Source organism: Rana temporaria, chromosome 1, assembly GCF_905171775.1.
Source record: "Rana temporaria chromosome 1, aRanTem1.1, whole genome shotgun sequence".
Lineage (NCBI taxonomy): Eukaryota > Metazoa > Chordata > Amphibia > Anura > Ranidae > Rana > Rana temporaria.
Genome location: NC_053489.1, coordinates 45,301,289 through 45,445,467, shown reverse-complemented (window position 1 = coordinate 45,445,467; position 144,179 = coordinate 45,301,289). Strand labels below are relative to the sequence as shown.

General features: G+C 45.8%; 1 protein-coding gene across 1 annotated transcript; it reads left to right on the top strand.

Annotated features, from left to right (window-relative positions):
* The first annotated feature begins 53,643 nt into the window (after positions 1 to 53,643).
* CCDC68 (coiled-coil domain containing 68) lies at positions 53,644 to 139,600 on the top strand. Its single transcript, XM_040337295.1, has 11 exons — positions 53,644 to 53,925; positions 97,620 to 97,775; positions 100,371 to 100,445; positions 112,011 to 112,157; positions 115,493 to 115,618; positions 116,799 to 116,927; positions 117,888 to 117,970; positions 126,728 to 126,833; positions 131,015 to 131,098; positions 134,752 to 134,828; positions 138,465 to 139,600. Exons 2-11 carry the CDS (start codon positions 97,644 to 97,646, stop codon positions 138,535 to 138,537), a joined length of 1,032 nt encoding a protein of 343 aa, XP_040193229.1. The 5' UTR covers positions 53,644 to 53,925; positions 97,620 to 97,643; the 3' UTR covers positions 138,538 to 139,600.
* Positions 139,601 to 144,179: the final 4,579 nt, after the last annotated feature.

Below are 144,179 nucleotides of genomic sequence, written 5' to 3'. Positions count from 1 at the left end.
ACGTTGCAATCCTTGTAAAGTTTGCACTGCATTAAAACTTTTGGACGTTTTATACGATCCATGGTGTGCTGGCGAATATGTTCATATGGTTTGTTGTTTCAGTTCCCAGCTGGTGATCGCTTCAGCACCCATTTTTGTATTTATTGCCGTTTTTCCAGGAAGGTGTGCGATTGGAATATTAATTAAGAGGATTATTTAAGCCGGCCTGTCGTATACCATCCCCGCTGTCTGCTCTACAGCGTTTGTGTACCTGAAACCCGATCTGTGAAAGACCCCGGCTTACCTGTGACTATTCCAGCCATCCGCCTGTACCTGATCCTTTCTGCGGACATAGTCCTGTTGAGGACAAGGTTTCGTACCTCGCCGACTGCCTGATAACCGCCCCTGCCTGTCTGACCATACTGTCTGTTCCTAGTGCCAGTCCAGTCTGCTGAACGGTTCCTGTCTGGTCCTAGTTCCAGTCCAGTCTGCTGAACAGTTCCTGTCTGTTCCTGGTTCCAGTCCAGTCTGCTGAACGGTTCCTGTCTGTTCCTGGTTCCAGTCCAGTCTGCTGAACGGTTCCTGTCTGTTCCTGGTTCCAGTCCAGTCTGCTGAACGGTTCCTGTCTGTTCCTGGTTCCAGTCCAGTCTGCTGAACGGTTCCTGTCTGTTCCTGGTTCCAGTCCAGTCTGCTGAACGGTTCCTGTCTGGTCCTAGTTCCAGTCCAGTCTGCTGAACGGTTCCTGTCTGGTCCTAGTTCCAGTCCATTCTGCTGAACAGTTCCTGTCTGGTCCTGGTTCCAGTCCAGTCTGCTGAACGGTTCCTTTCTGTTCCTGTCTGTTCTAGTTCCAGTCCAGTCTGCTGAATGAATCCTGTCTGTCCTGTTCCAGTCCAAGCTGTTCCAGTGTGCTGAACCGAGCCTGTTTGTTCCCGGTTCCGGTCCAGTGATCCAGTTCCTGTCTGCCTAACCTGTCAGCTGCTTCAGCTCCTGTTTCCAAGGGCCAAATCCTCAAAAGAGATACGACGGAGTAACTGCTGTTACTCCGTCGTATCCCTGGTCCTAACTATTGGAACTGATCCACAGAATCAGTTTTCCATAGTTAGGACGAAGATCCGACATGTGTAATTGAATTACACTGTCGGGTCTTAGGATGCAGTACCGCATCCGCCGCTGGGGGCATTTTGCGTCGAAATGCCACCTCGGGTATGCAAATTAGGACTTACGGAGATCCACGAAGCTTTTCAGCTTCGTTTTTTCTCCGTAAGTTATATTTTGCAAACGCAAAACTAGGGCTGCTTTTACAAGGTGTAAACTGTTTACACCTTGTAAAAACAGACCTTTCTTGCTCGAGACGCGATTTTTTTTAAATTTCAAATTTTTTTTTGGTGCCGTATCTTTTTTTTTACCCGACGCAACTTTATTGTCCCGTCGCAATCCACAAAGCCCGACGTAACGTAATTTCGTGCTATGCACGTTGGGGAAATTACGTCACGAGCATGCGCAGTACGGCCGGCGCGGGAGCGCGCCTCATTTAAATGGTAATCGCCCCCTAGAGAAGAGGAACGCCTTGCGCCGCCGGAATTTAAGTTACACCGCTGCAAATTCCCAGGTAAGTGCTTTGTGGATCGGGCACTAACTTGGGAAATTTGCGGCGGTGTAACTTAAATGGAAAAAGTTAAGTTACGCCGCCTGGCTGAGGATTTGGCCCCAAGTTCCTGGGGAGTTCCTGAACGTCCGGATTACCTCTACCTCTATTGATCCTGCCAGGCACTCGTACCACTCCCCACTCCTGCGCCTTCTGTTACTTTACCAGGGGCCCGAGAGTAGGAGCCATAAGGGAGGCCTCCCCCTGCTATATCGGGCTCACCACCATCAGGTACGTGACAAACATACTAAGTTAAAGTTGTGGCTTAGCAACAGATTGCATGTGTCACATCACAGGGTGAAAAAATATGCCTATGGTATGAATGTAGCCTACATAGTAAACAGATTAAAATGGAAGATTGTAGAAAATAAAAAGAAAGCCCCAAATTAGTTCATAGATTATAACATAGAATGTAGCTCCATCCTAGCTAGGCTTCTAAATAAATGTAGTTTTAGCTTCTGTTGTAATCACAGGAGCAGTGATCTTTTTGGCTTGTCCTGCACAGAGCTTCATGGGTTGAGAGTTTGATTACTTTCTGTGACAGACTCACCCGGGACAGAGGCTTTTAGAGGGGACTGAATGCTAGCCTCTTGCCTACTGACTATGGGCCCTGGCATTTGAGGGAGCTACAAGCTCTGGTCTCTGCCAGTGTGGGACTCATATAGCAGATGTATATGAAAGGAATGCTGATTAATGAGATCTGGGAAGCCCAGGTGTCCTGTTGTCTACTAGTGTGGTTTTTATAGCCCCATACACACCATCAGATTATCTGCAGATTTTTGTCTTCAGATTTACCAAAACCATGTAGTACAAGGGCCTGCCTGATTGCATACAAATTGAAACTCTTAAGGTTTGACCTCATATTATATGGTTTTGGTAAATCTAAAGACAAAAATCTGCAGATAATCTGATGGTGTGTATGGGGCTTAAGAGTCTTGCACCCATTGTTGTGCTAATTAACCCTGCTAATGTATGAAGGAGTTCTGTATTGATATTTATGATAATGTGTATTGTACAGTCGGTGAGCTAGGAGGCGTGAAGTCTACCCTAAAAGGTCATATCTCTGAGCCACCTAGTCTGGGTAAATGATTTAGTAAACTAGCTCATGTTAATTAGGTTTCTGGTTACAGTTTGTATTGTAAGCCTACTGTATATATTTGTGTGTCATACCAAATAAATCACTTCTGGTTCAGCAACCAAACGAGTATGGTCTTGTGTTGTTGTTGTCAGCGGTTGGAATATCTGATTTCTATATTCAGACTAGGAGGAAGCGGTATATGACGAAAGCACTCAAGCGGAGTGTGGGACGTTTTGTTACGCTTTCCCCTCTAGAGCTTATGGCAGGGGGATTTAAATGTCCAGTCTGAATACTCAGTATGGCCTACCTATGCACCCCCCCTTCCCCGGTGGGGATAGAACTGTAAGCTGAGAGGAGAGGGGTTGCCAGCCCCTGGAGCCCTATGGAGTGAATGCTGGACCACTTTGCAAGAGGTTCCATCTATGGACTGTCTGTGTACCAGAATCCAGTGAGAAAAGCCTTTACCTGTGCTCATACTACTTTATGGTCTGCAGCCATGAACCATGAACTGTTTCAGTCTACCTCTACTTGTGCTCATACTACTTTATGGTTCCCAGCTGTGAACTCTGGACTGTTTGAGTCTACCTCCCTGTGTGCTTATATTACTTCATGGTCCCCAGCAATGAACTATGGACCGTTTTAGTCTACCTCTACTTGTGCTAATACTACTTCATGGTCCCCAACTGTGAACCATGGACTGTTTCAGCCTACCTCTACTTGTGCTCATATTACTTCATGGTCCCCAGCGATGAACCATGGACTGTTTCAGCCTACCTCTACTTGTGCTCATACTACCGTGTTTCCCCGAAAATAAGCCCGGGTCTTATATTAATTTTGGTAACAAAAGACACAGTAGGGCTTATTTTTGGGGTAGGTCTTACCATGTAATGTGCTGTCTTCTCTTCCCCTCTCTCGACCTGCCTGTTAGGAATCCCCAGTGTTAACTTAGTTAAAATGCTTGTAAAATCTTGTAATCCACTCTATTACTGTAGTATATATTGTACAATGTGTGTATTTCTGTAATATAATTGTGCCAAATACCGCTCTGCGCTTTTGTGACCTGCCGGAGCTCTCTTCCCTGCATTTGTGTTACAGAAACACACACATTGTACATTGTGTACTACTGTAATAGACTGGGTTATAGGATTTTAAACTAGGGCTTATTTACGGGGTAGGGCTTATATTGCAGTCGTCCTGGAAAAGTACGCTAGGTCTTATTTTAGGGGTAGGTTTTATTTTCGGGGAAACAGGGTACTTCATGGTCCCCAGCAATGAACCATGGACTGTTTCAGTCTACCTCTACTTGTGCTCATACTACTTTATGGTCCCCAGCTGTGAACCATGGACTGTTTCAGTCTACCTCTACTTGTGCTCATACTACTTCATGGTCCCCAGCTGTGAACCATGGACTGTTTCAGTCTACCTCTACCTGTGCTCATACTACTTCATGGTCCCCAGCTGTGAACTCTGGACTGTTTCAGTCTACCTCTACTTGTGCTCATACTACTTCATGGTCCCGAGCAATGAACCATGGACCATTTCAGTCTACCTCTACTTGTGCTCATACTACTTCATGGTCCCCAGCTGTGAACCATGGACTGTTTCAGTCTACCTCTACTTGTGCTCATACTACTTCATGGTCCCCAGCTGTGAACTGTTCCATTCTGCCTATACTAGTGCTACAGCTGTTAAGCAAGGTGTGTCCTCTTCGAGTATACGTTCCATTACGGTGTATTCTGCATCACTCAAAATACCCTTACCAAGTTCTATTAGCTAATAAACTTCCAAAATATAACCCCTAGGCTGATTAATGAGCCAGATGCAGTGGTTGCTGTGTGTCTGGCCACCTCTGCACTGTTGGTGAAAGAACCTATCTCACCTAAGGTAGGTAGCGCTACAGGAATAATAATGTTGTGCACCAAATGCTTTTTTTAAAAGAAGCAGTGACAGCGTCATTGCTCTACATAACTTGTGCAGAGAGCAGAACTGTGGGTGGGACACAGCAGCCCCTCGCACTACCGGCTATCTGCAGAAAACTAAGGAGGAGACTCAGACAAGACCAGTCAACCTGCACAAGAAGGGAAAAAGAAAAAAACCCTAAGGTGGGCTTTTAAGGCACAATGGGCCAGATTCTCGTAGAATCGCGCAAAACTGCAGCGGCGTAACGTATGTCATTTACGTTACACCGCCGCAAGTTTTACAGGCAAGAACGTACTGCGCATGCGCCGTCCCTAAAATTTTCCGACGTGCATTGCGCTAAATGACGTCGCAAGGTCGTCATTGGTTTCATTGGCGTCCAGCCCCATTCACGAACGACTTACGCAAACAACGTAAATTTTTAAATCTCGATGCGGGAACGACGGCCATACTTAACATTGGTTGCCCCTCATATAGCAGGGGTAACTTTACGCGTCACAAATCTAACGTAAACTTCGTATCTTCACTGCGTCGACCGCGCGTACGTTCGGGAATTCGCGTATTTTGCTAATTTGCATACTCGACGGGGAAACCGACGGAGGCGACAACTAGCGGCGAAAAAAAAAATTGCATTTAAGATCCGACAGCGTAAGAGCCTTACGCCTGTCGGATCAAATGGTTATCTATGCGTAACTAAGAATCAGTCACATAGATACGACGGCTCAGATTATTATATACAATATAAGTATTAAGAGTATTTAGAGTACAAAAAAAGTTTATTTAAAGTATTATTACATAAAAATCAACATATAAAATACGGAATGTATTGTATATTTAAAACATTATCATCATGTATTCATATAGCCAAATACAGTCCTCTTGCACCCTACGCGTTTCGGAGTACGAATATTTCCTTCTTCAGGGTTGTAAATTAGTAGAGGAGATTTGTTTTAAAAATCTAATTTGAAACAAAGTTAGGTATATTAGTAAGCATCTATCTTTACATAGAACTCTTATATAGAGGGTACAAGAATATATACACTGAGGCCCCATACACACGTCCGAGAAACTCGACCGGGAAAACACATAGTTTTGCTCGTATAGTTCCTTGTGAAGCCGCCGAGGATCTCGGCAAGCCAAGTTTCCTTATTGACTAATGAGGAAATAGAGAACATGTTCTCTATTTGGCCCGACGAGACCCTCGTCGGTTTCCTCGGCCGAAAGTGTACAGACGACCGGGTTTCTCGGCAGAATACGGCTCCGATCGAGTTTCTGGCTGAATTCTGCCGAGAAACTCGGTCGTGTGTACGGGGCCTGACACATAAAGAGATATTAGTGATGAATTTTAGATGCCATTCATTAAAAACAAAGAGAGATTCTCGAGAGGCTGCGTTCTGACACCCCACTCTGATCGAACAATCATCAAGAGGTTTATTGTAGAGAAATGATCATATATCAATATCTGTCCCCTAGGGGGCGACCACCAATTTTCTCCCTGCACCGCAGATGCACAACAAGGGAGAGCAGCACTGACTAGTCCAGTCTTTACTATAGGAAATGGCTGCATTGTGCCAGAGTAGCTTCATACTGGATTACAACACAGATCTACACAAGGGACAGCAAAATGCAACTACGAATACAATATAGAGAATATTGGGTAGATTCAGGTACAGCCGCCTATCTTTAGGTCGGCGTAGCGCATCCCATTTGCACTACGCCAACGTAACATAGTGAGGCAAGTACTGTATTCACAAAGCACTTCCCTTCTAAGTTACGTTGGCGTAGCGCAAATGGCCCGGCGTAACTTCAAAAAATTCAAAATAGGCATGTAGTGGGCGTGTTGTATGGTAATGAATTAATGATTCATTACCATACATGTAAATGAAGCGCCGATCGTACGGCGCATGCGCGCATGCTCAGTATCACGTCGCAAATAGTCCTTGCTTTCGACGTGAACGTAACCTACGCCCAGTCCCATTCTGAATCGGCTTGAGCAAACGACGTGAAATTCGACGGCTGTCCGACGTCCATACTTAACATTGGCTGCGCCATCTTTTTGGTGGTTTATCTTTACGCCTGAAAACGCCTTACGTAAACGGCGTATCTTACATGCGACGGCCGTGCGTACGTTCGTGAATAGGCGTATCTTGATCATTTGCATATTCTCTTCGTAAATCGATGTACACGCCCCTAGCGGCCAGCGTAAATATGCAGCTAAGATACGACGGCGTAGGAGACTTACGCCGGTCATATCTTAGAAACAGAGAAGCGTATCTCAATTTGAGCATACCGCTTAAAGATACGACGGCGCGGATTCGGACTTACGACGGCGTATCTACTGATACGCCGTCGTAAGTCTTTATGAATCTAGCTATTTTTCTTTAGCCTGGATTTCAGCCTTCATACATTTATTACCCCAACACTTCATGGGCCAGATCCACAAAAGAGATACTCCGACTTAACTGCTGTTCAGTCTGTGTGTAACTTTGGAAACGATCCTCAAAAGGCTTTTTCCAAAGTTAGACAGAAGATCCGGCATGTGTAATTGAATTACACTGCCGAATCTTAGGATGCAGTACCGCATCCGCCGCTGGGGGCATTTCGAGTCGAAATGCCGTTTCTAGTATGCAAATTAGCACTTAAGGCGATCCACAAAGCTTTCCAGCTTCGTTTTTGCGCCGTAAGTGTTATTTTGCAAGTGTAAAATTAGGGCTGGTTCTACAAAGTGTAAACTAGTCACACCTTGTAAAAGCCCATTCCAGCGACGGCATTTGGTATGCATTCCCGAGGGAGAACTCCACGGCAATTTGTAAAAACAAAACCAGCATGGGTTCCCCCCCAGGAGCATACCAGGCCCTTAGGTCTGGTATGGGTTGTAAGGGGACCCCCCCTACGCCGAAAAATCGACGTAGGGGGTCCCCCTACAATCCATACCAGACCCGTATCCAAAGCACGCTACCCGGCCGGTCAGGAATGGGAGTGGGGACGAGCGAGCGCCCCCCCCCCTCCTGAGCCGTGCCAGGCCGCATGCCCTCAACATGGGGGGGTTGGGTGCTCTGGGGCAGGGGGGCGCACTACGGGCCCCCCCACCCCAGAGCACCCTGTCCCCATGTTGATGAGGACAGGACCTCTTCCCGACAACCCTTGCCATTGGTTGTCGGGGTCTGCGGGCGGGGGCTTATCGGAATCTGGGAGTCCCCTCAAATAAGGGGGCCCCCAGATACCGGCCCCCCACCCTAAGTGAATGGATAGGGGTACGATGTACCCCTATCCATTCACCTGTAGGCAAAAAGTTAGTTAGTAAACACACAACACAAGGCTTTTTAAAATATTTTATTATTCTGCTCCGGATGCCCCCCCTGTCTTCGTTATTAGCTCAATTACCAGGGGGGGCTTCTTCTTCCGCTCTCCGGGGGTCTTCCACTCTCCGGGGGTCTTCTCCGCTCTCCGGGGGGGGCTTCTCCGGACTCCGGGGGGCTTCTTCCATCTTCTCCCCTCTTCCGCTGTTGACTCGGCGAACCCCGGTTCTTCTGCAGATGTCCGGTGCCTTCTTCTTCAGCGCTGCCTACCCACGTGCACCCACCACGTGGGTACCTACCGGAGCATGATGGGACGGTGATGCCTATATAAATGGGATGCAAGGCGCGCTTCCATCATTACAGCGACAACAGGCGACGAAGATGGAAGAAGATGGAAGAAGCCCCCCGGAGTCCGGAGAAGCCCCCCCGGAGAGCGGAGAAGCCCCCCCCGGAGAGCGGAGAAGACCCCCGGAGAGTGGAAGACCCCCGGAGAGCGGAAGAAGAAGCCCCCCCTGGTAATTGAGCTAATAACGAAGACAGGGGGGGCATCCGGAGCAGAATAATAAAATATTTTAAAAAGCCTTGTGTTGTGTGTTTACTAACTAACTTTTTGCCTACAGGTGAATGGATAGGGGTACGATGTACCCCATATCCATTCACTTAGGGTGGGGGGCCGGTATCTGGGGGCCCCCTTATTTGAGGGGACTCCCAGATTCCGATAAGCCCCCGCCCGCAGACCCCGACAACCAATGGCAAGGGTTGTCGGGAAGAGGTCCTGTCCTCATCAACATGGGGACAGGGTGCTCTGGGGTGGGGGGGCCCGTAGTGCGCCCCCCTGCCCCAGAGCACCCAACCCCCCCATGTTGAGGGCATGCGGCCTGGCACGGCTCAGGAGGGGGGGGGCGCTCGCTCGTCCCCACTCCCATTCCTGACCGGCCGGGTAGCGTGCTTTGGATACGGGTCTGGTATGGATTGTAGGGGACCCCCTACGTCGATTTTTCGGCGTGGGGGGGTCTCCTTACAACCCATACCAGACCTAAGGGCCTGGTATGCTCCTGGGGGGTGAACCCATGCCGGTTTTTTCTTTGAAAATTGGCATGGAGTTCTCCCTCTCAGGAATGCATGCCGAGCGACGCTGTAATTTATTTTATTTTTTTCCCCGACGCAACTTTTTTAAGCCGTCGCGATCCTCAAAACTCGGCGTAACGTAACTTCGCGCATGCGCAGTACGGCGGCGCGGGAGCGCGCCTCATTTAAATGGGACTCGCCCCATTTGAATAGGAACGCCTTGCGCCGGCGGAATTTTAGTTACACAGCCTGAAATTTCTAGATAAGTGCTTTGTGGATCGGGCACTTAGGTAGAAACTTTAAGGCAGTGTAACTTAAATTGGATTTTTTAAGTTACGTCAGGTTTTTGTGGATCTGGCCCACATTCCTGATATGTGCCTGCTGTACAATGTACTTGTATAAGAACGTATCCTGTTCTTTTTGTATTGCTTCCTTATATGTGAAATCCCTGGTGTCCCCGCCATTCCCTCTGCTTTCCTATTAAAAACTGACCACACTAAGCAGGAGCACACCGTGGTCAGTTCTCTAGCTATGCTGGGAACTTAGGGCCAGATTCAGGTACAATTGCGCCCGTGTAACGCAAGCCGTTTACGTTACACCGCCGCAAGTTTTCAGTTTTAGTGCCCGATCCACAAAGCACTTACCAGGAAACTTGCGGCGGTGTATCCTAAATACGTCCGGCGCAAGGCGGTCCAAATCAAATGGGCGGGTACCATTTAAATTAGGCGCGCTCCCGCGCCGGACCTACTGCGCATGCTCCGTTTCGAAATTCCCGTCGTGCTTTGCGCGAACTGACGTCATTTTTGCGATCGGCGACGTGCGTAGCGTACTTCCGTATTCCCGGACGTGTTACGCAAACGACGTGAAATTTTAAATTTCGACGCGGGAACGACGGCCATACTTTAGACAGCAATACGTTTGCTGTCTAAATTTAAGGCACCCAAAACGACGACTAACTTTGCGACGGTAAACTAGACTAGCGGCGACGTAGCAAACGCGAAAAACCGTCGTGAATCGCCGTAACTCCTAATTTGCATACCCAACGCTGGTTTACGACGCAAACTCCCCCCCCCAGCGGCGGCCGCGGTACTGCATCCTAAGATCCGACAGTGTAAAACAATTACACCTGTCGGATCTTATGGATATCTATGCGTAACTGATTCTATGAATCCGTCGCATAGATACTCTCCTTTGTGAATCTGGGCCTTAGTGTACTCTCCTCCAATTATCAGACTTGTCCTGACACGCCCCCCCCCCCCCCCCCCCCGCTGTACACCCATACACTGGGAAGCTCAGTGTGCTGCTGCCTCTCTTTTCCCCAGCTCTTATGCAGTGGAAAACAGAGGAAATGTGATCACTTATAAAAAAATAAAAAAAATAAGGTACCGTATTTATCGGCGTATACCGCGCACTTTTTTGCCCTGAAAATCAGGGCAAAATCGTGGGTGCGCGATATACGCCGATACCCGCTTCCCGCGCTGTGTTTGAACCACTGCGCCGGCATATACCGAGCGCAGTACACTCGGGTATAGTCGGGCAGGCTCGGCTCCTCTCGCGGTCACATCCTGTGCGTCCTGTACGTCCTTTACGCGAGAGGAGCTGAGCCTGCCTGACTATACCCGAGTGTACTGCGCTTGGTATATGTCGGCGCAGTGGTTCAAACTAGGGTTGTCCCGATACCAATTTTTTAGGACTGAGTACGAGTACCGATACTTTTTTTTTAGTAGTCGCCGATACCGAATACCGATACTTTTTTTTAAATGTGTCTCCATATGCAGCCATGTCCCCCCCCCCAGATGCAGCCATTGTCTGCCCCCATATGCAACCATTGTCTCCCCCCATTATCCAGCCACTGTCTCCCCCCATTATCCAGCCACTGTCTCCCCCCATGCAGCAATGTCTCCCACCATATCCAGCCATTGTCTCCCCCCATTATCCAGCCACTGTCTCCCCCCATTATCCAGCCACTGTCTCCCCCCATTATCCAGCCACTGTCTCCCCCCATTATCCAGCCACTGTCTCCCCCCATTATCCAGCCACTGTCTCCCCCCATTATCCAGCCACTGTCTCCCCCCATTATCCAGCCACTGTCTCCCCCCATTATCCAGCCACTGTCTCCCCCCATGCAGCAATGTCTCCCCCCATATCCCCCTTACCTGCATCCGCTGCTGCCGCCGACTGTTTAACACGCGCGGGTAGTGTAATGATTGGTGCCGCGCTGCGTACAGACACTCCCCCTTGCTCGGGATTGGACAGTTCACCCGAGCAAGGGGGAGTGTCTATACGCGGCGCGGTGCCAATCATTACAGCTGTAATGATTTGTGCCGAGCTGCGTACAGACACTCCCCCTTGCTCGGGATTGGACAGTTCACCCGAGCAAGGGGGAGTGTCTATACGCGGCGCGGTGTCAATCATTACAGCTGTAATGATTCGTGCCGAGCTGCGTACAGACACTCCCCCTTGCTCGGGATTGGACAGTTCACCCGAGCAAGGGGGAGTGTCTGTACGCTGCGCGGCGCCAATCATTACACTCCCTGCGCGTGTTAAACAGTCGGCGGCAGCGCGGATTCGGCGGGATGCGGCGTAACGGCGGCGGGATGCGGCGTAACGGCGGCGGCAAGTATTCTATTTCGGTATCGGGGGTATTTGCGGGAGTACGAGTACTCCCGCAAATACTCGGAATCGGTCCCGATACCGATACTAGTATCGGTATCGGGACAACCCTAATGTTAACCACTTAAGGACCGGACCAATATGCTGCTAAATGACCCAAGGGGTTTTTACAATTCGGCACTGCGTCATTTTAACAGACAATTGCGCGGTCGTGCGACGTGGCTCCCAAACAAAATTGGCGTCCTTTTTTCCCCACAAATAGAGCTTTCTTTTGGTGGTATTTGATCACCTGTGCGGTTTTTATTTTTTGCGCTATAAACAAAAATAGAGCGACAATTTTGAAAAAAATGCTATATTTTTTACTTTTTGCTATAATAAATATCCCCCAAAAACATATATAATTTATTTTTTCCTCAGTTTAGGCCGATACGTACTCTTCTACCTATTGTTGGTAAAAAAAAAATCGCAATAAGCGTTTATCGATTGGTTTGCGCAAAATTTATAGCGTTTACAAAATAGGGGATAGTTTTATAATTTTTTTTTTTTTAACTACTAATGGCGGCGATCAGCGATTTTTTTCGTGACTGCGACATTATGGCGGACACTTCGGACAATTTTGACACATTTTTGGGGCCATTGGCATTTTCACAGCAAAAAAATGCATTTAAATTGCATTCTTTATTGTGAAAATGACAGTTGCAGTTTGGGAGTTAACCACAGGGGGCGCTGTAGGAGTTAGGGTTCACCTAGTGTGTGTTTACAACTGTAGGGGGGTGTGGCTGTAGGACTGACGTCATCGATCGAGTCTCCCTATAAAAGGGATCACTCGATCGATGCAGCCGCCACAGTGAAGCACGGGGAAGCCGTGTTTACATACGGCTCTCCCCGTTCTTCAGCTCCGGGGAGCGATCGCGAGGGGGCGGCTAGAAACGAATAGCCGCGCCGCCGTCCCGGATTGCTTCCGAGGGGATCCGACCGCCGCATGTAGCGGGGGGGGGGGTCCCGATCGGAACCCCGACCCACGTCTAGGCAGGGACGTACAGGTACGCCAATGTGCCTGTCCATGCCATTCTGCCGACGTAAATGTACATGCGGCGGTCCGGAAGTGGTTAAATCTGTATTTAGGTTGTGTACCGCTCACCCCCGAAAGAGCCGCTGATGATTATTGGGACGGCAGATTTACCTCATGGCTCCCTCCGGATGTCTAGGGGTGTATGGTGCGCACAACAGCAATAACGGAATGTCCACAAAGAAAATGTATTTTTATGTGCTCTTTATTACCCAGCCGGGTAAAACAGTGAACAGGTGATGGAAGGGATAGAGATGGAAAAAGGAGAACAGCAGATTCAGGCATAGTATTTGGAACAGTCCTGCTCCTATGCGTAACACTTTTGAGTGGGCTTAGCGTACCCGGATAGGCCTCACTGACCTGGCAACCAAAGTATCGCTCGAACCTCTTCAGGACGAAGTCTCTGCCACAGACCCTCCCAGATGAATGTCAGGGAGACGTCTCTGCCACAGGCCCTCTCTGATTGCCGATACAGAGGTAACCCTCCTAGGTAAAGTTATGCCTGAATCTTCTTCTTAACGTCGCCCGGGTACCGACTGAAAGAGGAGTCAATCCTTCAGTGTCCGGTCACCTTGATCCCCGGTGGTTCGTCAGAATCCTATTAGACCGCCAGCCTCTCATTGGCGTTCCTCAGATGGACTCCCCACCGAACAGCTACACTCGCTTGGGATCTACAAAATGGGAACCCAGTCGACCACTGGGTCCCCGTCCTGCTTAAATGCTCCGGACAAATTTAGGCCCGAAACCAGAAACACTGCATAACACGCACACTCCGGCCAGGTAGGCCATAACGTCGGAGCGCCGTGATGTGGCCACCCTCAAGGTGGGTGCCACACCGGAAGAAGATCCTGCCAAAATGGCGTCTGTTCCATAAGTACCCTCTCCCAGCATGCCCAGCGAGGCCCAAGCCTCCTGATTGGCCGCTGGGAGAGAACACCCAAACCTCAACTCCACTGCTGCCACCTACTGCACTGGGGTGAGAAAACACCCCAGCGCAACAGAATGAGTCCACAGCGCAGCCAAGCTGGAACAGAGACTCCAATTAAATGATTGTACCTGATTTAGAGTCACTTACACTCTGATTATACTCTAAGGGGCAGATCCACAAAGGAAGTATGCCGGCGTATCTACTGATACGCCGGCGTACTTTCAAATTTCCTGCGTCGTATCTTTGTTTTGAATCCTCAAAACAAGATACGACGGCATCTGGGTTGGATCCGACAGGCGTACGTCTTCGTACACCTTTGGATCTTAGATGCAATTCTTCGGCGTGTGCTGGGTGGCGTTCCCGCCGTATTCCGCGTCGAGTATGCAAATTAGCTATTTCCGATGATCCACGAATGTACGAGCGGCCGTCGCATTCTTTTACGTCGTTTCCATTCTGCTTTTTTCGGTGTATAGTTAAAGCTGCTATTTGGTGGCGTACGCAATGTTAAGTATGGCCGTCGTTCCCGCGTCGAATTTAAAAATATTTTGTTTTTGTTTGCGTAAGTCGTCCGTAAATGGGGCTGGACGTAATTTACGTCCACGTCAAAACAATGACGTCCTTGCGACGTCATATAGCGCAATGCACGGCGGGAAATTTAGGGACGGCGCATGCGCAGTTCGTTCAGCACGGGGACGCGCTTCATTTAAATGAAACACGCCCCCTACTCGCCGATTTCAATTACGCGCCGTTACGCCGCCAGAGATACACTACGCCGCCGTAAGTTACGGCGCAAATTATTTCTGGATTCAAAGCTAGGAAAAGTAAGTTACAGCGGCGTAGCGTATCTCACATACGCTGAGCCCATGCAATTGTATGTGAATCTGCCCCTAAATTTCAATAGCACCGGTACTTGGAAGTAACCCGGCGCTACAGTTGTAATATGTAACATGTTCCCCTCACTACCTGAGCTCCTCCCCTTGTGACAGCAGATGGGGATTCTTTCCCCTCAATGCCACTGTCACAGAGATCTGTAAATGAATAAACTACTAATCCCGTCTGCCATCCGCAGCAGTAGTTCTTGAATGATGACGTGTGAGCTGATCAGTGCATTCGTAGTCCATTGACACATCATGCATGCTTTTTTTCCCTGCAAAAATATGTACATTAATTATTTTTTCCCTAAAGGTGAACTTACAATTTAAGGATACAAAACTCTCATGAAGTGTGACAGGTGAGCCCCTGAAACATTATTAGCTAGATTCACCTACCTGTGCCTAACGTTAGGCAGGCGTAGCGTATCTCATATACGCTACGCCGCCGTAAGTTAGAGAGGCAAGTTCTGTATTCACAAAGCACTTGCGTCTTAAGTTACGGTCGCATAGCGTAAATCGGCCAGCGTAAGCGCCTAATTCAAATTGTGAAGAGGTGGGCGTGTTTTATGCTAATGAATCGTGACCCGACGTGATTGACGTTTTGAACGAACTATCCGACGCATGCGCACTGGGATACGTCCACGGACGGCGCATGCGTCAGATAGAATGCCTAAGATACGTCGAACACTGCCTACGACGTGAACGTAACTTACGCACAGCCCTATTCGCGTACGACTTACGCAAACAACGTAAAAAGATACGCTTGTTCGGACGTCCATACTTTGCATGGGCTGCGCCACCTAGAGACCAGCTTTATCTTTACGCTGGCGTATGGCTTACGTAAACGGCGTAACTAATTGCGACGGGCGTACGTACGTTCGTGAATCGGCGTATCTTGCTCATTTGCATATTTGACGCGGAAAACTACGGAAGCGCCACCTAGCGCCAGCGTAAATATGCACCCTAAGATACGACGGCGTAGGAGACTTACGCCGCTCGTATCTTAGCCTAATTTAAGCGTATCTGGTTTCCAGAATACGCTTAAATTTACGACGGCGCAGATTCAGAGTTACGACGGCGTATCTACTGATACGTGAAAAATGATACTACAGCGCTAAATTAAATAATCAAAAATATACCATTAATAAATCACCAAATAATAAAAAGCTGCAAAAATATTGTAGTGGGTCAAACAAAGTGAAAAAGTGAAATATGTAAATAATTGCGCTAATTACTAACTTAAATAATGATGCAAACCGTGCTAAACAGTGATTAAAGCTCTGGGTATAATAACACAGAAAAAACAATATAAGAACAAATCCACAAAATATGTCCAATTGTGCTTAAGATGTGCACCAGTGGTTCAAATGAAAAACAACACCCAGTTCAGTGCAGTGATAAAAAATCCGATGTGATCACAGACACACTCCTGCTTCACAGATAAGGGATCTCCTCCACACAGACACCGCTCATGGAAAAGAAAAGAAACAACTCATTGCGCAGATGGTAGGGCATCAAAGAAACACAAGATGATTCTCTAGCAATAGCACACTCACGATACTGCCGTTTTTATCAAGGACAGGCAAAACAAACAATTGCTTGGGGCCCCCAAGCTGGCCTGGGGCCCCCAACTTCCCCTTCCCAGGCTAGGCTATAGCTCCTCGGCCGAGCTCCTCCTCCTGCCCCCTGGAGTCCTGTCATTCCGGCCAGGTACCACGCGTTTTGGACGGTCGGAATTTGGTCTGACAGTGTGTATGCAAGACAGCTTGAACGGAATTCCGATGAAAAATTCCATCGGATTTTAGGCCATTGGAAATTCCGATCGTGTGTATGGGGCATGAAAGAGAGTGTAACAGACACCCTCAGCTTAGACAACTGCAGCCAGCAACCCTGCTGGGAAGCCATAGTCTGGTCTGAATAATGTGTCCGGGTTTCAGATGGTCTGAAACCCGGACGCATGATTCTAAACCTCAACTGTCCAAGTGAATCCCGGACAGGTGGCAACCCTATATATGGGTCAGTTCAGGCTGATTATTATTATTAACCACTTAAGGACCGCCTAACGACGATATACGTCGGCAGAATGGCACCGCTGGGCACAATCACATACCTGTACGTGATTGTATAAAGCCCAGCGGTGGGTCGCGGTCCGAAGCTCCGTGACCTTGGCCGCGGGACTCGCGGACCCGATCGCCGCTACAGTCCCGCGATCGGTCCCTGGAGCTGAAGAACGGGGAGAGCCGTGTGTAAACACGGCTTCCCCGTTCTTCACTGTGGCGCTGTCATCGATTGTGCGTCCCTATATTAGGGAACACACAATCAATGACGTCAGACCTACAGCCACACCCCCCTACAGTTGTAAACACACTTCAGAGAACACATAACCCCTTCAGCACCCCCCTGTGGTTAACTCCCAAACTGCAACTGTCATTTTCACAATAAACAATGCATTTTTTGCTGTGAAAATGACAATGGTCCCAAAAATGTGTCAAAATTGTCCGAAGTGTCCGCCATAATGTCGCAGTCACGAAAAAAATCGCTGATCGCCACCATTATTAGTAAAAAAAAATTATAAAAATGCAATAAAACTATCCCCTATTTTGTAAACGCTATAAATTTTGCGCAAACCAACCTTAAACGCTTATTGCGATTTTTTTGTACCAAAAATGGGTAGAAGAATACGTATCGGCCTAAACTGAGGAAAAAAATTTTTTTAGATATGTTTTTGGGGGATATTTATTATAGCAAAAAGTAAAAAATATGAAATTTTTACCACCAAAAGAAAGCTCTATTTGTGGGGAAAAAAATACGTCAACTTTGTATGGGAGCCACGTCGCACGACCGCGCAATTGTCAGTTAAAGCGACGCAGTGCCGAGTCGCAAAAAGGGGCCTGGTCCTTTAGCTACAAAATGGTCCGGGGCTTAAAGTGGAGCTCCACCAAGAAAATCAAAAATGCTGTAAAAAAAAAAATACTAACTTTTTTTTTTAATACATGCCTGAAGTGCCTGTTGCTAGGCAGATCGTCCTAATCTGCCACTTCCTGATCCGCGGTCCATCTTCTTCTCCTCCTCGGCTGCCTCCTGTGGAATGGGGGAGCAGTGTCTCCGGAGACATCACCCATTCACGTCGCGTGGCTTGCGCATGCGCAGTAGGGAATCGGCGGTGAAGCCTCAAGGCTTCACTTCCTGATTCCCTCACCGAGGATGGCGACGGGGCAGTCGAGACCCAAGCGTTTGCTCGGCTTCGGCTGCCGTCATCGCGGGCACCCTGGACAGGTAAGTCTCCTTATTAAAAGTCAGCAGCTACAGTGTTAGTAGCTGCTGACTTTTTTTTTTTTTTTTTTAAACCAGACCTCTGCTTTAAGTGGTTAATACAGTAGGATCAATGGGCCGATCAAAAAAATGGAATAGATCCCCAACCTTGTGCGGATGGGGGAAAAAAACAAAACAAAACAAACAAAAACAAGAGAGAAAGCACCACTGTCTAAGTATAGTAGGTGAAAAATACAATAAAAGAGACACAACCTGCACTACGCAAACAGAGGCCGATAGCTGCGGTCACCGCCAACCTGTTATTAAAGGGCACAGGCTTGGCATTATGAACACGTATTCATAAATAATTGACCCAGTGAAAATGCATGTACATTCCTTCTGTGTGAATAGGGGTTATAAATTAATGGGGTGGATTCAAGTAGATTTGCGCCCTCTTACGGAGGAGCAGTGTACCGTTTTTACGCTACGCCTCCGTAAATTACGTGCGCTACGCTTCATTCACGAAGCAGTAGCTCCGTAATTTGCGCGGGCGCTCCGTAAAAATGGCCGGCGTAAGCGCGCGTAATTTAAATGATCCCGTAGGGGGCGTGGATCATTTAAATTAGGCGCGTTCCCGCGCCGAACGTAGTGCGCATGCTCCGTCGGGAAACTTTCCCGACGTGTATTGCGGTAAATGACGTCGCAAGGACGTCATTTGCTTCAACGTGAACGTAAATGGCGTCCAGCGCCACTCACGATTCACTTACGCAAACAACGTAATTTTTTTAAATCGCGACGCGGGAACGACGGGTATACTTAGCATTGGCTGCCCCTGCTAATAGCAGGAGCAGCCTTGCGCAGAACCCGACGAACGTAAAATGCGTACGCAGGGCGCGCGTAGGGTTGTGAATTGGCGTGAGTATGCAATTTGCATACTCTACGCTGACCACTACGGGAACGCCACCTAGCGGCCATCGTAAGAATGCAGCCTACGATACGACGGCATAAGAGCCTTATGCCAGTCATATCTTAGGCTGCAGTCGGCGTAACAAGCTTTCTGAATACAGAAAAGTTGTTACGCCGGCGCAACTAAGCAATTGCGCTGCGTAACTATGGATACGCAGACGCAACTGCTTACTGAATCCACCCCAATGTTAATAATAAGCCATTTTCTGTGCTGGTTGTGCGCTTTTATTGATTTTAAAAGGAAACTGCATTTTGACCACTAGATGGGGCTAGGTATCAAATGAATTGTAATTATTATACTGTATTTATTTTTTTAACCACATTCACACAGACCAAATACATGCACTTTCAATGGGTGTATTACAAGTGAATAGTTTTATAAAAAAAAAAAAAAAAAAATTGACGTGAACCCTAACTTGATGATATTTAGTTTGCTGTATGTATGTATCATGAATAACCGACTTATTTTTGCACCTTTTTTTTGTGTTTTGCTGTTAATCTTCTGCAATCGTTTTCTGTCTATATACATAGGGCCAGATCCACGTAGCGTATCGTAATTTTAGTCCGGCGTAGCATATCGTAGTAACGCTACGCCGCCGTAACTTTGAGAGGCAAGTGCTGTATTCACAAAGCACTTGCCTCTAAAGTTACGGCGGCGTAGCGTAAATCTGCCGGCGTAAGGGCGCGGAATTCAAATGTTAAAGATGTGGGCGTGTTTTATGTAAATTTTACTTGACCCGACGTAAATGATGTTTTTTCTGAACGGCGCATGCGCCGTCTGTTGGGTTATCCCAGTGCGCATGCTCCAAATTAACCCGCAACAAGCCAATGCTTTCGACGTGAACGTCATTCTACGCAAAGCCCTATTCGCGAACGACTTACGCAAACAACGTAAAATTTTCAAAATTTGACGGGGGAACGATGTCCATACTTAACATAGGATACCCCTCATATGGTAGGGGAAACTTTACGCCGGAAAAAGCCTTATGGAAACGTCGTAAAAAAATGCGCCGGCCGGACGTACGTTTGTGGATTCGCGTATCTAGCTAATTTGCATACTCGACGCGGAAATCGACGGAAGCGCCACCTAGCGGCCAGCGTAAATATGCACCTACGATCCGACGGCGTACTAAGACGTACGCCAGTCGGATCTAGCCCTGCTTCAGGCGTATCTTGTTTTGTGGATACAAAACAAAGATACGCCGGAGCAACCTAGCAGTTACGCGGCGTATCAATAGATACGCCAGCGTAACTGCTTCGTGGATCTGGCCCATAACCTCTGTTCTGATCAGAGCAGATGTAAATTTTGTGAATTCCATGCCTGTTCAGTTTTTTTTCCTCCAGCTTGTGACCTGAGGCAAACGCATACTTCCCAACTTTAGGGCTTGAGAATGACAAACACTTTAGGGAGATTGTGATTTCCAGCACTCGCAGCAGCAAAAAGTAGGTGTGATTAACTACTTGCCAACCAGCCTCCGCAGTTATACTGTGGAAGATTGGCACATGGGGTTGCCACCTTTTCATCAAACCAAACCCGAACACTTTAGCTGCGCATAACAATTTTATTTTGTAGTTTACACCAGGGCTCAAAATTTCTAGTCCTGAGCTACTAGCCAGGCCTCAAGGCGTACTCGCCACCAGTTGCCCCGCAGAGGGATGGACAGGGGGATGGAAAGGGGACAGTGGGATGGACAGGGGGTGGAAAGGGGGACAGTGGGATGGACAGGGGGTTGGATAGGGGGACAGTGGGATGGATAGGGGGACAGTGGGATGGACAGTGGGATGGATAGGGGGACAGTGGGATGGATAGGGGGACAGTGGGATGGATAGGGGACAATGGGATGGATAGGGGACAGTGGGATGGATAGGGTGACAGTGGGATGGATAGGGGGACAGTGAGATGGATAGGGGGACAGTGGGATGGATAGGGGGACAGTGGGATGGACAGGGGGTTGGATAGGGGGACAATGGGATGGACAGTGGGATGGATAGGGGGACAGTGTGATGGATAGGGGGCAGTGGGATGGATAGGGGGACAGTGGGATGGATAGGGGACAGTGGGATGGATAGGGGGAGAGTGGGATGGATAGGGGGCAGTGGGATGGATAGGGGACAGTGGGATGGATAGGGGACAGTGGGATGGATAGGGTGACAGTGGGACAGTGGGATGGATAGGGGGACAGTGGGAAGGATAGGGGGGCAGTGGGATGGATAGGGGGACAGTGGGATGGATAGGGGACAGTGGGATGGATAGGGTGACAGTGGGATAGTGGGATGGATAGGGGGACAGTGGGAACGATAGGGGGACACAGACACAGCTGGAAAGATCAGAACATAGTTGCATTGTACCTGTAGTTCTTCTTGTTCTTGGGTTAAGTCTCTGCATCTTCAGTCTCCTTCTGTCCCCATATGTCAGCCCACCACATGCATTGCTTTAGTTTTCTTAGCTCTGTTAGGGATGCAGTCCCAACATTTTCTGCCTCTTCTGCTGACTTCTATCCCCACCCACTGACCCGCCCACCACCTATAGCACTTCGCTAGACTATGTTCTACAGGTCTAATAGGGAGTGGGCGGAGTCATAAGATGCCGAAAATGCCGGTGACTTGTCCTTAAGGTTCCCCTAACGAGAAAGATCCTTCAAGGACTGCGCAGGCGCAAACTTGCCGACGGAAATCTCCGAACCTCGCCCGGCATCCAGGCTCATTCTTTAACATCCCCGTGTATTGGAGGATGTTAAAAAAAGAGCCAGGAGGCCGAGCGAGCCGTCCAAGCGCAGCGAGGACGTGAGGCCGACTGGCCACTTACCTCGAAATCCGAGGTTCGGAGATTTCCGGAGTTTGCGCCTGCGCAGTCCTTGAAGGAACTTTCCCGTTAGCCGGAACCATCTCGGCAGATCAGATTGCGCCTGCGCAGGAACTTTCACGATAGCCAGAACCAGCTCGGCAGATCACCGGGACTCAAACTAGACAGAGGCACAGAGCTAACTATACAAAAGCAATGCAAATGATGGGCGGGCTGACAGACTGGGACAAATGCAGAAGATACAATAAATCAACCTGGAGAGATGTAAGCAGCCTTGGAGGTGGTGGGCGGGGAGGGAGTCCCGGCCGTGAAGTCACTGGTCGCCAGACGCCAGGCGGCTATAGCAACCAATGATTAAAAGTAGTACAGTCAGGTGGAGGTTGAGGCGGACCCAGGCTGCCAGACTCAGCGCTATAGCAGCTCAGTCCACCCCTGTCCCATGAATTTCAGAATGTTCCCAGCGTCAGTTTCATTCCGGGACACTGTATTGTCTCGGAATTGAGGTGCCCGGGAACAGGGACTGAGATGTTAATTTAGGGGATAATCCCAGGCAATCCAAGATACGTGGGCACCCTACTGAAGCTGCTTTTTAAGTCTCTTTCTCGTGAACTTTTTGCTCTTGTTAGACAATAGAAGTTATTATTTGTGTGGTTGTGTTATCTATACCAGACCTGTGCTACATTCCACACATTCCACATCCTTACTGTAAATTACAAGTCAATTTCATTAGTTTCTTATTTCTAAGCCATTCGGCTCTCCCATTGTTCATTCATAAAGCACTTTAGCTAATCTTACAATAATCCTGATAACAATATTACCTGATTTAATACAAAGATAAGCCACAAATTGCAAAATGGAAGCAAGAACATTCCATAAATAACTTGTTTTTAAATGTAATACTGGTAACTTAACAACTAGGTGACTGTTCATTACTGAAAATGGAGCAAGGGGTTTTAGGGCCCTTTCACATCAGCGGACCGTGTGTCCGTATTTAATCCAATCTATTTTTGGATGAAATACGGACATACATGTATCCCTACGGCATAGCGGGTGTCAGCAGATGAATATCCGCTGACACCCGATCTCATCAGTCTCCGCTATGCTCCGATTCTGCAGACGGAGAAAAATACAATTTTTCCATCCGTCTGCTGATTGGATCGGGTGAACACAGACAGACGGTCCATGTTCATCCGATCCCCCCATAGAGGAGAGCAGAGATCTGACAGGGCGGTCCCTGCACAGTGTGCAGGGATCGCCCTGTCATCTGCCGGCTCAGCGGGGATCAACGGAGCGATATCCCCGCTAAGCAAGCAGATGAGACATGTACGGATCCTCGCGGGATCCGTACATGTGAAAGGGCCCTTAGGCAGATAAAGTTTATGCTGCCCCAGTCTGAAGGGTTAGGCCCCGTACACACGAGAGGATCCATCCGCTGGAATTGATCCGCGGACCGGCTCCAGCGGATAGATCCTATGGTGTGTACAATCCAGCGGATCTGTTTCCGCGGATTTTTATACCCTGGGATGGATTTCAAGCGGATAAAAATTTGAAGACATGCTTTCAAATCTATCCGCTTGAATCCATCCCAACGGATTGATCCGCTGGTCTGTACAGACTCACCGGATCAATCCGTCCGAATGGATCCCCTGCATGCGTCGTAATGATTCGACGCATGCGTGGAATTCCTTATATGACAGCGTCGCGCACGTCGCCGCGTCATCATCGCGGCGACGGCGCAACACGTCATCGCGATGGGATTTCGGCGCGGATTTCGATCCGATGGTGAGTACACTCAATCGGATCCAAATCCGCGGAAATCCTCGAGAGGACTTATCCGCGGAAACGGTCCGGTGGACCGTATCCGCGGATAAATCCTCTCGAGTGTACTAGGCCTTAGTGTTAATTGTGTTTCCAGGTTCTTTGGTGGCGGGCTTTCCTGGGTCCGACCTCCTGGTTCTATGTGATATAAAAGGAATAGGGGTTCGGACCCCCGGGGGGGAGGGGCTAAAAAGCCTAAAGTTTGGTAGTTTGTGCAAGTAAAGGTACCCCATGTGTAAGGCGCTAGGTGCTGTAACGATCCGGGGTGATTAAAGGGGTTGTAAAGCTTCATGTTTTTTCACCTTAATGCATCCTATGCATTAACCACTTAAGACCCGGACCAAAATGCAGCTAAAGGACCTTGCCCCTTTTTGTGATTCGGCACTGCGTCGCTTTAACTGACAATTGCACGGTCCTGCGATGTGGCTTCCAAACAAAATTGGCGTCCTTTTTTTCCCACAAATAGAGCTTTCTTTTGGTGGTATTTGATCACCTCTGCGGTTTTTATTTTTTGCGCTATAAACAAAAATAGAGCGACAATTTTGAAAAAAATGCAATATTTTTTACTTTTGCTATAATAAATATCCCCCAAAAACATATATAAAAATGTATTTTCCTCAGTTTAGGCCGATATGTATTCTTCTACCTATTTTTGGTAAACAAATCGCAATAAGCGTTTATCGGTTGGTTTGCGCAAAATTTATAGCGTTTACAAAATAGGGGATAGTTTTATTGCATTTTTATTTATTATATTTTTTTTACTACTATTGGCGGCGATCAGCGATTTTTTTCATGACTGCGACATTATGGCGGACACTTCGGACAATTTTGACACATTTTTGGGACATTGTCATTTTCACAGCAAAAAATGCATTTAAAATGCATTGTTTATTGTTAAAATGACAGTTGCAGTTTGGTAGTTAACCACAGGGGGCGCTGATGGGGTTATGTGTTCCCTGAAGTGTGTTTACAACTGTAGGGGGGTGTGGCTGTAGGTGTGACGTCATTGATTGTGCCCCCCTTTACACACGGCTCTCCCCGTTCTTCAGCTCCGGGCACCGATCGCGGGTATCCAGCGGCGATCGGGTCCGCTGGTCCCGGTCACGGAGCTTCGGACCCGGTCGCGGGAGCGCACCGTGGGCGCGCGCCCGTGACCCACGGCTGGGTACTAGTACAGGACGTACCTCTACGTACATGTGCCCAGCCGTGCCATTCTGCTGACGTATATGTGCAGGAGGTGGTCCTTAAGTGGTTAAGGTAAAAAAAACACCTTGCACTCTCCAGCCCCCCCAAGCCCCCGTTTTACTTACCTGAGCCCCGAATCTCCATGGGCGTCCTCTTAATCACCGAATGGTTATACTCACATAAAAACGTGGTATACAAGCATATCAAGGCAACAGCAATAGCGAACAGTTTCTTTAAAATCTATGGTTGGAACCGGAGGTGCCGGAAGACCAGACAGTATTGTGGGGTGGCTAACGAGTTTCGAGGGAGGACCCTCTTTCTCAGAGCCAAAGCTTTGAAATTACACTTTGCAATGTAAAGTAGTGAGTGTACAGCTTGTAAAAAAGTGTAAATGTGATGTCCCCTCAAAATACGCTGGCAACAAAAATGAGTACACCCCTAAGTGAAAATGTCCAAATTGGGCCTAATTGGCCATTTTCCCTCCCCGGTGTCATGTGACTCGCTAGTGTTACAAGGTCTCAGGTGTGAATGGGGAGCAGGTGTGTTAAATTTGGTGTTATCGTACTCACTCTTTCATACTTGCCACTGGAAGTTCGACATGGCCCCTTATGGCAAAGAACTCTCTGAGGATCTGAAAAAAGGAATTGTTTCTCTACATAAAGGTGGCCTAGGCTATAAGAAGATTACCAAGACCCTGAAACTGAGCTGCAGCACCGTGGCCAAGACTATACAGCGGCTTAACAGGACAGGTTCCACTCAGAACAGGTCTCGCCATGCTCGAGCATAGAAGTTGAGTGCAGGTGCTCAGCGTCATATCCAAAGGTTGGCTTTGGGAAATATACGTATGAGTGCTGCCAGCATGGCTGCAGAGGTTGAAGGGGTGGGGGGACAGCCTGTCAGTGTTCAGACCATACACCGCACACTGCATCAAATTGGTCGGCATGGCTGTTATCCCAGAAGAAAGCCTCTTCTAAAGATGATGCACAAAAAAACCTGCAAACAGTTTTCTGAAGACAAGCAGACTAAGGACATGGATTACTGGAACCATGTCCTGTGGTCTGATGAGACCAATATAATCGTATTTGGTTCAGATGGTGTCAATCGTGTGTGGCGGCAACCAGGTGAGGAGGACAAGTGTGTCTTGCCTACAGTCATGCATGGTGGTGGGAGTGTCATGGTCTGGGGCTGCATGAGTGCTGTCGGCACTGAGGAACTACAGTTCATTGAGGGAACCATGAATGCCAACATGTACTGTGACATACTGAAGCAGAGCATGATCCCCTCCCTTCAGAGACTGGGCCGCAGGGCAGTATTCCAACATGATAACGACCCCCAAACACACCTCCAAGAAGACCACTGCCTTGCTAAAGGAGCTGAGGGTAAAGGTGATGGACTGGCCAAGCATGTCTCCAGACCTAAACCCTATTGATCATCTGTGGGACATCCTCAAATGGAAGGTGGAGGAGCGCAAGGTCTCTAACATCCAGCAGCTCTGTGATGTCGTCATGGAGGAGTGGAAGAGGATTCCAATAACAACCTGTGAAGCTCTGGTGACCTCCATGCCCAAGAGGGTTAGGGCAGTGCTGGAAAATAATGGTGGCTACACAAAATATTGACACTTTGGGCCCAAATGGGACATTTTTACTTAGGGGTGTACTCACTTTTGTTGCCAGCGGTTTAGATATTAATGGCTGTGTGTTGAGTTATTTTGAAGGGACAGCAAATTTACACTGTTATACAAGCTGTACACTCACTACACAACATTGTAGCAAAGTGTCATTTCTTCAGTGTTGTCACATAAAATATTTACAAAAATGTGAGGGGTGTCCTCACTTTTGTGAGATACTGTATATGTCTGTTTTCCTTTGTTTACAAGAGGTGTACTTTGCCATGATAATACCCTTGAGAGCTTATTTGTCTCGTGTTATTGTATTCTTTTTTGCACTTGCAATAATACCGTATTTATCGGCGTATACCGCGCACTTTTTTGCCCTGAAAGTCAGGGTAAAATCGTGTGTGCGCGATATAAGCCGATACCCGCTTCCCGTGCCGAGTTTGAACCACTGCGCCGGCATATACCGAGCGCAGTACACTCGGGTATAGTCGGGCAGGCTCGGCTGCTCCCGCGGTCACGTACAGGACGCACAGGATGTGACTGCGAGAGGAGCCGAGCCTATACCCGAGTGTACTGCGCTCGGTATATGCCGGCGCAGTGGTTCAAACTCGGGAAGCGCGGGAAGCGGAGAGGACACCGCAGACGGACGCCGGACCCGACGAGGCCGCCGATGGACGCCGCGCAAGACACCAAAACTGTAAGTACTAAAATGTTTTTTTTTACAGGAATGCGGGTCCACTTTAGGGGTGCGCGCTATACGCCGGAGCGCGCAATACCCCGATAAATATGGTAATTTATTGAACAAAACATTTGTGCGGGCCAGGAGAGGTTATTTCACTCACTTTGTACAATTTTTCATGTAAAGTCTCGAATTGTACAATGGCAATGCAGCCAAAACTTTGTTGATGACTATGCGTATTACATTTCCCAGCCGGGAGAAGCAACAAGTTCTGCAGCTTTGTAACGTGATATTCGTATTATATTCAGTAATTAGCATCGTGCTAATCAGATAAATAGAAATAATGCTTGCATTGTTCCCGTCATCTTGCAATTATGTGCTGTAAAGCCAGGCTGTATAAACAAACACAAGGTACAAGCTGCTTGGGAGTAATGCTGAGCGCCCAGTGCAGAACTGCAATGGATAGAATACACACAGGAGGGACCGGCTATGTGTGTGTTTAGTGAGGACACACCTTGATTTGTGACCTGCGGGATGTTGAAATCGCCTCTTGTTACCATGCCAGAGATCTCTAGTAAACACAAACACATATATTATATTTAATCAGCTGACAGTAGACAGTCACAGGATGTCCAGGAGGATTTAAAGCAGGGATCCTCAAACTATGGCCCTCCAGCTGTTGCAGAACTACACATCCCATGAGGCATTGTAAAACTCTGACATTCACAGACATGACTAGGCATGATGGGAATTGTAGTTCTTGAACAACTGGAGGGCCATAGTTTGAAGACCCATGATTTAAAGGGATTGTCCACCAAACACAGAGGGCTAGATTCAGATAGGTTAGCGGATCTTTAGATCCACGTAACCTATCTGATTTACGTTACGCCGCCGCAATTTTTTGAGGCAAGTGTTTTATTCAGAAAGCACTTGCCTCTAAAGTTGCGGCGGCGTATCGTAAATCCCCCGGCGGAATTCAAATTCCGCGGCTAGGGGGCGTGTACAATTTAAATCAGGCACGTCCCCGCGTCGATCGAACAGCGCATGCGCCGTCCGCAAATTTTCCCAGCGTGCATTGCTCCAAATGACGTCGCAAGGACGTCATTGGTTTCGACGTTAACGTAAATTACGTCCGGCCATATTCGCGAATGACTTACGCAAACAACGTAAAAAATTCAAAACTCAGCGCGGCCATACTTAACATAGGATACGCCGCACTTACCCCTCCTATAGCAGGGGTAACTTTCCGCCCGAAAAAGCCGTACGCAAACGACGTAAAAAAAAAGCGCCGGGCGGTCGTTTGTTTCTGAATCGGCGTAAATGCTCATTTGCATATCCAACGCGTAAAAGATATGGAAGTGCCACCTAGCGGCCGGCCTGGAATTGCAGCCTAAGATCCGACGGTGTAAGACACTTACACCTGTCGTATCTTAAGCATATCTATGAATCAGGCGCATAGATACGACGGCCGGACTCAGAGATACGACGGCGTATCAGGAGATACGCCGTCGTATCTTCTTTCTGAATCCGGCCCAGAGACTTTTGTTTAACCACTTCAATACCGCACACTGTCATATGAAGTCCACAAAGGGGATCTCTTATTCCGGGTGGACGTCATATGACGTCCTGTACTTTGTGCGGGGATATCTGAATGATGCCTGCACCTAGAGGCATAATTTAGATATCATTTTGTTCCGGCTGCGATCCTGCGCACCATAAGAATGATCATAGCGGCGGTTTCCGCCGCTTGATCGTTCTTATAGGCGGCGGGAGGGGATGGGAAGCATAGAGGTGACATCTCTATGACCGTCGGAGGCCCGGGCGCGATGTGATGACGTCACGCCCGGGTACCCGTAAGTAAACAAACCGCAATTGCGGCTAGTAAGCATGAGATCTGTGAATTTTTTTTCACAATCTCATTCTTTCCAGCCTGGAGGAGAGATGTGGGGTCTTATTGACCCTGCATCTCTCCTTAAAGCGGATGTGCCATGGGAACAAAATATTAAAAGTCAGCAGCTACAAATACTGCAGCTGCTGACTTTTAATATTAGGACACTTACCTGTCCTGGAGTCCAGCGCCGATCGCAGCAGAGCACGAGCGATCGCTCGTCACTCTGCTGCTCCCCCCGCCATCCACGCTGAGGGAACCAGGAAGTGAAGCGCTGCGGCTTCACTGCCCGGTTCCCTACGGCGCATGCGCGAGTCGCGCTGCGCCCGCCGATTGGCTCACACGCTGTGTGCTGGGAGCCGAGTGTTCCCAGCACACAACGGGCGACAGACGGGATGTGACGGAATGCCCGTCTTTCGCCCGTATCGTGTGGCCGGAAGTGGGTGCAAATACCTGTCTTTAGACAGGTGTCTGCACCCCCCTCCCCCCTGAAAGGTGTCAAATGTGACACCGGAGGGGGGGAGGGTTCCGATCAGCGGGACTCCACTTTAGGGTGGAGGACCGCTTTAAAGAGGACCTGTCAACACTATTCCTATTACAAGGGATGTTTACATTCCTTGTAATAGGAATAAAAGCGATCAGAAAAAAAAAAACTGTAAAAAATAAATAAATAAGTAAAAAAATAATAATAATTAAAACGCCCCTGTCCCCAGTAGCTCGTGCCCAGAAGCGAACGCACACGTAAGTCCCGCCCACGTATGTAAACGTCGTTCAAACCCCACATATGTGAGGTGTCGCCGTGTGCGTTAGACTGTGTGCAACAATTCTAGCACTAGACCTCCTCTGTAACTCTAAACTGGTAACCTGTAAAAAATTTAAAGTGTCGCCTATGGAGATTTTTAAGTAACGAAGTTTGGCGCCATTCCATGAGTGTGCGCAATATAAAAGCATGACATGTTAGGTATCTATTTACTCAGCGTAACATCATCGTTCATATTTTACAAAAAAATTGGGCTAAGTTTACTGTTTTGTTATTTTTTAATTCATGAATCAATTTTTCTTGGCTTGTCGTAGTGTTGTACGCCACTGTGTTTTTGACGGTTGGAATTTGGTGTGACCGTGTGTATGCAAGACGGCTTGAGTGGAATTCCGTCTGAAAAACCGTCAGAGTTTATTCCAACGGTAAAACTGGTCGTGTGTACAGGGCATCAGGCCAAATCTAAGGACTAGGAACTGTGATAGGATTCTGTGATGTTGCTGCTTTCAAGATGTTCAGTAGAAATGCAGCTGCCACTTATCTTCACATCTCAGCTGTAGAGGCAAAGGCTAGTGCCAAGGGCATTGCTAGGGGTCAGGGATGGACTGGCCTTCGGGACTCCTGGGAGATTCCCGGTGGGGCGATGGCTCAGTGGGCCGGTCGGAGGTCTGCTGCGATCTACCTGGTCAATCGCCGACAGCTGGCGCCTGACAGGTAGATCGAGATTTAGCGAGCATGCAGAGTAGTGCAGGAAGCGTGTGTAATATGTTCTCTCTTCTGTCACGGCACTCACGCTGCTCCCCGGCGGCCTCTCCTCTCTTCTCGTCCATCCCCATTTGCTTGTGACATCATCTGGGATGGACGAGAAGAGAGGAGGGGCCGCCGGGGAGCAGAGTGAGTGCCGTACAGGAGAGAGAACATATTACACACGCTTCCTGCGCTACTCTGCATGCTGGCTGGTAAATGATGTGCGCCATAATGTGCCCTGTGCCCAAATGTGCTATGTGCCCTGATGTGCTATGTGCCCAGTGTCCTGATGTGCCCTGTGCCCCGTGTCCTGATGTGCCCTGTGACCTGATGTGCCCTGTGCCCCGTGTCCTGATGTGCCCTGTGCCCCATGTCCTAATGTGCCCTGTGCCCTGATGTGCCCTGTGCCCTGATGTGCTATGTGCCCAGTGTCCTGATGTGCCCTGTGCCCCATGTGCACTGATGTGCTATGTGCCCAGTGTCCTGATGTGCCCTGTGTCCCATGTCCTGATGTGCCCTGTGCCCTGATGTGCTATGTGACCAGTGTCCTGATTTGCCCTGTGCCCCATGTGCTATGTGCACTGTTGTGCTATGTGCCCAGTGTCCTGATGTGCTATGTGCCCTGATGTGCTATGTGCCCAGTGTCCTGATGTGCCCTGTGCCCCGTGTCCTGATGTGCCCTGTGCCCCGTGTCCTGATGTGCTATGTGCCCTGATGTGCTATGTGCCCAGTGTCCTGATGTGCCCTGTGCCCCGTGTCCTGATGTGCCATGTGCCCCGTGTCCTGATGTGCCATGTGCCCCGTGTCCTGATGTGCCCTGTGCCCTGATGTGCTATGTTCCCTGATGTGCTATGTGCCCCGTGCCCTGATGTGCACTGTACCCTGATGTGTTGTGCCCTGGGTCGGTCTGGATGAAGTCCAGGGCCACATTTTTGTCCCAGTCCAGCCCTGCTAGGGGTTTTCATTTTGGCGGTAGATCAAGTGGAGTTTGAAAGAGGCTCAATATCATTAAGACATTTAAAAATAATTTTTGGAGATGAAAGAGGAAATGTGTAAGTTGCAGGATGATATTTTTCTTGTTCTTCGCCTAAAGGTTGGTGGAGTTCCTGCTCCCATTGAGAGCTGTAAGTTGGTTGGTCAGAAAACTCATATTGCAGTTGTTAGTTGCTATACAGAAGAGGTTGTAGAAGGGATAGCAGTTCTTCTATGGGATTGAGATTTAGTAGAGTGTAGGTAGTGGTTTTGGGGGAAATTGAATGAAGTGTGGCAAGTGAAGATGCCTCCAGTCATCCAGGGCTTGTGGAATTTCACTTCTCACAAGGTCTTGGACGCAGGGCTGTCTTAATGAGAGGGTACACCTGGGTACTGTCCAGGGGCCCCAGCTGCATGGGGGGTCCCTGCACTTTCCCAAAGATTTTCCCCTGTCCTTGAGCCCATGCTGCCTCGAAATTGGGGGCCCCATGATAGCACTGAGGGTGATAGATACACAGGGGAGGCAGTCTGCGTCCTACCTACTTGATGTCTGTTTACCTGCACTGTCATCATTGTAGGGGCCCCAGAGCATTACTTTGCCCAGGGGCCCATGATGCTATTAAGATGGCCCTGCTTGGACGGATTTGGTTTTGGAGCTGGTGTAAAAATGGTGTAGGAGAAGTTGATGAGCTAGTGACTACTGTTGAAAGTCTTGATCATGCAGACCTAGGGAAAGTATAATAGGATCAATAAGTACTCCTCTGTTTAGCGGGTTTGGTTTGAGTTCCTGTTACCATTGAGAGATGTAAAGAAAATGCATATTGGAGTAGCATTCTGTAGAAATATAAGATCCTATATGAAGGAGATTACATAGTTATATAGTTAGTCATGTTGAATAAGAATGCAAGTCCATCCAGTTCAACCATAAAAAAAAGAAAGAAAAATATCGTACAATCCCATATACCCAAATCTATACCCACAGTTGATCCAGAGAAAGACAAAAAAAAACAAAAAAACAGCAGAACATGATCCAATTTGCCACAGCAGGGGAAAAAAATGTCTTCCTGATCCCCCGAGAGACAATCGGATTTTCCCTGGATCAACTTAACCTATAAATGTTAGCACCCAGTTATATTATGTACATTTAGGAAAGAATCCAGGCCTTTCTTAACCACTTAAGGACCGGACCAATATGCTGCCTAAAGACCCAAGGTGTTTTTACAGTTCGGGACTGCGTCGTTTTAACAGACAATTGCGCGGTCGTGCGACGTGGCTCCCAAACAAAATTGGCGTCCTTTTTTCCCCACAAATAGAGCTTTCTTTTGGTGGTATTTGATCACCTCGGCGGTTTTTATTTTTTGCGCTATAAACAAAAATAGAGTGACAATTTTGAAAAAAATGCAATATTTTTTACTTTTTGCTATAATAAATATCCTCCAAAAACATATATAACATTTTTTTTCCCTCAGTTTAGGCCGATACGTATTCTTCTACCTATTTTTGGTAAAAAAAATCGCAATAAGCGTTTATCGATTGGTTTGCGCAAAATGTATAGCGTTTACAAAATAGGGGATAGTTTTATTGCATTTTTATTAATTATTTTTTTTTTACTACTAATGGCGGCGATCAGCGATTTTTTTCGTGACTGCGACATTATGGCGGACACTTCGGACAATTTTGACACATTTTTGGGACCATTGTCATTTTCACAGCAAAAAATGCATTTAAATTGCATTCTTTATTGTGAAAATGACAGTTGCAGTTTGGGAGTTAACCACAGGGGGCGCTGTAACATTTAGGGTTCACCTAGTGTGTGTTTACAACTGTAGGGGGGTGTGGCTGTAGGAATGACGTCATCGATCGAGTCTCCCTATAAAGGGGATCAATCGATCGATGCAGCGCCATAGTGAAGCACGGGGAAGCCGTGTTTACATACGGCTCTCCCCGTTCTTCAGCTCCGGGGAGTGATCGCGACGGAGCGGCTATAAACAAATAGCCGCGCCGTCGTCCCGGATCGCTCCCCGAGGGAACCCGACCACCGCGTGTAGCGGGGGGGTCCCGATCGGACCCCCGACCCACGTCTAGGCAGGGACGTACAGGTACGCCAATGTGCCTGTACGTGCCATTCTGCCGACGTATATGTACATGCGGCGGTCGGGAAGTGGTTAAAGAGATCTACTGAGCTGGCCAGAACCACCTCTGGAGGGAGTCTATTCCACATTTTCACAGCTCTTACTGTGAAGAAACCTTTCCGTATTTGGAGATGAAATCTTTTTTTCTTTAGACGTAAAGAGTGCCCCCTTGTCCTCAGGGTTGACCGAAAAGTGTATAACTCAACACCAAGTTCACTATATGGACCCCTTATATATTTGTACATGTTGATCATATCCCCCCTTATTCTCCTCTTATCTAATCTTTCCTCATAGCTGAGCTCCTCCATTCCTTATTATCAGTTTGGTTGCTCTTCTCTGCACTTTCTCCAGTTCCCTGATATCCTTTTTGAGAACTGGTGACCAAAACTGAACTGCATATTCCAAATGAGATCTTACTACAGATCTGTACAGGGGGGCAAAATGATGTCTCTCTCTCTGGAGTCCATACCTCTCTTAATACAAGAAAGGATTTTTCTCACTTTGGAAACCGCAGCTTGGCATTGCATGTTATTATTGAGCTTATGATCTACCAAAACCCCCAGATCCTTCTCCACTATGGATCTCCCCAGTTGTACTGGATAACAGGTTGTAGACTGGATAACAGTCCTCAGTTCTTTATGGGACTAAGATCTAGTAAAGTGTGTAGTGGTTTGGATTGGAGTTGAATAAAGTGTTACAACTGAAGATCTCTTCAGAACCATGTCTTGTGGAATTTCACTTCTGAGAAGCTCTTGGAAGGGTTTGATTTTGGAACTGGTGTGAAAATGATGTAGAAGAAGATGAAGAGCCAGTGACCACTGTTGAAAGCCTTGATCATGCAGTCTTAGAGGAAGTATAAGAGGAGGATTAATAGGGGTGAGTTGTACTCAAGTGTGTAGTGGGTGTGGATATAGTCCCATCTCACAAGTGTGGATTTAGTTAATGGGGAGGAGTTTGGGGAACTTTTTATCAACCGTTTAAAGCGGGGGTTCCGCGGGAAATGTTTTTTTTTTTTTAACCAGTGCATCTACAGCTTTTAACCTTGTTAAGAATGTACTCAAATTTCTGAATTCTCTAGGCATCCGGATTCACATTCGGCCGTAAATAATTATTTATAAAAATCTGTGCTGTAAAGATCCATCTTGCTTGTGGGCATTGTGAAGCCCACAAGCAAATACTTCCGGGATTCGTGAATGCTGCTCTATCCCGCGCATGGGCAGTGCAGTGTGTAATGGAAGATTTTACCTATTTGCCAACTATTAAAATGGCGTAATTAGATCCGCCCTCATCACGTGACCTGCTTCATGAGTCACGTGATGAGTAAAATCCTGCGATATTTCGAGAATCAGCATTATGAATCATCTCCTGGGAAGCGTGACACTGTGCTCCCAGGAGACATTGCGATCTAGTGAAGTGAAGTGACACGCCTAGTCCCGCAGGAGGGATACCCGGAAGTGCCTACTATTTTTGCCTGCTTAAAGTGGAGTTCCACCCATTTTTTTATGTTTGTCTGTGCTGCATGCTCTAATCTCATAGTGTTCAGAATGGACAATTTTTATTTAATTTGTTGCTTGTAAATACCTTTATTTTGTAGTCCTTCATTACTTCCTCCTCCTTATTTGCCTAGGCTATTTGCAAGGGTTTCTGGGATCGGCCCAGTAGTCCTTGCAAACCTGACTGAAACCTATTACATTGCTTGTGCACTGAGCATGTGCGAGATATGCAAAGCTGAAATCCAGGAAGTCATACAGTCTGGCTTCATGATGCCCACACTTAAGATGGCCACGGTCTATTTCTAGATTATTATTATTATCTAAATGCTGTAACAACCTAACAAAACGGACCTTAGTTTACAGACTAACTTTACTAGAATACATTAAGCTTGTGTATTACAGGGGTATTTATATTTAAAAAGTGAAATTGTGGGTGGAACTCCCCTTTAAAGGTATTGCAATGATTTTAAAAATTACGGATAGTGTACTTATTGTGCTTATCTGAATAAGCTGCATTTTATATTATGGGTGAACCTCTGTATTAAGGATGTATATGGTGGTTGAAACTTCTGTGTTTGTTGCTCATTTTTTTACCTTTCTCAACCTTTTTACAACAATACTCCCTTAAAATATATTTTGTGGGCCCCATGGTACATTAGTATGATTCATAGGTTTGGCTACAATAATAAAAAAAGAATGTGGTGTACCGCAAGTATTTGATACAATCTACCACTCCTGAATTCTCAAGGAACCCCTATCAACCCCTGGAGAAGCCCTAACCTTTCGAAAAGAACATCTCTAGGTTCATCTCTAAGCAACAATCTTGTTCATCTAGGATAGTGAAGCATGGTTTCCAATTTGGACAATAGATCAACACCAACAGCTGCTACAGCCTGTCACGTACCTGGATCGTGGGTCTGACGTGTAGGGAAGAGCCCAGGGGCGGACTGACTATTGAGTCACTCGGGCACTGCCCGAGGGCCCCATGCCACTAGGGGGCCCCATCAGGGATGCCAGGTTCAGTTAAACCAGGGACAGTATGTAAAAATCTATGTTTTTTTTACATCTGTCCCTGATATGTCCGAAACCGACATGCTTTTGATGTGAAAATCCCACGATTTTAGCTGCCTCGCCTCTGCACTGCCTCCTGGCGTGGTGGCCATCTGTAAGCCCAGGGGCTCCATAATCTTCTATTGCCCGGGGGCCCCATGAGTTGTCAGTCCGTCCCTGGGAGAGCCTCTCTTGCCGCACCGGGTTTGTGGTACCCTGAGGTTGAGACTGTAGCCACAGAAGTACAGTGACGCAGGAGTGCCTAGGATCAGTCCAGTATTTGCTATGGCTGGATGTTCGTGGCTGGTGATGCAACAGGCAGACTGGCAGGGCTGAGTAGACCAGAGCTGGGGCAGGCTGGATCGCAGAAGAAACAGGAACTGGTGCGATTTACAGAGTAGAACTGAAGCAGATGCATAGTCAGGCAGGCCGGGTCGGTAGCGTTCAGGTGGATCAGGCAGAGCGGTAGGCAGAAGAGCAGTCCAAAACAAGCCAAAGTCAGGGTATCAAGCAGTCAAGGTTAGTGAGAGCAAACCGGGTTCAAGATCAGAAGTCAGCACAGGTAACAGGGTTCAGACACAGAAGCTGCAGACAAAACAGCAAGGAGCCTTTGGTGCACTGACTTTAAATAGCCCCTTTGGCGCCATTGTTGGTGACAGGCGCACTTGTGCGTGCAGGTGCACGCGCGCATGTGTGCGTGCATGCTGGCGCGCCGTGAATGCGCGTGTCTGGCGTGCAATTCCTGCTGGACGGCTATGCCTTTCCTGACACAGCCCATGTGACCTGGCACTTCCAATGGCAACTTTCAGTACAGTATACTCTCATAGCTCAATAAAAAATAGTCATTCAGTAAAATGTAATGCCAGTAGACAAGCAAATCAATCAAATCAATAATCATGACAAGCTCTGTGATTTTTGCAACAGTTGTAAACTGTCAGGGCCAGATCATTTGGATCGGCGCAGCGTATCAGACACTACGCCACCGTACCTTACCTGGCGTATATTCGAATCCTCAGCGAGTTTGCGCTGTAAGTTACGGCGGTGTAGTGTATTTCTGGCGGCGGATTTGAAATTGGGCGGGTTGGGGGCGGGTTTCATTTAAATGAAGCACGTCTCCGCGCCGAATGAACTGCGCATGCGTCGTCCAGAAATTTCCCGCCGTGCTTTGCGCGAAATGACATCGCCTTGACGTTATTTTTTTTTAACTTAGACGTGAGTTACGTCCATCCCTATTCACGGACGACTAACGCAAAATCGTATCTTGTTTTGAGGATTCAAAACAACGATACGACGCAGGAAATTTAAAAGTACGCCGACGTATCAATAGATACGCCGGCGTACTTCGCCTGTGGATCTGGCCCTCAGTGTTTTATTTTCTTCAGATATTTCCCAGTCCCCTTTATTTCCTACACTGTATTTTCAATCTCATGAATTACACACTTCAGTGTCACAGCAAGCTCCGACACTATACAATGAGCAGTGACGACAGCTAGTTGCACATAAAAATTAATTGATTATGTGCAGTTTGGATTTATTGGCAGATCATGTGCTCAGTAATCACCATAAATATTTTACAGCCAAAAATAATCATTAATTTTATTAGGGGTGGGGTGACTCAAGAATCAAAACATGGGAGGTCCTCCTATTAAACATATCTGAATTCTGAAATGCCTGTGGACTTTTTATTTAAATTAACTGTATATGCATGAGCATGCATTGGTCATTAATGTACCATACTACTACTACATGAACTTATCTAGTTAAAAAAAAATGATTTTTAAATAAAATAAAAAATAGTGAAGTGGCTAACATAATTATAATACAAAATTATAAATGAACATACTTTCCTTTGATTGTTGGAGAGTGGTCTACACTGAAATTCACTATACGCTCAAAAAATAAGTGTCTGTGCTTCTTTGCATCACTGCTCATCATAATAACTGATAGAACGTGGAACTATATTTTTTATCTCAGGTTTTTTTTTTGCCTGGTTCTGGCATTCTCAGTTATATTGAGGAGCACTGGCCACACACAGGAACAAAGGGCCAGATCCTCAAAAGGGATACGCCGTCGTATCTACTGATACGCCGTCGTATCCCTGTTTCTATCTTTTGAACTGATCCACAGAATCAGTTTCCAATAGATAGGCAGAAGATCCGACATGTGTAAGGGACTTACACTGCCGGATCTTAGGATGCAGTACCGCAGCCCCTGCTGGGGGCATTTCGAGTCGAAATGCCGCCTCGGGTATGCAAATTAGCACTTACGGAGATCCGCGAAGCTTTTCAGCTTAGTTTTTTCTCCGTAAGTATTAGTTTGCAAACGCAAAATTAGGGCTGCTTTTACAAAGTGTAAAGTTAGTACACCTTGTAAAAGTAGACCCTTCTTTCCCGCGACGCTGTTATTTTATTTTTTTAAATTTTTTTTTTCCCGCCGTATCTTTTTTTTTTCCCGACGCAACTTTTTTTACCCGGCGCGATTCACAAAACTTGGCGTAACGTAAAACCACGCAATGCCCGTCGGGAAAATGACGTTGTGAGCATGCGCAGTACGGCCAGCGCGGGAGCGCGCCTAATTTAAATGGGACTCGCCCCATTTGAATAGGAACGCCTTGCGCCGGCCGGAGTCTCCATGAATGGAAGCTGGTCAAATTCTAGATAAGTTACTCTGGCCATAGATGTATCAGTTGTTTTGTTCAGCCTGTGAGCTGACTGAAAATAAAAGAGCGGATTCCCCAGTCACAAAAGTGAGGTGAATGAAGAAATCCTCCCTGCTGTTTTATTGTATTCTGACAGCGGGGACTCCTCCACTGTCAGAATACACCGATCAGCACGGGAGCCTTTTGGCTGCAGCCACTGATCGAATTAAAATCTAAAAACATCTAGTTTGACAGAAGGCAATGGTTAGATTGATTTCTTCTGACCAGGAGTGACCACAGATGGATCAATCCAGTTCCTGATGAACCAGCCAAAGCTCAATCCATCTATGGCCAGCTTCAGTAAACATGCAACTCATGCTTTGGTTAACATTAAAAGTTTTTATAGCCCGGAGGCGAGCATGTTGCTGTTGTTGTTTATGGCAAGTTTAACCTTTGTGACTAGAAGGTCTCCATGGTAACGCAGGAAAGACATACGCATCCTAATGTGCTGCAATTAGCAACCGCCCGAGGCACTTAGTGACTGTTGTCAACCTTTTGTGACTAATTGAATGTCACAGATTGCACCAATCTTTTTATCAGCCCAATTTACGTATTACAAACCCATCAGACGACTATTGACAGGAACACATAAATCTATTAATTTGATGCATTATAGTCGGGGTGTGTGAGTGGTGAGCGCACGTTCCTGTGACTTTTCATCCAAATAACTTTCACAGTGACGTGTTACTTCCTTGTGGATGGCTCGGGGCAGGGGAGGGCTGGCAGGGGGGGCAGGGTGGAAATCTCCCCCCGGGCTGGTGATACTATGCACAGCCACCGGGCGCCACTACCAAATGCTGTTTTTGCATGGCAGGAATATGCCTGCTGGAGCTCTGTTAACACAGGTCATGGCTGCTGCTCACCTCCCACTGTGCAGCCGTGCCTGTGTCAGCTCCGAGGTAGATGGCTGCAGAGCTGAGCTATGTCTCGTCTCACACATAGCTCAGCCTCAGCGCACACCAGCGCTGACATCCCCTTCTCTCTCTGCACAGACATGAGGACTCTGATATAAGGGGGGCCTCTGTGTGGACTCTGATGTAAGGGGGGCCTCTGCGCGGACTCTGATGTAAGGGGGGCCTCTGTGCGGACTCTGATGTAAGGGGGGCCTCTGCGCGGACTCTGATGTAAGGGGGGCCTCTGCGCGGACTCTGATGTAAGGGGGGCCTCTGCGCGGACTCTGATGTAAGGGGGGCCTCTGTGCGGACTCTTGTGATCATGAAAAATTTTAGACTGTTTTCCTCGATCCATCACTTTTCCACGCTCTATGGGCCACTTGACTGGACTTGCCCCCCAGGCCTAAGGCTGCCAGCCCTCCCCTGGCTCGGGCTTTCCAGGAACTTGTCACATTTACTACATTCATTCTTCATTGTCATGTAGACACGTGCAGAACGAAAACATTTGTTTTGTTTTCTTTTGATTCGATTCGTTATGTACATAAATTTGTTTAGATAAATTTGTTTCATTCGTTTTCGGAATTTGTTTCTTTTATTCATATTCAAATCTATTTGAAAAGTTTTAAAATCAGTTTAGAATTGTTAAATTCAAATAGTTTTCCAATTTACAAAAAGAATATATAAAAAAAATATGTATATTAATTTCCTTTGATTTTTCTATTTTATTTTATTCTCTTTGGAAATGTGAAAACGATTTATATTCGAAAACAATTCAAATTCAAATTTCATCCGAATTTTTTTTTTTCGTTATTCCGGATTCATTTAAATTCGGTACCATTCTAATTCGGATACATCCGAACTTCCAGATAACGAAAATTTGTCCGAATTTTAATTCGGAGCAAAACTAACCGCACATGTCTATTGTTAGGAGTTATCTGAGCGTGTACCGTATATACTCGAGTATAAGCCACGTTTTTCAGGACATTGTTTTGTACTGAAAATGCCCCCCTCAGCTTATACTCAAGTCACCTTTTTGCACCTGATCTCCCGGACTTTGGGGACCCGGTATCGGCCGCCCGTAGGTCCCCTGGACCCCAAACTTGGCACACGTGTAACCCCACTCTTCCTCTACGGGGAACCTACGGTCGGGGAGCACCGATTTTTCAAAAGCATGGGCACAGTGAGGCATGGGCACAGTGAAGCATGGGAACAGTGAGGCATGGGCACAGTGAGGCATGCACATGGGCACAGTGAGGCATGGGCACAGTGAGGCATGGGCACAGTGAGGCAAAGTGAGGCACAGTGAGGCATGCAGATGGACACCCTAGGTTTATACTCGAGTCAATACGTTTTCCCATTTTATTGTGGTAAAATTAGGTGCCTCGGCTTATATTCGGGTCGGCTTATACTCGAGAATATACGGTATGTCAGGGATTTAAATTTGCTTCGGTATCTTTTTGCGCAGGAAGGGTTAACATATTGGTGTGCAGTGGTGAGTGGGGGGTGTGCAAACAATTGGTTATATTTACATAAATTAGTGTTAGGCGTAGGGTCAATGTGTGCTTGGAACGCAAATGCGTCAACATGCATTTGCATGCATTTTAAAAATGTGTGGAAATACTTCTTTTTTTCCAATCTTCATTAAGATTTATTTCTGAAGGAAAATTTGACTGTTTTGACTCTTGCGTGTATGTGTTTTGCACTTAAAAAAAGTAGTGCATTTTTTGTGTTTGTTTTTTTACTTGCTGCTCCTATTTTACTTTTACTTTATTTATTCAATTTTTATTTATTATTTTTGTGTGTGTGTGTGTGTTTTTTTTTATGTATTTCTTTTATTGCTTTTACAATGTAATATTTAGGTGAGAGACCCTGTAACAAAAATACCTGCCACTACCCCCATGCAATTAGAGGCATTAGAAGGTAAGTCCCCACATCTCCTCACTTAGAGGAGATGATGAGAGGAAGTGGAATTTTAAGTGCCAAAATGAGTACCACTAAAATACAATCTGTTCTGAAAAACCACGCACAAGTTTTCATACAGAAACCATTACAACATATGTATCAAAACATATCAAAAAATACAATCAACATGTATTATGACCATTTCGTGCAGTCAATGCGTAGTCTAATGCAAATAGATCGGATATATATGGATCAACGCGTTTTGCCCAAATGAGGGGCTTCCTCAGGATGCACTTTTCAATATTAATAAACCTAAACTCTAGTAAACAACACAAACAGTACATTAATCAAGCACAATACATAAAGCATAAACATATACAATGCATCTCAAAGTATATAAACATACATTGTATTATTTATGTTATTACATAATAACATAAATAATACAATTTATTTTTAAATACTTTGACTAGGGATGCTCTGTGCAAATCCACTGCACAGGGCAGGTAAGTATAACATGTTTGTTATTTGTAACAAAAAAAAAAAAACAAGACTTTACAATCACTTCAATGCTGAGAGCAAATATATACAAACAGATGTTGAGAAAAAGGAATGAACAGTAAGCGCCTTTACTACCTCCCCTCTGAATGCTTTTTAGAGGGTAATTGACAGGCTGCTGGGAGGTGACATGTAGCCTCACGACCTAATTTAACCCTCAAAATGCTGACCCACTACGCTGCCACCTTGCGCAATGCACGGTGCTTGTGGCGCAGCCCTATTCACTTAAATGGGTCCCATTCAGCGGTAGTACTGCCTGCAAAATGCAACATGCCGTTTACCTTTTTGTTGGGTACAGCCCTTAGCAGCTGCTTTCTGTTCTCAATTTACAATAGTACCGTATTTATCGGTGTATAACACACACTTTTTTCCCTTTAAAATCAGGGGGAAATCCTGGGTGCGTGTTATACACCGATCCCCGCTGTCTGTGAGGGGAAGAGGAGCAAGCGCTGCTGATATACACATAGCCAAGTGTACTGTGTACTCGGCTAGGCTCGGCTCCGCTCGCAGTCCCGCCCAGTCCCGCCATTGGACCTGTGTTATGTCCATCATAAGAGCCTGGGCAAGGGACGGGACTGCAAGAGGAGCCGAGTACAGCAGAGTACACAGGACATCCAGTTCTGTCTATCTCTGCGCTGCGGCGGTAATTTTAAACGTTCAAGCTGCAAGGACACTGGGGAAGGCTGCATGGACACTGGGCAGGGCTGCATGGACACTGGGAGGGGCCAGTTTCGGGGCAATTTCAGAGGTAGGCCCAATCAATATCAATACAATCAACCACCGGGGGGGGAATGGAGGGGATGGAAGGAGCCATACAAGATCCCTTCCACCACCCAACCCTCAATAGAAAAATCAGGAAAAGAGGTAGAAGGGGGGGAGCCGGGAAGAAAAAGGCCACGGGATCATTAACCGATGGTATTTTCAACCTGGCAGGAACCATTTTTTCTAAAGCAGAACTGACTGTCCTATCCAAGGGCATGAAGTTTGCACCTGCAAAAAATATTAATAAATTTGATTTATTCATCGATGTTGAGAAGTACGTAAGGAAACTCAACATCAAAAAACATTTTTCCCAACAAATTATCTCTACACCCCAAGTGTCTACCAATGACTATCAGCACACTCATTTAAAAAACAACTCCACTTTTAACCCTAAGAAGGGTACCCACCATCACGTGGAGGTTTTTAAAAATATGGTACAAGATGAATTATACAAATTAGAAGTTAAAGGACAAAAAAACAACAATAATTCTATTAAGGAAGGTATTAAATTATTGGAGTCCAATAAAAATATAGTGGTCCGCCCAGCGGACAAAGGTGGAGGAGTGGTCGTGCTCACTAGGGAGCAATATTATGGTGAGATCCAGCGATTACTTAGTGATACTGAAACCTATCACCTTTTACCTGGTGACCCGCTTGTTAAACTAAAAGCTGAATTATACGTTTGGGTTAATGATGGGACCACACGTTCTATTCTGTCTACTAAAGAGGGACTTTATCTCATTCCCAAAGCACCAGTCACCCCAGTATTGTATATCCTGCCAAAAATTCATAAAAGTAAGATCAATCCCCCGGGTCGACCCATTATTAGTGGGATTGGCTCTCTTTATTCACGTGTTGGGGAGTATTTAGACCTATTCCTGCAGCCATTGGTGATTCAGGGTAGATCCTATCTGAAAGATAGCAGGGAGCTCCTATTACTTCTATCCCCTATTATAGTTTCAGAAGAAACCTGGCTTGCCACTATTGACGTTGAGTCATTATATACCAACATCAGACAAAATGACGGTATTCTGGCAGTCACAGAGGCCCTAACAGAAAAATCTTCATTACCTCTAGCTCAGATCCATTTTCTGATGGAAGGGTTACGTCAGGCCATGGGGAATAATTATTTTTGGGCACAAGGCAGCTACTATAAGCAAATAAAGGGGGTGGCTATGGGGGCTCGTTATGCCCCCAGTGTAGCCAATCTGGTTCTCAACAAATGGGAGGAAGAAACCATTTTTAGAAACAATGATCAATCTATGTTACTCTATAGGAGATACATAGACGATATTGTTATTGTATGGGAAGGGTCCAAACTTACTCTTGATGTTTTTTTGGCAAAAATGAACATCAATGTATATGGTCTTAGATTCACCGCAGAGTGTAGTCAGACCTCTATCAATTATTTGGACTTAACTATAACCAAAAATGGTGACCAATTGACCACGAAGACTTTCTTTAAGTCTACGGATCGGAATGGCTTTGTCCCTTTGAATAGCTGCCATCACCCCAAGTGGTTGGGAGCTATACCAAAGGGGCAATTTACGCGGCTTCGGCGAAATTGTGACCAAATTGCGGATTTTAAAGACCAATCAGACTTGTTAACCGACAGATTCGTGGAGAAGGGTTACTCACCATCTGTTCTATCTAATATTAAGAAAGAACTGCTTGATATGAATAGGGAATCTTTGTTGGTACCTAGAGAGAAACCGTTACGACATGATGAAGTGGCTTTCCTCTCAGGTTTTCACCAACAATATAGGAGTGTAGAGAAAATATTTAAGAAGTTTTGGCCGATTCTTCTAAAAGATGGAGATTTGGCCAAAATTTTACCGCCCAAACCTTCCTTTATTTATAGGAGGGCACCAGGGTTACGAAATAAAATAGCAGCTAATGTACCAGACCCTCCGGAAAGACCGATGACATTTTTGGATGGTTCAGGGTTCCACTATTGCACCCGCTGCAGGTCATGCAAAACCACCAATAGACAAGGGAAAAAGAGAACCACTTTTAAATCAAATGTAACTAATGAAGAATTTACCATAGAGCCACTAATTACATGTCACTCCAGGTATGTTACATATGTCTTGGAGTGTCCTTGTAAAATGCAATATGTGGGTCGCACCACAAGGGAACTTGAGGTACGCATAAATGAGCATGTGGCCAATATTCTTAAAGGGTATCCTAATCACAGTGTGTCTAGGCACTTTGATGAGTGCCATGATAGAGATCCAAGAAAAATGATTTTTTATGGTATTGACAAAATTTCTGGCCACTGGCGGGGTACAGATATGACCAAGAAGGTCTCCCAAAATGAAACCCAGTGGCTGCATCGATTACGCACTATGCGCCCTTTAGGTTTAAATATCGAGTTGGACCTAAATTGTTTCTTAACTAATGAATAAAATTATGCAGCTAATATCTATTTAATACTGTGATTTTTACATTTAATTAGAAAATATATTTAATTATTATTATTTAAATATATGATGGATTTATATATATATCCCCTGATTATGTACAATTTTTAAATATTTTAAGTATTTTAAATATCTTAAATAATTTGATATTATTGTCTATATTTAATATAACTAACTCTAGATCTTTATTGGAGTAGATTGGCAATATTTTTTGATACCTTATAATTTATATCTGTCATGGGTTTACACATGGAATATGTTTATTGCCAATGAGACAAAACTGATCACCATTATATGGGCGTAAATCGCATTCTTGTGTTTTTTCAGTTTTATGTCCTTATGGCTATCCTATTTTATATACATAAACTACGTCAATCGTTGTTAATATTGTTTTATTATTTTTTTATTGCTGTTATTTTGCTTGCTGGCCCAGATACATGTATTTGTATAATGTGCAGTTGCTTGATCCGGGACTGAGTGTTGCCGCCCCTCTGATCCCCTCCCACTTTAGTTGATTGATGGGCCTTTAAAACAGACCCAGAGCGCGACGCTGTATGCTTCCTGACGACGTGACATCACCACGAAACATACGTCGAGGCTTACAGGTCACGCTCGACCCACCCACTTCCTGGTCCCGCTGGCTCTCTCTTCTCGGAGGGTGGAACGCACGCCAACAGCGTTCAGTGCGGCTCTGCACGGCTTCCATGCCGGCTACGGGACCCCATCTACTCTCCCATTTACATCCACGCCCTCAACCTCAGTGCCGGGGCTAGGCACCCCATCAAGTAAGAGGCCATTTGGCGTTTGTTTTCTCTGTTTTTACCCAATAAAAACAATATTATTCTATGGCGATTTTCTCTCTTTTGCTTTAATTATCCCATGTGGCGTGGAGTATTGTTCTATCAAGATTACCGTGACTGAGGGATCTGGGTCTGGAATAATATCTTTATCTGCCTGATTGACCTCTTTTTAATTAAAGTGGTCCATTATTTGCGGTAAGGTGCCATCCATGAGCACTTTTGGTGGTCTTTCTTTATCTTGGTGAAGGTGGAAGATCCTCTGTCTATGGTTTTGAAGACTCATCACATATATATATGGACTTTATTTTTAGTTTTGGCACAATTATTCTTGTTTTTCTTTTTGTGCACATCCACATTTTGAATTTCAAATATTATTGTGGTTTCTTTATATATATGGTCACTATTTATTCACATATTATTGATTTATTCACTCATTTATACTTGATTATTTGATGCATACAATTTTATTATCTATTTAGTGTACATACACTATCAGCTAGCGCCTCTAAATTTTACTCCACTGTTTACAATTGCATTTATGCAATTTCACAGAGAGCAGCTTGGCTATTTACATATTGTTAATTTATTTATTTTGTTTATATTGGCGCGAGATTCCATTTCCATTTCATCTGAACATGTTCTCTATCTAATTCCGACGGGAAAAGTCAGATGGGGCATACACATGGATGGAATATCCGATGAAAAGCTTCCGTCTGACTTTTTCCATCGGAAATTCCGCTCGTGTGTACAAGGTATAAGAAGAAACTTCACAGGTTCAGGATTACGACCGTTATTCATGTAATGGAAAAAAACAACGTTTTTTTTCGACGCAATTCCTCTCAAGCCTGCCATGCATCCACACGATCGTGATAAAAAATGCTCGAGCAAAGCACGGTGACGTACAACACGAACTACGGCACTATAAAGGGGAAGTTCCATTCGATTGGCGCCTACCCTTTGGGCTGATTATGCAAATTTCCCTTTTCATAACTTGGTTCTGAGCATGCATGTTTTTTTCCCCGTCGTTAATGCCTACACTCGACCGTTTTTCAGGACGTGAAAAACGACGAGAAAAAATAGGTTCTAAATTTTTAATGGTCATTTTTCTCATCGAGAAAAATGCTCTGGAGCCTACACACGATCGTTTTTCACGACCAATTAAAAAAATTGCATTTTTCTCATCATGAAAAACGGTCGTGTGTACGCGACATTAGAAATTTTGTACAACCAGGAAGAAATATGGGGACATGAACTCAACACACTACAATCATTGTTTGGCTCTAATTAGATTCCTTTTGTTTATATAATCAACATCAGCCCTGCCCCGAAATCTGAGACTGCCGTAACATCTAAGCAGCCTGTAGCAGTGCGTTGCAGTCACCTACTGCAGTGAACCCGCAGCAATCCTAGGATTGTTATACAGATTAGTCCTATTCATATGTCTGAGCAGCAGCACTGTGTATTGTGGAAAACACAGCCTTCCTGAACTTAAATCCGGGCACACACTATGGGTTCCCCTTGGAGCCGCTGTACTAATCATGCAAAGTTAGTTCAGCGATCTCCCCACTGAGCTGTTTCGCTCAGATGGACAGCCCCCACACTCTGATTAGCGCTCTCTGCCATTGGTTGAGAGCGCTGATCGGGGGTCAGTCTGATGCTGGTTTTCCAGCAAGCACGTCCGACATACAGACGAGCAGAATGTCAGACAGGCTTTTTTTTTAAACAGTGTTCTGTTGGATTCTCCAACTTGTCAGAAACTCCAACCGCTTAACTTCCGGTTTCTTGAAACTATCAGTAATTGGAGTTTCTGACTAATTCCTGTTTGGACTCAACACTGGCAAATAATACAGTCCGGTGCACGATATTATGAGCGGAGATTGTTACTCCGCACCGATACAAGTGTAGCGCCGGGTTACTTACAAGTACCGGTGCTGTTGAAATTTAGAGTATAATCACTTCCCGACCGCCGCATGTATATGTACGTTAACAGAATGGCACGTACAGGCAAATGGGCGTACAGGTACGTTCTTGCCTTCTAGCGGGTGGGGGGTCCAATCGAGACCCCCCCCCCCCCCGAAACATGCGGCAGTCGGATTCCCGCGGGGGGCGATCCGGGACGACGGCGCGGCTATTCGTTTATAGCCGCTCCGTCGCGATCGCTCTCCGGAGCTGAAGAACGGGGCGCGGCTTTTTTATATTGTTTTATTCTTCTGTTATCGCACGTTAGCCGCTGCCTAAAGACTGTGTTGTGGCAGCGCGTTTTTTTTGTTTTATATTTTTATACGTATGTAAACATGGCTTCCCCGTGCTTCACTATGGCGCTGCATCGATCAAGTGATCCCTTATATAGGGAAACTCGATCGATGACGTCAGTCCTACAGCCACACCCCCTTACAGTTGTAAACACACACTAAGTGAACACTAACTCCTACAGAGCCCCCTGTGGTTAACTCCCAAACTGCAACTGTCATTTTCACAATAAACAATGCAATTTAAATGCATTTTTTGCTGTGAAAATGACAATGGTCCCAAAAATGTGTCAAAATTGTCCGAAGTGTCCGCCATAATGTCGCAGTCACGAAAAAAATCGCTGATCACCGCCATTAGTAGTAAAAATATTTTTTTTTATAAAAATGCAATAAAACTATCCCCTATTTTGTAAACGCTATAAATTTTGCGCAAACCAATCGATAAACGCCTATTGCGATTTTTTTTACCAAAAATAGGTAGAAGAATACGTATCGGCCTAAACTGAGGGAAAAAAAAAATTTATATTTGTTTTTGGGGGATATTTATTATAGCAAAAAGTAAAAAATATTGAATTTTTTTCAAAATTGTCGCTCTATTTTTGTTTATAGCGCAAAAAATAAAAACCGCAGAGGTGATCAAATACCACCAAAAGAAAGCTCTATTTGTGGGGAAAAAAGGACGCCAATTTTGTTTGGGAGCCACGTCGCATGACGGCGCAATTGTCTGTTAAAGCGACGCAGTGCCGAATCGCAAAACCTGGCCTGGGCATTTAGCTGCCTAAAGGTCCGGGGCTTAAGTGGTTAATCAGAGTGTAAGTGACTCTGATTCCAATTGCAATCATTTGATTAGGGTCTCTGTTCCAGCTTGGCTGCGCTGTGGACTCATTCTGTTGCGCTGGGGTGTTTTCTCACCCCGGTGCGGTAGGTGGCAGCAGTGGAGTTGAGGTTTGGGTGTTCTCTCCCAGCGGCCAATCAGGAAGCTTGGGCCTCGCTGGGCATGCTGGGAGAGGGTATTTATGGAACAGACGCCATTTTAGGGGGGGTTGTCATCTTCCGGTGTGGCACCCACCTTCAGGGTGGCCACATCACGGCGCTCCAGTGTTATGGCCTACCTGGCCGGAGTGTACGCGCTATGCAGTGTTCCTGGTTTCGCGCCTAAATTGGTCCGGAGCATTTGAGCAGGACGGGGACCCAGTGGTCGACTGGGTTCCCACTTTTGAAGATCCCAAGCGAGTGTAGCTGTTCGGTGGGGAGTCCATCTGAGGAGCGCCAATGAGAGGCTGGCGGTCCAATAGGATTCTGACGAACCACCGGGGATCGAGGTGACCGGACACTGAAGGATTGAAGATTCAGGCATAACTTTACCTAGGAGGGTTACCTCCGTATCGGCAATCAGAGAGGGCCTGTGGCAGAGGCGTCCCTGACATTCATCCGGGAGGGTCTGTGGCAGAGACTTCATCCTGAAGAGGTTCGAGCGATACTTCGGCTGCTAGGTCAGTGAGAGAGGCCTGTCCGGGTACGCTAAGCCCACTCAAATAGGAGTGGTAAGAAAAGTGTTACGCATAGGAGCAGGACTGTCCAAATACTACGCCTGAATCTGCTGTTCTCCTTTTTCCATCTCTATCCCTTTCATCATAGGAAGAGAGTCGCTGATTGCCGCCATTACTAGTAAAAAAAACGAGTGTCCCCGGATTTCATTTAACCACTTGGCGCCCAGAGTACGTCATATGACATCCTGGGCGTTGTGGGGGTATTTCTGAATGATGGGTGCAGCTATAGGCATCATTCAGATGTTGACGTTTTCAGCCAGCGATTACCTTCTTATTGACCCCAAATCTCACTGTAAAAAGGTCCTGTCATGCCATATTCCTATTACAAGGGATGTTTACATTTCTTGTAATAGGAATGAAAGTGATCAAATTTTTTATTTTTATTTTATCCACTACCCGACTTTATACGGCCGCAGGGTGGTTCTAAATCTCTAACTGGCCGTGTTTTTACGGCCTGTGCGCGCAGTCAGCGGCGCGGGCACGCGCGCGTCCGGCGGCGGCGCGCGTGCTCGCCGCATCGCTGAGATGCCGATGCGAGTGCCTGGCGGCCGTGATGTCCGCCAGGCACTCGCGATCGGCGGCTACAGGGACAAGACGTGGAGCTCTGTGTGTAAACACAGAGCTCCACGTCCTGTCAGGGGAGAGAGGAGACCGATCTGTGTCCCTTGTACATAGGGACACAGATCGGTCACCTCCCCCAGTCACCCCCCTCCCCCCACAGTTAGAACACAATTCAGGGTACACATTTAACCCCTTCCTCACCCCCTAGTGTTAACCCCTTCCCTGCCAGTCACATTTATACAGTAATTAGTGCATATTTATAGCACTGATCGCTGTATAAATGTGAATGGCGCCAAAAATGTGTCAAAAGTGTCCGATGTGTCCGCCATAATGTCACAGTCACGAAAAAAATGCTGATCGCCGCCATTAGTAGTAAAAAAAAATTAAAAAAAATAATAATAATTCTGTCCCCTATTTTGTAAGCGCAATAACTTTTGCGCTTCTTGCGTTTTTTTTTATTTTATTTTTTTTACTAAAAATATGTAGAAGAATACGTATCGCCTAGACTGAGAAAAATAATGTTTTTTTAAAAAAATTGGGCTATTTATTACAGCAACAAGTAAAAAATATTGTTTTTTTTTCAAAATTGTCGCTCTATTTTTGTTTATAGCGCAAAAAATAAAAACCGCAGAGGCGATCAAATACCACCAAAAGAAAGCTCTATTTGTGGGGAAAAAAGGACGTCAATTTTGTTTGGGAGCCACGTCGCACGACCGCGCAATTGTCAGTTAAAGTGACGCAGTGCCGAAAGCTGAAATTTCACCTGGTCAGGAAGGGGTATATGTGCCCAGTAAGGAAGTAGTTAAAGTGTCAAAATAAAAAATAAAAAAGTAAAATTAACAATAACTTTTTTTTTTTTTTAAAGTGCCCCTGTCACCGTGTGCTCGCCCGCAGAAGCGACCGCATACGTAAGTCCCACCCACATACGAAAATGGTGTTAAAACCACACATGTGAGGTGTTACCACAAACGTTAGAGCGAGAGCAATGACTTTACTGTTTTTTTTGTTTTTTTTAAAGCACGAAACAGTTTTTTTCCTCAAAAAGCACATTTGAAAAATTGCTGCGCAAATACCGTGTGAGATAAAAAGTTAAAATGACCTCCATTGTATTCGCTACGGTCTTTTACATGTAGGAGCGAAGTGTCAGAATTGGCCTGGGCTTCAAGTAGTTAAAAAATCTGGTCACCTTACAGTAAGGGGAATCAACAAAGAGTGATTAGGGTGTACCCAGGCACACCTGGCACACCCTCTGCACATGCCTATGGATTCGGGACACGTGCCCTGGGTCCCAAGCTCTAGGGACCCCATGGCTACTGCCTAGTTCCTGGAGATGTTTTTTGGGGGACCTCCTTGCAGTGGCGGTGCGTCCATAGAGGGCGCAGGAGCGCCGCCCCCTCTCTCTCTCCTGCACCGCCACTGATCAACAATACATAGATTCATGCATTGCCTGAATCCATGTATTGTTGCTGCCGCCCACTATTCAGATGGCCGGCCCCCTGGTGAGCGCCGGCCATCTGAATAACGGCAGCTGGTTGGCTTTGGAAGTGTCTGTCAGGCTGTAATCGGCTGCCAAATAGTTAACCAGGGACGCACGGGGGGTGCGTTCCCTGGCTAACACTGACAGGCGTCTCAGCCAATCAGGTTCACCGGTCCTGGTTACCGGTAACCTGATTGGCTAAAGCACCATCGAGGGCTGGAGAAGACATCGACGGACGGTGGAAGGAGTATGGCTGACCCCAGAAAGGTAAGTGCCGGGCGGGGGGCCATCTGGCAGGATTTTTTCAGGGCACAGTGGTGACAATTGATGGGCACAGTGGCGACAATTGATGGGCACAGTGGCTACAATTGATGGGCACAGTGTCGACAACTGATGGCACAGTGGCGACAATTGATGGCACAGTGGAAACAATTGATGGCACAGTGGCTGCGTTTGATGGCATGGCACAGTGGCTGCGTTTGGTATGGCACAGTGATGACAATTGATGGGCACAGTGCCGACAATTGATGGCACAGTGGTGACAATTGATGGCAAAGTGACGACAATTGATGGCACAGTGGCTGCATTTGATGGGCACAGTGGCTGCATTTGATGGACACAGTGGCTGCATTTGATGGACACAGTGGCCGGATTCAGAAAGAAGTTACGCTGGCATATCTATTGATACGCCGCATAACTTCTAGGATGTATCTTTTTTCTGTATTCAGAGAACAAGATACGCCGGAATTTTGCTAAGATCCGACTTGCGTAAGTCTCTTACGCCGTCGTATCTTAGTTGCATATTTACACTGGCCGCTAGGTGGCGCTTCCGCCGATTTACGCGAGGAATATGCAAATTAGGTAGATACGCCGATTCAGAAACGTACGTCCGCCCGGCGCATTTTTTTACATCGTTTACGTTAGGCTTTTTCCGGCCTAAAGTTACCCCTGGGTCTATGAGGCGTACGCAATGTTAAGTATGGACGTCGGGCCAGCGTTGAATTTTCCGTCGATTACGTCGTTTGCGTAAGTCGTTCGCGAATAGGGCTGTACGTAAGTTACGTTCAAGTCTAAAGCATTGACAGTTTGCGGCGTAATTTGGAGCATGCGCACTTGGAAATGTTCACGGACGGCGCATGCGCCGTTTAGTAAAAAACGTCAAATACGTGGGGTCACAATTAATTTAAATAAAACACGCCCACATCATAAACATTTGAATTAGGCAGGCTTACGCCGGACAACATACGCTACGCCGCAACTTAGGGCGCAAGTTCTTTATGAATACGGAACTTGCGCCCTAAGTTACGGCGGCGTAACGTATCTGAGATACGTTACGCCCCGCCGATAGATACACCATTGTATCTGAATCCAGGCCAGTGGCTGCGTTTGATGGGCACAGTGGTTGCATTTGATGGACACAGTGGCTGCGTTTGATGGGCACAGTGAGGCTGCAATTGTTTTTTTTGTTTTGTTTTTCGTTTGTTTGTTTTCGTTTGTTTGCGCCCCCCCCCCCCTCCCAAAAGAAAATTTGAGCACCAGCCGCCACTGCCCCCTTGTATCTGTGCCCAAATAAGGAAGGTCACTAGTAAGCTGGTGAATTGGGCATCACGCACAATGTATCTGATTGTAGATTTACATATTACTCCAGCATTTGTGTTTTTGTTTTATGTCACCAGTACCAATATACAATACATATCATCACATCCATTGATATTATAATAGTGTAATTCATTCTAATTACTTTGGGCCAGTTTATATATCTATTTTTTAGTGTGCAGAATATGATTGCAGAATTCTGAAACAGCGGTTGTGTTTTGAATGTGTGTGTGGCAGGCAAGGATTGAATTCTACGAACGTTGATCTGTTTCCTCCCCCTAGTCCTGGAAGGTTGGGAGGTATGTATGAGGTTATTGGGTTACACCATAGGCTCACCTGTGGCCACACCTGCAGGGGAAGGGTAGGAGCTGTCTATGGAAATCAGTGTAATGTATTTTATCAGTGACAAGAGGCTGATGTCACCCACACTGCAGGGAAGGTCCTCTATACACAACTAAACCTGACCGATACCGGGGAGAGAGAGGAGGAAGGAAGGACTGCTGAACTTTGCCCAGGGCCGCCTGGCTGTGCTGGGAGGGGTTGTCTCACCTGAGCTCTGCATTACCTGGATGAAAGATGTGAAGAGATCTGGAGAGGAGGTGATGCATTGTCCTACTGCGGAGCCCAACAGGTAGGCAGCTAATAAGTTATTTGTATGTGCGAAGCAGGCAAGCGGTGGCTCTACAACTGTAGGGGGAACTACAAGTCCCAGGATGCCAAAAGCTTGCTGAAAGGGGAGGTTATACAAAAGCAGCTTCTTATTTTAAAGGGGTGTTCCAGCCAAGCTGGCTTTTAATAAACAGACACTTACCTGCTCCAGCGACGCGCTGGCCGGGGCTCCGCTCCTCTCCCCCCCCCCTCCCCGGCCGGCGTCTTCATTGTCACTGTGGGCACCCGGCCGTGAAAGCTTTTCGGCTTCACGGCCGGGCACCCACTGCGCATGCGCGAGCGGCGCGGCCCGGCGCTGCGCTGTTTGATTGGACAGGCGATCGCCTAGGACCTGTCACGTGTCCTAAGCGATCGCCTACAGGGAGGGGCTGCCAAAAGGCGATTAAGCTTAATCGCCTTTGCAGCCCCTCGGAGGAAGTGGGACAGGAAGTCCCCTTCTCCTGAAGCCCCCACTCCCCCCCCAAAAAAAATTACATGCCAAATGTGGCATGTAAGAGGGTGAGGAGTGGGATAAGCGGAAGTTCCATTTTTGGGTGGAACTCCGCTTTAAGTACTGTATTTATTGGCGTATAACACTCACTTTTTTACCCTGAAAATAGAGGGTAAACTGTGCCTGCGTGTTATATGCAGGGGGCTGTGGAAGTTTTTTTCCTGAAACTTCCCTATTAAAGTTGGGGTACGTGTTATACGCCGATAAATATGGTAGCTACCATCAGAAGTTTAAATGGGACCTGTCACAAAGCCTGAAGCCCTGTACACACGATCAGATATCTGATGGATTCACATTTGAATTAGGCAGGCTTACGCCGGACAACATACGCTACGCCGCAACCTAGGGCAATAATGTAATGCTTGTAATAAGCGTATATTGACTGGTTTGTGCAAAGGTTATTGCGTCTACAAAATAGTGGATAGAATTATGGCATTTTTATTATTATGAATTTTTTTACTAGTAATGGTGGCGATCTGCATTTTTTTTTTTTTATTATTATTATTATTTATTTTATTGGGACTGCGACATTATAGCAGACATCTATTTGGTGACCATTCACATTTATACAGTGATCAGTGCTATAAAAATTCACTGGATACTGTATAAATGTGACTGGCAGTGAAAAGGGGTTAACCACTAGGGGGCTAGGAAGGGGTTAAGTGTGTCCTAGGGAGTAATTCTAACTGTTTGGGGGCGTGGCTATAAGTGACATGTCAATGATCGCTGCTCCCGATGACAGGGTAGAGACGATCAGTGACACTTTTTTTTTTTTTTTGTAATGCAGACATGTGCATGGCTTTATTTAAAACAGACACTTTTGACACATTTTTGGGACCATTGACAATTTTAAAGCAATTAGTGCTATAAAAATGCACTGATTACTGTGTAAATGTCACTGGCAGGGAAGGGGTTAACACTAGGGGGCGATCAAGGGGATTAACTGTGTTCCCTCAGTGTGTTCTAACTGTGGGGGGATGGGAATTACTAAGGGAAATGACAGATCACTGTTCATACATTGTAAGAACAGACGATCAGTCATTTCTCCCCTGAGAGAACCGGGATCTGTGTGTGTCACGAGCGATAGCGGGTGCCTCCGGCGGTGCGTGTGTGGCCCTAGTGGCCACAGGGCGAAGTGACCTAACAAAACGTAGTTTCGCCCAGCCAAGCCATGCTGGCGCAGTAAAACTGCGGCTGCTGGTCGGCAAGTGGTTAAGGAAACGCCAATTTCTAGCACTGTCTCAAATCACAGATATATATGTGAGATATTTATTTACGCTTTTCTTACAGACTGACACAATTCCATTAACTGGATCCAGATAAACCCACATATGGTTAGAAAAAAGTTTTCAATGCAATATGGGCATGGGCAGGGGGTGTGCCGGTGGGCCTGGGCGCACCCTAATCAACCAATACGGCGCAGATTCCCCCTGCTGTTATTTCACCAAAGCCCCCCAACGGGGCTCCTAAATTATAATGTTTTTTTAAATAATAAAATAATACAAAAAAAAAAACGACTGACACTGCCTTACTGACAGGTCCACTGCTTTACTGACACCATCAACTGCCCTACTAACACCGTCCATGTTTTAATACATTTGGGGTGCACACCGTAATATAATAAGCTGTGCTCATCTATGGAATGCATTCTAAACCTTCCTACCTGCTCCTTGTATTTTTCACCAGCATAAGATTCTGTGTGTGTTGAACAGTTTTTTTCCCCACCAGATTAGCTATGTTACTATGTAAAGATGTGCATCGATCATGTAGTTCAGTGGTCTCCAAACTGTGGCCTGGGGGCCTTTTTCTTTCTTTTTATCTGGCCCTTGGGGCACTATTCCATCCACTTACCCCAATGAAGTGGCACTATTCCTCCCACTGACACCAACAATAGTGCACTATTCCTCCCACTGACACCAACAATAGTGCACTATTCCTCCCACTGACACCAACAATAGTGCACTATTCCTCCCACTGACGCCAATGATGGGGCACTATTCCTCCCACTGACACCAACAATAGTGCACTATTTCTCCCACTGACGCCAATGATGGGGCACTATTCCTCCCAATGACACCAACAATGGGGCATTATTCCTCGCACAGACTACAAAGACAGTGCACTATTCCTCCCACTGACGGGACACTATTCCTCCCACTGACAGTCATTGGTTACTACTCTTGATTCCTTTTATTCTATTGTACTGTTTTTACGTTGAAACTCAATAAATGAGGCCTTGTTTGCTCCCACTTATGCCATGGCATTTTCTACCATTAACTACAGTCCGCCCCCCCCCCCCCCCCCAAAGTCTGAAGGACAGTAAACTGGCCCTTTGTTTAGACACCTTGGAGACCCCTGATGTAGTTCCATGGTGTAATGTGTTGTCCTGTAACATTAGCCTACTGTAGAGTAAGTTTCTGTTTGTGTTCAAACATTAGGAATACGGCATGAAACTGTACACGTTATTGCATCTGTAGTCTAAGAACTGACACTTCCTGTGAGAAGCCATTGCTGGCTTTTCCTTCCAAAAATACTTCAATACTTTGAGTCACAGACCCGGAACAAGCATGCAGGTAAGGACTCTTGACTTTATCGGTCTGCATCCCTGATTTTGGTCAGTGACTTACTGTAGACTAGGGATGAGCCGAACACCCCCCCCCCCGTTCAGTTTGCACCAGAACCGTCGAACGTTCGCGCAAACTTTTAGAACCCCATTGAAGTCTATGGGACTCGAACGTCCGAATTTAAAAGTGCTCATTTTAAAAGCTAATATGCAAGTTATTGTCGTAAAACGGGTTTGAGAACCAGGGTCTTGCCCCAGGGAACATGTATCAATGGAAAATGGTCGTTTTTTCTGGAGCAGTGATTTTAATGATGCTTAAAGTGAATTTTTTTTTTTTAATTCCTTTAAATATTGTACTTGCTGGGTGTTACTATAAGAAAAAAGTCATTTAAAACTGCTTGCGGCTTCAATGTAATGTCTGGTCCTTGCAATATGGATGAAAATCATTGAGAAAAATAGCATGGGTTTCCCCGCCCCCCTCCCCCCCCAGGTCATTACCAGCCCCTTTGGCCCTATATACTTTGAACAGCAGTATACAGGCGGTGCAAACAAGACAGGGACTGTAGGTTTGTTGTTAAGTAGAATCTGTTTGTAATTTTGAACTGGTTCTTTTTTAAAGTGTAGCTCCAGCCAAAAAATCTATTTTTTAAGCTTTTTGGAGCAGTGAGTGCGCAGTGAGGTAGGGTAGTACTGTAGTGATGTTGTACAAAACAGCCATGCTGCTACCACTGCTGTGGTTTTTGATGCCCCTCGGCCTACTGACTGTGTTTTAAAGGTTCAACTTCACATCTATGCGATGCATCAGAGTATGTGCCTTGCTGAAGAACAGCCTATTAATTTGAGAATTAACTGCCTGCCACCCCTCAATAGCACCAAAGTGCATGGGCCTTTTTTTAATTTTATTTTTTAATGCCGCTGCACCAAAATGCATGTATATGTGTGTAAATAAAAAAAATCACAAAAACGCATGCTAACAAAAGCACCATGCATTTTTTTTGAGAATCGTGAGAGAATCATGATCTTCGTTCTAAGATTCTTCGTGATCCAAATTTTTCCCAGAATCGTGCAGCTCTACTGCCTTTAGGAATTAATATGAGAAAAAAGAGCATATCTATTGACGTAGCTTTAGGTGCACACTGTACAGAGGACACAGACAGAACACCACGTGGAAATACTGCAGCTAGCACAATCACATGCCTGCCAGTATATTAGGAAGAGCGGATCTATCTAAACTCAATACAGTGTATTAATATTAATACAACATATATATCCTCTACACCAGGGGTGTCCAAACTTTTTTTCAAAGAGGGCCAGATTTCATGAAGTGAACATGCGTGAGGGCCGACCATTTTGCCTGACTTTTTTTGAACCATTAAAAAGCAAATAAAATATTTTATGTTTATCTCTCTCAAAAGGAAAGGAACCGCGTTCCGGTTTGATGTCGCCCTCCAAGTATATCCATCTGTGGCCCCCAAAGCTCGAGCGTGTTATTTTTTTTTTTGCTGTTAATATGTCTATCTTGTTTGGCCTGACAAATCCCTGAGCGCTGTGCTCAATCTTAGGATGAGCCGGGGCGTGTTTACAAGTCTAGCAAGGAAGCTGACAGCGCGCAGTGCCACCACCAATCACAGGCACTGTGATATTTCCCCGATCTCTGCAGAGATCAGAAATAGTGACAGTGCCTGTATTTGGCTCTTCGCGCTGTCAGCTTCATAGCGGCTCTGGGACATCGACTTCTCAACACGCCCAGCCACCGGCCCCGGCTCATACTAACAATGAGCTTGGCGCTCTGGATTTGTCAGGCTAAAGAAGAGCATCACAACGAGAGCCTGGGAAAGTCCTGTTCGGGGTTTATACCTCTCCCAGGCTCCTCTATTACACGTTCAGAGTTTCTCTGATCTAGTTCAGGTGTTGTTTCTCTCTCCCAGGTCAATTTAAGCTCACCTGAGCAGACAGCCTTTGCTCTGCCTGGGAAGCACAGATAGTGTTGGTCTGTGAGAGCAAGGAGGTTGGTAAAAACTGTTAAGCAGTTGATGTGGAAGCTGACAAGCTGTAGGCTTGCTCAGCCAGGTAATGAGGGCCTGTATGTATTGTATAGTTAGAGCCAAGACGTGGCTAGGTTTTTGTTTAATTATTTTTGTTTGTTTTTCTGCACACTGTACAGCACCTGTAAATAGACTTTGTATATAACACATCAATAAAACACTCCACTGTTTGTCACTTATCCTATAGACTTGGTATCTGTGCCTGCTCATCCCAGGGAGCTTTTGTCCCTGCTACCTATTCCCCAGGTATATATATATATATATATATATATATATATATATATATATATATATATATATATATATATATATATATATATATATATATATATATATATATATATATATATATATATATATATATATATATATATATAAAAAATTAGGGCTGTGCAAATTAACTTTTAATTCATCTTTAATTTTTTTGATCGATCAAAATTGTTTTGATTGGTACTCACCTCTCTGCCGGCTTCTGGGCCTTCAGGGAGTTCCTTTGGAGATCCAGTAACGTCACGGACGCCGGCGGGGCTTGCCGTGTCCATCTGAAGGGCTCCTTTGCTGTGCCTTCATATCTGCATGCCGGCAGGACCTTCCTATCTGCCCACACTTCCCTCTATCACTTCCCTCTATTAACCTGGGATTCTACAACCATCCACTGGGAGTTGTGATAGTTCCCTTCATGGGACATCTACATGCCGACAGACTGATGTTAACCTCTCCTCATCTGGATTCAGCAGTGGTATCGTTGTACACATTTTTATACCAGTATCATACTTAGCTACATGTTTTTATGACTGCTTTTGGTACAGTTTGGTATTACTTGCACCATTTTTACAGTTTATGTAGCTACATCGATTTTATCTCCAGTGCAATATTTATTTGGTTACCTACTTGAAGACTATAAAAGTTTTAATGCTATTCCCTTCGAGCGCTGCCTTTGTGTGTTTTTTGTATCCTGCTATCCATTTTTCCTGTGGTTGGTAGCTGCACTGGGAATCGGCCTGCAAGGAGATCAGCTAAAAGTAGTTGGATCTGTATGTGCGTTATAATTGAAATTAGTTGATTAATTGATTAAAAAAAAAAAAAAAAACGATTAATAGAACAGAAAAATTTTGATCAGTAACAGCCCTAAAATAAATATATATATATATATATATATAGTGTGTGTGTGTGTGTATGCAAATTCCAGTGGGGGTCACATCAAACAGGAACGTGGGCCGCAAATGGCTCGCGGGCCAGACTTTGGACATGTCTACTCTACACACTGTAACTCCAAAAAAAAATTCCCCCTCTTTCCCCTCTCTCCCCTCCTTACTGACGCCAGGGGGTCAAAACAGCCAGGCAAATCCATGGTTACCAAGACTTGCTGAAAGGCTGTAAATCTATTCTCTCCAAATTCTACATTCAAAAAAATGCTTTAAAACACATCACTGCACAACGGAAATGCACATTGATGCATGACAATGCACTTGCCTAATGCACCTCTATGCATGCACATAGAAATAAATGGCGACTGATCGGCCCTGGATGCAGACTGTTCTTGAGCGATTATGTGCAAGTGGCTACAAATATCTGCAGAAACTGTCAGCCTCCCATTGCTTACAATGGAGCCGCTAATCACAAACGGCTCCATTTGCAAGTGTAAATGGGACCTTATACTGGTTTTATTTTTGTTCCCAGTTTTGTCAGAAAAAAGGGTAACTTCTTATCATTTAGCATTTGAAAATCACACATGGAGCCGAGCCCAATGGGATCTCCTGTTTGTTTTTTATGTGTCATAGGTAAGCCACACACAGGCAGATCTGTCACTGGGAACAACAAACACTGGAGATTTGTTCATGCCCCATTGGGCAGCCACATCCCCAGAACCTGAGGTTACTTTTTGTCTTTACTTACCCAACGTACAGTATAGGGCACGTGCAGTGTAAGTATTGTTCTCATTAAGGCCCCTTTCAGACGTCCGCTCCGCTCGTCCGTGTATTACAAGTCCATTAACGGACTTGTAATACATCCCTATGGGATCACGTCCGTTAGCGGATGGAGCATCCGCTAGCGTCCGCGTCCGTCGGGATCCGGTTTTCGGACGGAAGAAAACCCTATTTTTCTTTCTTCCGTCCGGCGGAGCGGAACTGATGCAGACAGACAGACGGTCCGTCTGCATCCGGTTCCCCATAGGGCAGAGCGGAGCTGAGACAGGGCGGTCCCTGCACTGTGTGCGGGACCGCCCTATCCGCCGACAGCTCAGCGGGGATCCCCGCTGAGCCGACGGAGACACAAGGAGCGGACCCAGAAACGGTCCGCTCCGTGTGAAAGAGCCCTAAGAGGAAAGGGAATGATCGCTCAAAAACCAGCTAGGTTTTCAGACTATGTTGTTTTGAGTATGTACCTTTTTATTATTTAAAGCTCTATTATTATTTTTTAATAATAATTTATTATTTTATTTAAAGCACAAGGCTAAATAATAAAGTATGCTAATATAAAAAAATAATATTTACAGCATAACACTAAATAATAAAGTATGCTAATATAAAAAATAATATTTACAGCATAACACATAAAGGATGATGATAATTATTATCCTTTTATTTAGCACTGTGCTGTACAAATTTTTATTATTAATATAATCCTTTCAAGGCATTTTTAGGCACTTCAGGACTATGATCATTTACTGTCCCCAGCACCATGGCTATGACCCCTTGGCGCTTCCAGTACCATGATTACAATCACTTTTCGCCCCCAGCACCCTTATGCCCTGTACACCCGATCGGTCCATCCGATGGAAACGGACTGAAGGATTTTTTCATCAGTTATCAGATGAAGCTGACTGATGATCAGTCGTGCCTACACACCATCGGTTAAAAAAACATTTGTATCAGAACGCAGTCACGTAAACCACGTAAGACGGCACTATAAAGGGGAAGTTTAAATCCAATGGCGCCACCCTTGGGGCTGCTTTAGCTGGTTTTGCGTTTTTCTGTCTGTTACAGCGTGATGAATGTGCCATCTCCATAACGAACGCTAGTTTTAACAGAACGAGCGCTCCCGTCCCCTAATTTAGTCTGAGCATGCGTGGATTTTTAACCGATGGACGTGCCTACGATCGTTTTTTTCCTATCGGTTAGTTAACCATCAGATCATTTTCAAACAAGTTCCTAGTTTTTTAACCGATGGATAAAAAACCGATGGGGCCCACACACGATCGGTTAGTCTGATGAAAACGGTCCATCAGACCGTTTTCATCAGACAAACCGATCGTGTGTAGGCGGCATTACTGTGCTCATTTGGCGCCACGATTGTGCTTACTCGGCTCCCCCGGCGCCACGACTGTGCTTACTCGGCTCCCCCGGCGCCACGACTGTGCTTACTCGGCTCCCCCGGCGCCACGACTGTGCTTACTCGGCTCCCCCGGCGCCACGACTGTGCTTACTCGGCTCCCCCGCGCCACGACTGTGCTTACTCGGCTCCCCCGGCGCCACGACTGTGCTTACTCGGCCCCCCCGGCGCCACTACTGTGCTTACTCGGCTCCCACGGCGCCACGACTGTGCTCACTCGGCTCCCCCGGCGCCACGGCTGTGCTCACTCGGCTCCCCCGGCGCCACGGCTGTGCTCACTCGGCTCCCCCGGCGCCACGGCTGTGCTCACTCGGCTCCCCCGGCGCCACGACTGTGCTCACTCGGCTCCCCCGGCGCCACGACTGTGCTCACTCGGCTCCCCCGGCGCCACGACTGTGCTCACTCTGTGCCATTAGCAGGTAAATCTGCCCAATGGGATACAGGTGACAAAAAAGAAATTGACAGGGATTATAACACTCCCTTACTCTATCCAAAATGCCCAATCACAAAACCACTGTAATAGGCTGTCACGGTGGTCAGGGGATCAAAAGGCAGACCTACCGGATCCCTATCATTACTAGAGAGTGGAAGCGGTCTTTGACAGCTTGCTTGCTGCGCTGGGAGTGCACAGTGAGCCCACCACAATGTATGGTAACCCACTTCTGTGCATTGCCAAAATTGAAAGTCCTTTATTTGAACTGGTGCATGACCAGCTCATTCATTTGAATGGGCTACCCTAAAGTGGTTCTAAATTGAAGACCTTTTCACCTTTTTTACATTCCCTGCATTAAGGTAAAATAAAGTCACAGTAGTGGCATAACTCCCAACCGTCCCTGATTTTGAGGGACTGTCCCTGATTGGGAGCAATGTCTCTTTTTGTCCCTCTTTCCTCCTCATTTGTCCCTCATGTTGGTCTAATCTATATAGGTATATATAAATTTATCTTATCTTTCAAAAAGTGTTTCCCAGTGCCCCCCCCCCCCCCCCAAAAATGTCCTTCCTAGCACAAATCCTCTATCCCTTAAAAGTCCCCTCTGAGCACAAATGCTCTCTCCCCCCCTAGCAAAAATCCCCCCACCCCCACATCCATACTAGCACAAGAAATCCCCTCCCACCCTACCATGTTACCTTTTCCAGCGCAAATTCCCCATCTTAGCACAAATCCTCTTCAACACCCCCCCCCCCCCTGATCTCCCCGGGGTGCCCTGCACCGCACATAATATGCCCCACATTGCATATAACAGAACAGTGCCCAGGTAAGCTCCCCATCCTACCCACCCCTTGTGCTGGCCCTGCCCTCACCTCCGTAAAACACCTATCTGAGTGCCAGTGTTAATTTTGTCAACGACAATATTTTTGGCATAGTTTTCATCAACATGCAGTTTTCAATTATTATTATTATTATTATTATTATTATTATTATTATACAAGATTTATATAGCGCCAACAGTTTACGCATCGCTTTACAACATCAGGGGAGACATTATAGTTACAATACAATTCAATACAGGAAGGATCATAGGGCCCCGCTCGTTAGAGCTTACAATCTACAAACTCATCAAAAATAAATAAACATTTTGTTTCAATTCAGGTGACTTAAATACGACTAAAACTAAAATGGCATTTTAGTCAAAAGACTACGACTATAAAACTAAATGGAATTTCGACTTCAACATTAACACTGCAGAGTGCCCTCTTGATTGAGCGCTGTGCCTGTCTACAGTGGCGCTCTCTCCTCTTTTCCTGTAGGAAAGGAGCAGGCACGCACACACACGCATGAGTCCATCATAGTAGCCACTTTGCAATAGGGGTACTCACAAAAGATTAGGAGCAGACACTGCCGGCAGGGGACCCCAAAAGAGGAGGTCAGCAACGGCTCTGTGAAAATCCATTGCATAGAGCAGGTAAGTATAATTTATTTTTTATTGTGAATGAATGAATGACTTGTATAGCGCAACGCATGCAAACTGAATCGCCTCTGGGCGCTTTTTCCAGCCAGTATCTGCTTGGTTGGTGCGGTCATTTTTACCCCGTAGGATCATGACACGCTAGGGACACACAGTCATACACACATATATACATATTTTGTTTTTTTATTTTGTTTGTTTATTTTTTTGTGGTTGAACTGGATGGACTTGTGTCTTTTTTCAACCTGACTAACTATGTAACTATGTAACATATATACTGGGCCAATTTGGATGAGATCCAATTTACCTACCAGCATGTCTTTGGAGTGTGGGAGGAAACCGGAGTACCCGGAGGAAACCCACGCAGACACAGGGAGAACATGCAAACTCCAGGCAGATGGTGTCGTGGTTGGGATTCGAACCAGCGAACCCTGTAGGAAAAAACTTCTGCTTATTTGGTCAGAGAAATAAAACATTGGAAGTGATTTATTAAATCCGTTTGACAAGTGCCAGCTGATTCCACTTGAAATCCAGTGAGCTGATAACTTCCGTTGCTCTCTGCCTGTGCTGCCTGTTATCAGTTACATTCTTTCCTGATGTATCTCTGGACTGCAGAACATCTCCCCCTTATATTATGGAGAGGAGGTGGTGGGGATGTTTTGTAGTCCTGTCCTAGTGCTGCGTCTTCATAGATAATGTACTGCATACCTCCCAACTTTTAAACTTCAGATTTTGGGACACTTGATGGAGGAAGCGACCGACGGAACGTTACGTTTATTTCAGCAAAAGTGGGTGTGGTGCGGAGTGACCCTAGCATAGGTAGTAGGACATCAATGCAGCCTCACTATGTCCATCAAATGCTTCTTCGCTATGCCCGTGAATGCGGCCTCGCTGTGCCCGTGAATGCAGCCTCACTATGTCCATCAAATGCTTCTTCGCTGTGCCCGTGAATGCGGCCTTGCTGTGCCCGTGAATGCAGCCTCACTATGTCCATCAAATGCATCTTCGCTGTGCCCATGAATGCAGCCTCACTGTGTCCATCAAATGCTGCTTTACTGTGCCAATGAATACACACTCATGATTGCCTGGATCACACACACAGCGGGCATCTCCCGATGTGTGACGCACAAGAGAAAGAGGAGAGAGAGAGGGAGGGAGGGGAGCACTGCAGCCACAAATCAAAGCATAATCCATGCTGCTGGAGAAGATACAGGGAGGAGGTGGGTGGAGCTAACCACTAGATGCAGAGGAGGAGGAGGAAGTTAAATCCTCCTCTGGCTCCGCTCTGAATCCTGGGGCCCCGCTCTCCTCCTCGTCACAACATCAATGGTTGCTAAACGCCAGGCGGGCCGTGGCTAGCAGCCAGTTTGGGCAATGGCCGGTCGTGAATAATAGTGGGTCTCGGGCCAGGAGAACGGCACACCAGGTCAGTGGGTGACAGCAGAGATGCGGCGGCATTAGATCTGCCCAGAGGGCAATTCCGGGACACTATATTGTCCCGGAATGAAGGTGCCCGGGACAGACCTCCCAAAGGTGGGACTTTCCCAGGCAATCCAGGACGGTTGGGAGGTATGCGTACTGTGAATGAGTGTTGTCACTCTATCACAGAACGTGTGTTAATGGCAGAATAACCAGATAAAAAAAAAAAAGGGGGGGGGGGGAGAGGCCTAATAAAACAAAACAAATGCAGCCACCTCGTCTACAGACTGATAAGCTGCAATGTATTAAACAGTGTGTTTAAATGCACTTAAACAGATACTGATGAACAATAGGTGCACATGCGCAACGTTTTCGGGCTCATCTACATCTATGTGTTGCAGGAACATGCCCAGTAACTTGCACTTACTGTTTTAAACTTTTATTTTTATTTTATTTCTTCAGTTACTTCCTTCTTTCTATCCCTGGGCAGATTATGTCATACATTCCAGGAGTCTTCAGAAGTGGAGGAGGGGTTTTCTCAACTAAGCACACCCTTCTGCCTTCATGCCTGAGCTGAGGGCAGGTGGATTCCAGGAAGTAAATGCTCCATGAACCATCTGCTCTTACTCAGGATGGTCACAGGCAGAAATGCTTGGGAGGTGTTTTTCAAAGTGATTTCTCAGTAGAATAAAGCATGGAGACTTGGACAGTTGGTAGCGTTTGCTTTGAACATTAAAAATGGATCAAACAGATGTTTTAGTTGTTTGTGCTCAAATGCAGTGTTGTTCCACTTTAAAAAAAAAAATAAAAAATTTTAAAACAAAAGTGTTTTACATTTTTTTTTTTTTAATAGATAAAATAAATAAAAGGAACCCCTGTACACACCCCAATGGAATTGTGCAGAGTAGGGTGTGCATATATACATAAATTGTCCTACACACGTGCGGTATTGCCATAAATGTCAGAGTAATAATTCTAGGGCCATAAATCAGTTATCACTAAACTAATAACCTGCCAAGACTCTTAAGGCGTCGCCAATGTAGATTTTTGTTGGGCATCATAGTTTCTTTGCGATTTTTTTTTTTTTTTTTTTTTTTTTTTTTTTTATATATATATATATATATATATATATATATATATATATATATATATATAATTACTAGTAATGGTGGCGATCAGCGATATTTGCAGGATTGTGGCACACAAATCTGACACTAAGTGACACTAAAAAAAAAGAAAAGCACTGTCACTGTACTAATGACGCTGGCAGGGAAGGGGTTAATATCTGGGGCAATCCAAAGGGTTAAATGTGTTCCCTGGGAGTGCTTGCTAACTGTGGGGAGGGGATGCTTTGACTGGGGGATCACAGGGATCCACGTTCCTGCTTAGCAGAAACACAAGGGGGCAGATCCACAAAGAGAGTACACCGGCGTACTTTCAAAATTCCCACGTTGTATCTTTAGTTTGAATCCTCAAAACAAGATACGACGGCATCTGGGTTCGATCCGACAGGCATACGTCTTCGTACACCTTCGGATCTTAGATGCAATTCTTCTACGTCCGCTGGGTGGCGTTCCCGTCGTATTCCATGTTAAGTATGCAAATTAGCTATTTCCGACGATCCACAAACGTACGAGCGGACGTCGCATTCTTTTACGTAGTTTCCGTTCGCCTTTTTTCGGCGTATAGTTAAAGCTGCTATTTGGTGGCGTACGCAATGTTAAGTATGGCCGTCGTTCCCGCGTCGAATTTGAAAATATTTTATTTTGTTTGCGTAAGCCGTCCGTGAATGGGGCTGGACGTAATTTACGCCCACATCAAAACAATGATGTCCTTGCGACGTCATTTAGCGCAATGCACGGTGGGAAATTTAGGAACGGCGCATGCACAGTTCGTTCGGCGTGGGGGCGCGCTTCATTTAAATGAAACACGCCCCCTACTCGCCGATTTGAATTACGCGCCGTTACACCGCAAGAGATAAGTTACGGCGGCGTAACTTACGGCGCAAATTCTTTCTGGATTCAAAGGTTAAAAAAGTAAGTAACAGAGGCGTAGCGTATCTAACATACGCTGCGCCCATGCAATTGTACGAGGATCTGCCCCAAGATCTCCATCTTCCCCTCTGATAGAACAGCGATTCGCTTTGTTTACATAGGCAGATTGCCAATCTTCCTCTCCTGAGAACGTTTGCGGGGCGCTGACGAACATCGTGTCCGCGGGACCCGATGATTGGCTCCCGCTTTGTCCAATCACAGCAGAAACAGGTCGCTGGCAGCGCACGCCCCAGGCCCAATGCACGTGATCATGAATTCGCACAGGAGGGCCACCCCGCCGCAGTATATCTCCGTGGGGCCACCCAGAAGGGGTTGAAGAGGATGAGGGAAGAACCAGTCAAGGAAAATATAAGCGGATAAAACTTTAGTACAGTCATAGGAAGCTTGGATAACATGCTGCTACGTGTCTTTTGATGTTTCCTTTTTGTATATGACTATTCTGGCAGTGATTGGTTTTCCTGACTGCATAGATGTATTGTTACATCCTAATACTGGAACCAGAAAGAATTTGGCAGATCTCAGCTAAGCACGTCGCCCCATTCTGATGCCAAAGTTGTAAAAGTGTTTTTTTTTATATACATTTTGTCATCTTTAAATCAGTATAGTGGTGGCAGATTTATTTATTTATTTTCTTATTATGCCTTTTTATTACGTTTTATAAAAACAACAAATGCATGATGAGAGCAGTAATCATATCTTTATCACTTCTGCAACTTCCTGAAATTGAGCAATAAAGTCAATTCTGTGTTCTGCATGGTATCAGTCTGTGCCGTGTCCCTGCCGCAGGTGTGGTCGTGTCATCTGTATCTGAGTTTACCTGCAGGTAGGTCTCATGGAGCCAGTTAGTTACACTGAAGATGTGTATAAATGAGGCGTCGGCCTCCACAAAGGAGTAAAGTGAAATCTTTGATGGTGAGAATGTTTTCATGTGATGGTTTGAGTAAGGTGACCAGATTTTTAAAATGAAATCCGGGGACAATTTTTTTTTTTTTTTATTGGCAAATGGTAAACTATTTTATAAGTATATCCTTAAATGATATATCCACTCAGTCCCGTAGTGTGGGTTGTCAGCGCTTGGGGCAAGTCAAGAAATTTGCGCTCTCTAACCCTCTAACCCACAAACTTTTAGCACTCTCTGGGTGCCTTTCACTAGTACAGTAGTACTGACTACTACACTGACCTACCTGATTCCTACACTGACCTACCTGATTCCTACACTGACCTACCTGATTCCTACACTGACCTACGTTACTACTGCACTAATCTACTTGATTCCTACACTGACTCACCTGACCACTACACTAACCTACATAATTCCTACACTGACCTATGTTACTTCTGCACTTATCTACCTGATTCCTACACTGACCTACATTACTACTGCACTAACCTACCTGATTCCTACACTGACCTATGTTACTACTGCACTAACCTACCTGATTCCTACACTGACCCACTTGACCACTACACTAACCTATTGGATTCCTACACTGACCCACCTGACCACTGATTCTTATACCGACCACTACATTGACCTACCTGACCATTACACTGACCTACCTGACCATTACACTGACCTACCTGATTCCTAGTAGTCGGTGCTCTGGCTAATTAAGCTGACAAGTGATCCATTGAAATTACACCAGCAACCAGCAACTCGACAGCTTCTCCTCCATAGAAAATATTTATTGAAGCATTACAGCAGTAACATCATCCAAAAATACTGACGCGTTTTGGCCTTAGGCCTTCATCAAAGCATAACAATAAAAACAAAGCAGCCCTTCTGAGCTATGAAGGGCAAAATTCACTTAATTAAAAAATCAACCCATTAATTGGTTACATGTGGAGATGACCAGACCTGGGCCAAACAAACACACACAAAATGGGGGTTTAAACTGGAAACATGACATGTTAACCATTAAAGTCCCGCTGATACAACAGTGGAAAATATACAATAAAAAAACATTCATTGCTATACTTTAGATCCTTATTTCAAAAACAGGCTAACATCCATCCTATTGTTCATACCCAGCGGCATCCTGGTATTTAACATGTGTATCCACCACGACTCCCATTGGAGCAGGGTGTGATGGGTATTTCCCCCCCCCCCCTTCTTGTAGACCGTTTTGACATGTTCTAAACCAAGGAAAGAAAAAGTATCAAGGTTACCTCCATGCACTGCCTTAAAATGTTTTTACATGTAGATACATTTGAAATATTTGGCATTTGGATTGACAGTGTCATTATAGTGTTCAGAGACCCTGATTCGTAGGTTGCGAATGGTGCAACCCACGTACTGTATCTGACAAGCACTACATTCCAAAACATAAACCACTGATTTAGAGCTGCAGTTAATAAAATGTTTAAAGTGGAGGTTCACCCGAAAAATCTATTTTTAACAGTAGATTGGGCCTAATTACGGGAAGCAGAATCGGGTGTTTTGATTAAAATCAATGCAGTACTTACCTTTTTAGAAATAGATGTTCTCCCGCCGCTTCCGGGTATGGGCTGTGGGACTGGGCGTTCCTCTTTGATTGACAGCCTTCCGACCGTCGCATACAGCGCGTCACCAGTTTCCGAAAGTAGCCGAACGTCGGTGCACAGGCGCCGTATAGCGCCGCACCGACGTTCGGCAACTCGTGACGCGCTGTAAGCGACCGTCAGAAGGCTGTCAATCAAATAGGAACGCCCAGTCCCGCAGACCATACCCGGAAGCGGCGGGAGAACATCTATCTCAAAAAAGGTAAGTACTGCATTGATTTTAAACAAATCACCCGATTTTGCTTCCCGTAATTAGGCCCATTCTAATGTAAAAAAAAAAATTCGGGTGAACTGGCGCTTTAAGAAAATGTTTAAGAGTGTAGCACTACCCCCGTAGGAGCTGCTGGTTAGTTTTGGGTCCTGCACGTTACCTCACATTGGTCGTATAGGGGAAGAAAGTCTGAAATAATTCCAATGTCCACACAAGATGTAAAACCTCTAACTGTCAGGTTTTATTCTTTTTGCTTGAACTTGTAGAGAAGGTAGAAGGATGAAGGGGAAAGGGAAGGTTTAGGTACACGGTGCAGATCACTGGGAAAAACCCCTAAACTCCAAAGTCAATCGCCAGTGCCTCCTGAGTGGGTATTGCTCACCCGGATAGACCCCTCTCACCTGGCCTAGCAGCCGGAATGATGCACGAACCAGTTCGATAACAGTCTCTGCCGCAGACTGATTGAGAACAAATTGAATAGTCCGGAATCCTCTGCCACAGGTTATAATACCCGGACTTCCATCTGTATAGTTAGAGCCTTTAAGCCGACCCGGCGAACTGTAGGACAACTTGAGTCATGGATCCCTACTTAATGAAGTCACCAGGCCTATTCTGAGACATAAGCCTTCTGCTTGGTCTGCCCCTCAAGTATCCCCTCCCGGCATGCACAGCGGGGCACCACTCCCACTGGGTTGCTCCCGAGAAAGGACACTCAATGACCTATGGCTTGCTTGTGTTCCAACACTGACCTGTGGGGGTATCGCCACCTACAGGCAAGAGTGGGAAAATGCCATCAGGCACAGCCACTGCCAGGACAGAGGCTAATTTAGAAGAAAACATACAGTCTGAGCCACATTATCGGCTCAGACACCCACTAAATTTAACATAGCGCCTAGTCATTTGCGAGCAGGGTGCTACAGAGTGTAGGTTTTACCTGTGGAAAAAGAGGTGACAGTTTTCTATGTCTTCTGCATGTGCTAGTTCCACAAGGAAAAGATCCAGTGACACTTAGCCATGTCCGTGGGGGCTGATGTGGATGAAAAAATAGGCACCAAAATATCTGCCTGATGAGTCATCCAGCCACCCTGAGTGACTCAACCCTGACCCAGATTCAACCCAGACCTAGCTTTCAGCCAAGTCAATTTACCTACATTTTAGCACATATGCCTATGGACACCCAGTACACAACATAAGTGCTGTCCCCAAGCTGTATTTTTAAATTACCTTTTGATTTAGGATGTATAAAGAACACTGCTAAATTCAGTAACATATTCATTAAGAAATAATTTAAACAATTCTGTCAGAAAGCCATGCAGCAGACGCCCTATAATGTCTACACTTACCTTTATTCCCGTTGCTTCACACTCCACCACTTATGTGGCAACATATTTGCCAAATTTGTACAATGCTGTTACCAGCATCCTCCTCCCCTTGTACCCTTGGAAATATCCTGGTGAGCAGATGAATGGGACCAGAAATTAGTCATTGGTTGCTAGGAAGCCAGGTGCCACTAGCATCCTAGCAACCACAAGCTTGGGCTGAGTCATCAATTGCTATGACGCTGTCGGTTGAACATGTTGAGGATGCAGTGTATGGTATGGACACTCCATAATCAGTGCTGACTCCCTTCAGGTGAGAGATTCATGTACCCACTCCTGAAGGGTATGTAAATCCATCGCCCACACCGATATTTGTTCTGAGAAGGAACAAGGAAACGGGGAGTGTCTAGGACACACTTTATGAATTCCCCAGTGTGTATACACAGGGAGAGATTTCCTGACAGGAAGTAAGGAGAAATCTCCCCAGTCGGGACACCGATCACAAATGAATACCCAGTAAGGGTCCCATCCCTTCCTCTTACAAGACACAGAATGAATGAACCAAAGCATTTACAGACACTCAAGAATCTCCATTGATTGTTCTTTATTGAAGATGCACCTTGTACCTGCAGAACCTCTGACGTGTTTCTGCCTAGTTACAACCAGATGTGATGAACGTGTCAGCAGTTGTTCTGTGTGTACAAGGTGCATTTTCAATAGAAGAACAATCAATGGAGATACTTGAGTGGCTGTAAATGTTAGGACTAATGCATAGTTGAGCTGTGTATGTTTTGTCCTTGGATCGGTGTCCAAAACTAAAACAAAAAGGTTTAAAAAAAGTTTGGTGCAAATATAAAAAAGTATTTATTAAAAAATAAAGAAGGACTCTTAAAAAGAAGAGGTAAAAAAACAAGCAATAAATTAATAAAATGAACGGCGTACACAGCGCCTCCTCACGTCACTTCCGCGATCCTTCTGCCTCCGGCCACTCCCTACGCGTTACGTCACCTCACGTGACTTTTCTTTCCCCCTGCCGGAGGCAGAAGGATCGCGGAAGTGACGTGAGGAGGCGCTGTGTACGCCGTTCGTTTTAATTAATTTATTGCTTGTTTTTTACCTCTTCTTTGTAAGGGTACATCTTTATTTTTTAATAAATACTTTTATATTTTCACCGCATACTACACCATTGCAGGCTGTCTTCTCTTTCCCCCTCCCCTTTTTTCCCACTGAGTGTGACAGGTTCACCAGCTGAAGGATTGTCATTGTGCAAGAGGTTCTGTATTGAGTGGGAGAAGCGCCTATGGCAGTGATGGCGAACCTTGGCACCCCAGATGTTTGGAACTACATTTCCCATGATGCTCAACTACACTGTAGAGTGCATGAGAATCATGGGAAATGTAGTTCCAAAATATCTGGGGTGCCAAGGTTCGCCATCACTGGCCTATGGTGTTCCAATATCTAGATTATAAGAAGACTGTCTTCATTACTCTGGGTCTTAAAGGCAAACTATCTTTCTATTGGAGGTGAGAGTCTAGAGGGCCCGTTTTTTCGGGACATCACGATTACGTTGCACTGCATGGTGACCACTGTGATTATATAGCAGCTCGTTCTTTTATTTTTTTTTATTTTTTTGTGGATTATCGGACACTTTATATGCACAGCACTTTATGCGTGATTTCAGATTATTCATCGGATGAACTTTGGACACTTTATTCTAATTTATACACATTTGCACTTTACTTCATCCCTTAATTCACTTAGTGGACATGCTAGGTATTGCATCCATGTTATTGGACTTTTGCGCTAGATCACTGTATTTCAAATCTTATTTTTTTTGTACAATTCTCTTTTAAGGGGGCGTGGCAAGGGGTGTGTTTTATGCCTGCATACTTTTGGTGATAGGTGTCCCTCATTTCAATCTTAAAATGTTGGGAGGTATGGGTACAACCCCTCTGAAAAGTGATTTGTGGTAGTGGCTTCCGGGTAATCGGGAGTCGATAATGCGCCTTTCCATGTAAACTTGTGGCATAGTCAAAAGGTAGTAAAGCCACAGCTCAACCACCTATTTGTACTGCTCCCTGTGTAAACAAGGGCTTTCTGTTGACATGAAGATTTGGTTGTGTGACAATGAAGTCTTATCTTGGTGCCTGTGGAAGCTATACAATGATTTGTTGGGAAGACGAATGAAAACACGTGTACAGAGAATGTCCTTGTCCTTTTAATGCCTCCCTGTTTATCTAGCAGTTATGAGTCTTGTGCCGCAGGTCAGCATTTCCTTCTTCTCAAACAATGAACAATCCTGCGTATGAGGTCATACGGCACTGTTGATGAGCCAGCTCTGCAAGCCGGTACAATAAGCTGCATTCATTGTTCTTGTATCTTATAGAGAGCTGTGAAGAATGTTCCGCTAGAGTGGAGGTAAATGAAAGATTTCTAAGATTTTTCCATACATCAGACTCAGATATGTGAGGTCATTTCATGAAGTGCTTCTCTTTGTGCATAACTTAATTTCTGTGCTGATTGTATCTCGCAGATTAGCCTCAGGTATAAAGTCTAATCAATTCATTGCTAATGCTATGCAGGAAATAGCTGTGATATGAGTCTATTATTATTAGTATTCTTATTATTATACAGGATTTATATAGCGCCAACAGTTTACGCATCGCTTTACAACATGAGGGCAGGCAGTACAATTACAATACAATTTTTAATACAGGAGGGATCAGAAGTCCCTGCTCGTTTAAAGCTTGCAATCTACAAGGGAGGGTCAAGAGATCCAAAAAGTAATAACTGTGGGGGATGTGCTGAGTGAGAAAATAAATGTACAGTTATTAGGTGGGGGCAGGATAAACTTCTGGGATTAATTCTCAGGGACTGTCTGAAGGTGTACAGAGTAGGAGATAGTCTGATAGATTATAGTAGGGAGTTCCAGAGGATAGGAGAGGCTCAGGAAAAGTCCTGGAGGCGAGCATGGGAGGAGGTGACAAGCAGGGCCGATCCTAGGGTCACAGGCGCCTGGGTGCAATAATATTTCTGGCGCCCCCCACATGGGCGTGGTAATTTTTACTAACTCCTTCCCTTTACAAATGTTTCTATGGCAATTACTCAACCACAGAGATGCTGCCCCACGAAGTCTTCATTACCCTGGGATCCTTACATGATCTCTTAACAACAAACAAAATACAGGAAGAGAAGCAGAGTACTTTATTGGGACCTGGAGGGGGGGCCTCTTTGATGGACACAGAGAGGGCTTCTGTTAATAAGTCTGTTAGAAAGAGCCCCCAGACATACTACAGACATGATACAGGAGATGGTCAGAGACTGCAGACATGATACAGGAGATGGTCAGAGACTGCAGACATGATACAGGAGATGGTCAGAGACTGCAGACATGATACAGGAGATGGTCAGAGACTGCAGACATGATACAGGAGATGGTCAGAGACTGCAGACATGATACAGGAGATGGTCAGAGACTGCAGACATAGTATAAGAGATGGTCAGAGACACATGAGTTCTGGACGGATACACACCTATGCTCAGAACACTAGTTCTGGATGGACACAAACAAGGAGAGAAGGAGGGAGGGGAGAACTCTGCCACTTCGGCGCCCCCACCTCTGCAGGCGCCTGGGTGCAGAGCACCCTGTGCACCCTGCCTAGGATCGGCCCTGGTGACAAGGGAGCTAGAGAGCAGGAGGTGTGGGGAGGAACGCAGAGGATGATTTGGTTGGTATTTTAAGGCTGGGTTACTGATGTAGTTGGGGTGGAGTTGTGGATGGCTTTGTAAGATATTGTTAGTATCTTGAATTTAATTTGTTGGGTGAACCAATGGAGGGATTGGTAGAGAGGACTAGCGGACACTGAGCAGGTTGTAAGGTGGATAAGCCTGGCAGCAGCATTTATGACCAACTTGAACATTTCAATTATGATAAAGTGGAGGTTCCTACATCCTATCAAAGTGGAAAATTGGGAGATCAAAAGCCGGTTCACACAGGGGCAAGTCGCACTCCGTTCTGTACTATGGAACAGTTCTAATAGGATCGGCTCAAGTCGCTCCAACTTGACGTCATTTTGCAAGTCGCCTCTAAAGTCGTGTGCAGAACGCCTTGCCGAGTCGCTCGGCAAGTCGTGCTGCCCCTGTGTGAACCGGCTCTGAGGCTGTTGGACTTTAATGGCACCGTAATAATAAAATACACAGTTATATAAAACGAAGAAGAGGGGGATAGCCTATGTTAAGGTAATCCAAGGAGGGAGTTCCAGTAGCGTGGCAAGAGATGACCTGGGAATAAATTGGGGGGAAAAATCTAAATTCTAGTCCACTCAAAATCTTTTTTAAACCTTTAAAGCCAGAGCCAGGAGGCTTTACATGCTGCTTCTGTAGACTTGTGTTACATGATTCTGTGTTGCGTAGCCTCTTCCTCAAATTCAGAGGTAGTAGAGCTCTTATGCGAAAATAATGGGTGTATTTTTGCGCCTGGTATGGCCCTGGCCACCCTTGGTGATTGGTAGGGCAAGCACTAGAGATGGGAACCCTTCAGATACTTGGCAAAAAGAATAGCCAAGTTTTCCAAGGTTCTAAATATGGGCTCGTGCACCTGGGTGATTTTGGCATACAACCTAAATTGCAGATGTAGAGATACCCCCATAGGAGGATAGGATGGGTCCTCTGTTCTGGGCCTCAACCTTATTAAGAACCTCAGCCCCTCTGATGTACCAGATTGAGTGTGCAAACGTACAATATCAACAGTAGTGCTATATCAAAGAGAAAAGGCACTAAAAACCAGGGAGTAAATGCCAACTTAATTTATTGTTACCTAATATAGTTGATAACTAGGCAAGCATAAAATGGATTACCAATGGTAATAGCACAATTTAGTATATAAAGTGATTAACAGTAAGGACTAGACATGGGATAACATTTGGTGCCCAGATAAGCATAAAGAGTATTAAGACCACCTCAAGTGCAGCAGTGAGCAGTAGTAAAGTTTATTCTATGGAGTGCTGGATCTACAGTGGATATAGAAAAGAATCGCTCCCCTAAAGTAATCAAATGTGTTGCTTTGCAGCCTGAAATGAGGACAGATACAATTTTTGTTTTATCCAGCTGTATTTACTTGGTGCAACTTAAAAAATCCAAGTGAAGGATATAACGCCAGCATGTCAAAAAAAAATGTAATTCAAAAACAGAAACACTGAGTTGGAAAAAGGGTCACCCCCTTGTGTCAGTATTTTGTTGAACCTCTTTAATTACAGCCTTTAGTCTGTTGGGATATGTCCAGTGGTGGCTGGTGCTGTATATTTTGGGGGGCCTGCACTTTCACCCCCCACCCCCTGACGGTCAGCCTCGCACTTACCCCATCTAGGTCACGGGCAGTTTTGGCTCCTTCCTGCGCCTCCACCCTGTGTCTCGGGCTTCATGGCGGCTTTTTCGTCCCCTCTGCGAGGCGGCCAATATGATTGCTTCAGGAAGACAATAGCGAATATTAATTTGCTATTGTCACACACCTGGGTGGGCTAAGGCCCGAGCCTACTTTTTTTTTTTTTTTTCAAGCCAATTGGAATCCATGCGTCCGACGCCCTGCTTGTAGATTAGGGGGCTGGTGCCCCATATGGTCAGGCCACCACTGGATATGTCTCTACTAACTTTGCACAACTAGACTTGCAATATTTGCCCACTCTTCTTTGCAGAACTGCTCAAGTTCAGTTAAATTTGATGGTGATCGTTTGTGGGCTTCAGTCTTCAAGTCATTCCACAGATTTTCAATGAGGTTTAAGTCTGGGCTCTGACTAGGCCATCCAAGGACATTCACCTTTTCTTTATCGTACATCACGGGACACAGAGCGGCATATTCATTACTATATGGGTTATATGGAGTACCTTCAGGTGATGGACACTGGCAATCTCAAAAACAGGAAGTGCCCCTCCCTATATAACCCCCTCCCATAGGAGGAGTACCTCAGTTTTTACGCCAGTGTCTTAGGTGTTGGTCATGGTTTAGCTTGCCTCCACATCCTCGGGATTAAGGTGGGCTAACCGGTTCTGTCCAAAGGCCTCAGTGCTAAAGTGGTCAGCAACCGGACCCCAAACCATTGGGGTATAGCCCATAATGCTTTCTGTCACAGAGAGCTGGACCCTGGGCCCAGAACTTAGAAACCTTTGGGGGCCTAATGTTTCTGTTGCCAGAGTGCTATATGGGCCCAGGACAGTGGATCCTTCATAGGAACCCAGGGCCTGAAGGTCTAGACGCCCCACGGAGATGGGGGAAGATTGGACCTCTTGCTGTGCAAAGTCCTGCGGCATGGAGCAGGTAAGTGAAGGGAAACTTGCGGAACTTGGTTCGCAGCAGGTTTTTCCTGGGGGAAGGTCCCAGTGGGACATGCCTATGGTTATGCGCTGCATCTGGCAAGGTGAGTCACATATCTTAGGATAGGATGACTGTATGTATATATTCCCCATAATCGTGACCTCCCTGGTAGTATTGCAACTGTGCTAGAAAGCATTGAAAAAGGGCCTGTGTGTTTAGTGACAATTCTCTCTAAGAGAAGCCCCTGGGAATCTACTGAGGTTTCTTAGAAAGGGAGTGAATGCTCCTACCTGCAAGCCTGCTCAGAGAGGTCCAGGCGGTTGCTGCAGGAAAAGATGCCACTCTGTGGATCCTGGCCTGGACGGCAGGATCAGCCTCTGACCTCCTCGTGGGCCCCCTGCACCTACCCCCCCCCCCCCCGCCGGCAGGCGCGCGCGCGTCCCCGTGATATGGGCGCAATTTCGCGCCGTTTGCTGAAGGGGAAGGGCGGGCCTGTAGGTAAAAGGAAGGGGCGGCCCTTCCAAAGGTTCCCAGCTCAGTGAAGTGTGGAACTGAGAGAGGAAGGACCAGAGCGGCAGCGTGGGGCGCCGAGGACACACAGTGGCCAAAGAAAAGTATTACAGTCTTCAAAGACTGTCTTTTACCCTAAAGATAGGGTTTCTTTTTCAGCAGTTTTTTGTTTGGCAAATACTACTAAAGGGGGACAGAATGGTTTTTCTTTCTTTGGTTTAAAAAAAAAAAAAAAAAAAAAAAAGGAAACAAACCAAGTTAATAAGAAAGAAGGCATTTTTTCCCCAGAAGGTTTTGGGCAACAACTATTTATTTTCCCAAACACCGTTAAGTAGCGGGCGTACCTCAGTATTGTACCATGGCGTCTGGTTTAGAGGGTACAAGAGGTGGGGATTCCCCCAGAGGGTCTGAGGTCTCGGACAAAGGCATGCCGCTACTTTCCCCAGAGGGAACCTTGGTGGGACCATCGAGATCTGGAGCTGGCACGGGTCAGTCCAACCCTAGGGTGGTCACGGACGAGGTACTGTCCACCTCTCTAAAGGAGATGGAAAAAAGAATGGAAGAAATGATAGCCAAGGCTATGCGGGGCAGAAAACGGAATAGATCTCCGTCGCCCGAGCGTGAACCCTCAGATGAGGAGGTCCCTTCCGCAGGGGAATGGGAAGACCTCTTGGACAAGGACCAAGTAGGTTCAGGGATCGAGGATCCGGGTACGGAGGAGTCTGGCGCAGCCTCCCAAGGGGAGAGCTGGTGGGTTCAAGTTTTAACAGACTTGGTCCATAGGACGTTCAACTTGCCAGTACCAGATCTCCAAGTATCAACGGTCTCAGCTTTGGGCTCACTAAGAGCGCCTCAAACCAATGCGGTTTTTCCGATCCATCCTCTACTAGAGGAAGTTATGTTCCAAGATTGGGCCAAGCCAGATAGAATCTTTGTACCACCAAAAAGATTCTCTGCCTTATATCCTATGGAAGAGAAATTTTCCAAGAGATGGGCAGCCCCGGCTGTAGACGCAGCCATCTCATGTGTTAACAAATCTTTAACATGCCCTGTAGAAAACATACAGGTGTTCAAGGATCCGGTTGATAAACGCTTGGAAACGCTACTTAAAACCTCCTTCACTACTGCAAGGGCAGTAGTGCAGCCAGCTGTGGCTGCAATTGGGGTTGCACAAGCATTATCGGATCAAGCTAAGCAGATGCTTAAACTTATTCCTGCCCAGCAGGCAGAAGAATTTTCGGACGTCCCTAGGGCCATACGCTTTACGGTAGATGCGATTAAGGATTCGATCCAGCAAGCGTCACGTTTATCGTTATCCCTTATCCATATGAGAAGACTCTTATGGTTAAAGAGCTGGGAGGCAGAGCCCCCATGCAAGAAGCTCCTGGTAGGGTTCCCCTTCCATGGAGGACGACTCTTCGGAGAAGACCTGGACAAATACATCCAGACCATTTCAAGCGGAAAAAGTACTCTTTTGCCCACCAAGAAGAAGTTTCGGGGGCCTGCGTTTAAACGACAGTACTCCCCTGGGCAGGGGCCCTCCAATACCAAACAGTATCGACGGCCTCCTGCAAGATCAAATTTTAACAAGTCGCAGGGACAGGCCGGCGCAGGCAAGAAGCAGTGGTTTCGCAAGCCAGCAAAGCCAGCCCCCAAGCCGGCCTTATGAAGGGGCGCCCCCACCCTCGAAGGTGGGGGGAAGACTGCGTCTCTTTGCAGAGGTTTGGGAGGCCAGCATTCCCGACAGATGGGTACGGTCCTCCGTGGCTACAGGCTACAAACTAGACTTCCTAAAGTTTCCTCCTCCTCATTTTCAGGAGTCAAGAGTACCAAACGATCCGAAGAAGGGAGCCGCATTAATAGCGGCATTGAATCATCTACTCTCTCAGGAGGTAATAGTAGAGGTACCAGTCCAAGAACAGGGGCTAGGTTTCTACTCCAACCTATTCATCATCCCAAAGCCCAACGGTGATGTCAGGCCAATTTTGGACTTAAAAATGGTGAATGCATACCTAAAGGTCCGCTCATTTCGGATGGAATCCGTGCGGTCAGCAGTTGCCGCACTTCAGAAGGACGATTTTATGGCATCCATAGACATAAAGGATGCTTACCTTCATGTTCCAGTTTACCAGCCACATCAAAGATTTCTACGCTTCTCGGTGGCTCTACGTCATTTCCAATTCATGGCGCTTCCCTTCGGGTTGGCTACGGCCCCCCGGGTGTTCACGAAGGTCCTAGCTCCAATCCTAGCCAATCTAAGGATTCAAGGGGTCACGATCCTAGCATACCTGGACGACCTCCTAGTCATAGATCACTCGTCTCCTGGCTTGGAACGAGCAGTGGCCCTCACAGTTCAGTACCTCGAGAGGTTCGGCTGGGTCCTAAATCGAGAAAAATCAGCATTCCAGCCCACAAGGCAGTTGGAATATCTCGGCATGAGATTAGACACAGAACAACAGAGGGTGTTTCTGCCTCTGATAAAAGTCAAAGCCATCAAGGAATCAATCCTACTGGTTCTAAGCAAGAAGGAACCAACTGTTCGCCTATGTATGCGGTTACTAGGCAAGATGGTGGCCACATTCGAGGCGGTACCGTACGCCCAGAGCCACACTCGCATCCTGCAGGCAGCCATCCTGTCAGCATGGAGCAGGAGGCCACAGGCCTTAGATATCCCTTTGCCGCTCTCATCAAGAGTCCGACAAAGTCTGTGTTGGTGGTTAGACCCTCAGAATCTACTGAAGGGGAAGTCTTTCAGCCCAGTGGCTTGGAAGATAGTAACCACAGACGCCAGCCTAACAGGCTGGGGAGCAATTTTGGATGGTTGCACTCGCCAAGGCACTTGGGCAAAGCCAGAGAAGCAGTTGCCCATCAACATCTTGGAGCTCAGAGCTGCTCGACTAGCCCTCAGGGCTTGGACGTCCAAGTTGCAGGGGTTCCCGGTGAGAATTCAATCGGACAATTCCACGGCAGTGGCATACATAAATCACCAAGGGGGAACCAAGAGTCAAGCCGCTCAGAGAGAGGTGAGCTTGATTCTCCTATGGGCAGAAGCTCATGTGCCCTGCATATCGGCAATATTCATTCCAGGAGTGGACAACCTTCAGGAGGACTTTTTAAGTCGCCAGACTCTGTTGCCGGGGGAATGGTCTCTACATCCACAGGTCTTTCAGACACTCTGCCAGAGATGGGGAGTGCCGGACGTGGACGTCATGGCATCAAGACTCAACAAGAAGCTAGACAGGTTCATATCCCGCTCAAGGGATCCGATGGCCTGCGGAACCAATGCGCTGGTTTGCCCTTGGCATCAGTTCAAACTACTTTATGCTTTTCCCCCGCTCCAGTTACTACCCCGCCTACTACGCAGGATCAGGGTGGAGCACATACCAGTCATCCTGGTAGCTCCATCATGGCCCAGAAGGGCATGGTATTCACTAATCCTAAAGATGGTAGTGGGAGACCCTTGGACTCTTCCTCTACGGCCAGACCTGCTATCGCAAGGTCCGATCCTCCACCCTGCCTTACGGCATCTAAATTTGACGGCCTGGAAGCTGAATCCCTGATTCTCAGGGGTAGAGGTCTGTCTCAGAAAGTAATCTCTACCCTAATCAGAGCCAGGAAACCGGTCGCTAGGGTGATTTATTACAGGGTCTGGAAGGCCTATGTAGGCTGGTGTGAGTCCAAGCGATGGCTTTCTCGCAAGTTTACCATCGATAGAGTATTAAGTTTTCTCCAGCTAGGAGTGGATAAAGGACTGGCATTAAGCACAATCAAAGGACAGATTTCAGCTTTGTCAGTGTGGTTTCAGCGGCCGCTGGCCACCCACTCGCTAGTTAAGACCTTCCTTCAAGGGGTCTTACGTATTAATCCTCCAGTTAAATCCCCGCTTTGTCCGTGGGATTTAAATCTTGTTCTGTCAAGTTTACAGAAACAACCTTTTGAGCCGTTGGCTGAAATTCCTTTGGTTTTACTGACAAGGAAGTTAGTATTTTTGGTCGCCATAGTTTCCGCCAGAAGAGTATCGGAACTGGCAGCCTTATCCTGTAAGGAACCATATCTTATTTTTCATAAGGACAAGGTCGTTCTCCGCCCTCATCCTTCCTTCCTACCGAAGGTTATATCCAGTTTTCATCTAAACCAGGATTTGGTATTCCCATCCTTCTTTCCTAAACCTACTTCCAGAAAGGAAGGGTTGCTGCATACCTTGGATATTGTCAGGGCCATGAAGGCCTATCTTAAAGCTACAGAGAAGATCCGGAAAACAGATGTGTTGTTCATTTTACTGGATGGGCCCAAGAAGGGGCAGGCAGCTGCAAAATCCACCATCTCGAGGTGGATTAAACAGTTAATCACTCAGGCCTACGGCTTGAAAGGGTTGCCTCCTCTGTTATCATTAAAGGCTCATTCTACTAGGGCCATGGGCGCCTCCTGGGCAGCACACCACCAGATCTCTATGGCTCAAGTTTGCAAAGCGGCAACCTGGTCTTCTGTCCACACGTTTACAAAATTCTACCAGTTGGACGTAAGAAGGAATACTGATACAGCCTTTGGGCAGGCAGTGCTGCAGGCTGCAGTTTGAGACCCTCGGATTCCGGGGGGCTCCCTTTTGAGTTAAATTTAAAATTTAAAATTATTTTTTCTCAAATAAGTTGGATTTGTTATGATTTGAGTATATCTCTAAATTAAATCCTTTTGTCTTAGGAAGATGTTCTCCCTCCCCTCATTGTAAGAATTGCTTTGGGACATCCCATATAGTAATGAATATGCCGCTCTGTGTCCCGTGATGTACGATAAAGAAAAAGAGATTTTTAATACAGCTTACCTGTAAAATCTTTTTCTTGGAGTACATCACGGGACACAGAGCTCCCACCCCTCTTTTGGGGACCATTTTGGGAGGCATACTGCTTGCTACAAAACTGAGGTACTCCTCCTATGGGAGGGGGTTATATAGGGAGGGGCACTTCCTGTTTTTGAGATTGCCAGTGTCCATCACCTGAAGGTACTCCATATAACCCATATAGTAATGAATATGCCGCTCTGTGTCCCGTGATGTACTCCAAGAAAAAGATTTTACAGGTAAGCTGTATTAAAAATCTCTTTTTTCTCCTTCAACCATTGTGTGCTATTTTTTGCTGTGTGCTTTGGATCCTTGTCATGTTGGAAGGTAAACCACCTTCTTTCCATTGACAACTTTCTGGCAGAGGGCAGCAGATTTTCCTAAGGAATTTGATCCATTTTACCTTCTATCCTGACAAGTGCTCCAGTTCCTGCTGCAGAGGAACACCCCCATAACAGGATATTACCACCCCAATGCTTCACTGTAGGAATGGTGTTATTTGGATGATGGAGAGCTGTATTAGATTTCCGCCCGGCATATTGTTTGGTTTTGAGGCCAAATATTTTAAAAAAAATTCTCATCTGACCACAACACCCTTTATCCATGTGGCCTCCCATACAAGCCAAATTTGTGGAGAATTTGTGATATTGTCGCATGAACACAATGACAATGACCACTCTTTGTCATAAATTCCTGCAACTGCTTCAGAGTTGCTGTAAGTCCTCTTGGTAGCCTCTCTTGGCTCTTTCATTCAGTTTGGAGTGACGTCCTGAACCAGGGTGGGTCTGTGTTGTACCAAATACCATCCTCTTCTTAATAATAGACTTCACTGTACTTCTAGACATTGATAAAGCCCTTATTTATTTATTTGTTTATCCATTTCCTCACTTGCCTGTCCAGAACTTGATCCTGGAGATCTTTTGACATCGTATTGATTGTTTGCTTCAGTTGCACTACCAGGGAATGCTCCAGGAAAGCTCCTTTCATGCTGATCACAGTTGAAAGTCAAATGGCTGCGCATTTTGCTGTGTGTTTTTTTTTATTCTACCAAAAACACACTGATACAAATAAAAAAAAAAGAAGAATGCGCACCCTCACCTTGTACTTTGACCTTGAACCAAATCCTGGAACTGAACTAGCTCAAAGCTTGATCTAGGTTTTTTTTTTTATTATTATTTAATTTTTATTTTACACACTTTTTTCCTCTGCAAGGAGAGAGAGATACTAAGTATCTATCTCTTGCATTTACAGAGAAAGAAAACACAGGGGGCAGGCTTCACAGCGAACGATCACTGTAATGGCCATTCAGAGGCAATCACCGCGAATAGGTGACCCGAAACTGGGAGATCCGGGTCCCGATCATTAGTGCAGGGCCCTGGGCTCCCACTAAGACCACAGTCTCTGTACTGGGAGCATGCTGCCTAGCACAAATGGAGTTATGCAAATATGCGACCCCACAGAAAAAAGCCCAGTCCATTGGGACAGCATATTTGCGTATGGTCGGTGTGAAGGGGTTAATACAGAGGAAGCTGGATTTTCAGTTTTCTGTATGGTTGACAAGTCCTGGTCAGGGTTCTGAAACCTGGTGGCTTTGTAGAGTATTGGCTGGGATGATGCCTCCAGCCACTATATCCACTTTTTACCAACAACCAGCACCCTGATGGTGCAGGTGTGCACACGCACCATAATAAAGAGCAACTTGCCCTTTATCCTAACAGTTGCAACAAAGGCGCATTTAGATATATATTTAGTAATGACAATGTAAAAACATATACTTATAGATAATTACAGGCTTTTAATTCTTTGCATAACTTTTTTTTTTTTCTTTTCCTCCCTATTCTATTAGCAGTGGTTATTTTCACTAAGAGCAGATAAATCCATGTCTTTACTACATGGAACATCATCTGAGAAAGCACTGGTGATGTAGACTTCCCAGAATGTATATGTGAGTCCCTAGTTACATCACCAGTACCTCACCCAACTAATAAGTAAAAAAACACAGTAATTGTAAGCAAAAGCAAAAATGTGTAACTAATGAATGTTAAATGATTCCATATCAACATACAGAGCTGCACCCTTATGTAATTTCTAGTGAAAAAGGGGACGGTCCATTTTTAGGATACTGACTATAGTTCAGGGATCTACCCAGGAGACACAAGAGGGCTCTTCCGGGAGACAAAAGGCTGATTGAGCAGCATAGATGTATGAACAGCATCTAAATCGCCCAGGCCAAGGGCCTATGAGCTTGGGTCCTTATGGAGACAGACTGAAGGTCTGAAAAGACAAACTAGCCAGGAGACTGAAAGCATTGAGTTTGTTATTGGAGGTGATGGGAAGTCTCCTGTGTGGGCAAAATGTTTTCCTGTTCAGAAACTTTGCTGTTAAAAAAAAAAAAAAAAAAACGGACAAAAAGATCTGAAACGTACTTAACTGGTTGGACTGGAGTTCATGAAAAGTTCAACGTTTGAGTTGAACCCATACAATGTCTACAAAAAAGGATTCTTAATTACCAAATGTGTTAGATACCTCCCAACTTTTTGAGATGGGAATGAGGGACACCTATCGGCAAAAGTATGCAGACATTGAAAACACCCCTTGTCACGCCCCCTTAAAGCGGTTGTATACCCTCCGGTACTATCATAACAATTTATATGTTTTTAAACACCATATAGTTATACATCGATTGAACGCTATGGTTTTATCTACATTATCTGTCTTACTGTGTAACTGGTGATCTTGTAAAAAGTAAATCGTCTGGTAAGTCCGCGCCATCTCTGTTGTGGTCTTCCTCGTTTAATTCAATCTGTATTTCCGCCCACAGTTTCTTCTAGCCTGTGTAATCCCGCGCGTGCGCATTAAGGTCACTATATTCAAGCCTCTTCTTCGTTTCCGGTTACTACGGTAACGAAGAAAAGACATTCACAGCGTACACCAGGAAGCTTCTGTCTCTTGTCATCTGTGATGTGTAGGTCACGTGATGACCAACATGCACTTGGATGTGGACAAACCATCGCGGGATGTCGGGGCTGACATCTACATGAGGAAATGACGCAGCCCCGACATAAAGAAAGAATTTATCCGGCAGAGGCTCGACTTGCTGGAATGGATGGGGATCCGGCGCATGCACGGTACACGTCCGCACTACTTATTGCAGCGATAACTTCAGAATGACAGAGGTAAAAAAAAAAATCTAAGGGCAAACAATTTAAAATGATGACATGCATAAATACATGTAAAGTGAATTTTTTGACTATACAACCACTTGAGACCCGCGCTATCGACAAAAGACATCAACAGCACGGCTCTCAAGTGCCAAGTGGACGTCTTTGGACGTCATTTAAAGTGCATTACCCACGCGCGCTTCTGGGGGGCGCGCAGCGGGTAAACACTGTCCCGGCGCATCGCTGAAGAGCCGATGCGTGTACCTGGCGGCCGCGATGTCCGCCGGGTACACGCGATCGTCGGTAACACAGCAGGGACGTGGAGCTCTGTGTGTAAACACAGAGCTCCACGTGCTGTCAGAGGAGAGGAGACCGATCTGTGTCCCTTGTACATGGGGACACAGCATCGGTCACCTCCCCCAGTCACCCCCCACACAGTTAGAACACACCCAGGATACACATTTAACCCCTTCCTCACCCCTAGTGTTAACCCCTTCACTGCCAGTCACATTTATACAGTAATTAGTGCATTTTTATAGCACTGATCGTTGTATAAATGTGAATGGTCCGATACGTCCGCCGCAATATCGCAGTCCCAATAAAAATCGCAGATCGCCGCCATTACTAGTAAAAAAAAATAATAAAAAAAAATCATAATTCTGTTCCCCATTTTGTAGGCGCTATAACTTTTGCGCAAACCAGTCGCTTATTGCGATTTTTTTTTTTTTTACAAAAATACGTCGAAAAATACGTATCGACCTATATATATTATTATTTTTTTTTTTTAATTGGGATATTTATTATAGCAACAAGTAAAAAATATATATTTCTTTTTAAAATAGTCGCTCTATTTTTGTTTATAGCGCAAAAAATAAAAACCGCAGAGGTGATCAAATACCACCAAAATAAAGCTCTATTTGTGGGGGAAAAAGGACGTCAATTTTGTTTGAGAGCCACGTCGCACGACCGCGCAAATGTCAGTTAAAGCGACGCAGTGCCGGAAGCTGCAATTTCGCCTGGGCACGAAGGGGGTTTATGTGCCCAGTAAGCAAGTGGTTAAAGGGGTGGTTCCCCTAAAAAGAAACTTTTGACATTGCATTTGCTACAATAATTACAATTAGAATCGGCTGGTTTTATTTAAAAAATACCTCCGTACGTAGCGTTTGCTATATTCGTTCCCACCGCCACTTCCGGGTACGATGCTGGCGGTGGGCGTTCCTAATTGATGGACAGACATTCCGACCGACGCATCCATCGCGTCACGAGATGCCAAAAGAAGCCGAACGTCGATGCGGCTCTATACGGCGCATGCGCACCGACGTTCGGCTTCTTTCGGCATCTCGTGACGCGATGGATGCGTCGGTCGGATGCCTGTCCATCAATTAGGAACGCCCACTGCCAGCATCGTACCCGGAAGTGGCGGTGGGAACGAATATAGCAAACGCTACGTACGGAGGTATTTTTTAAATAAAACCAGCCGATTCTAATTGTAATAATTGTAGCAAATGCAATGTCAAAAGTTTATTTTTAGGGGAACCACCCCTTTAAAGGAGAATTGTACAAAAAAACAAGATTGGTTAAACCCACAAGTGCTTGTTTTACCACTGCTATTCCTTTATATTGGCTTTTGGAATTTACAAATGCAACAATTTAGAAATTGGATGAAAGGCTTACCACTGGAAAACACTTTTTTGATAGATAAAAAGTGCATTTTATATACAGCTATAGAGATCAGACCAAAATGAGGGACAAAGGGACATTGTTCTAAATCAGGGACAGTCCCTCGAAATCAGGGACAGTTGGGAGCTATGGTGTTGTAATGAAACGGTTCTATATTATTGCATGTTATTTTGAAGAACCAGTGCAAAGGATACTTCGTTATGAAATATGCTCTTCTGGATTTATCCAGTAATGTTTTTTTTTTTTTTTTTTTTTTTACATTATTAGTTTTTTATGGTGCATGTAACTAGGTGTATGTCAGAGATTTAATCATTTTCCTACATTGTTTGTGCTATAATTTGTCCCATTTCTCCATCTCACAAAGTTGGGAGGTATGACAAGTGTGGGAAACCCTTACTAAGACCTATGTGTATCTCTCTAGACAGGATGGGGCTGGTCCTTGTTTTTGAGTTTCATAAGCCTATTTTTATGTGTGTTTTTAATTCTCGAGCCAGCACATGTCATGTAGAAGGTTAAAGCTCGTAAATATCAAACTTGGCGTGGCTGATCTTTTCACATTCATCTATCCTTCCCCTCCAGTAGACAAGGGAATCTTCATACTAACATGTCTCAACCTAGGGTCCCAAGTAAATGTAGTGCCAACTGACATGTTGTAGGATTTGGCATATTTCCAGAATATCTTGCAGGCGTCGAGCCCAAATTTTTCATGTACTTGATGAATTCATCCTTAGCTGAAAATTTGATGCAAGCTGTATTGGCTTGTCTTATTGTTTCTTACACCACTGGAACATGGTCGATGTTTGTTAAATGCACTGGGCTTCATTTTAAATTGTGATAATATGCAATGCTTGAACATCTCATGTAAAGCATGGGGCACTTTAATATGCTCATAGTGGGCCAGATTCACAGAAGAAATACGCCGGAGTATCTACTGATTTTTTTTTTTTTAAAAGCCTATGGCGTGTGAACACACCCAAAAAACTCCACTCGGTGCAGAAAAAATGTGCACACACATAAAGAGTGTTCACAAAAACGTGCAGACGGGTGCAACGTCAAGTGGTCCTCCTGTGAAGAAGGGACCCAAAACCCTGATCCCCCGGGGCGTTAGGCTCCAGACGGGGACTGAGGTACTGTGGTCCGAGCAACCGAAGCCGACACGGACCCAACTTCCTCGGAGGGACTGCCGAAACAGAACCCTCCCAGTACTAGGTGGGGCTCCCCCGAAGGGAGACCCCATGAGAGCAGGCGAACTAAGCCAGAAGGCCATGTCCACCTACTCCACTCCGGCGTATTTTCAAATTTGCCGCAACGTATCTTAATTTGTGATTCACAAACAAGATACGATGGCATTTGGCTAAGATCCGACAGGCTTACGGCTTCGTACGCCTTCGGATCTTAGGCTGCAATACTTCGGCGTTTGCGTCATTTTCCAGCGTCGGGTATGTAAATTAGCTTTCACGGCGATCCACAAAGGTACTCGCGCGAGTTACGTCGTCGCAAGTCGTTTTTTCCCGTCGCAAAGTTAAGCCTGCTTTTTCATGGCTTAACTTTAGACCAGCCATGTTAAAGTATGGCCGTCGTTCCTGCGTCGAATTTCAATTATTTTTTTTTCCTATGATGTTCGGGAATACGTTACGCACTTCCCCGTTCAAACAATACGTCGGGGCGCCATAATTTTGCGCAAAGCACGTCGGGAAATTTCCTAACGGAGCATGCGCGGAACGTTCGGCGCGGGAGCGCGCCTAATTTAAATGGTACACGCCCCATTTAAATTAGGCGGGCTTGCGCCGGACGGCTTTACGTTACACCGCCGTAAGTTTACACGCAAGTGCTTGGTGAATCAGGCACTTGCGCTGAAAACTTGCGGCGTGTAACGTAAAGACGATACGTTACGCCGCCGTGATTCTTTATGAATCTGGCCCAGTGTTCCTAAATATGTGATTGGGTCAGGTTTCCATGTTACACTATTAGTTGGTAAGGCACCCCATCACAGGGATGGTCTATTTTTTTAAGAATGAGAGAGGGAGAGCCCAGGGATCTTCAAACTACGGCCTTCCAGCTGATGTGGAACTACACACCCCATGAGGCATTGTAAAACTCTGACATTCACAGACATGACTAGGCATGATCGAAATTGTAGTTCCTGAACAACTGCAGGGCCATAATTTGAAGACCCCTGATTAGAGCTATGTAGCACCCCGATGTTTAGGCAGGGTTGCTGCTAAATGTACCTTCTCCATCTCCTAAGGATCTCAAACTCAAGGCTGAACCGTGCTCACTTAATCCAAGGATGAATCTCTGGGAATTCTCTCCCTTTCCTCTCCTCTGAACCCATACCACTGTCCCAATTTATATTGCACAAGGCAAGTGAGCCAGAACAGGAAAACCCACCAAAACGATCAGAAGACCATGCAAAACTGTAACCTCCAAACTGGAACAGCACCCAATGATTGTTTCAGCCTGCTTACATGCACGTCCCCCCGGCTGCCTGAAAAACCTACAAAAAAAATGCTCAACTCCCACCTGGAGCCTTCTTCTCTGACATTCTGGTGATTCCCTGGTACTTCCATACTAATGCCACTGTGGTTATGGATAGACAAAAGATTTGTACAGACTGTTTAGCTGCACAAGGGACCTTTTGGGCAAGGGTCCATTTATACTTGATGTGGGATAGGCAGGTACTGGGGACCCTCCTTCTGTTACATAGACCTGGACACTACTCATCAAGTGGGAACTGGGAGGCATTCTTCATGATGACCTAACTGTGCTACTAGATTAAAATGTTCCCATGGTATTGGGCAATGAGCACATACTTCACATCCTGCCTGGGCAGTAATGGGATATCCAGAATGCTTCTCCCATTTGACACTATTTGAACTGGAAGTGAAGGGGGTGTTTTTGGTGTCTGACCGAAGTTGCTTTGTATGGACCCCGAGAGAGTTCAGGGTATTGCAAAGACTAATCTGCATTTGTATATATCTGTTTATCTCTCTACATATTAAAAACTATAACCCCTAAGGATTATTGTGAGTATAGACTAAGGACCTAAAGCTCTTCAACTAAACCAGTGCGTAGCGTAATGGAGCTTTCTTAACACAGAAGGTATCATTCCACCACTTCTTCCAAAATTAGGAGGATTATTCCTCATTTTGAGATAGTGGGTGGAGCCATGCAAATCCTTCCTTTTGCCCCCCATGGCCAACTATGCATCAAAAACTGCTGGTTTTTAGCGCACATAGCCTAATCGTACAGAACCATTTATCCAAAACGCATCCAGTGCCTTCTGGCTTTTTCCACAGGAGTTCTTTGATGCTTTGACCTGCCACTGGCCAAATTTAAGTCACCAGGACAGAGGCAAAGGCACCGAAAGGCTTTCATTATGTATCTCAACATTTTAGTCTCTTGTCTTGGTAGGATTTGAAAGGAAGTACCTGGGAAATATTGGCTTGGTGGACCTGCAGGGAGAGTACACCTGGTCAAAAGTCATTTGCCTGCTACTTTTAAGTTTCCCAAGCAGTGTGGGAGCCAGGCTGACCTAAAGTCATTGTCAGACCAATGGTCTGCTTGAATTCGCTAATAGCTTATTAGAGCTCTCCAGGTTTCAGGACTACCTTCTAGTGTCTAGTATTCCTGAAGTAGTGAGCATGGTTTATGCCAGGGATATGCAATTGGCGGTCCTCCAGCTGTTGCAGAACTAAAAATCCCCCTGAGGCATAGGAAGACTCTGACAGCCACAAGCATGACACCCAGAGGCAGAGGCATGATGATACTTGTAGTTTTGAAACAGCTGGAGGTCCGCTAATTGCAGATCCCTGTTTTATGCAAACAGCTACTGGCCTTGTATGCATCCAGGGGTAAGCCAATCCACAGGTAACCACCAGGGCCATAGCTTGGGATGCAGAAGGGTTAGAACCCCCGTTTTTATTTTTATTGCTGTCTGGCCCAACTTGGGAGATTCGCTCGCTCTTTTTGTTCTGGTGACCACTGTCACTGGGAAATCCAAAATGTTATGGTTGGCACCAGAACAGGGGGTAAGGATAAATCTTCTAACGTTTCCCCTAATTTGAAGAGATTTGCTCTCATTTCCTGTTGCCTTTGCAGGATAGGGTAGAAACAGCAAAATAAAAGAAAACCTAAGACATAGTCCCTAAGATATTATGCCCCACTCAGGGTCTCGTACACACTTCAGAAGCTATAGCTAAGGCCTTTCAACTATATTATTCATCACTGTATAATATCCCAGCTGCTTTAACAGGCATAAATGAAGGATCGCATACAAGTCTTTTAATGCAATATATACAAACTAACGCTCTTCCACCTGCTGGTATTGAAGAACTTTCAGTGCCATTTATGACTGAAGAACCTTTTATTTCAGCAATTAAGTCCTCTCCAGCTGTGAAAAGTCCTGGCCCTGGTGGCTTTACCCTTCATATTTACTCTCAACTTCTAGATTCTATATGTTAATTTATGAGAGAGGCATTTAATTCCATCTTACAAACTTGCCCTTTCCCGAGACATTTTCAAGAAGCTTTAATAATCGTCATACCGAAACCCAATAAAGACTCAGCACCATGTAGTAGTTACAGACCTAGCCTCACTTATTATTGGAGATTCAAAATTATATGCAAAAGTGATAGTCCATAGACTTCAATATTATATCCTCTCCCTGGTCCACCTGGTAGGGTTTTTTTCCCAGCAGGAAACCCTATCAAAGCTCTTACCCTTATTGGCCATACAAAGAAAAAACATCTCTCCCTTTGTCTTAGTGGTAGATGCCGCAAAGGTGTTTGATCGATTTCCTGGGACTTTATTCCTGCTTCTCTCACACAAATTGGTGTACCCCCTAGTTTTGGTAATTAAAATCATGGCCATTTATGACTCACCCCTCAACCCTGAAGAAATGGCAGCACTCCAAGATCCATCAAAATTCTTATTTAATGAACGAAAATCCCAAGTGTTTTCTACAGTGTGTAGAAAAGTTTGAATGTACCTGTGCCTGATGTTATATGAAAAGTTTTTATCATACACTGTGGGGGTTATTTACGAAAAGGCAAATCCACTTTGCACTACAGGTGCAAACTACAAGTGCAAAGTGCACTTGCTGTAAATCTGAGGGGTAGATCGGAAATGAGGGGAAGCTATGCTGATTTTATCATCCAATTGTGTGCAAGCTAAAATGTTGTTTTTTTATTTCCCTTGCATGTCCCCCTCGGATCTACAGCGACTGCACTTCCAAGTGCACGTTCAGTGCAAATTCAAGTGCACTTGTAGTTTGCACTTGTAGTGCAAAGTGGATTTGCCTTTCATAAATAACCCCCTGTGTCTCTATGCCAACAAGGGGGGGGGGTTGTCTCCAGAGATGTATACTTGTGTCTGTTCTTCAATAATGTCTTACTGTATGTTTTTATTCACCCTACACTGCTGTCTCGACAAGTGACTGGGTGGGCTGAGGGATCTTGGATCATGCTGGTACCAGGCAAAGGAAGCTTATACGGCGGACACACTTCTCAAGAGTACAGGGTCTGTCATAATCCAAATATAATCTTTCTACATAAATCCATTAACAATACTCACAGGTAATCTGGAATTCCCCCTTGGACTGCCAATAAAGGCTCCTTCTTTTGTTACCTCCAAAACTAAATTCTTGATGACTGATGTTACTGACTCAACTGGCTTGAAGCCCTTGATACAGTTAAATTAGTGTAGCACTACCCCCGAGGGAGCTGCTGGTTTGATTTGGGTGGCATGTTACCTCTATTTCTCCCCGCCGTCTAGGGTACTGGATGAGAGCTGAAACAAAGTCAATGTCCACACGTTGCGTTCCTTTTTCTCTGCTTTATTTACCAAACGTGATAAATGAACGAACAGTAGATTGAAGAGGTGAAATGGGATATACTGTAGGTAGTAGGTTCAGGTGAATAACTTGATCGGAAGCACTCCTGCCTCCAGATATGAACTCTCGTCACCACTCTAGCCAGAGTGGGTAGTGTGCCCCTGAATAGGCCTCTCTCACTAGTCCTAGCAGCCAGGGCGCTACACGAAACCTTGGTACAGTCTCTGACCTTCCCAAAGGTCGAGACACATTCGGTCCAGAATCCTCTCAATTTACAATTAAGCACCTGCATCTCTTCTCAAAGTAGTTACTTGTGAAATCAGGAAACTGATGGGAAATCACTGCTCAGCCTTTTAGTAGTGATGTGTCCTTTAATGAAGTTCAGGCCTCCCCTGAGTGTACCAGCCTTGTGCTGGGTGCTCTCCAGACAGGTACTTCATTTGGTGGCTTCCTCCCTCTAGGATGGATAGCGCAGGACCACTTTGTCAATGCAAACCCAGTCTGGATACTGAGACTGCTCAGCAAGACACGACTCCAGACCAACATGGTACAGAAACTCTGAACACGCACCCCCGGCCAGGAGGGCCACACACAAGGGTGGTGGGACGACTGCCCAGGGCGGACGACAATGACCCAGAACCCATGAAGTCTGTCCTTAAATACCCCTCACAAGCATGCACAGCGAGGCGATCAAACCCCACTGATTGGCCGCTGGGAAAGAATACCCAACACACCTGCATCTGACTGCTGCCACCCTTGGCCTGGGGTGGAACTGACACCCCAGACAACAATAGCGGTCACCTGCAGTACAGCCACGGCTGGAACAGAGGTCCAAATTTGAAAACAAATAGGTCAGAGGTAACTAATCCTCTGACTAACCTCCTAAATTTGGAGCAGGGCCAGCAGAGAAACAGCTGCTCGCTACATTAGTTTTTACTGTGCCACTCAAGTAGGTGGCTATTATATTTCCAACTTCGTAACTTCTGTAATTTACTGAAAGCAAGAGGCAACCTTCATCGTCCTCTTATGCTGCGTACACATGGTCGGACTTTCCGACAACAAATGTTCGATGTGAGCTTGTTGTCGGAAAATCCGACCGTGTGTACACTCCATCAGACATTTTCTGTCGGAATTTCCGACAGCAAAAATTTAAAAGCTGGTTCTCAAATTTTACGACAACAAAAGTTGTTGTCGGAAATTCCGACTGTGTGTACACAATTAAACGCACAAAAATTCTGAGCATGCTCGGAATCATTGAACTTAATTTTTCTAGTCGTAGTGTTGTACGTCACCGCCTTCTTGACATCCGGAATTTTCGACAACATTTGTGTGACAGTGTGTATGCAAGACAAATTTGAGCCAACATCCGTCGGAAAAAAATCCACGGTGTTGACGGAATGTCCGATCATGTGGACACGGCATTAGTGTTTTTGAGTCTTTATGCACACAACTTGACCCTCCTATCCATACTGTTTGCTCTCTTTATAACCTTTTCCTAACTGAGATTTTTTTTCTGACAATTTAAACCTTCCTGGAATGGGAAAGGGAACTAGGAGTTACTTTTGCGAGTTTGTAAATCTTGTATATTGACTCTAAAACCACCCTGGGGAATAAAATGGTGGTCGTTGCAACCTTTTATGTTACACGGTATTTGGGGGAAAAAAACACACTAAAGATAACCCTCTTATTTTTTTATTTTTTTGTATAATGTGAAAGATGATGTTATGGCAAGTAAATAGGTAAAGAAGGGGAAAGGGGTAAAAGAGGGCAACGGGACTTTATATGAAACAAAACACTTGGGTAGATTGAATCAATCAATATAGTTAGAATAATTTATTAACGACACAAAAGAGTGTAGTGCAATAGATAACATTAATAGTAAATCAATATGTAATTAGCAGAATTGTTAGGCATGATAAATAAATTGCACAATAAAATGTATAATATAGTAGCATTGTTACACATGATTGGTAATGAACCAGCAGTACACTCAAAGTGTATAAAAATAATAATCAATATAAAATTGATTCAAACAGATCAAACCCATAGTAGACACATGGTTACTGTGGCATAGCATCCAATAGAAAAATTTGACACGTTTCGTGCATTGTTTCCACTCATCAGGAGCTATACATTGGGGGTACCTATGGTAGATAATAGATTAATAGTCAATGGTAATTGATTATAAAAGGAAGAGGGGGAACAAAAACAATGGTCCTAGCACCTACTTCCTTTTATAATGGCTCATACAAAGTCCCACCTATATTTTTCTTTTACGGCAAGTAAATAGATACTTAACATGTCACGCTTTAAAATTGCGCACACTCGCGGAATGGCGCCAAACTTCAGTACTTAAAAATCTCCATAGACTATGCTTTACATTTTTTTTACAGATTACATGTTTAGAGTTACAGAGGAGGTCTAGTGCTAGAATTATTGCTCTCGCTCTAACGTTCACGTAACCTGTGTGTATCTGGCTCTGATACTAGCAAGTGCCTCACCAGCCACTGACCTCACCGCATGTACCTGATTCTAATTCCTCTCCACTCTATCCAAAACGAAAAAAAATGTTTTGCCTTTAGTTGTACTTTCAGTAGTGACAAAATTATCACAATAAACAAGTCCTATAGCAGAAATGCAAAAATGTCTCTAGTCCGTTAGGGGTCAAATGGTACAAGAGTTGAAGTGGTTAAACATCCCAAAAAGTGCAGCTGATGGATAGGGAGGTTGCTGATTTTTTGTGTTTCCCGCTCCGCAGTTGGAGATGCTGTTGTGTTTTTTTTTTTTGGCCATATTGGGTTAATGTTACCATGAGTATCCCTGCCCCTCTGGGTATGTGCAGCTGCAGGAAAGGAAGAGGGTTATGCCCTGGCCAGAGGTGACTGGGCCAACAGGGATGCAATGATGTAAATGCTTCTCAAGGGTTTGACCCAAACCCAGCTCATCCCTACTCGTGACTAGACTTTGCCATCTGCCCATCTGGGCACAGCTTCCAGAGTTCAGTTTCTTTTTTAAATACATTTTAGTCTGGGTTCACACCTAAATAGGATGTGGCTCGCTGTTTTCTGTTTCAGGGATGAATCGGGGCCAAATTTTTGCTCTCAAACGGAGCTAAAGATGCACAGCTTTCCTGTGCAAGCCGCTCCGCAACCACAATGGAGATATGTGAACTGGCTCCATAGAGAGCCGGTCACAATTTCCTGTCATGCAAATTGGATGCCGAGAAACCTGCATTCAATTCGCACAGGTGTGAACCCAGCCTTCAGATACAAATATTTTGATTATCAGAGTTCTTCTATAAAATATATATATATGTATGTGTATATGTGTATATGTGTATATGTGTATATATATATATATATATATATATATATATATATATATATATATATATATATATATATATATATATATATATAATATTATTTTTAATATTATTATTATTATAGACATCTTCAGGACTCACCATTACAATGACTTTGATTCCATCTACTGGAAGGACTTATTTGAAAAGAATTGATGAGAGGCCAACGGAAGATGACATATTCTACATGTATGGATCCACAGCTTCCCATATCACAGAGGAAACCGAATATATATGCAAGGTGAGTTCACATGCCAGAAAGCTGTCAGCATACTTCGCAATCGGATTGTTGAATCTCCCTAGCTCAAATAGTTTTAGTAGGAACGTTTGTCTCGATTGTACTGCTGTACCATTGGTTTCAGTGTATTGTGGGGGTGTAAAACAGGCACTGTATTCAACAACCGCGATATGCACAGTAAGTTAACTAATATGTGTAGATGTCTGTTATAATGGCAGGAGACATTGGTCACTCAATACTACATTACAATAATTTTTGGATTGAAAAGCACTGAATGCAACATCCTAGAATAGACTGCTGTACAGGTGTTTACATATTATTGACAGGTACTTACCGAGATTTAAAAAAGGCCCTCGCTGACTGCTGTGACTGCAGGCACTGTAGAGCAATTCATCCTCAAATTTCACAGTAGCAGAACTGAAATGGTTCATGTAGTTCACTTAGCAGTTCAGCTTAACCTGCTTTACCCCCAGCACAGCGGTGACCCAACAGATCAGATCTTCCTGCTCTCCCAATTTACAGTATTTAATAGAGTAGATACATTTTTTTTTTTTAACCTTTCAGTCAAGGCACCCTTTAAAGTTGCACACGATCTCAAGGTACCTCTTTCTAAATAAAAATAAAATAAAAACTACACTAATAGTTTTGCATAATGTAGCAACATCCACATGAGTAGGGGACCCTACGTTGGCAGTGATTTTATTCTTCCAAAGCAAATACACTTTGCACACTGGTACTGATTAGAATTCCAATGTTTGTCTTCTACCTCAGTCTCTCTCCCTCACTCGGCTAATGTGACCCCAGAGCTGATGGAGAGGGGCAAACAAGGACACTGTGCAGGTGCCCAACATCCTCCTCCTTATCAACCAATGACATCATTGGTTGTTAGGACACCTAACCTGTGGCTTTATGTAACTAATAGGCATGCTTGATCCACCCACTGACATGTACAGTTTTTGGACAATTTCTAAGTGTGACGGAACCCCAAATGGAACAGGGGTTAAATCCATTTAAGATATTCCATTCTGAACCCAAGACAGCTATCGACACTCCACAGTCAGGCAAACAAACCACAATAACGAGACACTGCTCTGTTTGAGGTTCAAAACTAATAGACCCTTTAATGAGAAAATAAGGCTCTTATATACAGTTAGTAACCAAAAATTAACAATGACTCAACTCCACCCACATCATCGCACAATGAGCCCAATACACATATTTTTTGGTAGACATTCTGGCACCATCTCTGAAATGATTTACATGAGCTAATTAACTAATCATTTACCCAGACAAGGTGACTCCGATATATGACCGTTTAAGATAGACATAATTTACATGAGCTAATTAACTAAAGCTGATAAGTCAGACATCTGACCTCCAGACTGTCTGTTAACTCTCAATACACATTTATCATCAATAGAACTTAACACAATTCAGTGTCAATTAGCAAAACACAAATTAAAGGTTCTTAGAAGCCATACTAAGATTAATTTACATCACAGTAGCAGACGACATTAACACCTAACAGTCTGTGTTCCCACATTGAATGAGTCGCTCTTTCAATTAACCTGTTGAGTTCAGAATCAACAACCTGTAAATAGTTCTTACAGACATCCTTGAATATATTGTGTATTACAAACAATCCAAGATATGTCCATTATTTCCTGGCTAATACTTTTAAGAGCTTCTGGGTCCCACGGGCCCTCCCGTTACACTAAGTATTTTGCCAAGGCACCCCTGAAGACACCTAAAAGCACCCCAGGGTGCCTGGGCACCCTAGTTGAAAAAGCAGGACTAGGTGGCTGCTAAATCACTGCTGGGAGAGGATAATGGGAAACTGAGTAAATGTGTCACTGCTGAAAGAGGAAAACATGGTGAACTGAGCTGCTAGGAAGGGGAACCAAAATGTTGAATCACTACTGATAGGGATGAGCATAGCTACTAGGTCACCACTAGATAAAGTTTGGGGTAAGGGTGGTTCTCTGAGCAGGTCGAGCTGAGCTGCTGAGACAATGGCTTGGGTTATGTAAGTACTTCTGCTATGGACTTTGAAGAATAATGTCTACAGCTATAGATGTCAATGAGGGCTTGTTTAATTCTCACTTACTGTTTATTAGATACATAAAAATGCTTGAATGTGCATGCCCTGGCCACAGGTTAACTTTGAGCAGACCGCTAGGCAGGGCAACCATCACAAATTTTGGGGCCCCTTACACAGCTTTAGGCAGGGCCCCCCTGGAGCAGAGAACCGAGGAGGGGGGAGGTGCTGACGAAAAAAAAAACAAGTGTGATCTCTTCTCTTCTGACGCAAGATAATAAGCGGGGGGGGGGCCAGGGGCCCTGGGGACCATCGGGCCCCTTACAGGTGTAATGCAAAAATAATCAAAAGAAAAAACCGGGAGGGGGCCCCTGGGGACCATTGGGCCCTTTACAGGTGTAATGCCTGTACCCCCCTGATGGCGGCCCTGCCGCTAGGAGCCACATGCCTAAAAGCTAAAACATTTAAAAAATATACCGCTAGCATATGTTTCACCTAAACACTCGTGTAACACAACACACAGTCTGTCTTTTGTAACTGGTTTCTATTTTTCCAACCAGATCAGAGCAACATTAGAGAAGATTCAAAGTCAGCTCTTTAAAGATGAAAATAATGGAAAAACAGCACTGGAAGGGGTACGTATATATATATATATGAACATACTGTATGGATCTTGGGGTCAGTAATTGTCTCACTTAGAATAAAAATGTAAAGAAAAACACTAATTTTGTTAAAAAAAAAAAAAAATTTAAATTGCTTCTCAAGTTATTTTGGAAAAAAAAAAAAAAAAAAAAATCACTTGCAATAAAACTGATTGTGTGAGTAGATCACTGCTTATCTCAAAATTGGGCTCCTGTGACCTTCAGGTGCATAAAAAAAAAAAAAAAAAAAATAGAATGTCATTAAAAGTTAATTTATTTCAGTAATTCAATTTAATTAATTATTTTAATGATTATGGCTTACAGCTAGTGAAAACACAATATTTGTATCTTAGAAAATCAGAATATTACATAAGACCAATTAAAAAAAGGACTTTTAATACAGAAATGTTGGTTTACTGAAAAGTATGTCTATGTACAGTATAGTATACACTCAATATTGGTCAGGCTCCTTTCAATTCGGTGTGGCATGGAGACGATCAGCCTGTGGCACTGCTGAAGTCTTATGGAAGCCCAGGTTGCTTTGATAGTGGCCTTCAGCTTATATGCATTGTTGGGTCTGGTGTCTTTTTCATCTTTCTTTCCAATACCCCACATATTCTCTATGGGGTTTAGGTAATGCGACTTTGCTGGCCAATCAAGCACCGTGATACAAAATCAATAAACCGGGTATCGGTACTTTTGGCAGTGTGAGCAGGTGCCAAGTCCTGCTGGAAAATGAAAGTGGCATCTCAATAAAGCTGGTCAGCGGAGGGAAGCATGAAGTGCTCCAGAATTTCCTGGTAGATGGCTGCGCTGATGTTGGACTTGATAAAACACCAGTGGACCAAAACAGCAGATGATATAGCTCCCAAAATCATCACTGACTGTGAAAACGTCACACTGGACCTCTTGGATTCTGTGCTTCTCCACTCTTCCTCCAGACTCTAGGAACTTGATTTTCAAATGAAATGCAAAATTTACTTTCATGCGAAAAGAGGACTTTGGACCACTGAGCAACAGTCCACTCCTTTTTCTCCCTAGCCAAGGTAAGACCCTTCTGGCGTTGTCTCTGGTTCAGGAGTGGGTTGACACAAGGAATGCAACAGTTTATGCCCATGTCCTGGATACATCTGTATGTGGTGGCTCTTGAAGCACTGATATCGGCCAAAATCCACTTGTGAATCTCCCCCAAATTCTTAAATGGCCTTTGCTTCACAATCCTCTCAAGGCTGCCGTTATCCCTGTTGCTTTTGCACCATTTTCTACCACACTTTTTCCTTCCACTCGACTTCCCATTAATATGCTTGGATACAGCACTTTGTGAACAGCCAGCTTCTTTAGCAATAACCTTTTTGTGACTTGGCCCCCTTGTGGAGGGTGTCAATGACTGTCTTCTGGACAACTGTCAAATCGGCAGTCTTCACCATAATTGTGTAACCTACTGAACAAGACTGAGAGACCATTTAAAGGCTCAGGAAACCTTTACAGGTGTTTTGAGTTGATTAGAGTGTGACACTATTGGGTAGATTCACATACAATTGCCTAAAATTAGGACGGCCTAGCCTAGTCTTTTTAGGCTACACCGCCGTAAATTATTTAGGCTATTAGTGATTCTCAAACCACTTACCTTAAAATTTTCAGCGGTGTAGCCTAAAACGAGCGGGCGTAAGCGCGCCTAATTCAAATGACTGGGAGGGGGGAGTGTAGTATGGAAATGAGGCTTGACCTCACGTTTTTTGACGTTTTTTACACTGCGCATGCGCCGGGCGACTACATTTCCCAGTGCGCATTGCGGCTAAGTAGGCCGTACGGGCCTATTGATTTCGACGCGTACGTAAACGACGTAAATCCCGATTCGCGGACGACTTGCGCAAACGACGTAAAAAATTCGAACCTTGCGGCGGGAACGGCGGCCATACTTAACATTGTTGTTCCACCTCATAGGTGGAATAACTTTAGGCGGCCTATCGCGTATGGAAACGACGTAACTCGACGGTGTAGGCCCGGGGTACGCTCGTAAATCGTCGGGAATCGGCGTATCCGCTCATTTACATAATCTACGCCGGCCGCAATGGAAGCGCCATCTAGCGGCCACCAGAAACATTGCAAGCTAAGATAGAACGGCGCAAGCCGGCCTATCTTGGCTTTGTTTAAGTGTATCTCTGTTTGAGAATACACTTAAACGCCGGCGTAGATTCAGAGTTAGGTCGGCTTATCTGCAGATAAGCCAGCCTAACCCTTTGTGAATCTACCTACATGAGTTTACAATATTGAACTTTTTCACAATATTGTAATTTTTTGAGATACTGAATATTAAGTTTTCACTTGCTGTATGCCATAATCATCAAAATTGAAAAAAAGAATGCTTGACCTATAGCACTCTGTGTAATATATCTCTAGAATATGTGAGTTTTAACTTTTTGAATTCAATTGCTGAAATAAATTCACTTTTTGTTGATATTGAAATTTTTTGAGATGCAACTGTTAAGGAATTGTTTGCCACATTTTACCTGAATCACAAAACCAGGCTGGTGGCTCATGAGTCCAGACCTATATTTGGGGAAATCTAGAAGGTTCACATAATGGATGGCAGCCTGTTGGGCTGTAGAGGAGTCCTCGGTACTTGCTTAGTGCAGGGGACTTGGTATCTGGAAGAATCCTGTTTACTGTTAAACAAATCTCTCTGAGCTCAAGAATATCTAGTAATCCCTTTATCGCTGAACCACTTAAATGCAAGGTTATACGACCAGGATGTAGTTGGATAACTCCATGGCAGTGACCTACATCAACCATCAGGGAGGAGGTCATGAAGCTTAAAGAGAAGCGGATCTGATTCTCGCTTGGGCAGAACATTATGTTCCAGCCCTATCTGTCGTGCACATGACAGGTGTGTAAAATTGTCAAGTGACTTCATTGTTGTAAATGTCTGTGTAGCGGGGTCGTCCTGTCAGAGCCTTATGACAGATCATCCCCGCTGGAACTTTATCCACATTTGTAAATATGTAAGATACCTTGAAGGAAGTTATGCATTGTGGGACTGCAAGTAGCAGGAGATATGGACTCCATTGACTCTGAGGAGAAACAGACTACATTTCCCACAATGCCCCGTGTTATTGGAACATATGACATCTCCGCACAGACTTATGGGGGAGATTATTTAAGGAAAGGGAGTGGCTGATCTCTTTCTCGCGGGACCTGCACTTCTCTCCTCTGCGGAGCTGCTGACAGAGTGAAGCTGTGCTGTTAGGCCAGAAGCCCGGGCCTATCCACCGAGAGACCAGCCATCCAGACGGAAGCAAGACTCCAGCATCCGGCCCGTGTTCCTGGGGATTGAGGAGGCAGCCCAGCTGACGACTGAAACAGTGGAGCACTTCCCGTCCGGGATCCTTTGTGCTGTGGAGCAGTGTTTTCCAGCGCGCCCCTTTTTTGAGGAGAACTCAGGCGGATCGGCCTGTCGGGTGAGAGAGCACATGCTCAACTTCAGACCCTCTGTTTAGTACAGACACCTAGTGCCTTCTCACAGGCCACAGACATGTGTTTGGCCCATAGAGGGCCAGTTAACTGTTCCAGTGTTACGCAGAAGTGGCTGACGCTGACGAGCGGTCAATCCACCAACTTTCAGCTATCCCAAAGGTTTTGTTGCACAGTTTCTTTCACTGATTGCCACCTGTGGATTACAATTTTAATGTGTACCAACCGGCCGCAACGCGTAGATTAACTGTTCTGTAGGACTGCCCGCTAGAGGGCACTCGCGAGCATAGACTGCCTATCATTAGCTTAGATAAATGGTACCATTCTCATGTTTAAAATCTCTTTTGCTTACATAAATTGCTGATCCCTGCAAGGGCCCTTGCGAGTCAGATTAAGTCATTAATTGCCAGTGGTGTTCCTATTTCAAACTTATGTTTGCCTTTCTTAAGTTTCTATACAGTAAACTTACCTCTCTTCACCATGACACCATCCACAATGCTACTTACGCAGGCGGGCTCTCCGCAGCTCCCACTCCAGTTCCTACCTCACAGCCTTCAAGTCCCAAGTATTCAAGCTGCATGGAACGGGGTCAGAGCATCACTGGCGCTTCGACCCTTCCTCTCCCTGCTGGCTGTGAAATAATAGGTATTGTTCTGTACAGCACGGCGCACCGCTGCCAGCCTGCCTACCCTGTGTATCCATCACTCAGTGCCATCATGGGGCCCCCAATTTCAGGGCAGCGTGGACTCAAGGAACAGCTGCTTTGGGGAAAGTGCTGGAGCTTCCTATGCAGTTGAGGCCCCTGGGCAGTTCCCAGGTGTGCCCTCTCATTAGGACAACACTGGGCACACCCTAATCACCCCAGGTGCCAGTGTATCATCCAATGTACATACGTGTGAGCCTCGGGGAGACCAGTCTGAGGCCATGATTGAGAGTAGCAGGCCTACTGAACATTCTCCAAACTGTTCCCACAAAGTTAAGAGCATGAAATTGACCAAAATGTCTTGGTGTGCTGATGCCTTAAGAGTTTCCTTCATTGAATAAATGGGCCAAGCCCAACCCCTGAAAAACAACCCCACACCAAAATCCCCCCCCCCCTCCACGAAATTATTTGGACCAGTGCACAAAGCAAGGTCCATAAAGGCATGGACTGGCCTGCACAGAGTCCTGACCTAAACCCGAAAGAGCCCCTTTTAGATGAATTAAAATGGAGACTAGGAGCCAAGCTTTCTTGTCCAACATGAATGCCTGACATCACAAATGCGCTTCTGGAAGAATGGTCAAACATTCCCATAGACATCCTCCTAAACCTTGTGGAAAGCCTTCCCAGAAGAGTTGAAGCTGTTATAGCTGCAAAGGGTGGGCCAACTCAATATTGAACCCTATGGACTAAGGCTGCATTCACACCTAGGCGTAGGCAATAGCGTCGTTTTCCGGCGGTTTTTTTAGGCGTTTTTTTCGCGCGTATTCATGCTAATATGCGCGTTTGCATACAGCGTTGTCCGACGTTTTTGTACTTAGACGTTTTTTTTTTAGCCAATAGGAAAAACTATCATCTTTTCATCACTTGTTGCTATGTTGGTAGATTTTTTTAATCTTCTGCATGGGCGACAAGTTCTATTGACAAAACGCCCGTAGCAAACGCTTGTTGTCGCGCAATACGCGCGTATCTGGCGTTTTACATTGATTTCAATGGAAAACCAAAAACGCTCAAATACGCGCATATCGCGCGTATTGCGCGACAAAAAAGGGTCCGGAACTTCTTTTGACTACAGGCGATGCGCGTCAGGCGCATCAGCGTGCAGATGTGAACCATCCCCATTGACTTTCATTGCTTTTCGTCCCTCTGGCGTTTGTTCGCGTCGCGCTACATGCGACAAAACGCGAAGGTGTGAATGGGGTCTAAGGCTGGGATGCTATTATAGTTCGTTGTGTGTAAAGGAAGGTGTTCCAACATGTATGTGTATATGTGTGTGTGTGTGTGTGTATTTTTTATATGTGTGTGTATATGTATGCACAGCTTTTTTTTTTATTGCAATGTATAATTGGCAGCAGTGTGGAAATACTGATTTTGATAAAAAAAAATCCTATGTGCTTAAAGAAAGATTTGGAAATACAAAATCCTTCTTGGGGTTTTTCTTTTCCTTTTTTTTTTTTTTTTGCATGCACTGTTTTCTGTGGCTGTTTGCTTTAAACTGTCATTGGGTTGGTGAAACCAGATGTGCTTTGCATTATTGACACACTGGTGTGTACTAACTGGGTGTATGTGTATATCCTGCCCTGCACCCGCTTTGTCCTGCTTTTTATAGGTGCTGATAAGTAACAGTTTTATTAGTATTTTATGACTTCGTTTTGGGTGTCGTTTTAAAAAGCAAACTATTTTGGTTTTGGGTGAATTGTAGGTGAACATAACAGTTGACAGTTTTTTAAAGACAGGTTTATAGCCTACAGCATAGGCATGCGCAGGGGGTGTGCCAGGTTTGCCCAGGCACACCCTAATCATCCTCTGCTATAAATGTCAACTGTCCCTGCTTCGCTGAGACAGTGCCTCCTTTTTTATGTTATCCCGCATCAGTCACGTCCTGAGTTATACCCCGGGAACCCTGGGAGCAGAGCACTCTGTGCCACAGTCGGCACACTGTTGCCTCGGACCTCCCCTCTCCACCTACAGCGTGCATAGAAAGAATACTGTACAGCTTGGGGAGTGGGCGGAGCGTCTTTCTTTACAGGCACAGGCTTGTGAAAGAAGCAGAAAAATGCCTGTATACCCAGCCATGAGACCTTGTGGGAGGGTTCGAACCCTCCAGCTCCGCCCTCATTATGTAATCATAGGCTGGCCAGCATCAGAGAATACACAAGAAGATGGTGAGTGTAAGTGGGGAGAAATAATTGAGGCATTGCAGGCAGGGATGTGCAGTTGGTGAAAACTGGAGGCAGAGGTGTGTGTATGTGTGTCACTACCCCCAAAGGAGCTGCTGGTTTTGTTTGGGTCTGTAATCTGGCTATCAACCCCTGAAACTGTCTCGAAAACCTCCCTTGGCACAACTGGTATAGGTAAGAATTGTGGAACCCACTGGTTGCTGGGGAACACAATAATATCACACCACAGTAAAACTTGCAAGTAAATTGTTACCTTATATTGGCCACTGGTCCCACAGGGTAATAGACTGAACACAGGTTTATGCTTAACCAAGGATAGACTTTACCTGGTAGGAAATAAAGGTAAATGAACAAAATTAATCGGGTACAGTGGACTGCTTACAGAGCCCTGTAAGAGTCAATAATAATAAATATTAACAGGTTTGATTATTATAATTAACACAGACCTGTGTAAGCACACAGTAAAGGGATTCCTCCAGCAGAGTATATTCAGTACTGAAGCATCTCTTTACCAGGCCTCATCCAGGTCTCAATAACAGCAATACTATGTAAATTCGAAAGAACTGGATACTTTAAGTATAAATATTTATATATATATATATATATATGTATGTATATATATATATATATATATATATATATATATATATATATATATATATATATATACTGTATTTATTGGCGTATAACACTCACTTTTTTACCCTGAAAATAGAGGGTAAACTGTGCCTGCGTGTTATACGCAGGGGGCCGTGGAAAGGTTTTTTACCAAAATTTCCCTCTTAAAGTTAGGGTGCGTGTTATATGCCTGTGCGTGTTATACGCCGATAAATACGGTATATATATAATCTAACACCACCTAGCTGGCAGTCCTTGGACACTAGTCCTACTATAATGGCTTGGTTGATCAGACCAAGCCTTAATACGATCGTTCTTTAACAGTTACTGGATTTCTTCGCTTTGTAATCCAAAGGAACCAAGTCAATTGGTAAAGAACATCTAAGTAATTCAAGTATATTAGCAACTCACACACCAATCTCCCTGCTGCACAGTCGCTGCCGGATGCTACGTCTCCCCTGCGCGTGGCGCGTTGGACTTCAAGTAACAGCAGTGAATCCACCAGAACCACCTTCCTGCAACACAGTCAATATTGTTGGGCAGATGCCTGTCTCACCCAACTAGGCCTCGCCTCTCCGGAATGCTCCGTCTACGAAATCTCGACTCTCGGCCCTTCCGTTTCAGACAGTTCCGCAGTCTTCCGCATAGCCGTCACAAACTGCCGATCAACAGGTCACTGGTTGCTCTCAGATGTAACCCGGACACTCCGTCAGGAATCCTCTCTCAGGATGGGCAATCCACACAGTCTTGTGTAGGCCTACAGGCTTTTGAGGCCTAAGCTTCTGGAGACAGGCCTCGATCAACACAGGCCTCCTACTTGCTTGAAGAGGTGGTCCCAAGAGAGCGAGCCGAAGACATCCTCTTCCTTAAATTCATTCCCCCAGCAGGCTGTGCAAAGCACTTTGGGTGGTACAGTTGCACTCTGGGCATTGTAGTCTGTCAATTACCCAGGGCAATGGAGTCTTTATCTCCCTGTACTTCAATTCTCATAATCTGTTGCTGTACCAATGTAAAACAAAACAGTAGGTGACTATCCAACAATTGGCCAACGGAGGGAGCTGAGTTCCTTCTTAATCTACAACGGTAGTCTTTTAACCACATTCAAAGTGGCACCTTGCTACATATATATAATTTTAAAATGCATTCTACTGCATCTGGGGTAAATGAGCCCCTAGCCACTTCCCACCCGCCGTATGCAGAATGACGGCCGTCGGCCGGGCAGTGGTTCTGTTATCCTGACTGGATGTCATATGACTCGCAGTGCAACGATCGCGAGTGTGCCGCATCTCCAATCGTGATAAGGAGCCTCTGTCAGAGGCTTCTTACCACGTGATCAGCTGATCATCGCGTGAACCAGGAAGTGCCGGTAAACGGCATTCCTCGGTTCGGGTGACAGGGAGAGCCGATCAGCAGGTCTCCCTGTCAGAGGGGAGGGGGGGTCTGTGCTGATAATCGGCACATTGATCATCAGCACAGAAAATCTTTACTTGACAAAACCATTTATTAAAGCATACATACTTGACACAAGATTCACAAAGCATTATGAGTTTTCTTGAAGCAGAAAGTCTATGGAACTGGAAAGTTCACTTTACTCAGACCCAACCCCCACCCAAATACAAATAAAAGCTATTTTTTCAAAGCCTTTGAAAAAAAAATTTCATAAAAAAAAAAAAAATTATCACGGTCGGGTTCCAAACACTTTATTGTGCTTCACTGCTCCCTCCTGCAAGAGGTTGGTGCTTGAAGTCTAAGAAGAATTTAAGGATTCAAGGAATGAATCGTCATTGTATAATCACAAATCAATAAGCCTTAAATAAGTATTTATACCCCTTGAATTTTTCCACAGTTTGTCCTGTTACAACCAAACTTGTAAATGTATTTTATTGGGATTTTATGTGGCACATACAGTAATTGTGAAGTGGAAGGAAAATTATATATATATTTTTTTTTTACAGATCAATATCTGAAAAGTGTGGCATGCATTTGTATTCAGCCCCCTTTACTGATACCCCTAACTAAAATCTAGTGGAGCCAATTGTCTTCAGAAGTCACCTGATTGGAGTCCACCTGTGTGTAATTTAATCTCAGTAGAAATACAGCTGTTCTGTGAAGCCCTCGGAGGTTTGAGAACCTTAGTAAACAAACGGCATCATGAAGGCCAAGGAACACACCAGACAGGTCAGGGATAAAGTTGTGGAGAAGTTTAAAGCAGGGTTAGGTTATAAAAAAATCTCACAAGCTTTCAAAATCTCACGGAGCTCTGTTCAATCCATCATCCGAAAATGGGAAGAGTATGGCACAACTACAAACCTGCCAAGACATGGCCGCCCACCTATACTGACAGACCGGGCAAGGAGAGCATTCATAAGAAAAGCAGCCAAAAGGCCCATGGTAACTCTGGCGGAACTGCAGAGATCCACAGCTGAGGTGGGAGAATCTGTCCACAGGACAACTATTAGTTGTGCGCTCCACAAATCTGGACTTTGGCAAGAAGAAACACTGCACATCACCTTGAATACACCGTGAAACATGGTGGTGGCAGCATCATGTTGTGGGTATGCTTTTTTTCAGCAGGGACATGGAAGCTGGTCAAAGTTGATGGGAAGATGGATGGAGCCAAATATAAGGCAAGCTTAGAAGAAAACCTGTTAGAGTCTGCAAAAGACTTGAGACGGGGGTGAAGGTTCACCTTCCAGCAGGACAGCAACCCTAAACATACAGCCAGAGCTACAATGGAATGGTTTAGATCAAAGCATATTTATGTGTTAGAATGGCCCAGTCAAAGTCCAGACCTAAATCCAGTTCAGAATCTGTGGCAAGACTTAAATTGTTCACGGACACACTCCATCCAATCTGACAGAGCTTGAACTATTTTGCAAAGACGAATGGGCAAACATTTGAAAAGCTGGAGACATCCCCAAAAAGACTTGCAGCTATAACTGCAGTGAAAGGAGGTTCTACAAAGTATTGACTCCGGGGGGGCTGAATACAAATACACACCACATTTTTTTCACATATTTATTTGTAAAAAAAATTTAAAACCATTTATCATTTTCCTTCCACTTCACAACACTTTGTGTTGGTCTATCACATAAAATCCCAATAAAATACATTTACATTTTTTTGTTGTAACATAACCAAATGTGTAAAATTTCAAAGGGGTGTGAATACTTTTTCATTATCTGCATTCCAGCATCTCCAGATTACTTTTAGAGATTTTTTAGGGGTTCTTTTTTTTTTTTCAGTGGTGTCTGGAGGAAGCATGTTTACATTCCAACCTACCTCCATCTATCGCTGGGAAAAGTGTGTAGGTGGCATGCTGTGTATCCAATCATAACCATGCTAGCTTTGGTTGCTATTTCTACGTCAGAGCACCTCAGGTTTTGGGTTTCCCAGAATTTCTTTTTCTAAGGGCCCTGGGATGCTGCACTAGGAAAAATGACTGTAATTTTAATTATACACTTAATGGCCTGGATTTACGTAACACTTACGCGGCGTATCTCGAGATACGCCGCGTAAGTGTAAATGTGCGCCGTCGTATCTATGCGCCGTGCCCATAGAACTAGATACGCCTGAAAATATTCTTCTTCCGACCGACGTAACTTTCCTACACTGGCGTATCTTGGGCGCATATTTACGCTGGCCGCCTCATTGCAAATTTGCAAATGAGGGAGATACGCCGATTCACGAACGTACTTGCGCCCATCGCAGAAATATACGCTGTTTACGTAAGGCGTACATCCGGTGTAAAGTTATTCCACATAAAGGAGGCGCATCCCATGCAAAGGTATGGACGACAAAACAGCCGTCGTATTTTACGTTGTTTACGTAGTAATACGTGAAAAAGGCTGGGCGTAGGTTAAGTTCAGTGATTCGACGTATCTTAGGTGTTCGTTCCGACGTGATTCTGAGCATGGGAAGCGTCCACGGGACGGCGCATGCGCCGTTCGTTCGGCCCATCATTTGCATGGGGTCACGGTTCATTTAAATGGATCACGCCCACCTTCCACCTACTTTGAATTAGGCGGGCCTACGCCGAGGAATTTACATTACACAGGGAGCCAGTGCTGGCACTGGCCAGTGGGAGCCAGTGCTTTGCGAATACTGTGCTCGCCGCTCTGCTATACGTCGGCGTAGCGTATATTCGATATGCTACGCCGGCATAACTATGCGCCGCTCTACGTGAATCCAGGCCATTGTTTTTATGCCATTGGAATTTGTATAAGTTTATGTAATATTGGAAGGTTGATTTTAGAGCATTATTACTTTAATTCAGCACTATATATGGTGATATCGGTACACTTTTGAAATAGTTGCAGCTTTAATCATTTATTTATCTTTTAATATTTTTAGTTCACATCAGCACTTAAGTGTCAATTTTTATACTAGGAAAAATGCTCCAGCTTTCAGTCCCCAAGCCCTAAATTAATCAATAGGGTTTGATATACTGCTGATGAATACTTTAATTCCTAAATCTTACTAAGGTAGTAATAAACTTTTTTCATTATAACACATTGAGCACAATAAAATAAAAATTCCCCAGGAAACTATTTTGTTAAAATTCATACTAGTTCTGTTTTCCTTTTTTAGAATGCCTCCCATGTACAGGAAAATGGCTTCACATATCAAGAGGACAATTCTTTTAGCTCGCGGTACAAGAGAATCCTCGAAAAGTTAAAGGACCAGGACCTGCAGCTTGACGATGTGCACAGAGAAAATGAGGATCTGCAGATAAAGGTACCACCATCCACTAACTGGCAGCCTTAGTGAGCTGATATAGAGCCAGATACCAGAGCATGCATGTTTAACCTCCCTGGCGGTATGATTCTGTCTGGAATTACGTACCAAAAGCGGTACAATTATTTTGCAAGGAAATTTGGCGTTTTATACTGTAGGCCTGTAATTTTTAGAAATAACTCACTTAAATCTGACCAAACAAGAGTCTTGTAGGCATCCCGGGTATGATTTTTTTTTAAAACAAAATTATAAATTATAATATAATAAATAATTATAAATAATTATAACAAATAATAATATAATTATAATAAAAACTATTCAATAATGTAATCAACTCAAAATCACTGAAATTTGCTCAGTTGCAGAATTGTCGCTGTCATTATTTTTTTTTTTTTATGACGAATTTCCCCGCAAATCGCTATCGCACAATTCTGCAAGTGATTATAATTTATTATCGCTGTTTTCTAGCTGATCTAAAACCATTTTTGACATAAAGGGACGCTTTTGGACAATCTACAGTTTGCAGACAGAAAGAACAGTTTTTATTATATAAAAGTACATGTAGGGCACTGGGCAGACCACTAGGGACAAGGGGGGTGTGTATTTTTTACATACAGTACTGTAATCTATAAGATTACAGTATACTGTATGTAAAGTGTTTGTTTACTTTTTTGAATTTGGCGCCGTTCTCCGCCCCCGTGCGTCGTAACGTCGCAGGGAACGGAGATCGGCGGCACACAGGGACACTGTGAATCGAGCGAGGAGGTCCCGCTCGCTCACACAGCGGGGTGGCATCGCTGGATCCAGGGACAAGGTAAGCAACTTGCCTGTGGATCCAGCGAGAAGGTAAGCCGCGCCGCTGCACACTCTGCACGTCCACCCCGAGCGTGACTCGGGGATACCGATCCTATCATTGAAAACCAACCCCGAGTCACGCTCGGGTTTACCGCCAAGGGGGTTAACTGAATGAAAGCGGAAGATGGAAGGGAAGTGGATGATAGTTCCTGGATTATCTCAGAGGAATGATAGGAATTAGGAATGTTGTTCGAACGTATTTCTCACTGAGGTTGATGTTTGCGCTGGTGTTTGTTGATCTAGAACAGTGGTCTCCAAACTGCGGCCCGGGGGCCAGATGCAGCCTTTTGCTTGCTTTTATCCTGGCCTTGGGGCACTATTTCATCCACTTATGCAAACAATGGGGCATAGTTTATCCTACTGACACCAACAATGGGGCCCAATTACACCAACAAAGTTGCAGTGTGAACCGAGCCTAAAGCACAGTTGACCCTGAATCGGACTCAATGTGCTTGCAACAAAACAATGGGATCAGCAACAAATATTTTGCTGTACTATTTAAAAAGTTGCCAAAATATTGAGTTCACACTAGCAGAGGCACCCTGATACTGATTTGTGTATTTTCAGATGTATGCTACTTTTATTGTAAGGTATAATAAACAGAATATTTGCATATATTAAAACAAATAGAAACATATGGGTCATTGAGGTTGTCATTTTGGCTTTGCATAAAATATGACTGGAAAAATACATATACTCAGGCCTGGATTCACAAAGCACTTGCGCCGACGTATCTCGAGATATGCCGCGTAAGTGCAAATATGCGCCGTCGTATCTGTGCGCCGTGCCCACGAACTGTGATACGCTTAAAAATAGGCTTCATCTCACCGACGTAACTTGCCTACGCCGTCGTATCGTGGGCGCATATTTACGCTGGTCGCAAGTGGCGCTCCCATTGATTTTCTATTCAAATATAGAAATGAGGGAGATACGATCGTACTTGCGCCTGGCGCATAATATACGCGGTTTGCGTAAGTCGTACGTCTGGCGTAAAGTTATTCCCCATAGATGAGGCGCAACCCATGCAAAGGTATGGACCAGGGAACACAAGCCGTCGTATCTTGCGTAGTTTACGTTGGACGTGAATATGACTAGGCGTAGGTTACGTTCACGCCGTAGGCAGTGAACCAGCGTATCATAGGGAGTAGTTCCGACGTGATTCTGAGCATGCGCACTGGGATGCGTCCACGGGACTGCGCATGTGCCGTTTATTATACGTATCAGTCTGAGACTCAGCCCATCATTTGCATGGGGTCACGCCTCATTTGCATGGCTCACGCCCACTTCCACATACGCCGGCTTACGCCTAGGAAACCCAGCGCAGATTTGGCAGCACTGGCTTTGTGAATCCAGTGCTTGCCTCTCTGCGCTGCGTCGGCATAGCGTAAAGGAGATGTACTATGGTGGCAAAAATATGCGCCGATGTCTGTGAATCCGGGCTATACCAAGTGGCAAAACATTAATGGGCACCAGACCATGAGACCTATTGGATATTCCTTTGCAAAACCATGGTCATTATTATGGTGTTTCTCTCCTTGTGACTAACCTCCACTCTTCTGGAAAGACTTGGTGTGTCTGTGGGAACTTGTGCCCCAGAGGAACCCCTAAAACAATTTTCAGGTCTTGGAGAAACCTTAGTAAAATTAATTCATAATTAATTAGATTTAAATGGGGGTAATTCCTATTGACCAATTACGTTGGTGGTAGACAAAGTGCCATCTTTACAGACAGCTTAAAAGACAATCGTGACACGCCGCTGGCTGTCACGTGGAATAGGTCCTGAAAATGTGAAGATACCATTAGGCCTTGTACACACGGCCAGACATGTCCGATGAAAACGGTCCGCCGACCGTTTTCATCGGACATGTCTGCTGGGATGTTTTGGTCTGATGTGTGTACACACCATCAGACCAAAATCCCCGCGGACAGAGAACGCAGTGACGTATACGACACCGACGTTCTCTGACGCGGAAGTTCAATGCTTCCACGCATGCGTCAAATCAATTTGACGCATGTGCGGGATTTCGGGCCACTGGTTATACGTCATAACCAGTGGACATGTCCGATGAGTCATACTGACCATCGGACATGTTTGACGGACATGGTTCCAGCGGACAAGTTTCTTAGCATGCTAAGAAACTTTTGTCCGCTGGAAACCTGTCCGCTAGCCCAGGAATCCGGTCCGCGGACCAGTTTCAGCAGACATGTTCGGTCGTGTGTACGAGGCCTTATATGGGAGGTCAATTAGACACAACTCAACTTCTGAAGGGTTATATGGAACCCCAAGTGAGGATGTTTGCTCTAAAATGTTGTTGTATTCGGTAGTATTAACAGTACTCTTCCCTGGAAACACCTGAACTCAATCATTTTGGAGGGTATCTGCATACTTTTGGCCATATATTTTACCTGCAAAGTCCAATTGTGTGTTGACTACTTTTTAATAAAATAAAAACAAATTTGTTGCCTTGTTTCTGCTGTAGTTGGAAGCGTCACGTGAAGCTGGGGCTGGAGCACTAAGAGACGCTACACGTAAGCTGTATGAAAACTACGGCAAACAGTCTGAGCAGATACGGAAGAGTCACGAAGAAGAGAAGCAGAAATTGCAGGTAAACGATGACTACAGCCAAATTGCCGTGACTATATAATTTAATATTAAAAGATTTGCACTACAGTCCATTTAACATTGTCTCCTATGAAACGCATGACTAGAGCTAACCAGCCCACTCAACCTTAACCCTTACTTGTTCTTAACGTTCACCCTTCCCTTGCGTAAAAGACCACACCAACTAGTTTCTTGGGGTAAAATGGTCGAACCCGGCCTTTTATTAACAAACAACTTGTTATTATTAAATAACGATCATAACATTTAAAATTGACTAAATGATAAACAGACATAATGATTTTGAGGTCCTTGACGATAACACTTTAACCGTTACCCTTTTATTGTGTCCGAGGCACCATCTAGCTGAGCTGCCACACCAGCCGCTACTTATAGACTCGGGGCCTAAACCCAGCTGACCTCAGCCACCCAGGGTCCTTACCACTCTCCATTCACTAACCAGTGAATCGTTCCCACTCGAGGATACCATACCTAAGAAGATGGTTCCCCACTGCTTACCCAAATTAACCTAGTTATACCACCGCCAAGGACCCCAAACCGCCACATCAAATCACTGTTGAAAAAACCCACAAACAGACTATTAGGGCGGGAGGGAGGGATGTCCTAACTTGGCTGTCCAACTACAACTGTTAGCAGCCCACCCCCTAACAGACCTAACTCTCCATGGCCCCCCCCCCCCTCCCACACGCCTACTAATTGGTCAATAGGAATTACCCCCGTTTAAATCTAAATAACTGCCTTAACCCTTACGTTCCCTGGATAACCTTACCACCCTGTCATATCCCCCCTACGCTGACCCCGTTCCTGTTCAGCTATGGGGGCTTTCTTTCTGTAGTGCTAATCTGAAAAATGCGAAAAAGCATTAAAAATGCATTTTATTGTGATAAAAATATAAAAATAAATGTATGAATCGGGCCTTAAAGCTGAACTCCGGGTAAGGATTTTCAACAGCTTCTAACGGTTACGGAATCTCCTTCCAACTACAGTAATCTGGACATGTTCTTAGCTTTAGTACACTCTACCAGATCCCTTCAATTAACCTCATTGAAAATGTGCAAATTGCTGTGAATCCACAAGGTCTAGGCAGGTGTCAGAACTGAAGAAATGTTATAGTAACTTGAAAAACGTATTAAAGTGATGGGTTTTAAGTTTCAATTTTTTTACAGATTGCTGCAGTTGAACATCAAGATCAATTTATGAAAAGTGTTCAGAAACTGAATGAGGTGGCTGAGAAGATACAAGAAAAACATGGACGAATCCTTGAACTGGAAAAGTTGATGGAAAGAATGGAAGCCGTGAGTACTAGTGCTTTATGTGGGTATCATGTAAGGGTATCATGTTACTCATTTGCATAAATTATTGCATTTGGTAAATAGTTTAATTTCAAAAAAAAAAAATCCGGTAAAATCTTTTTTTGCCGGTAAATATCGCAAAAAAATCGCACAGTAATCTGTTAACTACTTGCCGACCAGCCGCCGCAATTCTGCGGCGGCAGGTCGGCTCCCCCTCACACGGCTCCCCTGTGTGAGTCAGGTCAGTGTGAGTCAGGTCAGTGTGAGTCAGGTCAGTGTGAGTCAGGTCAGTGTGAGTCAGGTCAGTGTGAGTCAGGTCAGTGTGAGTCAGGTCAGTGTGAGTCAGGTCAGTGTGAGTCAGGTCAGTGTGAGTCAGGTCAGTGTGAGTCAGGTCAGGTCAGTGTGGGTAAGGTCAGTGAGTCAGGTCAGGTCAGTGGGTCAGGCCAGTGTATGCAGGACAGGTCAGGTCAGTGTATGTAGGTTATGTCAGTGTGTGTACACACACACGTAGGTCAGGGTATGTGTGTCAGGTAGGTCACCCCGTGCCACTCCACTGACTGCGCCCGAACCCCCCCCCCCCCCGGTGCCGGCTTGGCTTGGCTTGGCTGAAGCCCCTGGTCTTTTTGGCACCTAGCAACGCCCCTGACACCAGATATTGGATGGTTTGACAGTTTGGTTGAGAGCACAACCAATGGGAGTGTGCCGGAAATTAAACTGGTTTATGGATGGGTTTACTTCCCCTTAAATTCCCCTACTCGGCCCAAAACCAAAAATGAAAGCAAGCTAGAAAGTAAAAGGACAAATCTGATTCACTGTGAGGGGGCAACATACACCGTCTTTGGTTGGGAGATGTGTTGCCAAACAGATTCCAATATGAAGATTGATGAACATTGACATGCAATTTTTCCTCAAGCACAGTACTTATCCAATCATGTTCAAAATGAAATCCTCTGTTTTCCATAGGAAAAATCAGCATTGATGGAAAAGAAGAAATCACTAGAGAATGAACTGTTCAAACGAACAGGAGATCCTTCCAACAAGAACGGGTCAGTAATCTGATATTTTATACAATGTGGACAAAAGGTTCAAATCGCACAACTAAGACACCATAAAAAGGATCCTCATTTTCTGGAAATGGCAAGCAGCCCGTGCATTATGCTCAACTCCCCCATCAACACAGATATAGCGGTACCCCTGTAGGGGCTGTTGAGTGGCCCACCTGACACCCTGCCCAGCCCGCAGGGCCGTTTGAAGGAATTTGGGGGCCCCAAGCAAAATGGGGGCCCCCAAGCACCCCCCCTGCACGCAAAGCCTACATTAGCGCTACACTAATTTTTATACCCATGTTCTTACTCCTCCCCCCTCCCTAGTCCCTATGTTTTTCTATTCTCACCTCCCCTTCTTCCCTGTAGGCTGTCGCTGTAGCGTGGTCGAGCTTCTCTTCCTCCTGTCAGTCAGGTGTTCTATCATTATAGGTCCCCAGTTCCAAATCAGATAGTGCCCGGGCTGGGCAGGGTACCGCGCGTGGTACAGGAGATTCAGTTTCCTGTGTTCCTGGCTGAACTGAAAGGAAGTGAGCACTCAGTGTGCACTTCCTGTCAGTCCGGTCGGGAACAGGAAACTGAATCTCCTGTACCACGCGCGGTACCCGGCCGGACTGACAGGACTCCAGGAGGAAGGAAGAGGAGCTTGGCCACGCTACAGCCTGGGAAGGGGAAGTTGGGACCCCCAAGCCAGCTCGGGGGCCCCAAGCAATTGTTTGTTTTGCCTGTCCTGTAGTGATGGGCCTGCCAGCCCGGCATTCACTTGCAGACTCTCCAAGACAATCAACACGCCCATCAGCTTTTGTTTTTGTATTTTATTGAGGGCTTAAACTTGAATGGGGGTTAAGGAATTCTTGAAAAGATTCTTGCATGGCGTCAGATATTCTCCTCTTGCACAACACTTGCTACTATATCCCCTTCGCCCTCCAGCACAGTTCTTCAGGCGCAGCTAGCACTGGTTTCAGCCAGACCTTGGCAGAAGTGCTTGAAAAGGTAACCCAACTTGTATGTATACTGGCCCCATTGTACCACCTTACAACCACCCCTCTTATAGCCTCCCGCTATAATTTAACAAAAATTAGACTGACACCAGCCAGGGGAAGAAACTGGCCGTTGTACGGCCCCTTTATTAAAGTGAAAAATAATTTAACAATATAACCAAAAACAAGGCATAATCTTTTTTGGCTGCCGATCCTTGGAGGCACTACCTAGAAAATCTTTTTACCCTTATACATGCTTAAACACTACCTGGCTCATGCCGCATTGCACCGACTCGGGGACGACCACCTTCAGCAGATATACCATTCACTTCCCAGTTAACCACTTAAGCCCCGGACCATATTGCTGGTCAAAGACCAGAGCACTTTTTGCGATTCGGCACTGCGTCGCTTTAACTGACAATTGCGCGGTCGTGCGACGTGGCTCCCAAACAAAATTGGCGTCCTTTTTTCCCCACAAATAGAGCTTTCTTTTGGTGGTATTTGATCACCTCTGCGGTTTTTAGTTTTTGCGCTATAAACAAAAATAGAGCGACAATTTTTGAAAAACCTTAGTTAGACTTACCGGTAACGGTATTTCTATGAGTCTTTCAGGACAGCACCTGGAGAGAGTGCAGCTCCACCCACTTCCCAGGAAACACTGCAGTCAATGCTATAACTTCCGCCCCCTTCCACCATGGCCTCAGTTGTTCACGAGTACCTCCGGCCACGCTGAAATTAGATAAGCAGAACATAGAAACTACACACATTAGCATATATATATATTATCTTTAATAATAAAAGGGCGGGTTATCGGTGCTGTCCTGAAAGACTCATAGAAATACCGTTACCGGTAAGTCTAACTAAGGTTTTCTCACCTCGTCTTTCAGGACAGCACCTGGAGATGATAACCGAGTACTTACTCTAGGGTGGGACCACCGCTTGCAGGACCTTCCTGCCAAAAGACTGCTCTGACACAGAGAGCAAATCCATCCTATAATGACGAGCGAAGGTGGAAAAGCTTGTCCACGTTGCCGCTTTACAGATGTGTTCTGGTGAAGCTCCAGCCCGTTCTGCCCAGGAAGTTGCCACCGCCCTAGTAGAATGGGCCATTACTCCCGGAGGGGGATCCAAACCTTTAGCTTTGTATGCCTCATGGATAGCCATGCGCAACCATCTAGCCAGCGTACTTTTGGAAGCCCCATGCCCCTTGCGGGATCCTGAAAACAGAACGAAAAGCGAATTCGCCTTTCTGAACTCGCTAGAGACCTCTAGATAGCGTCTAATGCATCTCCTGACATCTAAGGAATGGAATTCCCTCTCCTTCGGACAAGAAGGAGTTGGACAAAAGGTAGGTAACACTATTTCCTGCGTCCTATGAAATACTGACACTACCTTCGGAAGAAAACTCGGATCAGTTCTTAATACTACCCTATCAGGGAAGATTGACAAAAAAGGCTCCAAAACGGAAAGCGCCTGAAGCTCGCTAACCCTCCTCGCTGAGGTGACCGCTACCAAAAGCACCAATTTTAAAGTCAGAAACTTTACAGAGGCGTCTACCAGTGGTTCGAAGGGTTTTTTAGTCAAACCCCCCAGGACCACTGATAAATCCCACTTGGGGAAAAATTTAAACGGGGAAGGCCTAGCCCTGGCTAAGGCCTTAAAAAATCTGACGACGTAGGGCTCTAGAGATAAACGTCTCTCTAGAAACACTGACAAAGCCGCCACCTGTGCCTTCAAGGTGCTGGCTGCCAGACCCTTATCCATACCGTCTTGTAAAAACTCCAAGACGGAACAAGTATTCAAAGGAGAATAATTTTTACCTTCACACCAAGAATTGAAAACCTTCCAAGTCTTGAAATAGATGGCCCTTGTGACCTCTTTCCTGCTACTAAGTAGCGTATCTACCAAACGTTTGGACAAACCCTTCCTGCTAAGAATTAGCTCTTCAGTAACCAGGCCGTGAGTCTTAACCGACTCACGTCTGGATGAAGTAGAGGACCCTGAAAAAGTAAATCTCTTCTGACTGGCAGAACCCAGGGATCTTCTACCGTCAGTTCCAACAGACTCGAAAACCAAGGCCTCTTGGGCCAGTACGGGGCTATCAGGATCAGAGTAGTCTTCTCCTCCTGAAGCTTCCGTAACACTAAGGGCATGATCTGAACTGGGGGGAAGGCATAGCACAGGCGGAAGGGCCAGCGTTGAACTAACGCATCTAGACCCTCTGCCTGGTCCATTCTGTTTAGAGAGAAATAAGCCGGAACCTTGGCATTGGACTGGGCCGCGAACAGGTCTATCTGAGGGGTTCCCCACTTGTTTACTAGCTCTTGGAAGACCTCCGGGCATAAACACCACTCCGATTCCAGAACCCTCGTCCGACTTAAAAAGTCTGCCAGCAGGTTTAGGCTGCCTTTTAGGTGTACTGCCGATAGGGAAGCCAAGTTCACCTCTGCCCAGGACAGAGTCTGTAAGGCCAGACTGAGGAGTACCTTGCTTCTCGTGCCCCCCTGTCTGGAAACATACGCCACCGCTGTGGCGTTGTCTGACAGAATCTGGACATGTTGGTCCAGAATCAGCTCCTGGAAGGCCCTTAGCCCTAACCAAATGGCCCTGAGTTCCCTCCAATTGGAGGACCTTCTGGACTCTTCCCTCGTCCAGGATCCCTGTGCCATCTGCCCGTTCAGGTGAGCACCCCATCCCCACGAACTCGTGTCCGTAGTTAGGACCCTTGTAGTGAGGAAGGACCAAGACAGACCTAGGCGCAGATTTGCCTGGCCTCTCCACCACCAAAGTTTCCTCTTCACTGAAGACGGAACTCTGAATCTCTTCTCTAGGGATTCCCCATGGGTCCAATTCTGAAGGATAACCTGTTGTAGGTCCCTTGAATGGAGACGAGCCCACTGCACCGCCGGAATGGCGGCCGTGAGTAAGCCCATTGTGGACATGGCTGAGCGCACAGAAATCGGCACATTCGTCTGAATTGTCTTCACCGCAGCCTGAACTTTCTCTATCTTTTCTTCTGGTAGAAAGATTTTCCCCTGAACAGAGTCTATAACGTATCCTAGAAAGACTATCCTCTGGGAGGGCACTAGATTTGATTTTTCTTGGTTCAGGATCCAACCGAGCCCTTCCAAATGAGCCTGGGTCCTCCTCAGGTCCAGGAGAAGCTGCTCCTCCGACTTGGCGAACACCAGGAGGTCGTCCAAGTATGGAATTATAGAAATCCCCCTGAGCCTTAGGGGTGCTAAGGCCTCTGCCACCACCTTTGAAAAGACTCTGGGAGAGGAGGAAAGGCCGAATGGGAGGGCTCTGAATTGAAAATGTCTCACTCCGCTCTCTGTTCTGATGGCTAGGCGCAGATAGCGCTGGGAGGAAGTCCTGATCGGGACGTGCAAATATGCATCCCTTAAATCTATTGATGCTAGAAAGCACCCCAAGGGAAGAAGCTTTCTCACCGAGTATATAGAGTCCATGCGGAATCTCTTGTACCGGATAGCTAGATTCAGGACTTTTAGGTTTAAAATTAACCTGAATTTGCCCGACGGCTTCCTTACTAGAAAAATATGGGAGTAACAGCCCTCCCCTGTTCTCTCTGGGGTACTGGCGTAATCACCCTCTGTTGGAGAAAATCCTCCACTAAAGTCAGCATAGCCCGAGACTTCTCTTGCTCCCTGGGCAATTGGGTCACATAAAACCGCGACGGTGGTTTTCCCGAGAACTCCAGTGCGTATCCCTCTGCAATCAGTTTGAGTACATACGGACTGGACGTCGCCTCTGCCCACTGTGGAAGGAAGGCTTGGAGCCGACCACCCACAGCTGGGAGACCATCACTGGGGCTTAGCAGGCTGGCTGGGGGAGCGAAATAACACCCCAGGCTTCCCGCGGCCCCTCTGGGACCGCCAGGGTCTACCACCCTGGCCTCTTTGTGCCTCCTTAGGACCCTTGGCTTGGAAAAAAGGACGAAAATTTTTCTTGGGCCCCGAATCTACCTTTTTTAAAGGAAGAGCCTTCTTTCTATCTGCCGTCCTATCCAGGACGGTGTCTAGTCCTGTGCCAAAAACCAAGTCTCCTTCAAAAGGTAACCCACACAGTTTCAGCTTAGAGGCTGTGTCCCCCTGCCAGGTCTTAACCCATAAGGCCCTTCTGGTTGAATTTATCAACGCCGAGGATCTGGCGGAGAGCTTCACGGATTCAGCCGAAGCATCCGCTATATAGCCTACCACTTTCATAAGGACTGGAAAGGACTCCAAAAGCTCTCAACGAGAGGTACCAGCCTCGATGTGACCTTTAAGCTGATCCAGCCAATGCTCAAGGTTTCTGGCCACCACAGTGGATGCCATAGCTGGTTTAAGATTAATCAAGGAGGTATCCCAGGCTTTTTTGAGCAGGCTATCTGCTCTTTTATCCAGGGGATCCTTAAGGGCACCTGTATCCTCAAAAGCTAGGTCCGTATTGCGAGAAACTTTTGAGAATGCTGCATCCAGCTTAGGCCTTTTATTCCAGGCCTGCGTTGGATCCTCATCGAAAGGAAATCTCCTCTTCAGAGATTTAGAAAAGAAGGGTGCCTTCTTTGGGTCCTTCCATTTTCTTTTAATTGTCTCAGACAATACTTTATGTACCGGGAAGGTACGATGTTTTACCTCATCCAAACCCTGGTACATCCTGTCATGCAAGGACAGCTGAGTCGCATCTTCTTTAATGTTTAGGGTAGAATGAATTGTCCTTAATAGGTCATCAACCTCCTCTAAGGACAGTTTATAGCGTGAGGAAGAAGTATCCCTTTCTTCTTCATCCTCCGCCTCTGATCCTGAAATAACAACATTTTCAGGTTCCTCCTCCTCGGACTCACTGTCTAACCTTCTAGATGTGGAGGGGGTACTGGCCCTGGCCTTAGATCCTTTAGTCGGACCCTTGTCCAGGAAGGAGCGAAAAGACTGGAAAGTCTGGTGCAACTCCTCCCTAAATGAAGAGAGCAACTCCCCCGTTCCCTTGACGGTGGGCTGCTCAGAGGCCGAACTAGTAGAGGCTTCCCCCCTGACAATCTCCGCAATACAAGTTTTGCATAAAGGTTTGGTCCAGTTCCCTTTAAGGGAAGCTTTACAAGTAGCACACCGCTTCTTGGAAGGAGGTGGTTCTACCACTTTAAGTTTTTCTTTAACTTTCTGAAACGACACAAAGGACAACAACGCTATGTTTAACCTTTGTACGCCAGCCAACAAATCACACAAGTGCACACAGCTAGTGAACAAATAAAAACCAGAACCCATCACCGCTGTACCAGAAAACTACACGCACCCACAGAAGTGACTAGGGTGAGTGAGGCAGGCTCCCCTCCCCCGAAGGGGCAGAAAAGAGGGACATAACAACACCCTGGTACATTGACCCTCGCTGGGTCTCCTACCTGGGCCGGGCTGGTGCTTGTGGCTCCTGCTCCCGCCACCTCCGCTGCGTCTTCTGGCTCCATGGTCCCAGAACGCTCTGGGCGTGCGACAGCTTTTTTAAATCTCCCGGGTTCCTCTCGCCGCTGCGAGACCCGGAAATAGCACCGCCGAGGCTCACTCCCCCTCCTGCGTTCCAGGCGGCCGGAACCGGAAGCCGCCACGCGCCGACGGAAGTCCCGCCTCCACCCGGAAAGGACGTCACTACGCCCTCCGCTCCGGAGCCTCGTATGCCGGAAGAACGGCACCTGACCGCCCCCCGCCAAAAGCTACGATGCCCGGACTAAGGGAGCGGGACCTCCAGCAGCCTCTGTCCTCGCCGGACCGAAGAGGAGAAGCACCCGACCTTCACCCGCGCGTCAGGGGAGAAGTCGAGTCCGCCTCCTGGAGGATCACCTCCTAATACCTAAAACACCGGTATGCTCAAACAAAATCCACCTTCCCCGCCTGGGGAGAGAACAGCACACCCCTGGTTCCCTGCAGCGCTTCCACCATGGCCGGAGGAAACACTACAACTGAGGCCATGGTGGAAGGGGGCGGAAGTTATAGCATTGACTGCAGTGTTTCCTGGGAAGTGGGTGGAGCTGCGCTCTCTCCAGGTGCTGTCCTGAAAGACGAGGTGAGAAAATTTTTGAAAAATATATTTTCTTCTTTTACCATAATAAATATCCCCCAAAAATATATAAAAAAACTTTTTTTTCCCTCAGTTTAGGCCGATATGCATTCTTCCACATATTTTTTGTAAAAAAAATCGCAATAAGCGTTTATTGATTGGTTTGCGCAAAAGTTATAGCGTTAACAAAATAGGGGGTAGTTTTATGGCATTTTTATTAATATTTTTTTTTTTTACTAGTAATGGCGGCGATCAGTGATTTTTTTTCGGTACTGTGACATTATGGTGGACACTTCGGACACTTTTGACACATTTTTGGGACCATTGGCATTTTTATAGCGATCAGTGCTATAAAAATGCATTGATTGCTATAAAAATGCCACTGGCAGGGAAGGGGTTAACACTAGGGAGCGGGGAAGGTGTTAGGTATGTTCCCTGGGTGTGTTATAACTGTAGAGGGGGCGACCTCACTAGGGGAAATTACTGATCGCTGTTCATACATTGTATGAACAGACGGTCAGGCATTTCTCCCCTGACAGGACCGGAAGCTGTGTGTTTACACACACAGCTCCCGGTTCTCGCTCTGTAACAAGCAATCGCGACCGCCGGGCACGCGTGCGGGAGTCAGGAGCGAGCGGGGGGCGCGCGCGCGTGCCTCCGGCGATGCGCACGCGCCCCTATTGGCTGCTGGGAGAGATGCATAGATCTACGTGCTCTCACCCAGCAGAGCCGACCTGCCGCCGTAAAACGGCGGCGGCTGGTCGGCAAGCAGTTAATCCACCATAACTGGTATTCACTGGGGACCCATACCTCAGATGTGTCCCCACCCATCAAATTCCAGAAGTCTGTTAAACAATGCCTCCAAAAACCCAACCGCATACCTTAAAATAAAACATATACAAATAATAAACAACCCACACACCATTACCAAATTTCAAACCTGTAGGGCGGGTGGGCGGGAAAGTTTCTCCTCCTCGTGTGCTGGCCGGAAGCTGCTGTGTGCCCTGTGACCCCCATACTGCCCCACCCTCCCTGTTCTTACCGGCCAATCACCTCCTTTTCCTATCTTCTCTCCTGAACTATGTTAACGCCCACTAGCCCAGTCTGACTGGGCACCTTCTCATGCCGCCCTGCGCTTTTTTTTTTTTTTCTTTCTTTGCTTCGGGCATACTTTATTGCAGGCAGGGCCCGCATTTAGATCCGTAACACAGAATTTAAAAATCTGTGTCTTTACGCGCTTATGCTTATAAATGCATGTATATGGGTTTGTAAGTACATAAATGCACAGAGTCCTGACCTCAACCCGATAGAACACCTTTGGGATGAATTAGAGCGGATCTGCAAGTCAGGCCTTTTTGTCCAAATGTGCTTCTGGAAGAACGGTCAAACATTCCCATAGACGCACTGCTAAACCTTGTGGACAGCCTTCCCAGAAGAGTTATAGCTGCAAAGGATGGGCCAACTCAACATTGAACCCTACAGACTAAGACTGGGAATGCCATTAAAATTCATGTGCGTGGAAAGGCAGGTGTCCTAATACTTTTGACGATATAGTGTACCTCCTGAAGACTAAATGATCAACTCCAAGGGAATATCACCATCTCATGCTGCCTAGGACGTTGCTCACCTCCACTTGAATCAGCGAAAGAGCTCACGGGGGGGAATAGGAGTTTCCAATGCCGCTGTATAATTCACAAATATAAATAAAATGCTGTAATTTCCTTTGTTTCAGTTGTGTGGCAATGCAGACGAAAGTCTCCACAGTACAAGAGCAGATTGACCACCTGCAGCAACTCATGATGTCACAGCACCAACATCTCCGGGGTCTGATCCAAGAGGTGAGACGTTCTTATCCTGTCCTATATCCTGGGCTGTATTCACCATGAGTGATGTCTAGGGCAGTGTTTTACAGCACCCCTTAAAAATATTCAACATTTCAGGGGGCACCCCAGTAAAAAATCAATGGGAGACCTGAGCCTGGGACGATGCACACAATTGCCTTGATGAAATAAACTTCACATCAAAAGCCCCTCTCTCACATCAGAGGTCCCCCTATCCTATCACAGCCCCTATTTCACATCAAAAGCCCCTCTCTCACATCAGAGGTTCCCCTATCCTATCACAGCCCCTATTTCACATCAAAAGCCCCTCTCTCACATCAGAGGTTCCCCTATCCTATCACAGCCCCTATTTCACATCAAAAGCCCCTCTCTCACATCAGAGGTTCCCCTATCCTATCACAGCCCCTATTTCACATCAAAAGCCCCTCTCTCACATCAGAGGTTCCCCTATCCTATCACAGCCCCTATTTCACATCAAAAGCCCCTCTCTCACATCAGAGGTTCCCCTATCCTATCACAGCCCCTACTTCACATCAAAAGCCCTCCCATCACATCAGAGGTCCCCCTATCCTATCACAGCCCCTACTTCACATCAAAAGCCCCTCTCTCACATCAGAGGTTCCCCTATCCTATCACAGCCCCTACTTCACATCAAAAGCCCCTCTCTCACATCAGAGGTCCCCCTATCCTATCACAGCCCCTACTTCACATCAAAAGCCCCTCTCTCACATCAGAGGTCCCCCTATCCTATCACAGCCCCTACTTCACATCAAAAGCCCCTCTCTCACATCAGAGGTTCCCCTATCCTATCACAGCTCCGACTTCACATCAAAAGCCCCTCTCTCACATCAGAGGTCCATGTATCATCTCATCAGGTTTTTTTTTCAGGTCGAACGTGGGGGAATGCAGTTCTGGCACCTCCAGCAATGAATGTATGTAATGGCAAGGAGTGCTAGAGGGCCTATTGACTACTGGGGGATCTACTGTCACTGGGGGGGGGGGGTGCAGGGATCTATTGTTGCTTAAGAGGAGGCCTTATGTTGCAGGAAGGTCAATTGTTGTTGGGAGGGATCTACAGTTGAGGAAGGGATTTTTTGTGGCTGGCTGCTGGAAGTCTATTGTTGCTGGGAAAGGTATTTTTCTTACTGGCTGCTGGGGATGTAATTTATTGTATTTCTTGTTCACATTAACAACTTCCATGCACATTACTTATCACCATGAAATTATACTTGGTTCTCCATTCTCTAAAGAAGTTGGTACTGGGAGGTAGGTAGTTGGTGGAACCAAGGGATGGTGCTTAGAGGTGGGTAGGGGGCGGAGACGAGTGGTGATTTAAAAGCGGGGAGTACCCTACATATCGAGGTCCCTCTTTACATCTGAGTGCCCCCATCACATCAGAGGTCTCTGATAAATGAGAACCCCCCCATCTCATCAGAGTACCACCCTGGCAGAGTCGACCCCCCCATCAGAGTCTCTCCATCACAGAGCCCCTCATCACTAAGTCCCCCCCATCACAGAGCCCCCCATTCACACAATCTCCCCCATCAAAGAACCCCCAATTATCCAGTCCCCCCTTCAAAACGAGATTCCTGCCCCAAACAGAATTACTTCCTTAGAAAACGTGGAAAACCTCTGTAAAGGTAAAGGGAAAGCTCAGGATGCTTAAAGGGGTTGTAAAGCTTTGCGTTTTTTCGAAAGTCCCATGTCGTGAACGCGCTGGCTTCTCAGCCCGGTCTTCTCGGCTGTTCTCGGCTCTTCATTGGAGATAGCAGCGCAGCCATTGGCTCCCGCTGCTGTCAATATAATTAATGACACGGCACGCCGGAGGGGCAGGGCCGTGTGATACACTTGCCAGCCACTGAAATGCGGGAGCATGCCCGCAAGCCTAACCCCCTTGGGAGAGCACTTCTCAGAAGGGGGTTACTATCGCTCTTACGGGGAGGACCCCAGAAGACGAGGATTGGGGCCACTCTGTGCAAAACGAACTGCACAGTGGAGGGAAGTATGGTATGTTTGTTGTTTAAAAAAAAAATTAACCCTTTAATGTCAAAGATGCACCTTTTAATATATGTTTTATTTTTCAGTAATCAAAAATTATATAAAAGATTAATGTCTAATAAAAAATGTAATTAAATACAATTACCAGACAGGTTACAGTTTTTCGTCAAGAGTGCATCCGCTACATTTGATTCAATATAAAAACCATTCCAAGCCTGGTTAGTTTAATACATGCCTGTATCCTGACACTTTCTTTCTGCGCCATCTTGTGGTGACTGGGGTAATTACAATTGCGGTTATGTATTAAAAATATCCTGCATCCTCTAACAGCACTACAATGGGTGTCAATGTTAATGGGTCACCTTTTGTTTAACCACTTAAGCCCCTGACCATTTTGTTGCTAAATGCCCAGGCCAGGTTTTGCGATTCGGCACTGCGTCGCTTTAACAGACAATTGCGCGGTCGTGCGACGTGGCTCCCAAACAAAATTGGCGTCCTTTTTTCCCACACAAATAGAGCTTTCTTTTGGTGGAATTTGATCACCTCTGCTGTTTTTATTTTTTGCGCTATAAACAAAAATAAAGCGACAATTTTGAAAGAAATGCAATATTTTTTACTTTTTGCTATAATAAATATCCCCCAAAAACATATATAATTTTTTTTTTTCCTCAGTTTAGGCCGATACGTATTCTTCTACCTATTTTTGGTAAAAAAAATCGCAATAGGCGTTTATCGATTGGTTTGCGCAAAATTTATAGCGTTTACAAAATAGGGGATAGTTTTATTGCATTTTTATTAATTATTTGTTTTTTACTACTAATGGCGGCGATCAGCGATTTTTTTCGTGACTGCGACATTATGGCGGACACTTCGGACAATTTTGACACATTTTTGGGACCATTGTCATTTTCACAGCAAAAAATGCATTTAAATTGCATTGTTTATTGTGAAAATGACAGTTGCAGTTTGGGAGTTAACCACTAGGGGGCGCTGTAGGAGTTAGTGTTCACTTAGTGTGTGTTTACAACTGTAGGGGGGTGTGGCTGTAGGACTGACGTCATCGATTGTGTCTCCCTATAAAAGGGATGACTCGATCGATGCAGCCGCCACAGTGAAGCACGGGGAAGCCGTGTTTACATACGGCTCTCCCCGTTCTTCAGCTTCGGGGAGCGATTGCGACGGAGCGGCTATAAACGAATAGCCGCGCCGTCGTCCTGGATCACTCCCCGCGGGAATCCGACCGTCGCATGTCGCGGGGGGGGGTCCCGATCGGACCCCCGACCCGCGGAAAGGCAGGGACGTACCTGTACGCCCATATGCCTGTACGTGCCATTCTTTGGACGTACACATACATGTGGCAGTCGTTAAGCGGTTAATTACATCTAGCAGAGCCAGCATACTAAGGACATTACATTTCGGCTGTTTTTCTTTTCTCGGAACATACCTTTATATCCTGATGTTGTCCAGGGCTTCCGGGTTCCGATGACTGCGTGACTGGGCGTTCCTATCCTTCCGTTCGATGATTGGCGTCTTGTGAAACAGGTGACCTGTCGCACAACGCGCGTCACCAGACGTCGGGAAAGACCCGAGCTGCGAGTCGGCACTATACGGCGCCTGCGCAGTCAGCTCTGCACGGCGGGCGCAGGCGCCGTATAGTGCCGACTCTTAGCTCAGGTATTTCCGGGAAATCTGGTGACGCACGTTGTGCGACAGGTCACCTGTTTCACAAGCCGTCAATCATCGAACGAAAGGATAGTAACGCCCAGTCCCGCAAGCATCGGAAGCCTGAGGCAGGGATAGGAACGCCCAGTCCCGGAGTCGTCAGAACGCGGAAGCCCTGGACAAAATCCGAATATAAAGGTAAGTACAGAGCAAAAAAAAAAAAAACTGCCAAAATGTAATGTCCTTACTATTGTACTTTTTAATGTAAAAAAAATGTTTTTAGGGTGAACCTCCACTTTAAATGGCAGTAGACTCAGGTATACTATATAATACTGTATATTAGTGATCAAAGCATAATCTGAGGATGGTCTTGTACACAAGTTTACAATCTAGTAAATACATGACCTGTCAGCTGACAGAAAACTAAGATCTATTTTACGAGATGACGCGGCTTTGATCTCTTGTTACTGTACCATTATATGATAAAGGTTATTGACTGCTTATTATTGTAATGACAGCGGGAGGATTTAAAGAACCGTCTGAAGGAGCAGGACACCACCATCGGGGAATTAAAGGAAAGAGTAAATTTTCTGGAATGTCAGGTAAAGCCATGTGATCATTGTAAAGGTATTAGCAATTCGTTTAGAGCTGTTGCATTTAACGGTATTTATTTATTTTATATTTTGTCATTCTATCTGTTATTTTGTTTGTATTCTATTATATATGTAGCGCTCACCCCCGAAGGAGCCGCTGGATAGAATAGGGATGGCGTGTTACCTCTGTGAGCGTCTAGGGGTAGATGATGATGAGGAGAGCAGCAATAACGGAATGTGCAAACAGCAGGTGTCTTTCTTGTGCTTTTATTTCTGCCCAACACGGCAAACAGTAAAACTTGAGGTAGATAGATCAAAGATGGGTGAGGAGGAGGAATGGCAGATTCAGGCCTAAGAGAATGGAAGCCGTCCTGCCTCCCAACCAGGGCCGATCCTAGGCAGGGTGCACAGGGTGCATTGCACCCAGGCGCCTGCAGAGGTGGGGGCGCCGAATATCTAACAGACTCTCTAACAGAAGCCCTCTCTGTGTCCATCACAGAGGCCCCCCTCCAGGTCCCAATAAAGTACTCTGCTTCTCTTCCTGTATTTTGTTTTTTGTTAAGAGATCATGTAAAGATCGCAGGTTAATGAAGACTTGGTGAGGGAGCATCTCTGTGGTTGAGTCATTGCCATAAAAGATTTGTAAAGGGGAGGAGTTAGTAAAATGTTGACGCCCATGTGGGGGCGCCAGAAATATTTCTGCACCCAGGCGCCTGTGACCCTAGGATCGGCCCTGCTCCCAACGACACTTCACTGTCGTCTGCACTCCAGCCGGAGTGGGTATAGTGTACCTGGACAGGCCTCTCACACCGACCTGGCAGCCAGGGTATCACTCGGCACTTTTTAGAGGAACAGGTCTCTGCCACAGACCTGGCCTCAGAACTTAGGATATGGAGACTGTTCTCCTCAGTAAACTTCTTCTTGCCTGAATCTTGCCCAGGTAGTTTCAATTGGATTACCAACTGATAGGTGGCTAACTTCCACCCCTCAGTGTCCGGTTACCTCGATCCCCGGTGGATTGTCTAGGCCCTGTTGGACCGCCAGCCTCTCATTGGCGCTCCTCAGATGGACTCCCCACCGAACAGCTATCTCGCTTGGGATCTCCTCAGAATTGGGGACCCAGTCGAACCACTGGGGCCCTCGCCACAGCTTCAGATGTTCTGGGCCAACATGGTCCCGGAACCAGGAACACCGCGTGGCACGCGCACCCCAGCTTGGTAGGCCGAATCGCCGGGGGCCGTGATGTGTGGTCACCCTGAAGGTGGGTGCCACACCTGGAACAAAAAGAACCCCGCCCAATCGCGTCTGCTCAGGAAGTACCCTCTCCCAGCATGCCCCGCGAGGGAAAACCCCTCCTGATTGGCTGCTGGCAAGAGGCACCCCAGATGGGACTCCACTGCTGCCACCTGCCGCCCCGGGGTGGAAAAGCACCTCAGGAACACAGAATGAACCGACAGTACAGCCCAGCTGAAGCAGAGGCTTAATTTGTACAAAACACTTGGATGAGAGCCAACTAACTCTCCCACCCCCCTTAAATTTAGAATAGCACCTGGACTGAAAGTACACAGGCGCTACATATATAGCAATACAAAAACACCTAGGCTAATCCCCATCTGTTCTACAAACTTTCATGATACATTTTTAGTTTTGTCTGCAAAATCATCTTAAAGCAGGGCAGCTATCAGAACAAGACAGAAGATCATGCTTTGCAACTGATCTTGCACCACATACTAGCTGATTATGAAATACTTACCTCGGAACGAGGTGAAAGGAACTTACCTGGTCCACGCCGAGGGAGATGTCATCTTTCCTCGGCGTGTCTTCCGGGTATCGCCGCTCCAGCGCAGTGATTGGCTGCAGCGGCGATGTCGTCACCACGGGCATGCGCGTGGGAGACTTCTCCCCGGGAAGTTCCGGCGGCTGCCGGGCCTTTAGCAGAGGATCTCCGCTGCGCATGCGCCGCTGCTGTCAGCGGCGCATTGCGGGGGAAATATCTTCTAAACCTTACAGGTTTAGGAGATATTCTTTATACCTACAGGTAAGCCTTATTATAGGCTTACCTGTAGGTTAAAGTGGTAGTACAGAGTATACTACCACTTTAAAGTAGTTGTAAACCCAACCACACATCTTGCACCTACAGGTAAGCCTAGATTAAGGCTTGCTTGTAGGTGCAAGAAATATCTTCTAAACCTGCATGGTTTAGGAGATATTTACACTAATTACAGGCGCCGATGTCTACAGCGCATGAGTGCCATAGACAACGGCGCAGGCGCACTGAAAGTTCAGTTTTTCCTAATGGCATAATCAGGGTTAATGCCGTATTCCCATGCATGACGTCATCGCCGCTCCGGCCAATCAGAGCGCCGGAGCGGCAAAAACAGGAAGTATGTGTGAGGGGAAATGGCGGCGGCGAACGGGGAGGACTTCGGGGGCTTCGATCTCAGGTAAGTGCAACATAATGAGCTAGTATGCTCTGGGCTAGATTCAGGTAGAATTGGGCGGGCATAGCGTATCTCAGATACACTACGCCGCCGTAAGTTTGAGCAGCAAGTCCTGTATTCACTTAGAACTTGCGCTGAAACTTACGGCGGCGCAGTGTAACTGGGCCGGCGTAAGCCCGCCTAATTCAAAATAGACTGGTTGGGGGCGTGTTCTATGTAAAATACTAGTGACCCCACGTATTTGACGTTTTTAATGAACAGCGCATGCGCCGTCCGTGGACCTATCCCAGTGCGCATGCTCCAAATGACGTTGGCAAATCGTCATGCTTTCGACGTGAACGTAAATTACGGCCAGCCCCATTCACGGACGAGTTACGCAAACAACGTAAAATTGAAAAATTTCGACACGGGAACGACGGCCATACTTGACATTGGCTGCGCCATGTATTTGGTGGAATAACTTTACGCCTGAAAACCCCTACGTAAACGGCGTATCTTTACTGCGACGGCCGGTCGTACGTTCGTGAATCGGCGTATCTAGCTGATTTACATATTCTAGGCGTAAATTAGCGTACACGCCCCTAGCGGCCAGCGTAAATATGCAGTTAAGATACAACGGCGTAGGAGGACGCCGGTTGTATCTTAGCAACATTTAAGCGTATCTCAGTTTGAGCATACGCTTAAAGTTGCGACGGCGGGGATTTGGACTTACGACGGCGTATCTACTGATACGCCCATCGTAAGTCTATGTGAATCCACCCCTATGCATACTAGCTCATTACGCCTTTCTCTTACATTTTCAATTTCCCCCCTGTTTTTTTTTTTGGGGGGGGGGGGTTTACTTCCTCTTTAAGTATGACAAATATGCAAAAAAAAAAAAAAAGGGGGACAAAAACTTTTTCACAGCACTGTACTGTATATTATGAGGGATAACCTTTGCTAGCTAGGTCTCCATTTCTTTTATAGAACATATATTTTCTATTAGTTTTGCCCATTTTCCCCATTTTTTGGCAAATGTGAAAATAACCCAACAAAGTCTATTTCGACAATTTTATATTTAGGTTTGACAATGTATTCGTAGGTTTACTTTGGGGTGAGAATTTGAAATTTGCACGTGTCACTGAAAGCTCTCACATAAGCCGAGTGATATTATAATGGGGAAGTAATGCTCTTTTCTTTTACTAATGATTGATTTCTTTCTGTGATTGATTTTTCCACCAGAACAAAGAGCTGAAGTATAAAGTCGATCACTGGTCCAGTCCCAGCAAGTTCAAAATCTCCAAAGGAACATCCGTAAAGTAAGATTTGGGTTTTATTTTTGAGCTCTCTGATTGGACAGTTTATGACTTCAGAATAAAGAAATCTCATCACTTTACACTTGGGAGGTGCAAAAGCAACCAATCAGCTTTAGATTTCCATTCTGCAGCTACAGATTGTTGAAAGACCTGGGACACCTAGGGGCATTTCATAGAAGCAAAAAAGGGGGCGCCGCCAGAACATAGGTGTGGTTTAAAGTGATGTTCTTAACCACTTGCCTACTGGGCACATACACCCCCTTCCTGCCCAGACGAAATTTTAGCTTTCGGCACTGCGTCGCTTTAACTGACAATTGCGCGGTCGTGCGACGTGGCTTCCAAACAAAATTGACGTCCTTTTTTTCCCACAAATAGAGCTTTCTTTTGGTGGTATTTGATCGCCTGTGCGGTTTTTATTCTTTGGGCTATAACAAAAAAAGAGCGTAAATTTTGAAAAAAAACACTATTTTTTTACTTTTTGCTATAATAAATATTCCCTTTTAAAAAAAAAATGTTATCTCAGTTTAGGCCGATATGTATTCTTCTACATATTTTTGGTAAAAAAAATAAAAAAATAAATAAAATCGCAATAACCGTATAGTGACTGGTTTGCGCAAAAGTTATATTGCCTACAAAATAGGGGACATAATTATGATTTTTTTATTATAATTTTTTTACTAGGAATGGCGGCGATCTGCGATTTTTTTCGGGACTGCGACATTATAGCGGACACATCGGACACTTTTGACACATTTTTGGGACCATTCATATTTATACAGCGATCAGTGCTATAAATATGCATTGATTACTGTATAAATGTGACTGGCAGGGAAGGGGTTAACCACTAGGGGGCGGGGAAAGGGTTAAATATGTAGCCTAGTCAGTGTTCTAACTGTAGGGGGGTGACTGGGGGAGGTGACCGATCTGTGTCAAGGGACACAGATCGGTCTCCTCTCTCCCTGACAGGACGTGGAGCTCTGTGTTTACACACAGAGCTCCACGTCCCTGCTCAGTTACTGGGCAATCGCGGGTGCCCAGTAACGCGACGGGCACACTGTGTTCCCAGTAACGCGACGGGCCCCCTATCGGCTTTCAATGACAGGACGTCATATGACGTCCTGTCAGAACAATAGAGTCTTCCGCCTGCCGTCATTTGACGGCGTGCGATTGACAAGCGGTTAAATGGGGACCAGGCTTCTGGACCTAAACGTTGCAATGAATGGACTTATTCGCTGTTCCTTCAGTATATAATACCCACAGTTTCATAATACCTTTAAACTGTGTGAAATTGTAATATTGCTGTAATGGTGAGGGGCCCTGGATTGATCAATATGTTCTATGTAACCAGCTTTTAGATTTTAAAAAGGCTCATCATACACTATAGAATCTGATTGTACAATCGTCTTTAGTTCTACCATCGGCTATCTAGTGCACGGGCCTGTCTGTTGTGACACTGATTGAATTGGTTGTTTAGATTTGTCCTCCTATTACAGAGTTTTGGTAACTAAAAAGTAGATTGCATAAGCTTACAGGAGACGTACAGCCAAAGCTGGTTTGGCTGTACTTTTCCTGTGGATCACAGGAGTGCAGTTCACTCTGCACTGCTGTGACCGGTTTTCAGCAGACAGCGGGCTGAAGCCCGCTGTCAGCTGACATTACAGAGCCGTTCCAGGCTCATCAAATGATTGCGACCATATGACCATTCCCACATGAATGGACTGGCACTTGGCTCCCGGAGAGCCTAAGCCGTCTGCTCCCACCCTCTCCACAGCCCAGCGCTCCAGTGAGCCGGGGGAGGCGGAGCTCTGAGAATCAAGCGATCGGCAGTGTTTGATCATTCGGTTCTCAGTGTTAAAGCTGGCAGGGGACAGATGCAGCATCCAGCTAGGCATAGGTGTGTGCAGTCTAATGCATTAGGGTGTACACCCCAAAGCTCAAACACACACTACCGATCACTCACCATGTTCATTCAGAAAGGGAAGGGGCTGATAAATACATATTTACCGGCCCCTTCCCTCACTCATCCTATAACATCTCAGCAGCAACAGCCGGCAGGAGAGGAAAGGAGGGATGCCGGAGGGGGTGCAGAGGGAAGGAGTGGGGAGCCAGGGCGGTAGGGGGAAATCTGTGCTGCACAGAATGATTAGGGTGTGCCTGGGCACATCCGGCACACCCTGTGCGCACACCTATGCAGCTAGGTAAGTATGATTCACAAATCATTGATCCAGAGGAAGGCAACAAACCCAGCAAAGCATGACCTCAATCCGAGGGATTTCACACTGAGGCGATGCGCTAGTGGGAGAAAAAAAAATCTCCTGCAAGCAGCATCTTGGGAGCGGTGAGAGGAGCGGTGTGTATACCGCTCCTTCCCATTGAAAACAATGGGACACTGCGGTAATACCGCCCGCAATGCGCCTCTGCAGAGGCGCATTGCCGGCGGTATTAACCCTTTTTCAGCCGCTAGCGGGGGTTAATACCGCACCGCTCGCGGCCGAATACCGCTGCAATTCCGCTGCAATTTCCGACAGTATAGCGCCGATAAAAATAGCGGCTCTATACCACCACCGCACATGCTGCCCCAGTGTGAAAAAGCCCTTGCATTTGAAATGCTGCCCCTGCTGGTGCCTTTCTCTACTACAGTGCCAAAGCCTGGTAAAGTTGTGCCTATACAGACCCTGCATGGTTTCCACTGCAACAAAGTAGACAGTTAGCTGGATTCAGAGAGACCGGCTTAATGTTGAGGCGGCGTAGCGTATCGTATTTACGCTACGCCGCCGTAAGTCAGAGAGGCAAGTGCTGTATTCACAAAGCACTTGCCTCCTAAGTTACGGCGGCGTATCGTAAATGGGCCGGCCTAAGCGTGCCTAATTCAAATGTGGAACGGGGGCATGTTTTATGTAAATGACTAGTGACCCGACGTGATTGCGCCGTTCGTGGACATATCCCAGTGTGCATTGCTCCAAAGTACGCCGCAAGGACGTATTGGTTTCGACCTGAATGTAAATTACGTCCAGCCCTATTCACGGACGACTTACGCAAACGACGTAAACATTTCAAATTTCGACGCGGGAACGACGGCCATACTTAACATTGGCTAGGCCAGCTGTTTGTTCGAATAACTTTACGCCGGAAAAAGCCTTACGTAAACGATGTAAAAAAATGCGCCGGGCGCACGTACGTTTCTGAATCGGCGTATCTAGCTCATTTGCATATTCTACGCCGAACACAACGGAAGCGCCACCTAGGGGCCAGCGTAAATATGCACTCTAAGATACGACGGCGTAGGAGACTTACGCCGCTCGTATCTTAGCCTTATTTAAGCGTATCTGGTTTCCAGAATACGCTTAAATTTACGACGGCGTAGATTCAGAGTTACGACGGCGTATCTAGTGATACGCCGGCGTAACTGTATCTGAATCTAGCTAAGTGTTTCCACTGTGTCCCTAGCAGCAGGAAGCAGCTGAACAACTATGAAAATGACCCGCTGCCTACAGAGGGCACCACCTTGCCACTTAATGGAGGTAGCCTTAAGTGCCGTTAGATCTACATGCTGCACTCAGGATGACCTCATTGCTGTTTTAAAGGTTAAGATATGCTGCTGAAAGAACATTTTATTAATTATATGCTTTTCTTTTCCAGTGAATCAATGTTTGGCAACCACACCCCTTACTTCATGCTGCTGAAACACAAGAAATCTATGGGGAGCAGCTGATGGCGCCTTAATACCAATCACCCCTCATCTGCCGGACTTACTACTTGCTAGAGTTTCTTTTCAACATCTGAGTCACCATCGCCGCTGTTCAGCTTGGCGGTTCCCTGTCCATACACAGGGTGGCATCTTGCAGCGGAACATCTGCTTTATTGTTTTCCGGAGCGAGGAGAGGAAGAGTGAGAAGTGCTCGCTAAGGATTTGATGTTATCTGAGCAATCAATAACTCTGAAGTGCAATCTCATTTCTCTATGTTGTTAAAGAGGAGCTCCAGGCAACTCATAAATTCAACCTCAGAACTGCTGATGGTATTCGAGAAGAGTTTACCATCTTGTTTCCAGTGTGTGTGGGCAAGGTTTCAGAGGGCAGTAGCTGGAAACTGGGACAAGCTCAATCATGTGTATTCTTAGTTCTGAACATTGAGAAGTTAAGGATATGGACAAATTCAGAGATTTCATTACTTATAGCAGAACTTCAACCAAAAGTGGAAGATCCGCTTGTTTGCATCTTCCACCCTCCACTGCAACGTTTGGCACTTTTTAGGGGGGAAGTGAATACCTGTCAAAACCAGCTGCCCACAGCAATCTGACCAGAAGCTCAGCACCCCCAAGACACCCCCCCAAAAGGCCGCAGCCCCGCCTCCCAGACGTGGGGAACAGTACCTTTCAAAAACAGTTACGCGTTCCCCCCTGAAAGGTGCAAAATGTGGAAGTTCTACTTTTGAGTGGAACTCCGCTTTAAGTGGATGGTAAGGGAAGCAGTAAAATTGTGATTCAACTGGCTGTTGTTGCTGCCCCGGCACTCCACTCGTATTAACAAGGCCTAACACCCATAAGGGAGAGGGGGGAAGTCCTCAACCCTGTGTAAGCTCTGACACCGTCCAACAAAGAACTTACACAGGGTTTGACTCTTGAATCGGATGAAGGAAAGAAGTTGCGAGGTACTGTAGCTACATGAGAAAGTTGCACTACGCAGGTCCGGGAATTCTGATTCACTTCAGATGTATGTATTTTCAATAAGCTTGTATATACTTATTTAATTTGTGAAATAAAAGACTGCATGAATACTTTTGGGTGATGTGTAGTTTGGTCTGGATTTAAAGGTCTTGTCCTTCTCTTTGGATATTGGTGTAGAACACCAGATATGCTCACTTGTCTGTAACCCAGGGGTGGACTGACAATTCATGGTGCCCCCTGGCAATAGAAGATTATGTGGCCCCCGGGCTTACAGATGGCCCCACCACACCAGGAGGCATTGCAGAGGCAGGGCAGCTAAAACATACCTCCCTACCGTCCCGTATTTCACCGGGAATGTCCTGCGATTTGCGGTAAATGCCGCGGTCGGCGTCAAACCGGAACCCTCCCTGCCTGCTCAACAACTTCGTTCTGCCCCCCCCCCCCCGCTCAACAACTGATGATCCACGGAATTCCCCCCCCCCCCCCAACAACTTTGATCCGCGAACCCCCCCCCCCCGCTCAACAACTTCGTTTGGGGGGTATGCTCATTTGTCCCTCATTCTCAAGTTGAAAAGTTGGGAGGTATGGCTAAAATCTCAGGATTTTCACATCAAAAGCATGTCGGTTTCGGACATATCAGGGGCAGATGTAAAAAACCACAGATTTTTACATACTGTCCCTGGTTTTATTGAGTCTGGCCACCCTAATGGGGCCCCCTAGTGGCATGGGGCCCTCGGGCAGTGCCCGAGAGTCCCAATGGTCAGTCCGCCCCTGCTGTAACCCTCCCCAAACAGTTGTGGTTTGGGCAGTTGAATTGCTCCACAGAGAGAAGCGAAGAGGTTTTGAAGACAAAGAAGTGGCAGTGCCTTCCACCCCAAAACAAACTGCACTACAGACCTCCAATGCAGCGAGAACCCGCTTTCTACTGTCCTGACCTTTTGAGGAGCAAAATGCCTTTTCTGTAGAGTACAGCTTTGAGCCATAGAGCTAAAAAGAGAGAGAGCAGACTCCATAGCTTAAAGCAGGGTTTGACAAATTTGCTTGGAATCTAGGAGCCAGCTAAAAAAGTTAGGAGCCAGAAAACGCACCCCGTCCCGACGAGCTTGCGCGCAGAAGCGAACACATACGCGAGCAGCGCCCTCATATGTAAACGGTGTTCAAACCACACATGTGAAGTATCTCCGCGATTGGTAGAGCGAGAGCAATAATTCTAGCCCTTGTCCTCCTCTGTAACTCAAAACATGCAACCTGTAGATTTTTTTAAACGTCGCCTATGGAGATTTTAAAGGGTAAAAGTTTGTCGGCATTCCACGAGCGGACGCAATTTTGAAGCGTGACATGTTGGGTATGAATTTACTCGGCGTAACAATATCTTTCATAATATTAAAAAAAATGGGGATAACTTTACTGTTGTCTTATTTTTTTAATTAAAAAAAGTGTAATTTTTTCCCAAAAAAGTGCGCTTGTAAGACCGCTGCGCAAATACGGCGTGACAGAAAGTATTGCAACGATCGCCATTTTATTCTCTAGGGTGTTAGGTGGTAATAACTTGTAATACCAACGGCTCACCACCAGATGGCGCCACCTTCCAAGCCAAGTCGCCAGGACACCATTTCTAGTCGCCATGGCGACCTGGCCCCCAGGATTTGTCGAGCCCTGGCTTAAAGCTGTGCCACATAACAGGTGTCCTCTCCGTACAAGCTGTAAACACTGACCATAATAAATCAATGGCTGTTGCGTTAACTTATACTGAGTGAGCAAGGTGCAGCTTAGTACGGTGGGCAGTAAACGCACAGAGTCCAAGGTGGGCAAAAGCAATATATTGTAGAAAGGTTCAACACAGTACAGCTAGGCCTAGCGGGTAGGAATGACCATCTGGGGCAAATTATGAACTGTAACAGTGGTCTGTAGACTTGAAAATGGCAACAGTGTCTACAACGAGGAAGGACCTGGCCAGTCCACATATCCAAAGGGGAGGCTTCCTGAAGTAAGGTAGATGTAGTTCCTGCACTGTCCCTACTCCTCCAGAAACTTTCCCTATCTCCAAGCATCAAGGAAACCCTAGAGGAATCAAGCTCTTTTTTAACTTCCTTCTCCTTTTGACATTACTGGTTCGGTTGAGTGCTACCTATGGTGGGGAATGCAGACTGCTTCTGCCCGCACGTGCGTTACCACAGTGCATATGTGTGAATTAGCCATTAAAGTGGACCTTGCAGTAAAATGTCACTGTCATGGCCCCCTCCCTCTTACAATCACTGGCTAGGTGTAAAATGTACCTGTAAAGAAAAAAGGGTTTATGCTCGCCTAACCCCCTTTTCCACTCCAGCACCAAGGCAAAGATGATGTCAGATTCCTCCTAGCTAGATCCTGGGAAATAGAGGGCAACTTAAATCTCACGAGATGTTCTTGCATTGTCTTCTCATGAGATTTTGCCTAAATTTGCATTTCCAAGAATCTTCTTGGAAGGACGAGGATGTCATATCCATTGATGCAGAAGATGGGGGGTTAGGTAAGTATAAAACATTTTTTTTCCCCCCAAGTAACAATTTAAACCTAGTGGGCCAGATTCACGTAGCTCAGCGGATCTATAGATCCGCTCGATCTACGTGAATTAAGATCCGCTCCCGCAAGTTTAGGAGGCAAGTGGCTAATTCACAAACCACTTACCTCCAAACTTGCGACGGCGGATCCTAAATCCCCCAGCGGAATTCAAATTCCGCGGCTAGGGGAGTGTCATATTTAAATCAGGCGCGTTCCCGCGCCGATTTAAATGCGCAGGCGCCGTCCGCGAAATTTCCCGGTGTGCATTGCTCCCACTGACGTCGCTAGGACGTCAGTGGTTGCGACGCTTACGTAAACGACGTCCGTCCATATTCGAGAACGACATACGCAAACGACGTTAAATTTAAATTCGACGCGGGAACGCCGGCTATACTTAACATTGGCTGCGCCTGATAAAAGAAAGGGTAAGTATACGACGGGTACACCGCTACGGAAACGTCGTAAGAAGACTGCGTCGGGTCCGCGTACGTTCGTGAATTTGCGTATCTCGCTGATTTACATATTATTTCTTGTAAATCAGCGGGAACGCCCCCGGCGCTATTTTTAAATTTAAAAATAGATCCGACAGTGTAACATAGTGTAACACTGTCGGATCTAGCCCTATCTATGCGTATCTGATTCTATGAATCAGGCGCATAGATAGGACCAGTTTACGTCAGAGATACGATGGTGTATCTGTAGATACACCGTCGTATCTCTTTGTGAATCTGGCCCAATATTAGTAGGTCATTTCTAAAGGTGGAGGGGGCCCTGGGCAATTTAGGCAGACTTTTCATTTTATTTGGTAGGTGGGGTATAATAACCTCTGTGAGATGTATACTGCTGTCTGATCCATCCTCTGCATATGTCCCTGGTGACCATTATCGCCTGGACTTCACCTAGGTGATCCGATTGGAAGTTCTCTCCCTTCCCACCCACAGACTCTTGGAACCCATCACAGGTCCCAGAAGGCTGTGGGACAATTTACACTATTTATCGGGGGCCCAGGTGAGGAAAGCGTTGGATCCCTGGACAGGTAAGTGCCCTTTTATTTTTTGGGTGGAGACTGAAGAGCTGAAGTTAAAATGTTCCAGTGGATATTTATTCTGGTGACAATTGTAAGTAAATTTACCTTACTTTGGATAAATTAAATTTTGCCTTTTGCTTTTATTTGTGTCTACAGGCCAGAAACTGGGGACATATGGCGCAATAAAATAAAAATACTGACAGAGGTTTAACCACTAAAAAGAGAATTGCTAGTAATTTCCATTACTAGATATAAAAACAAACTTTGCTTGTTGCATATATGGAGAGCGTCCTCTCACTCACCACCATGGCTGCTCAACATCACAGGCTCAGATCCTCTCCTTTGCACATGAATTGACCTCTGATTGGTCTTCCCCAGCAGATAGGGGAGGATACCTTACCCAAACCTTTAAATATCCTGTCATTGTTATGGTAACCTCCCAAGCTTCTCCTGGCAGCAGGCCCGTCGCTACAGGACAGACAAAACAAACAATTGCTTGGGGCCCCGAGCTGGCCTGGGGCCCCCAACTTCCCCTTCCCAGGATGTAGCCGAGCTCCTCTTCCTTCCACCTGGAGTCCTGTCAGTCCGGCCAGGTACCATGCGTGGTACAGGAGATTCAATTTCCTGTTCTCGGCCGGACTGACAGGAAGTGCACTATCTGATAGGGGACTGGGGAAGAGGAGCTCAGCCATGCTACAGTGGCAGCCTACAGGGAAGAAGGGGAGGTAAGAATAGAAAAAATAATTAGTGTAGCGCTAACGTAGGCTTTGCATGAGGGGGGGGGTGCTTGGGGGCCCCCAAATTCCTTCAAGCGGCCTTGCCCGGCAGATACGAGTAACTAAAAGTCTGCCCACTTCCTGCGGGCCCCGGACCACACTTTCACCACAGTCTAATGGCCGGCAAAAGATTGTATCAAATATATAGAGATATCGATTTTTGAAGTGTAGTGATTTCACTTAAAGTGTATAGCGGCTGCAATTTTGCAGTTGATTAATTATTGGGGTGGCGCTGATTGTTTCACACCTTTGTATAGCAGTGAACTCTGGCTCAGTCATTGCTAGAGGTGCTGGAGGCCTAGCATCTTCCGATGATGCTGCTGATTGGCCTGAGCTTTCTGGGCT

Coding starts and splice junctions, on each gene's coding strand:
- CCDC68 (XM_040337295.1), top strand. CDS start 97,644: ATGACTTTGATTCCATCTACTGGAAGGACTTATTTGAAAAGAATTGAT. Junction 112,158..115,492: donor ATGAGGATCTGCAGATAAAG/GTACCACCATCC, acceptor TTTCTGCTGTAG/TTGGAAGCGTCACGTGAAGC. Junction 131,099..134,751: donor TAAATTTTCTGGAATGTCAG/GTAAAGCCATGT, acceptor TTTTTCCACCAG/AACAAAGAGCTGAAGTATAA.